This window comes from Coregonus clupeaformis, chromosome 23 (genome assembly GCF_020615455.1).
Source record: "Coregonus clupeaformis isolate EN_2021a chromosome 23, ASM2061545v1, whole genome shotgun sequence".
NCBI lineage: Eukaryota > Metazoa > Chordata > Actinopteri > Salmoniformes > Salmonidae > Coregonus > Coregonus clupeaformis.
In genome coordinates this window covers 21190609-21334787 of record NC_059214.1, presented here as the reverse complement: position 1 = coordinate 21334787, position 144179 = coordinate 21190609, and the positions used below count along the sequence as shown (strand labels likewise).

The following is a 144179-nucleotide window of genomic DNA, read 5'->3' as shown; positions in this document are numbered from 1 at the left end:
CATGATTTTTCCGGTCCGGCCCACTTGGGAATAGATTTTCCTCCATGTGGCCCCTGAGCTAAAATGAGTTTGACACCCCTGCTGTAGATAATATTCATTGTAGGTTTGGAACTCTCTACAGTGTGGTGCTTGTATTCCAATGAGTCTCTGAGGCAGTTCCAACGTAGTCCCAGGGTTGGTTCCTGGAGATCCGTACTACTTTGGTAAAGCCACAGTTTGCTGCTTTCCGATCTTGCCTCGGGTGGTCCTGGATATGGAGCCGCAAGTGCTGGTCCTGGGTATCGAGCCACAAGTGCTGGTCCGGGGTATGGATCCACGGGATCTGGAGCTGGGTGCGGAACCACGGGAGCTGGAGCAGGTACGGAACCACGGGAGCTGGAGCAGGTACGGAACCATGGGAGCTGGAGCTGGAGCTGGATGCGGAACCACGGGAGCTGCTGAGGATTGCCTCGGGTAGGCAGGGAGAAGATGATGTGAGTCTTCAAAGGCTCCACCTCTTTCTCCTAGGTTGGCGTGTTGTGGTTGTGTCAGTGGGATAGACGCAAAGCTGTCACATGATTCATCAGACGGTGCGTGTGAGGGGCTCCTCTGCTCTGACTGAGTCATCTGGGTTCTGGCTGCTCAACCCCTTCATCCTTTTCTTTAAGAAAGGATGTGACAAGCTTGGCTAGCACTAGTTCATTAGCTACCTTCTGTAGATGCCGCTGCTTGTTCAGTTGTGTAGCTTCCAGGTGTGCTTCCTCCTGTCGACGCGGAGCTTCTCTGGCTTCAGCTGCTATGCGTCGACACTCTACGTCGACGTTGTGATCTTGCTCTAGCTGACGTTGCAGGTCATTAAACTCCATGAGCTTCATTCTTTCCTCCAACATAGCTGCTTGGAGGTCGAATAGTTTTGGGAAGCGGCTCACCGATGAGCGGGCACCATATCTGGAGCTGGTAACACTCCTCTCTGATCGGATGTCCACTCAACTACTCCTTCGTCCTAATGAGGGGGTGCCTGAGTTGTGAATAGGCATTGTTCCTGGTGAGGGAGATATTCAACAGCATAATCACCCAGGTGAGCTGGGGGATGTCTTTCTCTCTGTGAACGGGGCTGCACGGATGGGTCAGGTGCGTCTGTATGTGTTGGATCCATATCTATCATATTTACTCAATCCGACTCTAAAGGACCTGGGACTAAAGGGTGATGCCTCTGGAATTCATACACTGATTGAGTAGGTGAAGATATGGAGATTGTACTCCTATTAGATAGACGGTGAGAGAGACAGTTCCTCAGTTTAGGGTTATTTAATGTTGATTGGCCATTAACAATGTTTGTAATTCTGTGCCATGTCACTCAGCTGTGATTATCCAATTAACTGTCCATTTATCCATACAAGATGTGGTCTGGAAATAATAAACATGAATTCAATGGCATCAATACTAAGATAAGGCACATACATTTAGCAATAACAAAACATACAACTCTCATCTGTTGACTGAAATGAAAATACAAATAGCTAGCAACATCAGACTAACCAGCTAACAATGACAGGCGGAAATGTGGCTAACAATGTTAGATAGCTAGCATAAAAACGAGATACATAATGCTGTAATAATGACGAAAATATTCCTCAATTATTGACAACTTCATCAGTAAAACAGGGGGAAATCATATAACTTACTTACAGTTCTGGTATTCACGCACAGTGATGAATAAATTGGTCAGAAAGGAAATAATGTCCAAAAACTGAGATTTGTGTTCACAGCAGTAGGTGGTGTGCTGCACTTGGTAAAGAACTAAACACTTGGCCAGCTTGCTTGTGATAGCTGTGACATCATCACTGAGTTCTTAAAGGGACAGGCTTTCTTACATATATGCTTAGTTTAATACACTGGAAACAAACTTAATGATACCAAAAACAATTTAGTCAAATCAATGTTGATAAATATCATGTGGCTGTCCATGGTACTTATTTCTGTCTGTGTGTGCATGCTTGTGTGTGCGCGCAAGTAAAAAAAAAGTTGACTCACCCTACTTGTAGACTTGTTGAACGCCAATGCCATCCTCCTCTCTTTTATGTTGGCAAATGGTCTATGGCTCTGTCATTCAGTATGCTTTTAGTTTTAGTTTTCATAGGATAACAAGCTAAAATGCTTGCTAGCCTAACTTCCTCGCATGGGCAAAAATGAACCAGCTAAGTTAGCTAGCTAGTTAGTGTGAGCCTCCTAGGCTACATCTAGGCTACATATTGAACTTCAATCGTCTCAGGCCTGTGGCACAATATATGAATGTATGGTTAGATCAGAATCGCCGTCATAATCATTGGAAAGGGCTGATTTTGCAAGCTAGCCACTGCAGGACGTCAACACAAGCAGACCAGAAATAGACACGTTTGTCTGACAATGATGACATTTTGCTTAGGATGTGATTTGATTGGTGTGAAGCCAAATCCAAACTGGCCTCCCTAGGGGTTCGTTTTGCTGCACCAGGACAATCCACAGTTGAGCTCAGCTCAAAGCTGATTGGCTAATTATTTTATAATGTTTTTATCAAGGGAGGCCAAATGCTCGCTGGCATCAATCAATCAAATGCTACAGCGGCAACATGTCATACTCTTTTGTCAGGACAGCATCAGATACATGGGCTACACATACTGAGACTGAGTGGCGCTGTTTCCCACGCTCTGATGATTTCTCCAGTGAGATTCTGCCACTTGCGAATTGACGGGAAATTATGAAAACATAGAGAGACGAAAGAGAAATTAGTTTATCATTTTAATTTTTTTATTGATCAAATATTTGGGGAAGCCTGGCTTCCCTTGGCTTCCCTTGGCATCCATGGCAGCCACTGGTGAAAGGGTAAAGTAGACAAATTGATTGATCGGGTCATTCAGTGGATTGTTGTGTCCCTTTCCTCAATTTATTTTGTAATTCAACATTTTCCCTACACACTGATAAAAGGTGTTGGAATCGACCATTCCAAAAAAAGAACAAAAGAGAGACAGAGAAAGTGATACCTAAGTGAGAATTAATTAAGACGGAGGTCCATTGTGTAGGGGGCCTGTTGGTACAGGTGTAGAGTGAGTAATGTACCTATCCCTGCCCATACCCCCAATATGCACGTGTACTGACTATTGCTGAATGCACCCAGGGCTTCATCCTCATTACCATATCTCCCTATTTCCATACAGCAGTAAGGGCAAAAAGAGTAGGAGTGTTACTGAACCTCATAACATATACTGTACATAGCCATAAGCTTACTTTTATGATCCTATGCACATAGTCTCATATCAATATTAAATGCTGGGATGAATGCATGGGGTGTTCTTCATATCAAAAACCATTGGAATGGGTATCACTGCCTGTCTGCAGTAAGTGGGAAGACATTAGTTCAAGAATCTGTTGGCTAGATGAGATGATACTGACCCCTAGAGGGCATATGTGGGCAACTCTGAACAACCAAAAGAATGAACTAAAATCATTGACAATATAATTTGTTGTCTTATTGCTGTCTTAATGTCCTCATGCATGAGTTCTCAGGTAGGAAGTACATGGTATAGCAATATGAGTTGCTTGCCACAACAACTATGCCAGGTGTTGATGTTTTTAAAGGACAATCATCCAAGATGATTTCATAATAGAGGTGTGGAGTGCCCTCTTCAAAAGAACAGAATGATTTTTGTACTGTACCACCCACCCACAACATCACTGTGGTATATTTCTTATACCATGATCAAGGTAAATGCAGGTGTGGCAACAGATCACAATCTTCCCATGTTTGTGCTTGCCTGGAATGTAAAATGTCACTCATGATCATGTCACACTGCCTGGTGAAAAGTATTTATAATAGTCTAAATAGTCTATCTGGCAGGGGTAGAAGATATGTTCTTGTAAGTTTTAGAGGACAGAATAGGTATCACTTCAAATAGAGGAAGTGGCAAATACTTCAGTTATGTTTTCTGGGAAAACAATACATATTTTTGCATTACTGGGATCATGTCTTGACAAATCTGTCAAACACAGAGATAATCTCTCCCTCTAAGTAAAAATAGCCTACATATAATGTTACATTCGTTAAAACATGACTGAAGAATCCTAAGAATATTCTTAAACGCAGTAAATGTCTTTGGACCATCAGGGTGAACATGCTGCCATCTTGCGGTGGACAAGGAACTGCAAGTGGCGCAAGAAATGTTGACCAAAATGGGGATACTTGCGTTAAAGTCACAGAGTAAAACACCACTTGAGTAAAAGTCTAAAAGTATCTGGCTTTAAATGTACTTAAGTACAGTGGTGGAAAAAGTACTCAATAGTCATATTTGAGTAAAAGTAAAAAGTAAAAGTATAAATCATTTCAAATTCCTTATATTAAGCAAACCAGATGGCACAATGTTCTTGTTTTTCTAATTTATGGACATCCAGGGGCATTGTCATGCTGGAGGGTCATGTCAGGATGAGCCTGCAGACAGCGTTGAGATTGCCTGCAATGACAACAAGCTCAGTCCGATGATGCTGTGACACACCGCCCCAGACCATGATGGACCCTCCACCTCCAAATCAATCCCGCTCCATAGTACAGGCCTCGGTGTAACGCTCATTCCTTCGACGATAAACGCGAATCCAACCATCACCCCTGGTGAAACAAAACCACGACTCGTCAATGAAGAGCACTTTTTGCCAGTCCTGTCTGGTCCAGCGACGGTGGGTTTGTGCCCATAGGTGACGTTGTTGCTGGTGGTGTCCGGTGAGGACCTGCCTTACAACAGGCCTACAAGCCCTCAGTCCAGCCTCTTTCAGATTATTGCAGACAGTCTGAGCACTGATGGAGGGATTGTGCGTTTCTGGTGTAACTCGGGCAGGTGTGATGTTCAGATGTACCAATCCTGTGCAGGTGTTGTTACACGTGGTCAGCTACTGCTAGGACAATCAGCTGTCCATCCTGTCTCCCTGTAGCGTTGTCTTAGGCATCTCACAGTACGGACATTGCAATTTATTGCCCTGGCCACATCTGCAGTCCTCATGCCTCCTTGCAGCATGCCTAAGGCACATTCACGCAGATGAGCAGGGACCCTGGGCATCTTTCCTTTGGTGTTTTTCAGAGTCAGTAGAAAGGCCTCTTTAGTGTCCTAAGTTTTCATAACTGTGACCTTAATTGCCCACCGTCTGTAAGCTGTTAGTGTCTTAACGACCGTTCCACAGGTGCATGTTCATTAATTGTTTATGGTTAATTGAACAAGCATAAGAAACAGTGTTTAAACCCTTTACAATGAAGATCTGTGAAGTTATTTGGATTTTCACTAATTATCTTTGAAAGACAGGGTCCTGAAAAAGGGATGTTTCTTTTTTTGCTGAGTTTATGATGCAGAATGTTATGTTTGGTATGGTTACATAAGACAAATGGTTACTTAAGGTAAAAACAAAAGTAGGATGGGTGGAAGGGTGGACGTGTAACACAAATGTCTAGCAACCCAAAGGTTGCTAGTTCAAATCTCATCAATGACAATTTTAGCTAATTAGCAACTTTTCAACTACTTACTACTTTGCAACTACTTAGCAACTACTAACCCTAACCTTAAACCTTCCCCTAACCCTAACTTGAACCCTTTAACTTAGCTCCTAAACTTAACCTTAACCTTAACCCTAACCCCTAACCCTAACAATGTAAAAAATAAATACATAAAAAATGAGTTAATAAAGCTGCATACAAATATGGTCTCTTTTTTGCTTTCTTGAGTAAGGCAGCTCCAAAATGCAGGTGTTTCAGCCTAGCTCAGTGCTTTCTGTGGTGGTGGGGCAGCAACAGAAAATAAGGAACGTAGGGGTTGGTAATGTTCTCTAGTTGCGCCGTGATTTGCTCAGTGTTCTGTCACTCATGGGAACACTACGTCACCGCAAAATGTATGGGGAGAGCTCGAAAATTCAAGCCCCTTGGGTGCTGCCATAGATATACATTACAAGTGCCCATCCAAGAAGGCTGAAGGTCATTGGCCACAGATAAAATGATGTAAAATCATGTTATATCTACCGTAGCTTTGATTGGACTGATCATGTCAACATCATACTTTCAAAATATATCTAGCAAGCTAGACAAGCAGTCATCATTATGAATCAAGTCGACAAGCTACTGGCAAATCCTTTTCAATCCTTGTCATATGAAGAGAAATTATAGATAAAACGGATCGGTGCTCATCGGCCATTGGACATAAACATTACACAACAAGTTGGAAATCGCAAATTCAACAATGAGTGGTTTGGAAGGAATCAGTGGCTAACTGCAAGCTTTGCAAAGCTGTCACTAGCCTGCTATTCAGTGGAGTGGGTGTGTGGTCCAAGTCTGGTTTTAAGGGTCTCTTTTCCAAGCTTAAAATGATAAATATTCACACACAACACCATGGGCCAGAAAAGGTTGAATACATTGGCCATGCTGTCAGTCCAGCATGACAATCCAGCAGTTAGTATTCACTCGTCTCGCCTGAACCACTCATTTTATCATAAGAGTAAAACTGTCTTGATTTACAAAAAGAAATCATGTGTGGTTTAGATCAGATTGAAGTTCAAAGAAGGTGGAAATATTGAGATTTTGTGGAGAGACAATACCCTTTTCCTAAAAAAGTATTGATCTTCATCCAAGGTCCCACCTGAAGATCACTGATGTCATGATTCAACCTTGTTTTTTCTGAGTTCCCAGTTGTCTTGAAAGCACCATAAATCCAGAGAATGACAGACTTTGATGATAAAGTATCATGACAATATTTGCCCAAAAGAAGGACCGCCACGCCTCCTTCCTGTTCAAGTGAGCACAGAACAACAAGTTTAGGCTGCTGCATAATGCTGTAATATGCCATGGAGATATGTATACTGTAGCTAAGAAAGTAATACTGTCTGTTGTGTAGTAAGCTGTTAGTAGCCCATGTGCCTCACCCTAACAATTTATCCCTTTTTATTTTTTCAATTTTTTTTATTCACCTTTATTTAACCAGGTAGGCCAGTTGAGAACAAGTTCTCATTTACAACTGTGACCTGGCCAAGATAAAGCAAAGCAGTGCGATAAAAACAACAATAACACAGAGTTACACATGGGATAAACAAAACATACAGTCAATAACACAATAGAAAATCTATATACAGTGTGTGCAAATGTAGTAAGTTATGGAGGTAAGGCAATAAATAGGCCATAGTGCCAAAATAATTACAATTTAGTATTAACACTGGAGTGATAGATGTGTAGAAGATGATGTGCAAATAGAGATACTAGGGTGCAAATGAGCAAAATAAATAACAATATGGGGATGAGGTAGTTGGATGGGCTAATTACAGATGGGCTGTGTACAGGTGCAGTGATCGGTAAGCTGCTCTGACAACTGATGCTTAAAGTTAGTGAGGGAGATAAGAGTCTCCAGCTTCAGAGATTTTTGCAGTTCGTTCCAGTCATTAGCAGCAGAGAACTGGAAGGAATGGCGACCAAAGGAGGTGTTGGCTTTGGGAATGACCAGTGAGATATACCTGCTGGAGCGCATACTACGGGTGGGTGTTGCTATGGTGACCAATGAGCTAAGATAAGGCAGGGATTTGCCTAGCAGTGATTTATAGATGACCTGGAGCCAGTGGATTTGGCGACGAATATGTAGTGAGGGCCAGCCAACGAGAGCATACAGGTCACAATGGTGGGTAGTATATGGGGCTTTGGTGACAAAACGGATGGCACTGTGATAGACTACATCCAATTTGCTGAGTAGATTGTTGGAGGCTATTTTGTAAATGACATCGCCGAAGTCAAGGATCGGTAGGATAGTCAGTTTTACGAGGGCATGTTTGGCAGCATGAGTGAAGGGGGCTTTGTTGCGAAATAGGAAGCCGATTCTAGATTTAACTTTGGATTGGAGATGCTTAATGTGAGTCTGGAAGGAGATTTACGGTCTAACCAGACACCTAGGTATTTGTAGTTGTCCACATACTCTAAGTCAGACCCGCCGAGAGTAGAGATTCTAGTCGGGCGGGTGGGTGCAAGCAGCGTTCGATTGAAGAGCATGCATTTAGTTTTACTAGCGTTTAAGAGCAGTTGGAGGCTACGGAAGGAAACACTATGGCATTGAAGCTCGTTTGGAGGTTTGTTAACACAGTGTCCAATGAAGGGCCAGATGTATACAAAATGGTGTCGTCTGCGTAGAGGTGGATCTGAGAGTCACCAGCAGCAAGAGCGACATCATTGATATACACAGAGAATAGAGTCGGCCCGAGAATTGAACCCTGTGGCACCCCCATAGAGACTGCCAGAGGTCCAGACAACAGGCCCTCCGATTTGACACATTGAACTCTATCTGAGAAGTAGTTGGTGAACCAGGCGAGGCAGTCATTTGAGAAACCAAGGCTATTTAGTCTGCCAATAAGAATGCGGTGATTGACAGAGTCGAAAGCCTTGGCCAGGTCGATGAAGACGGCTGCACAGTACTGTCTTTTATCGATCATGGTTATAATATCGTTTAGGACCTTGAGCGTGGCTGAGGTGCACCCAAAACCAGATAGCATAGCGGAGAAGGTACGGTGGGATTCGAAATGGTCGGTGATCTGTTTGTTAACTTGGCTTTCAAATACATTCGAAAGGCAGGGCAGGATGGATATAGGTCTGTAAATGTTTGGTTCTAGAGTGTCACCCCCTTTGAAGAGGGGGATGACCGTGGCAGCTTTCCAATCTCTGGGGATCTCAGGTGATATGAAAGAGAGGTTGAACAGGCTAGTAATAGGGGTTGCTACAATTTCGGCAGCTAATTTTAGAAAGAAAGGGTCCAGATTGTCTAGCCCAGCTGATTTGTAGGGGTCCAGATTTTGCAGCTCTTTCAGAACATCAGCTATCTGAATTTGGGTGAAGGAGAAGTGGGGGTGGGGGGGGGGGGGGGGCATGGGCAAGTTGCAGCAGAGGGTGCAGAGCTGGTGGCCGGGGTAGGGGTAGCCAGGTGGAAAGCATGGCCAGCCGTAGCAAAATGCTTATTGAAATTCTCGATTATCGTAGATTTGTCGATGGTGACAGTATTTCCTAGCCTCAGTGCAGTGGGCAGCTGGGAGGAGGTGCTCTTATTCTCCATGGACTTTACAGTGTCCCAAAACTTTTTGGAGTTAGTGCTACAGGATGCAAATTTCTGTTTGAAAAAGCTAGCCTTTCCTAACTGATTGTGTATATTGGTTCCTGACTTCCTTGAAAAGTTGCATATCACGGGGGCTGTTCGATGCTAATGCAGTACGCCACAGGATGTTTTTGTGCTGGTCAAGGGCAGTCAAGTATGGGGTGAACCAGGGGCTATATCTGTTCTTAGTTCTGCATTTTTTGAATGGGGCATGCTTATTTAAGATGGAGAGGAAAGCACTTTTAAAGAACAACCAGGCATCCTCTACTGATGGAATGAGGTCAATATCCATCCAGGATACCCGGGCCAGGTCAATTAGAAAGGCCTGCTCGCTGAAGTGTTTTAGGGGGTGTTTGACAGTGATGAGGGGTGGTCGTTTGATCGCGGACCCATTACGGACGCAGGCTGTGATTGCTGAGATCCTGGATGAAGACAGTGGAGGTGTATTTAGAGGGTAAATTAGTCAGGATGATATCTATGAAGGTGCCCATGTTTACGGATTTAGGGTTGTACCTGGTAGGTTCCTTGATAATTTGTGTGAGATTGAGGGCATCTAGTTTAGATTGTAGGACGGCCGGGGTGTTAAGCATATCCCAGTTTAGGTCACCAAGCAGTACGAACTCTGAGGATAGATGGGGGGCAATCAAATCATATATGGTGTCCAGGGCACAGCTGGGGGCTGAGGGGGATCTGTAGCAAGCGGCAACAGTGATAGATTTATTTCTGGAAAGGTGGATTTTTAGAGGTAGAAGCTCAAACTGTTTGGGCACAGACCTGGATAGTATGATAGAGCTCTGCAGGCTATCTCTACAGTAGATTTCAACTCCGCCCCCTTTGGCAGTTCTATCTAGACAGAAAATGTTGTAGTTGGGGATGGAAATTTCAGAGTTTTTGGTGGCCTTCCTAAGCCAGGATTCAGACACTGCTAGGACATCAGGGTTGGCGGAGTGTGCTAACGCAGTGAATAACTCAAACTTAGGGAGGAGGCTTCTGATGTTAACATGCAAGAAACCAAGGCTTTTACGGTTACAGAAGTCAGCAAATGATAGCGCCTGGGGAGTAGGAGTGATACTGGGTGCTACAGGGCCTGGGTTAACCTCTACATCACCAGAGGAACAGAGGAGGAGTAGAATAAGGATATGGCTAAAGGCTTTAAGAACTGGTCTTCTAGTGCGTTGGGTACAGAGAATAAAAAGGGCAGATTTCCGGGCATTGTAGAATAGATTCAGGGCATTATGTACAGACAAGGATATGGAAGGATATGAGTACAGTGGAGGTAAACCTAAGCGTTGGGTAACGATGAAAGAGATAGCATCACTGGAGGCACCGATTGAGCCGGTCTCCGCGTGTATGGGGGGGTTGGACAAAGGAGCTATCTGAGGCAGGTTGAGTGGGACTGGGGGCTCTACAATGAAATGGTATAATAAGAACTAACCGAAACAGCAATAGGCAAGGGAGAGAGGCATAAAGCAATCACAGGTGTTATTCGAGAGAGCTAAGACAACAACTGGTAATGGCGACGAAAGTTTGGGCTGAGGCTAAACAGATAAACAGGACAGATAAACAGGATGTGGTACCGTGTAAAGGAACAGTCCAGCAGGCATCAGCTGTGTAGCTGTGTAGCTGAGTGATCATAAGGTCCAGTGAACAGCAATAGGTGAGTCCGGGAGCAGTTCGATGGCTGCTACGGCACAGGCGAGCAGGATGCACGGATATTGATTGCGTGTGCTAGCGGGCCGGGGCTAGCAGATGGATCTTCGTGGTCGTCGTAACGGGAAGCCTGTTGAAACCACATCAGACGATCACGTCGGCAGACCAGTTGTGATGGATCGGCGGGGCTCCGTGTCGACACTAGGAGGTCCCGTCCGGTTGACAGAGAGGTAGAGAGGTAGCCGGGAGATGGGCCTGGCTCGAGGCTAGCTCAAGGCTAACTGGTGCTTGCTTCGGGACAGTGGTGATTAGCCAACAACAACATCCATTTGGTTGCAGCTAGCTAGTTGCGATGATCCGGTGTTAAGGTCCAGTGATTCAGTGATTCCGGCAGAAAATCCGTTATGTTCTGGGTCGATAGCGCGCTGTGCAGACCGTGCAGACTGGCCGATAATTGTCCAGGCTAGAGCTGGCTTGTAGGTAGTGCAGGCCACGGACAATGGTGAAAACCGCTAACGGTGGCTAATAGCAAGTAGCTAGTTAGCTGGCTAGCTGGCAAGTTTCAGCCGGAGGTTCTAGATAAAAAGGTATAAGAAATAATAGAATCCGTTCCACATTGGGTGAGGCGGGTTACAGGAAAGTATATTTAGTTGAAGGATGAAAAGTGAGATTGAGAAATATATACGAAAAAGACAAAAAACTAAAAAACACTGGCTATTTATACGAGCACACTACAGAATACACGACCGCACTGCTAGGCCATCTTGGTTTAATTTAGCCTACTGTTCTGACTTGGTGGTGCACATGTAGCCTATAGCCTGTTTTAGAGAAATGTAATCATCGAATATTGTAAGAGCTTTCATTGTCTGCTTATATGCCCCCTTTATGTATCCTATGGTTCTGACTTGGTGTACACGGAGAATACTGTAAGAACGACCCATGTTCTGAATTCAGTTGATGTACATTTCAAAAGTGCTGATCAAATAGTTATATTGACTACATCCGTCTTAGCTCGCTCATTAATGTCTTAATCGAAATTACGGATTGCCTCTTATCCGCTCACCGTTCCCTTATGCCATAAATTTTACCTCTCAATTGTCAGTAGAAACCACATTTGTTTAAGCAAGTCAGCCATATCAGCTATGTTGTTTAAAAATCAGTAAATGAGGCTGAATGAACTGTTTCGCTGCCAGACAAGGCTCCACTGATAGCCAGGTGTAGCGGTGGTAAGGATTCACTCCATGGTGCTGAAAAGAAAGCTCTGCTGTTGGGACCCTAACAGTTTGTGGGCACCGTTTGTCACCGTTAAAGTGCAATTAATGTATTGTTTAGTGTTGCGTAGTGGCTTTGCATGCTAAAATCGCCACTGGGTGATGGACATCCACAAATTAATACATACCATACTAAATAGATTGTCTCGGATTTATGTACAGAATAACACGAAATGCTCTGAAACCAGGTTGCAGCGCCGGCCAGCTGCTTCTAATGTGGTATCCTCAACATCCTTCATTGACTCCTCTATAGTTTTTCTCCGTGTAGGGCACTCGCATCTCTGTCCTCTGGATTCGAAGTGCGTGCTGTTTTTGTAGGTCGCTCGGCTGGTAGTTCAGTAGGCCTACAATAGCCCACATTATCTCTCAGGCATCCCCCTTCAACGAGAAAAACATCACCATTTATATTCTGCCACCACATGAGGACGCCAGCCTACCATGGCCGTCTTCAGAGGGCTACAGATAGTATATCGATGATGAGAGCCCAGGGGTCCTAAATTAGGACTCCTAATTGTCAATCATAAACTCCACGCCAAAACCAAAAGGTGAAGAGAACATTCTCAGGATCTCGCTAACTCTCATCATCATATTTCCATTGTTGTGCGGTTTAGGCCTACACCTTAATCTGGTGAGTAGTGTGTGTGTGTGTGTGTGTGTGTGTGTGTGTGTGTGTGTGTGTGTGTGTGTGTGTGTGTGTGTGTGTGTGTTTATGTTTCCATTTGGCACAGACAGGTGGCGCACATATGCCATGATTCCCTATATCTATCGTTGAAGTATGATCCTGTGTCAAGTAAAACTATAGTTGTCTTTGACATCTCTTAAAACAAATACAATCTTGAATCATATAAATAGCATATGAATTCACTTATGGTCGAATTCTAACGAAGATGCGCGCATAAAGTTATGTTAGTGGAACCTTTGTGCAAAAGTTACATTTACGCACGGGTATCTGAAGTTCGGAATTGATTTTAAAGGAAAGGTAGAGGCAGAATGTTTTTCAAACAGCACATTTCTCTCAAACAGATAAATAAAAGATAAAGATTATTATTTTTGAATATTTTATTTAATCCTGCCTTTTTATAGCCTAGGCTTTAGAAGTGTATTGTTAAATATTTGTTTTACTTTTCATTCGGTGCAACGCAAACAAGCGGGATAAGTCAATAGTGGACTCTGGAAATCTGTGGAGTTGTCAGACATGCATCCTGTACTCATTGGCTGCCTCAAATATACCAGCTCTGCCTCCCACGTGATACTGGATAAATGCCCGCCCGCTAGCATCCTAGGTAACAGACAATCACAGACCACTGTGATAGGGACACACCTTCGTCGTTTTTTGGTAAAGTTCATGGGGATGCCATTTTAAACTCAAGACGAATTTAATCCACGAGATTTAAGCATTCATTGCAAATTGACTTTTTCAAGTGCATTGCTTCAAGCACATTTACTTGCGCAACTTTACCTATAAGATGTCTGGAGTTTTTGACAGTCTCAGTACAGATATGCATTCGAACCAGATTACCTCGAACAGTTACCACAGCTTGCACAAATCGCAGGAGTCCCCAACTCTACCAGTATCGACTGCGACGGACAGCAGCTTTTACAATAGCCAACAGCCTGGATACTGCGCAGGGTCTCCATATGGCCAACTCGGACCTTACCAGTACCACAGCAGTGGTATGAGCTGCGTTCAATACAATACCAAATCATACGACCTTGGTTTCAACTCTTATGGCACCTACGGCTCCTATGGTTCGAGTTCTTCACCGACTCCAACAGATGCAGGTAAATAACATGTCAATGCTTTCCTATTCACATTCGTATTCTATTATATGTAAGTTATATTAAGACCAAAAATGTGATGTGTTTTTAATTATTGTTCTTACATGTATTTATCAGAGAAAGAAGAAAGTGAACCTGAAATCCGAATGGTTAACGGAAAACCAAAGAAGGTCAGGAAACCTCGAACTATTTATTCAAGCTTCCAACTGGCCGCCCTTCAACGGAGATTCCAAAAGACACAGTACTTGGCTTTACCGGAGCGAGCCGAGCTGGCAGCCTCAATGGGCCTTACACAAACCCAGGTTAGTGCAACTCTTAATGCGTCCCGTTGCTGTCAAATCCCAGTCTGTGAATAATATAATCAGGCTCAGGCTGGCTACTTATTTTATATAGGCTTGACATTTTGCTTTAGACTGCTATTTATCTTTATCCGGCATTTGTTGTGAATAGATAGTTTGGTTAGGATACGTTTTGAAATAAGCTTCAGAACAATAGTTACAATGTGTTCCTTTTCAGGTGAAAATTTGGTTCCAGAACCGTCGCTCCAAGTTCAAGAAGTTGTGGAAAAGTGGAGAAATCCCCCCTGAGCAACATGTGGCCTCCAGCGAGTCTCCCCCCTGTAACTCTCCACCCGCCACTGCCTGGGACTTTCCACAGAATCAAAGAATGAACAATGTAAACTCCAGTTTACCTCAGAGCAGCAGCCCTCCAAATACGACTGCGCCTTCTTTCTTGGCAAACTATTCTTGGTACTCATCAACGAACTCTGCAACGTATCTTCAGGCTGGCCCGCTTGTCCAGCACCAGCACCACCACAACGCTGCCTTGAGCGCTGGGACAATATTTTAATACAACTGACTCTTACTCGGAGAATACTGGTGAAACAGAAAAAAGGTCATTATACATTTTCACAGACCTCACCAAGCGAACGTTACCCGCAACTTCATTTAGCCTATAGCTGCTAGGGTAATTCAGAATGTCACGGTGCTCACAACGGCAAATGGCAGAATACATATTTTTCAGAATTTTTGTATTTATTTATTGTTTATTTTAATGGATTAAATTTATGAACCACTAATAGCCAAAGCAATCACGTAGTAAGATGCTTTTACGAGTGTGTGTTACTTTTGCATCAGTGCGAGTCCAAAGTTGATTGCAGGATGTGAACAACTGTCACATGTGTAGCACAATTTTCAACTGTGTCGTGCCTTTTGAAAATGACCTAATTTTGTTGTACGAGATCCATGTACTAGCCTACATGTACACATATTTCTATAGGGCCTGTTCTTTATGGTTGTTTTCTTATGTAGGTCAGAATTCGGCTTTGTGCATATTTCACAACATTCTTTTGATATGCCACCTTGGCATCATTTTATTTTTTGATATTGGGGACAAATACTGTACCTTCTTATCCTTCATAAGCTACTGATTGTCCCATATTCTAATTCACTTGTATAACATTTTTATTGTGTATTGTCTTTAATTTATTTTATGGTTAGCAGTGTTTTCTTTATATGATCAGACATTATTTAAATAAAATTATGTTTTCTGTGCACATTGTGTTTTTCTCCATTTTAAGAACTTTAAGAAATTGGCATACTAAGTAAGAAGTGGATTTATTTTTGGATTAAAGCTTAGCCTGGTTCTTTACAGCCTATCAATAAACATACTTCTATTGAGCTTTCTTATTTAGCCTACTGAGAGAAGAAACCTATACTTCCATTCAGTACTACGGCGCCAGAAGAGTTCTGGATCCTTCAAAATACATGTTTCTAACCCTTGTAAATCTTTCAACGTAGCTCACAAAATGTGATTAACGCCACAGGTAGGCTATGGGCTCGACAAACTTTTGGAAGGACGCACATTAAAATACCACTATTTGGGTATGCATTTGTCTTCATTAATGGTTGCAAATTGTTTCGTCTTCTTAACTCATGTTTTATAGTCACGTTAAATCTAGCTGGGTATATGATTCGGGGAACCTGATACAGACAAGATGATTAACAGAGCCGAGACAGTGCCCAGGGCCTGAGAGCGCTGGAGTATTCGAAGGCACGCAACACGCCTTGGCATGCGAAAGGGAAGATGAGGGCGTATGACTGAGCTCAACCCCTCAGACTCTTTGGAGTCAGAGTGCCGCTCTCCAGACATTTTATGAACTCAGCCCAACCTAAAAACTAGAACCAAGACCGCCTGAAGCTGAACAACATGGAAACATTTCTCACATCTTGTTCACACACAACACAAGGCCCTTCTCATCAGTTCTCATGAGCGAATCGACCTACATTCGATTTTCCCATCGTTGACAAGGCTACATTATCAATAGTCAACATCATTATTTTTGTATAATTAGCTACATGCTTATGAGATCTTATTGTTATATAAATGTTATCGACTTTATCTCCTAGCCAAATTTGCAAATACATTCCAGATAGTGGGTCTATCCTCTGTTTTGAAATGTACGTATTAAATCTGGATTGTCTTAGATGCTAAATAAATATTTTATTATGTTTATTTGTATTTTATTCACTAAAACATTAGCATATATTCACCGTGTTCTCTTATGTGATGTACAAGACATAGCCTTGAAGGCCTATCTAGCCCAATGGACGAGCGTTTGCTAGGTTTGATAACCATGTCGACCCGTTGCTTTTTATGGTTGAGTGATCATAAGCCACATAAAGTGGAATCGTTTTGCATAATAAGGATGTACCTTGTCAGTGATTGCCACATTACAAGATGGAACATTCTCCCAGGGGCTGTCGTTGCTTTATCTTGATATGAGGAGTCCCTCGGGATAACAGGCCTACCACATGTTGAGTGAGCCCGTGGAGCAAAAAAGCAATATAACACACATTTGGTTGTAGACTACGGTGAATATATGATTGCTTGGATATATATATATATGTCTGCTTATATATGCTTAATAAGTGGCGCTATACATTTAGTACAATTCACACATTTCGCATGCGATGAGCTAGCGCATGCGTAATATGCGTAATCGTACTAATTCGCTTTGACGCTTTTACCATGGAGACATTTTGATGGAACAAGAATCTCCTCAAAAGATATGCACTAATTCACCTGCTTCAGCGAGGTCTTGTGTCCATATGCCCTTAGTTGAATTGTAGCACTTTCCAGTCTTTCCTCTGTCTACAAAACAATAATACACGTCACTTATGGAAACATATTTGTAGCCTTTACGCACGGGATCAATTAAAGTAAATCTGACTGATTTAATAACATTTTTCTCTGACAGTGTATGTCTGTCAAATAAAAAAGTATCGAGCACACAATGGTTAATGAAAATCACTACCACACTCTTAGAAAACAAGGTTCTGGATAGAACTAAAAAGGGTTCTATTGCTTGCTTCATATATGGCACCCCTAACTATTTTATAGTGTTCTTTGATCGGAACCCCAAGGGTTCTTCTTCACTGAACCAAAATTGGTTCTATATAGGGTTCTATATGGAACCAATTTCGGCTATATATAGAACATTAAGGGGTGGCATATATGAAGCAAGCATAGAACCCTTTTTGGTTCTTTCCAGAACTTTTTTTTCTAAGAGTCTTTTGCTCATTGCGCCCTGCATCCATCCCTCTCTCTCTCACAGATTAGCAATGATGTGGCTTTATACTTCCGGAATCCTGTAGGCAATTTGAAAATGACATACCCCTATCCTAATTTATACCCTGATCTGTAATTTCATCCACATTTGCTCTAGTTTGAGAATTCTTGGCTTTCCGATCTGAAAGCCTGCAATTAGTATATAATTCTTCGCAATTTTAGATGTCCTAATATGGTCTGTAATTTTTGCGTAAAATAGTTTCCAGCTATTTTAAGCATCAACATTGTCAAAGTTGTATGTACATAATAAATGGAAATATCAATGCATAGTTTTTAGCATACCATCTTGACTCGACGATAATTATATCTGTGTGGAGCCTACGCTGAATTAGCCTGAATTGCATGGTAACTGCTGCTTTAAATTTTAAAAAATTACTCATCATTTTCCCAAAGATTACCAAGATCTCGAGTGCACAATGTCATCAGCGTAATGAGGAGTAAACATTTATGCTAATAATCTACAATTTTTTCCATTCGCTATAAAAAGGGGAAATAAAGCAGAAATGTTCAGTCATATTCCGTGCTGATATAGCTGTGCTGTTATAGCACTTAACACTACATGGTCAACAGTTTATGGGATTCAAGTGCTCAACCTATGGCCATGCTTCAGGATGCTACTCTAATTTATCTGCCTCTATCTAAATCAGGGAATCTTTGAATCCTGACAAAGAAAGAGTCTGCGTGGTTCCTTTTTAGAGATTTAGGTAAGTATGTACGGAGCGTTATTTTATATATTTTTTCAGTTTATTTTTAAACTTGTACACGTTTTTGTGGGGGTCGGTAGCCTATTTAGTATACACCAGTATTTATTTAACTGATAGTTTAATACAGACATCAACATTTTTAGGCTATAACAATCAAACGGATAACACGGTAGTCGGTTAGTTAATGAATTAGGCCTATTCATTGAAATATTACAAATCTATTTTCAATTTAATTGGACAGCATATTTCTCATGCATTTCATCGCTGGAAATGCCAAAATTATGCACGCATATCAAACTGTAATTTGTTACAAGTAGCCTATTCTAGGCAACTGGAAAACAGAAATTAGACACATTTTAAACAAGGTAATTATGTGGCCATAATGTAACAAGCATTGTCATAAACGTCTCTAGGCCTGTAATGGGATTTTTGATTATTACAAATGTGTAGGCTACGAAAATTGAAAAACCAAGGATTCTCGATTATTATTCCGGAGACTATACTTACCATGTTATGTTACGACTGCTTCTACATCAGGAAATAGGTGCTCTATAGCCTATGGATTGGAAATGGACGGGGCATAGAATAGGCTAAGCCTCCTCTCGTTCTGTAATTTAACCGCAGCCTTCATTAATCTTACATTGTACTTTGCTCATTTTGAACCCTCTTCGCATAGACAATCCCGCGCTATACACCTGCAAGCAATTTACTAGCCCTACATGTCACAGAACAGCAGCGAGATGGCAGCTCACCTATTTAACTTTTTTCATTGCGCAGCAAATTTCTTTCAGTGCACTCTTTTGTTAACGCTGAAAGATTCTCCATGCGAAAAAAATGCTCATAATTACCCCAGAGATGGGAAACTGCATTAGAATAAATAAGGGCGAAATTACTGTAATTATGTTGGGTTTGATGGGCTCGGCTCGTAATCAAGGGGAGAATACAGTGAAATAGCACTGACCCTTTTGGATGTGCAGCTGCGCCTGGTCTTTTGGAGAGAGAGGGAGAGGAGATTTGTGTTGCAGACACCTTACACTTCTTTAGGTTTATTATTTCCAGGCTATATAGCTACTCCTCATAAAAAGTAGGCCTACTAATACCTAGTGAATGGAAAACATAACGATACATTTTTTTAACAGAGTAAACAAGGCACACGTTAGCCTATAATATTGTTGATCGACTAAAAATAAAATGATTATCCGTATTCGGCCCAATAGAGGATTTACCTGTTGACAAATGAAACCAAGACACACTTATTTTTGCTCCTTTTCCTGAACAATAATAATAATAATAATAAAAACATACAGTAAATGGCAACGTTATAATAACAGCAATGTGATCAGGTTGTACACTGAATCAAACAATAAATAAGGCATGCACATGGATGATCTGTGCATGTGTGAACTTTAAGGGTAATTTGTGGCGATGAGTTTGCACCAAGATTGCTGTGGTTTTCTCAAGGGATGGCTGGAGCCTTTTCTGCGCAGGCCAAGCCGGCTAACAAGAGAACATCCCCGCAGGTCACACAAACTGTGTCAAATGTGTTAGCTTAATTACTAGTCTAGCACAGAAATCTATTGGATTTTTTGCATTATTTAAAATAAGCAGAAACATTTTGTTTTGTCATCAACAACTTGAGGGACATAACACGCAGTTTTGTCAGCAGAATATTTTTTTCAGACACCACATATAGGCGACATTTATATTTCTAAATATGTATTTGAACTGGATCTGTAGGCCTAATATTTATGAAATGGACAACTGCGTGTAAACTGCATGGTGCATGCACGGGATGATATTTGCAGTCTATTGTCTACGGTAGGACTGTAGTGTTTTCACTCAATTGGTCCTTTCCTCAGCTCATCGGGTGCTTCAGAATTTTCTGTAAAAGCGCAGTTAAACCATCAACCCCAAACAAGAGGCCCTTTGAACTTTTCACTTTTACTTATCTACATTGAAACCCCACCCCCACCTCCTCGACCAACCAGTCTGTTTGCAGCACCTGCCTCTCGCCCAATTATTCACTTAACACACACCATTGCTCTCTCCTCTATTCATCGATGAAAACGGGGTTTGTTGGAACCACAGAAGCGAGAAAGGAGCTTATAGCGGCTAAATGAAACTGAAAAGAAACAAGCACTATATTGTTGAAGGAATTACAACGTTATAGAAACCGACACATGATTAATTGTGTCAACTCTGAATTGACATGTCTCCAGCATGGCGATATCCAGCACACAGTAAGATATTATGAAAAACTGATTGGTTTATCTATATCCAATAGGCCCCTAGGACCTATAATTTATAGAAACGCTGAAAAAGAATAATATTCATGGCTAAAAGCCTATTCCTAATCACATGTAGGCTATACGGCCAATGCTGCACATTGTAAACTAATGAAAATGAAATGAGTAACCATAGAGGCTTTATTTTATCACATTGTATCTTACCACTGCATTCGTTTTAAATATAAAGTCCAGAATAAATAGCTGTCACATCGCAGGCCTACATGGACTTGTTTTAGGGTTTAACTTTACTTTCTGATCGTTTCCACCGCCCCACTGGCTAGGCCAGCACCATGCCTAGAAACACAATATTTGAACGTATTAGGGCCTACAACACATAGTCTGTAAGGAGTCTGACACGTTATACTGTCCTTTTAAATCATAGTTTTACTGTTTTCAACAATATGTACATAACTTCAATAAAACAAAGCAATAAATTAAAGTGATCAATACAAAACTAAATATTTCTATAGACTGCTAAACACATTCATCTTAATGAACACATAAAAACCCTATTTCACAATGTATCATTAGGCTACAGCACAAACCAAAGCTGAAAAATTCATATTATTTCTTGTCCTTATGTACATCCGCCCGCGCAACACATAACAAACAATAACAAACCATATTTTCATCTTCGGGATCAACTTAGTGCTCTCCTCAAGCAGTCAATCGTCATTTAGACTTTTTCACATAACGTTTGGGGCTCCGTCGTAGAAGAGGAGTTTTGCTTGCATTAGAGCAGCATTTTTAACACGTTGTTGTATTTTCATAAGTCAAACACACCTGCATATTAAATAAACACACAGACTTAGAAAAAAACGAAATAATTTAACTTAAATTAACATACAAAACAGCATGGTAGCAACATGTGGCTTGCGCAATGGCGCAGGAACGAACTAAGGGACGGACTCGAGATTCGATTCCATGCCCATCAAAATGATAAGGCTATTCATTGGATTGGCTTACATTCATTGGTAAAAGTTATATTATAGACCAATGGTGGTTTTGTCTGTTTGAAAGCTATGTTTTAAGGTCATGGTCAAATCACTATGTTGACCTTCGTTGGAGATGCATGGCCTACATCTGATAGGCCTTGGTAACATGTGGCTTCATAGGCCTATTTTTATCATAATTGGGATAAGAAATGAAGCAAATCTTAAAATCAAACATAGGATACATAAATATAGCCTACTCTCACTGACCTGTTACAGCTCAATATATTTACTTTAACACATAGCCTATTAAAATGACACAAAAGATAATAAGAGCAGCTTGAGGACCCATTTTTCATATCAATTTCCGGTGTCTTTCGGGGACATGAAAGGACTTGTTGCCCTTGGGCGCAGACGGTGCCTTTTCAGTCTCTCGGCTCCCAGGGCTGTTGTTTTCTGTCCCCTTGGTCAGTATGAGGAGGCCGATATGTCAGCTGGCAACTTTGGGAGCAAACTCCGGATTACATCTGTGCATGGCTGCAGCGGGCCAGTGCGAGGCCATGCTGGGTGATTGACCCAAAATCTCCTGATATGGGCCATGGTGGTATAGAGGGCGGGGCAGGTCTTTTAGCTCACTGTTATGTTCACATGAGTTGCGGTTGCTGCATAGACTCTTGGTGTGCAGTTGGATACCATGAGGTGTAACTTGGAATGTAAGACCCTGGTGTAACCACGGATGTTTTCACGGTGGTCGGTGAGCTCCAAACCGGTGATACCGGAGAGCCAGTCGAAGGTACGCGACCATTAAACTGGGCTAAAGCGTTGTTGTCAATTGTTCCACCACCTTGCTTCATCAGTTTCTTGAACTTCGATCGCTTATTTTGAAACCAAATCTTTACCTGAAAAGAGAGACAATCAAGGTCATTAAGATTGCCTAGTTGGGAAATTTCAAGAAACTCTTGACCAGCGGACAGTAACGCACCATTTTGATTTGGAATGTCAAAATAATGTTTTGGTAAAAGCCTCGATTTCTTCCCACAAAGGGTCATCTACATTTGTTTTTGTTTTATTCACACCAACAAATAATTGCAAGAAGAGATGCTTGCTGAACATGGTTTTGCCATTATGGGCCAATTAAATTAAAAAGTAATGCTACCCAGAAGTATGTATTCATAAGCCCAGCCTCGAAATATTTGTACACTTTTTCATAGAATATCAGCTTGATGATAATCAATATGAAACATTTGATAAAACCCACATTTATTCAAAACACGAGGACAGTGGTCTATAACACAACCAAAAAGAGAATAAATAGCCAATGTAACCAATTGGCCTACAATTGTTTAACGTGGTCAAAAGTACATTAAAATGCAAGCATTAAATAAAAGTAAAGGTAGCAAACGTTGACTTGCCTGTGTTTGCGTGAGTCCCATTGAAGCTGCGAGCTCGGCTCTCTCTGGCAGTGCCAAATATTGAGTTTGTTGAAATCTTCTGTTTAGAGTCTGTAGCTGCATGCTGGAATAGATAGTCCTTGGTTTGCGAATCTTTTTTCCTTTCCCATTGAACCGTACCTCTCCGCCTTCTACAACTGTGTTCTTCTCTGTTTCTGGTGCTGAGAAGGGGAGAAAATAGCTAAATTACTCAGGAGACAGCTCGCCAACGTCGCTGCACAGCAATGTGCATCACAGTGCAAGTTTTACAGGCTGTAGTTTAGGTATAATTACCCTTAATTGCGTACATTGTTTATAGCATTACGCAATAAATAATTACCGAGCTTAATACCCCAACATCTGGGTTGCTTTACCAATCCAACGTTTGCTTGCTGGACCGAAAACACAAACCAAAAGGTTCCAAGAAGTTTATAGAGCCAAAAAGGATGAAGTTGAAAGCTTACCTGTATCTTCTAACTGTGTCTGTGTTAGTGCCGAGCTGTTTTGGTACGACTGCACTGTGCTGAGATATGGACTTGAGGAATGGCTGCCGACGGAGTTAACGTATGGATAACCTAAAGATCTAGGAAAAGATGAGGCTGGACTGTACGAGCTCTCGTGTTGAGTATGACCAGCAGAATGTAAACAGTGCATGGAATAGTGTCCGTGAGACATTGAGGAAGGCGACATTTGTTGACTCGGTGGCCCAAATTCCATGAAAACGGGTTTTCCTGTGACAGGGCTATTAAGACTTTCTGGTATTGTAGTCATTGTCATCTCTTCTTGCGGATCTCTCCTCTTCCTTTTTTGTTTTCTTCTATGATCTCAGTGAAGGATGGATCCCAATTTAAGCTGTACTGATTTTTTCTCTTTCCATTCATAAGAAAATGTAGTTTGTCTCTGTGAAAAGTCTAGGTATGATGCAGTGGATCTAGACAAACTCGCTCAAAGGTTTGAATCAGGGATTCATGAATATTCATCAAAGACGGTCGCTGATTGGTCCACTCTATCCAAGAAAGATGCCGATTGGCGATCCTGAGGTTGGGTCCTTTGGACCTGATAAACTCAAGAAAAACAACAAAACCTAAGATTCAGTCCTGAGATGTCAATAAAAAAAATAGTGCTTAAATAGCAGGGAAAGGTATTAGCAAAATAGACACTGAAATCCTAAATATCTGCTTTAAAAGAAACAACACACAATTAAATCCAGCCTATTTTAAATAATACTAATACTAATACTACTACTACTAATAATAATAATAACAATAATAATAATAATAATAATTCAATTGTTGCTAATAAAGAAATAGCCTATTTTATTATAAATCACACAAGCAGGCTATGGTTAGATCCTGTTGTGTCGAAAGGCCTGTTGTTCATTTAAATATTAAGAAACAGCCTGTATTATTATTATTATTATTATTATTATTTAAGAACTGTTTCATACAAATTAATCACACTACAACAAAAAATAATAATGTTCAGAGATAGCAGTTGAATACATTGAAGTGTAGCTTTGAGGCGTAATAGGCCTATTTAACAGAAAAGTTATGTTTGATTTCTCATTAGATATTATTTCAATATCTCAAAACAAACTGTAATAGATTGACTCATTATTGACAGAGTCTTTTGGTGTTCACATGCACAGATGTATTACTTACAGGTCTATTTGATCAAATTCCAGTCTCAAGTGCTCTGAGCCACAGCTGAAGCAAGATGAATTAGCATTACACTAATGTTTAATTTTCATACGCATAATTAGCCATATATTTAACACTCGCAATGGCTCATGGTCTCAAATATCTGAGTCCTGGTTGAATTGATAAATTCAAGCAATGACGAACCTATGTTACATGCGTAAATATATTGTTGTGAAAAGAAACACTTTGTTAAACAATATTTGTAAAACCATTGGGCTGTCTCTGCAACATTTCTCCATAGGCTATGGCCTTTTATTGCTCTATTCTCCACATGTGCAATCATTTCAAGACCAGTAACAAATGGCCTCGAAGTAGCCTATATAACAAACTGTTATGTGTGGACTGAGTCAACCATATAGTCTTCAATGTTTTTGGTGCGGGAGAGATTATTATGAACATGATGAACGTGCGTTATCAACCTACAAAACAGGCTAGATTGGCTAGATTGTCAACTGATGTAAAACACTACACCCCTGGCAAATCTCCAAATGTTTAATTTGTGGGTTATCAAACGAAATGATTGAAACATATCATTCATTTGAGGCTGCTGTTGCAGCATGGTAAAGCAATGTAACCGGTTGTGTTGAGAGTGGACAATGGTGTGATTATATTTATTATTTATACCTTAATTTCAAATTAAATATCACCCTTTTCCAAATTCTTGTCCAGTACATTTTCAATAGGAGTGCATTATGCTATAGCTTTGCTATAATACATATTGGGTGTCCTTTGGCTGACATAAATTTATTGCCCAGCTCTCACAATATACTATACTCAGTTGCCATTAATGGGAAGTAAATAGTTTATATAATACCTTATTAAATATGGAGCATGCAGACCCATGCTGTCAGTCATGCAGCCTGCACCTCCTCTGTAGCTATTAGTGCCTATTAGCTGGCCCAGCAGTTGGTAAATCCGTCGGCCTAGAAGATCATATTTTGTCGTGAAATTCAAACAAATACTTTTCTATTAACATTTTCTATTTACTCTGTAACATAATAATATAGGCTAGTTTAATCGTAAAACAACCTAATATTAAACATACTCATTTACAATTAACATATTCCCAGCGAGGTTGGTGGGGGGTGCGGCCAGTTTCCCAACACGACTGTAGCCTATGTAGACATGAACAATGATTTTCAGAGAACGTTTGACTTAACCGAATGATTAGGCCGTTTCCCTTGGTTATTGGCTCAGTTTTCGAAGGACAGTTTGTTCAAAAAACACGCTGATCCATAGGCTATAACAGGCACGTTGAACAGTTGACAGTATGGTTACAGTAAGAATAAATGAGCTCCACATTTCACTCAGCATTGAGATGAAGTGTTAACGACGATTAGTCATCATTTTCACTTACTTAATATCGACAATCATGTGATGAAAAAGAAGAAAATACATCCCCAATATCGGAGATCAGAAAAACTCCATAGCACACCACTCATTGAGGGTGAGGAAGAAGCAGCAAGCATCCAGATCTTCATTTTATTTTTCAATGTGGCCTATGTTGAGTCCTTCTGCTGTGGATGAGCCGAAAGCAAAAACACCTCTAGCCTGTTCCCCAGGCAGCTCAAACTCCCCACCTGAATAACAAATTAAAGGCAGTTAAATTCCGTCACTGTGATTATCAAACTAATTACATAATTGAACTCAAAGCAGAACAAGCAACTTACGAATGTGTTTTGAAAATGCAAGCGCTGACATCATGGTGAGCAATATCTAGTCTGCGATGTACATCTAACAGTGGATCTCTGGATTTGAAGAATTCTATAAAATATTAACGCTTATAAGGATAACTGCGATTCACTCCTTTAAAATTGCCCAATTTAAAGCAATTTATTTCTGGAATTGCATTCGAAAAATACTTAAAGGGTTCCTCTATCAACAGCGAAAATGATAATAGTAGTACAACCAATAATTATCATCATCCAGAACAGAGGACAGATTTTTATGGGCACTTGGTGGGTGCGACTGATAACTGTCATTATTTCCCCCCGATTATAGTATCTGCAAACTGGAATTCTGAAGATGAACATGCGTGTTCTAAGCAATAGGCCTACATTTCAGACCATTAACAGATGGAGCAAAGATTTAATTCTAAGGAAAAAAGCATGACAAAGAGAAATAATCACTTATGCATTTCACTGAAGAAAATGCCAAGTAGGCCTAATCTAAAACATAGTGATATTTAGATATAATAACATGCATAAGTCTTTACTATTAATATTGCCTTTCTCAAATGGCATTGTATCTCCCTTTGTTTACAATAATATTTCATTTGACAAAATCCCCAATAGCCTCAAAAAGGGCAAATATTTATTTGCATTTCATGTGACTAACTCATTCATTATTTTCAACCTATATTTTGATTAAGAATAACAAAGAACAAGAGAGGATTTTAAAAAATGCAATACTATTATAACAATCAAACTAACTGCAATTCCAAATTGAAATATCATAGCTTTTAGGAACATGCCTTTACATTCTTGGCTCCTGCAGATGGAGGTACCTTGTAATGGCCAGTCTTACAGGATTTCTTGATCTTCCGATGGAATCATGGCATTTCTCTTACTGGCCTACACTAAAAACAAAGCTCTATGTGCATGGAAGCATCAGTGAGAGAGAGAGTTTAAGGAGACAGGACTCATTAGCAGTGAGTGGCTCTATGGCTGAGTGTGTTTTAACACCTGCTGCACTTCACCTGAGGGTTAGCAGCCAGTGCTGAGGGTCAAGGGTGGAGGGAGCAGGGCCTGAAGTGTCACAGACTTCATTTCAGCCTTCTGATGGAAAACCCTCACTAACTACCCCTTCCAACCTAAATTTGAACAGTCGGCAAATATTAATGTTGTGGCTCTGGAAGAAATTCGTTTTACTAATGAATCTTCTCAGTACCTATGGGGCTTGCTAAACTAATTGACTTATTTTGCTTCAGACTTTACAAGGTCCATGGTAAATGGGAGTAAATGTCAATGATTAATTACTGTTGATGGTGGCACAGGATACTCTGTTTTATTTCATTTCCTCTGTTGAAGGGAGGGAGACACCCTATCCATGGCAAATCTGACCCATGAGTTGTACAGCTGATATGCTGAATAACTTAACTCTCTAAGATGACCATCCATTGCAGATGCAAATGTTGTTTTCATGAGGTGACAGTTTATTATGAAGAATATCTGAATAATGTTGTCAAATGCAGACAGTATAATGCTTACTTGTTTTTGTTCAGTTTGACTAAATAATGTTCAACAACATTGGCATAACATGCTGGACAGAGTGATACTATATGGATATCTACAGAATACTTACTTATGTTAAATAGGAAGAGGAGACAAATATGTCCCGTTTCAAAACATTCACAAATTGGTTCCATGTTTTCTTAAAGATTGCATGATCAATAACAGTGGTTGAGTGATCGTGATGTATATCCCTTCCAAGTTCATTCTTCTTCTTTCCTGTGTACTGCATTTCCTGCTTCTTGTTCCAATGAATGTGAGTCTCTTGATGTGTAGTACACAGTTCGCTGTGTTCTGGACATAATCTTTCTGTTTATATGAAGATGTAGTTTCTGCAAATATATCCACACTGTACATTGCTAACAGGCCAGGAGTACTAGAGACTGCTCTGAACAACCACTTTGTTAATCACATTTATTATGAGAAAATTGAAAATGTCATAATTTGTTATGCATGTATTTGATATACTTTGTCATCAATGAATATTGCATTCATTATTTGTACTGATGCTGTCTTTATGCAGCATTTAAAAAAGATGAACTGAACAGTAACTTCATGATGCATTTGCCAATAATAGCAAGACATAAATGACTGTATATTTCTCTAAAATCTGCAATAATGCATTGTTTTATCAGAGTTCCAATACTATTGACCAGTGATTAATATCTGTCTGATGTCTAAAACATGCTGTTGATAAAGAAAATGGTAACTTAACAAAATATGATCAATCCAATGTGAACAGATCCTCGGGATGGTATTTCCCCTGGTTCCTTCTCTGCCCTTGGAGGTCCTTGCCTTCTTGTAATTTGCTGCTTCGCTGGGCACCAACTAGAGGAATTAAGTCAACTTTAGAGGTCTGTTTTCCTGTTCAATTTAGCATCAAAAAGTGAATTGCTTTGGATTTACTGAATGTTACATTGTAAACAGATACTGAATTATGATGTAAAGGAAATTAAAATTCAATACAATTGAGAAAGTGCTTGAACTATTATGTTCTTTATAAAAATGCTTATTTGTTAAGAAATGATACCAAACTGAACAAGGTACCAACTATCAATTGTCCTTTATTTCAGTTATTTCAGACAGAAGGCATTATACATTATTTACATCTTCTCAAATATTAAACTGTATAGATTAGTGTATCACAATTGTATTACAATATAAAGAGTGAGGATTCAGTGCAGTGTACCTTCTCTGATCTGCAATGTCAGTGAGTCACATCTGAACTAGAGAGCACATCCAGACAGCCTTGTACCCTTAACAATCAATTCTAGGTTTTTGATTCAGTCCAAGTGGTTAATGAAACTGGGGAAATGAATGATATTCATCATATTATGCATGCTTCATTTATATTTCTTAGGCTGCGTTTAGACAGGCAGCCCAATTCTGATCTTTTTTTCACTAAATGGTCTTTTGACCAATCAGATCAGCTCTGAAAAATATGTGATGTGAAAAGATCTGATGTGATTGGTCAAAAGACCAATTAGTGGAGGAAAAAATCAGAATTGGGCTGCCTGTCTAAACGCAGCCAAATAAACTCAAACTCCTACTCCTCGATAGCCATTGGCTGGACTGGATGAGTTGTTGGCTTTATTGAGCCAGTTCTCCAGAGGGACATAAAGCCAAGCTGGACTTGTTGCTCCAGGGTGAATCAAGAAAGACCCAGCAATCACACTGTGAGTCTGTCTGAGTTTCTGCTCTTACATCTGTCTGAGGCACTTCCTGATTTTTTTATTTATTTTTTATTTCACCTTTATTTAACCAGGTAAGCCAGTTGAGAACAAGTTCTCATTTACAACTGCGACCTGGCCAAGATAAAGCAAAGCAGTGCGATAAAAACAACAACAACATAGAGTTACATATTGAATAAACAAAAACAAAACGTACAGTCAATAACAGAATAGAAAATCTATATACAGTGTGTGCAAATGTAGTAAGTTATGGAGGTAAGGCAATAAATAGGCCATAGTGCAAAATAATTACAATTTAGTATTAACACTGGAGTGATAGATGTGCAGAAGATGATGTGCAAATAGAGATACTGGGGTGCAAATGAGCAAAATAAATAACAATGTAAATAACAACATGGGGATGAGGTAGTTGGGTGGGCTAATTACAGATGGGCTGTAGTGCAGTGATCAGTAAGCTGCTCTGACAACTGATGCTTAAAGTTAGTGAGGGAGATAAGTGTCTCCAGCTTCAGAGATTTTTGCAGTTTGTTCTAGTCATTTGCAGCAGAGAACTGGAAGGAATGGCGGCCAAAGAAGGTGTTGGCTTTGGGGATGACCAGTGAGATATACTTGCTGGAACGCATACTACAGGTGGGTTAGATAAACTCCAATCAATAATAAAATGACACCAAACAAGCACTGCATGGCTCTTAAAATCTCAAAGCGGTAACACTGTCTCTATAAATCTGTATTTGAAATAGTCAGTATCTCAACATCTGCTCAACTGTTGTTTTTTTGCGTGTTTTTTTGTGTGAAAATTATACACAAAATAGCATCTGTCAAAGGTTGAATAAATATGCAGGTTTTTCATCCAGGGTTTTCGAAGATTTGATTTGAAGCTTTCCCAAGCATATAATGTGACTTTTAGACATATTTTCATTGTTATTTCAAGGTTGAGTATTTGCCAGGCTTGGCTGGTGGAATTTTAGCAGAGTACCACATCAGTCTTGGAAGATCAGCCAGACATAATTGTCTCCAGACATTGCAAGTAACTGACACCTGCACACTGAGAAATACTACATAGACAGACTGACTTCCCATTTGCCATCTTTTTCAAAGGGTTTTTCTAAGAGAAGGCTCATATAGGCATCATATTGGAGTTGTCCAAAGCCCTATCCTGCACTAAACCACTGAAGTGCTTGGACATTTTATGTTGGAGCAAAATAAGTTAAACGAATACAGCTAGCTACATACTTTCTTAAAATATTATGATATTCTCTGACATGAAAAAGGATAAATTGGAAGTCCCTCTGCCCCCTCGCCTCTGATGATCAGTCCAACTCCCTCACCTGAGAATCTGAAAAGCCAAGGGTCACAATGTGGCAACCCACAATGGACTCTGGGTAAAACGCTGCACCCCATTACTGCAGCAGCAGGGGTCAGTGGGTGGTGGCAAGCCTCCAACCCGCCTGAAATTGGCCACAAAATGACCAATTACCTAAAAGTATAGCTGAAAAAAGGGGATTTCGAAAAATATGTTGGTTACTTAATTCAGTTAAAATAAAAAAGAAACCAGTCTTACATTGACACTTTTGATGTTTTACAGTTCTAGCTGTTGGCTTGCAGTTGAAAATAACTGGGAATCCAAATCTTCAGACTAATCAGAAACAGGGCTGTCACCAGGGTTTGAGTTTTAGTGAGGTCCTGCATTTCTATAGGCCTACCGTCAAAAACCTTTAAAATGTTATTTGGAGAACAGCAAAAACAAGCAAATATGACACCAGCCATTATCACCTTGGTTGCGGCGTCTCTAGTTGCCTACTTAAGCTGCCGCCGAGCTGGGGTAGTTTGTTTCATGTCTCAGGCCATCGGCCTGTGCCGCGAGAGGGCGGAGCTAGCCGTTTGAGAGAGAGGTGAATGTGCTGCTAAAATGGCAAATCGGGAGGCAAATTCGGACGAAGCAGGCGAACATAACCAACTAACCACTGTTCATGATTCCACTCGTTCTCAGAGGCAGGCACGATTAGAACTCAGTCAGATCAAGAATAGCCCAAGCGTTCTGAGCTTTGGTCAACGTTGGGAGCAATATTTAGATGTTGACTCGTAATTCAATTTCTTTATTGTGTACAATATGTATATTTTTTATAATGTCTTTTTTTTATATACATATATTTTTTTCATTACGGAGGTCCGGACCTCGGTGTCCTCGTATGTAGTTACGGCCATGATCAGGAAATCAATCCATGAGTTGTCAATAAAGAGAGCCATTGGGAGTGAAATGTGATTAACTGTGGGGTTTTCATGATCTTAATAAAATGAATGAAAGCAAAGATTTTTCATTTTAGGAGAGGGGCAAATCATACACAGGATAATGTGACGGGGTAAACTATTTGTTGAATTTTCTGTGACCCATGTGAAAACAATGCTTAATTAAATGGATGCAAATGGATGAATTATTTCCTCACAAATGGGAATCATGCAAATTTCCTAATTAAGTCATTTGCCATGGAGGACTAGGCTGCTGCCTGGAGTTCAGCTGCCTGGGTGCCTTCATCTGTCGCCTCTTTCTAGATTTTGTTAAGAGTTAAGTCGCCAACAAAGACAGGAAGGAGGTCAGCACTCAACCAACACCTGAATGTGCTCCCTTTTTTGTGTTCCCCTTGATCCCCACAGTCCATGCCTGTCATTAGTCTTAATGATGGAAAATTGTCATGTTGATACAAGTCTCTTACTCTCCCTCTCTTCTTTGTATAAGTAGTAGGTGGAAGCTCCATTTGTTACAAAGTTCTTTGTGACTAAAAGCCGTGGACAGTGCATTTGTGCTGGGGAAGAGAAAAGGCTCTAGATGCTCTTTCCATAGCTGGGATAATTATTCCTACTGTGACCTTAATGATTCGCACTGTTCCCCCTGCATTTCATCCATGTGCCAGGCCCTCAGTGGAGCCCCGAGTCAGGGAATATGAAAAACCCATATAATGAAACCATTTTGGCTGATGGAAAAAGGCTACTGAAGCTGCACTTGCTACAAAGACTGCTCAATTATATGAGTAATTGTGATAATTTCCCTTCCATTCATGGCTCTTTCTGAAAGGTAAAAAACAGAGACGCTGAAAGGGAAATTACTTGGACAATATAGAGTGTGAAATGGCTACAACAGAAAAGATGACTGTAAGAAAGTGTAGGACTATAAATAAATATGTTAAGTAGGGCCATATAAATACACCTCAAAAGCTAGCAAACAAAGACATAAATAAACACGCACACTCTCTCCCTCACACACACAGACATACACAAATACATATGTAGACAAATTACCATTGAATAACAACATAAAAAAGTAGATATGCAGCTGCCTGAAAATTAAGCCTCTTTCTCCTTCCTATTGACAAAATTTCAGCTCCTGCAAATGCACCCTAGTAGTTGGCTATCATTTGTTGTTTTGTGACAGGAAAAGGATAATTACCTCTGAGATGCAGGACGACTGACATGACCTTTAGCCTTTGTCACCGATGCAGGAGGCTTGATAGAAGCCTGAGGAATAATTTAGTGCTTTGGCTTTTCTTTATATTGCAGAACACATTTTGTTCAATGGAACACAGGAATAGCAGTGGTGTAGAGTGCATCAAACCCAGGGTGTTCATAAATATGATGTTCCCTTTCCTATCAACTCTGCCTTTTCGAAAATCTCTGAAATGCATTAAAATGCCAATTTTATCACACTAGCAGACAGGAGAGACAGTGAAATATGCATTACTTTTTGTTTCCCAGTGGGGGTCGGATTAAACATTTCCTCCCCACAGAAAAGATAGAAAAGATTCTTGGCAAGCAGGAGCCAGCCTATAATTTCAATCTCTGTGGAGAAAAAAATTCATTGTGCTACTGTAAACGGCCAACATACATCTTGACAACGGTAGACCTTCTGAATTCAGGGATCATCATTTCATACAGTGCACCTTTATTCTTTGGAAAAATGCTTGAAAAGAAGTGCATGATCCACAAAGCAAATTGAAACAATTTAGAGAAAATTATTCAGCGGAATAAATAAATGCATGCTCTCCTCAGAATAATAATATAATATAATATAACATGCCATTTAGAATCACATTGCCCTGTTCAGACTGAACAAGTAAACAATAAATACAATGTTCACATGTATTGCCAGTGTACCCTATATTCTGTAAATGTTAAACTGTTCAAACCAAATGTTATAACACATTGTGTGATTGAGCAATAACTATCCCACTGCTATCAATGGTTGATTAGTGTTTCTTATTATTTTGTCAGACTAGCTGACACCTGGATGTTGTCCATTTTGGGATGTTAGTATACCCCCACAAAACTGCAATTTATTCAGACAAACCTTAAACTGTTTCCACATGTATGGCTGCTGACCCCTCAGGCCCTGCAATCTGGGATAAATCTTTCCAGGCAAGGCGAGGAACATTACAGCCTGGCAGCTCAAATACTTGTATCACACTCAAATGATGAGTCTCTGTCACCAACCATGTCATCAGCTTCATCCCAAACCCCCAATAACTTCTGTCCCATTGAGCAGCCTGTGTGCTGCTTCGCCAGCCAGTCAGAGACCCCCTGGTCCCACCTGATTGTGCCTCTGATGACATGGAGAGGGGTGTCCAGCTCAAAGGCACCAATAGCCTAGTCCCGCCACCAACACTCAGCTCCCAGCATCCCCCAGCAGCCTCCCGCAGCGCTTCTCCTGACAGCCACCAGAAATGACTCCAACTTGTCATGTCGCCATGGTAATAGTCCAGAAACAGAAAATAGCACAAAGGCTGGGCATGCTCAAGCAGGAATGCAGAAATGAAAAGCCTATGAGAACACTGACGTTTACAATGTTCACAATTTGAAGAAATAGAGAGCCTTGAAGCCATACAGTATTTCACCTATGGGCTGCGAAAAGCTTGTATAATATTTTTTTTGCCGTTGTTGACTTTTATGTTTAAATTCAAAGCTGTCATACATTATATAGGGGAGATCGGGTATGGTTGTAACACTCTCAACATCTTCAATCGGGAACAAGCTAGGATAATGTGACTCACTGTGCACACTTTGGCCTATCTGTCCCGAACCCACATGCAAGCAGGGAGGTCTTTGTAAAAAACGGCACATTTTATTAGCAAAAATCTGTTTTTGAGGTGGGAAAGTAATATTTTTGAAGGAATATGTATTTTTGATAGCACTGGCTGCATTGAACTTAGAATTACCAAACTTCAATCTGGTGTATCACCAGTCTTTGGAGATATATTTGATGCTAGTTGTCCATGCTAAAGTTGGAGCATTAAGCTAAAATGTGGAGCAATGTAATGGCTGCTAAGGTTGGGGTGAGTTGTAACACAAAATGTTACAACTATCCCAAGTTAGATGTGGGTGCAGTGCTTTGAAGCGCACAAAGTTGTAGGCCCACAAAGGATGCACTCCTGGAGGACAAGTGTACATGTTTCACAACTGTGAATCTGAGGGGAGGCTTCCTATGGGTGTACACACACACACACAAACTTGCAAAGTCAAGTGTGAAAACACACAAACAATATAACAATGATTGGTTTAATTCAGCTGTTTGCGTAATAAATTTTTTGTTTCATTAGACCTTGTGGTTTGTGAGTTAAGTCATTTATGGGTTAAGAATAGTGCCACATAATGTGTTATAAATGGCAATGTTCTTCTGATATTTGTTCAAATGCTCAATGAAGACATGTATTGCTAAGTTGCAGGTTATGATTTAAGTATTTTCAGAAAATTTTATATTTCAACCCAAGCAGTATTACAACTGACCCGGGAGGTGGGGTAAATTATAACATTTCACTCCTTGTATTTGAGACAAAGACACACCTTGTCTGTTTGATTTAGAAAGATAATACCTGTACCTATTTGTAACAGACAAATGGAAGTTGTTTGTATCACATTTGACTGTAGTAGCATAAACAAACTCTGAAAAATTGACAAAAAGGTGAAAAGTGTTACAACTGTATCCAGTCTCCCCTACTGTAAGTCTCGACTCTCATGACTCTAACACTAATGGGGGTAAATCAAAACAGTATTTGATATTTCCAGGCCACTGCTGACTTGTAACACTACCTGCTACCTCTACCTTGGCTTGCCTGACATTCATTGATGATTGAGATAAATGGTTGACTCAAAGTGAAGGAAACAAAGAAATTGTCCCTGTATGAGAAAATCAGTAGTTGTCATTTTGTGGAGGGATTTTCATATATCAAAACTGGCTTTACACACAAATTCCTGCACACATGTAATTCCTAAATGGGTGTAATGAGCAAGATCAACCAACCACCACTGCATCATCCCATCAGTGACCCTCATGTATGACTCCAGACAGACATGACAGACCTTATGACACAGGTGGTTTGACTTTGACCTACCATGATTGGTCATCATACCCCATCAGGCAATGCAAACCAGACCATCTATACCTTAGCACTGTCACACAGACAGGTAGCCTACTATTAAACCTATTCCTGAGGTTAGGGTGTTTACTAGTCATTCCACGATTTCCTTTGAGCTTGGGCATCTATCCAGAGAAAGCTCACCAGCAGCAAGGGGTTTTAAGGTGTCCCTAATGCACTCTGTGGTCGGCAAGGCTGTCAGGAATTGTAATAAATGTAGGGAACACTGCGAGAGGAAAGTGTTGCTGTCTCAATAGAGTGACACAGACAGGCCAAGGCTGTCAATGGAGCCCCTAATGACAGAGTAAGATAATGACAGACCCCAGTCAGAATCAGCAGGAAGAGGAAGATCAATCTGCAGCGGGAGAGGGGGGGTAGCGGTAGGCTCTTTCTTTTCTATTTTCTCTGTTCTAGCTCATCTCATACATATCTATCTGCTGCAGCTGGCCCCCACAGTGGCGAGGGAGCTCTGCATTAAGCACACAGCGGATCAATAACCATTACGACTCCTCCACAGCCTGACACATAGCAGGGACATGCTTGACATTTCACTCAGGACTGCATTGATCCCAGCACACAATATTCCAGCCTCCAGTTTGTGCCTGAGCCTGGGGTCTGGCTGGAATTGAAAAGCGAGGGGGTGGGGGTGTAAAATGGCAGAGGGAGTAGCTAACCAGCTGCCAGCGTACAAGTAAACAGCACACCCCTCTGTGCATTCCTCGTTTTCAATCTACTGTTTTTCCTGCCACTACTGGCAATTCAAGAACTGGATCAAAGCTTGACCTGTGTAGGCTATGTTATGTATAGGATACATATGCAAACACTGTATATGTATGAATGTGTATGAGAGAGAGAAATAGTTACATTGACATCATTGTCGATAACATCTCCAGTTTGAAGTGGCCGTCTGGAAATCCAGAGGCATAAAAAACAAAAACATTTGGAGCAATTAAAAAAGTGGGAGTTTCCGAGAAACCTTTCACAAGATAAACATACAGAAAAAGCAGACAACATAAAATGAGAAGCAATTTAGGCTAATTTCTTTTAAATCGTCCTTAGAGACCCAAGATGGTATCTCCCAGGTCAGTCTGCTCTTGTAGTGTTATCATGTAAAACAGAGGTGGTAGTGATGCAAAAAGTAAGCTATAAGCTCTCACAGTCTCACATCAGAATTAGACATTCATCCATGTTTCTCAAACGTCACATTTCGAAGTGTTTAAGGTTAAGTTCAGGCATTAACTCTAAATGTTTAAGGTTAGTGTTAAGTTTAGGCATTAACTCCACATTTTTAAGGTTAGACATTAACTCCGAATGGTTAAGGTAATGGTTAAGGTTTGGGATAAGCTTAAAACAAAAATATCAAAAACAACTTTCTATCGCTGGATTCAAATATGCAACATTTTGAACTACCTACTTGAAGGTAACTGTGCTCACTGTTGCCCCTAGTGGCCGGTTTCCACGTAATCTCCCAAAGTCCTCAGACATGGATTGTTGTCGAATACTAACTTGTATCACTGCATTAAATAAGACCTTCACATGAACCATTTAAAGTATTTATTTACATATACAGTGCCTTCAGAAAGTATTCACACTCCTTAACTTTTCCCACATTTGTTGTGTTACAGCCTGAATTTAAAATGGATTAAATTGAGATGTTTTGTCACTGGCCTACAGACAATACCCCATAATGTCAATGTGGAATTATGTTTTTCAAAATGTTTACAAATTGATTAAAAATGAAAAGTCTTGAGTCAATAAGTATTCAACTGCTTTGTTATGGCAAGCCTAAGTAAAAATGTGCTTAACAAGTCACATAATATGTTTCATGGACTCTGTGTGCAATAAAAGTGTTTAACATGATTTTTGAATGACTACCTCATCTCTGTACCCCACACATACAATTATATGTAAGGTCCCTCAGTCGAGCAGTGAATTTCAAACACAATTCAACCATAAAGACCAGGGACGTTTTCCAATGCCTCGCAAAGAAAGGCACCTATTGGTAGACGGGTAAAAAAAAGCAGACATTGAATATCCCTTTGAGCATGGTGTTATTAATTATACTTTGGATGCTGTATCAATACACCCAGTCACTACAAAGATAAAGGCATCCTTCCTAACTCAGTTGCCGTAGAGGAAGGAATCCACTCAGGGATTTCACCATGAGGCCAATGGTGACATTAAAAAAGTAACCAAGTTTAATGGCTGTGATAGGAGAAAACTGAGGATGGATCAACAACATACTCCACAATACTAACCTAATTGACAGAGTGAAAAGAAGGAAGCCTGTAATGAATAAAAATATTCCAAAACATGCATCTTGTTTGCAACAAGGCACTAAAGTAATACTACAGAAAATGTGGCAAAGCAATTCACTTTTTGTCCTCAATACAAAGTGTTATGTTCGGGCCAAATCCAATACAACACATTACTGAGTACCACTATCCATATTTTCAAACATAGTGGTGGCTGCATCATGTTATGGGTATGCTTGTAATCGTTATGGACTGGGGAGTTTTTCAGGATAAAAAAGAAACAGAATGGAGCTAAGCAGAGGCAAAATCATAGAGGAAAACCTGGTTCAGTCTGCTTTCCACCAGACACTGGGAGATTAATTCACCTTTCAGCAGGACAATAACCTAAAACACAAGGCCAAATCTACACTGGAGTTCCTTACCAAGAAGACAGTGAATGTTCCTGAGTGGCCAAGTTACAGTTTTGACTTTAATCTGCTTGAAAAGGTTTGAAAATGGTTGTATATCAATGATCAACAACCAATTTGACAGAGCTTGAAGAATTTTGAAAAGAATAATGGGCAAATATTTTACAATCCAGGTGTGCAAAGCTTTTAGAGACTTACCCAGAAAGACTCAGCTTTAATAGCTGCCAAAAGTGATTCTAACATATATTGACTCAGGGGTGTGAATACTTACGTTAATTTGATATTTTCGTATTTCATCTTCTATACATTTGTTAAAAATTCTAAAAACATATTTTCACTTTGTCATTATGGCATATTGTGTGTAGATGGTTGAGAGAAAAAAGTATATTTAATCCATTTTGAAATCATGCTGTTATACAACAAAATATGGAATAAGTCAAGGGGTATGAATACTTTCTGAAGGCACTGTACTTTATATCAGGAACTTGACATGTTAAAGGAATATGAGATATTATATTTTTTCTAGTCCATCATTGTTCCATGTCTATGTCTTTCATACATACTCATGTTTATTTTTCCATTCAATGGATTCTCATGTGCTATTTTCATTATGGCATACAAATAATTACATGAAACTGCATGTAATTTGTTTATCTTGCATTGGCAGGATGGGACATCAATGAGCTTTTTAATAGCAAAAGACAAGCCTATCCTTTCCAAGACCTATCTGTATATCAATGCAACACAATAGGCGGTGTGTTCCCCTGTTTCTATACGCACATCGCTTTATTTAAACGAAAAAGATCTCATAACTCCACTGCCAGACATCACTGTTCCTGGGGTTGATTCCTAAATTGCGCTGCCATAATGGAGAGAGGGGATTTCCCAGCCAGAGCCGAGGCTAGACCAGGAGCCAGACTGTACAGCTAAAAGGAAGTGAATACCTGTCAGGTATACCGTGACATACCACATTGTTCACTGGGATAAAGATTGATTTTGGGAAGCTTCTGTGGAGCCAGATGGCTATTGTGTCTGATTGCTTTTTGCTAAACAATAAAGTCTGTTTCTTCAGTTGTCATGCCAACCTGCAGATTTAAAAACAGGATAACAAAACAGTTTCCCTTGCATCTCTCTCTCTCTCTCTCTCTCTCTCTTTCTCTCTGCAGTAGATATGACTCCCTGATAAAATCAAGGTTAAATAAGCACAGAATACAGATTGCAGCTAAACTCCAATCGTGAGTAATGAGCAATTACTTGGCCATGCACATGAGACTTAATTCAAGTAGGCCTAATAGGTTTGCAGAACTCATTTGGATGAATGTAGGTGGTCTATGCATGCTGAACGCACTTGTGACATCGAGATGCTAATGGTAGCACGGACAATTATCTGTCCATTTGTAGAGAAGAGTTGCATGTATGATCTCTGCTCTTTCCTTACAAGTCTTTGATGTTGACAAGGTACTCTCTGAGCTAAAATAAATAACTGAAATTGCAGGGATTGTCATTATTGTGAATCATTATATAACATTGCATATCACAATATTACTTTTATGCCAGGCCTGCCTGTTAACCAAGATATGCATCAAATTACAGGGCTAAACCTAATATTGATTTCTTGCTCTGGGCAGCTGATCTGATGTTAACTATCACATGTGTAGGAAACAACAAACACACACACACACATACATGCACACACACATTCACACATACACACACACACACACACACACACACACACACACACACACACACACACACACACACACACACACACACACACACACACACACACACAACTTACAATCATTCGAACCAATGGCAGGACACAGCACGCCAACTAAAGGCGCTGCGGCAGCCCCTGAATCTGATCTTCATCTTTAATTTCTCTGTGGTCGCCCCAGTTGGATACAATGCCTGTCGTCACATAGTCTGGGGTCATTATATTCTGGGAGGGAGCAGGGGAAAAAGAGACTGTGCATGAAAATGAGAGCCGGTCTGCAGTCACAATGCAGCCATTTAGCATAGTGGGGGTGTAGGGATCAACAGCAGCCTGCCCTCCATGTTCCAGGCCGACCCAGGGCAGCTCTAACAGAAGGATTCCAGAGCCCTGGGGACTGACAGGGGACTCAATCCCCCTCAACACTCCCAGCCCCTCATACAGTATAATGTTTGTCTGGCACACAATCACAAGTAAGACTGGGCTTAACTCTGGAGCTTGTTGGCAATCATCCATCTGGCGGTATGGATATCTACCAGTGGAGAGTTGATGTGGATGGACATGGACTTGATGTTTATTATCTGCATGCCATGCTGGTTCAATTGTTGACTGTCACATGAAATCACAACCAGATGTAAATGATAGGCATTTCATCTCAAGAGAATAGTGCTTTATAACAGTAAAAAAAAATATATATATAATAACAGTGATTTGTGGAGTTCAATCTCAATGTATATACAGTGGGGGAAAAAAGTATTTAGTCAGCCACCAATTGTGCAAGTTCTCCCACTTAAAAAGATGAGAGAGGCCTGTAATTTTCATCATAGGTACACGTCAACTATGACAGACAAAATGAGAAAAAGAAATCCAGAAAATCACATTGTAGGATTTGTAATGAATTTATTTGCAAATTATGGTGGAAAATAAGTATTTGGTCAATAACAAAAGTTTCTCAATACTTTGTTATATACCCTTTGTTGGCAATGACACAGGTCAAACGTTTTCTGTAAGTCTTCACAAGGTTTTCACACACTGTTGCTGGTATTTTGGCCCATTCCTCCATGCAGATCTCCTCTAGAGCAGTGATGTTTTGGGGCTGTCGCTGGGCAACACGGAATTATAACTCCCTCCAAAGATTTTCTATGGGGTTGAGATCTGGAGACTGGCTAGGCCACTCCAGGACCTTGAAATGCTTCTTACGAAGCCACTCCTTCGTTGCCCGGGCGATGTGTTTGGGATCATTGTCATGCTGAAAGACCCAGCCACGTTTCATCTTCAATGCCCTTGCTGATGGAAGGAGGTTTTCACTCAAAATCTCACGATACATGGCCCCATTCATTCTTTCCTTTACACGGATCAGTCGTCCTGGTCCCTTTGCAGAAAAAACAGCCCCAAAGCATGATGTTTCCACCCCCATGCTTCACAGTAGGTATGGTGTTCTTTGGATGCAACTCAGCATTCTTTGTCCTCCAAACACGACGAGTTGAGTTTTTACCAAAAAGTTCTATTTTGGTTTCATCTGACCATATGACATTCTCCCAATCCTCTTCTGGATCATCCAAATGAACTCTAGCAAACTTCAGATGGGCCTGGACATGTACTGGCTTAAGCAGGGGGACATATCTTGTACTGCAGGATTTGAGTCCCTGGTGGCGTAGTGTGTTACTGATGGTAGGCTTTGTTACTTTGGTCCCAGCTCTCTGCAGGTCATTCACTAGGTCCCCCCGTGTGGTTCTGGGATTTTTGCTCACCGTTCTTGTGATCATTTTGACCCCACGGGGTGAGATCTTGCGTGGAGCCCCAGATCGAGGGAGATTATCAGTGGTCTTGTATGTCTTCCATTTCCTAATAATTGCTCCCACAGTTGATTTCTTCAAACCAAGCTGCTTACCTATTGCAGTTTCAGTCTTCCCAGCCTGGTGCAGGTCTACAATTTTGTTTCTGGTGTCCTTTGACAGCTCTTTGATCTTGGCCATAGTGGAGTTTGGAGTGTGACTGTTTGAGGTTGTGGACAGGTGTCTTTTATACTGATAACAAGTTCAAACAGGTGCCATTAATACAGGTAACAAGTGGAGGACAGAAGAGCCTCTTAAAGAAGAAGTTACAGGTCTGTGAGAGCCAGAAATCTTGCTTGTTTGTAGGTGACCAAATAATTATTTTCCACCATAATTTGCAAATAAATTCATTAAAAATCCTACAATGTGATTTTCTGGATTTTTTCTTCTCAATTTGTCTGTCATAGTTGACGTGTGCCTATGATGAAAATTAGAGGCCTCTCTCATCTTTTTAAGTGGGAGAACTTGCACAATTGGTGGCTGACTAAATACATTTTTTCCCCACTATACATATTTATTTCATACACCCTTTCCTAAACTGATTTGCTACAAATAATCAATGGTGTAAAGTACTTAAGTAAAAATACTTTAAAGTACTACTTAAGTAGTTTTTTAGGGTATCTGTTCTTTACTTCACTATTTGTGGTCCTCTGTAGCTCAACTGGTAGAGCACAGCACTTGTAACGCCAGGGTAGTGGGTTCGATCCCCGGGACTACCCATACACAAAAATGTATGCACGCATGACTGTAAGTCGCTTTGGATAAAAGCATCTGCTAAATGGCATATTATTATTATTATTGACAACTTGTACTTTTACTCCACTACATTCCTAAAGAAAATAATGTACAGTCGTGGTCAAAAGCTTTGAGAATGACACAAGTATTGGTCTTCACAAAGTTCGCAGCTTCAGTGTTATGAGATATTTTTGTCAGATGTTACCATGGTATACTGAAGGGTAATTACAAGCATTCCATAAGTGTCAAAGGCTTTTATTGACAATTACATTAAGTTTATGCAAAGAGTCAATATTTGCAGTGTTGACCCTTCTTTTTCAAGACCTCTGCAATCCACCCTGGCATGCTGTCAATTAACTTCTGGGCCACATCCTGACTGATGGCAGCCCATTCTTGCATAATCAATGCTTGGAGTTTGTCAGAATTTGTGGGGTTTTGTTTGTCCACCTGCCTCTTGAGGATCGACCACAAGTTCTCAACGGGATTAAGGTCTGGGGAGTTTCCTGGCCATGGACCCAAAATGTCGATGTTTTGTTCCCCGAGCCACTTAGTTATCACTTTTGCCTTATGGCAAGGTGCTCCATTATGCTGGAAAAGGCATTGGTCGTCACCAAACTGTTCTTGGATGGTTGGGAGAAGTTGCTCTCGGAGGATGTGTTGGTACAATTATTTATTCACGGCTGTGTTCTTAGGCAAAATTGTGAGTGAGCCCACTCCCTTGGCTGAGAAGCAACCCCACACATGAATGGTCTCAGGATGCTTTACTGTTGGCATGACACAGGACTGATGGTAGCGCTCACCTTGTCTGCCCCGATCCTACTGCTGAATCAACTTTAGGAGATGGTCCTGGCGGTTGCTGGACTTTCTTGGGCGCCCTGATGCCTTCTTCACAACAATTGAACCTCTCTCCTTGAAGTTCTTGATGATCCGATAAATGGTTGATTTAGGTGCAATCTTACTAGCAGCAATATCCTTGCCTGTGAAGCCCTTTTTGTGCAAAGCAACGATGACAGCACATGTTTCCTTGCAGGTAACCATGGTTAACAGAGGAAGAACAATGATTTCAAGCACCACCCTCCTTTTAAAGCTTCCAGTCTGTTATTCTAACTCAATCAGCATGACAGAGTGATCTCCAGCCTTGTCCTCGTCAACACTCTCACCTGTGTTAACAAGATAATCACTGACATGATGGCAGTTGGTCCTTTTGTGGCAGTGCTGAAATGCAGTGGAAATGTTTTTGGGGGATTAAGTTCATTTTCATGGCAAAGAGGGACTTTGCAATTAATTGCAATTCACTTGATCACTCTTCATGACATTCTGGAGTATATGCAAATTGCCATCATCAAAACTGAGGCAGCAGACTTTGTGAAAATTAGTATATGTGTCATTCTCAAAACTTTTGACCACGACTGTAGTTTTTACTCCATACATCTTCCCTGACACCCAAAAGTACTCATTACATTTTGAATGCTTAGCAAGACAGGAAAATGGTCCAATTCACGCACTTATCAAAAGAACATCCCTGGTATCCCTACTGCCTCTAATCTGGCAGAATTAGACAACATAAATGCTTTGTTTGTAAATTATGTCTGAGTGTTGGCGTGTGCCCCTGGCTATCCATAAAAAAATTATAATACAAGAAATCGTGCCGACTTGTTTGCTTAATAGAAGGAATTTGAAATTATTTATACTTTTACTTTTACTTTTGATACTTAAGTATATTCTAGCAATTACATTTACTTTTGATACTTAAGTATATTTAAAACCAAATACTTTTACTCAAGTAGTATTTTACTGGGTGACTTTCACTTTTACTTGAGTAATTTTCTCTGAAGGTATCTTTACTTTTACTCAAGTATGACAATTGGGTACTTTTTACACCATTGCAACTAATGTCTGTAGTAAAGAAAAAATATATATTTCGATCTAAGTTTATGCACCTACATACAGTGGGGAAAAAAGGATTTAGTCAGCCACCAATTGTGCAAGTTCTCCCACTTAAAAAGATGAGAGAGGCCTGTAATTTTCATCATAGGTACACGTCAACTATGACAGACAAAATGAGAATTTTTTTTCCAGAAAATCACATTGTAGGATTTTTAATGAATTTATTTGCAAATTATGGTGGAAAATAAGTATTTGGTCAATATCAAAAGTTTCTCAATACTTTCTTATATACCCTTTGTTGGCAATGACACAGGTCAAACGTTTTCTGTAAGTCTTCACAAGGTTTTCACACACTGTTGCTGGTATTTTGGCCCATTCCTCCATGCAGATCTCCTCTAGAGCAGTGATGTTTTGGGGCTGTCGCTGGGCAACACGGACTTTCAACTCCCTCCAAAGATTTTCTATGGGGTTGAGATCTGGAGACTCCAGGACCTTGAAATGCTTCTTACGAAGCCACTCCTTCGTTGCCCGGGCGGTGTGTTTTGGATCATTGTCATGCTGAAAGACCCAGCCACGTTTCATCTTCAATGCCCTTGCTGATGGAAGGAGGTTTTCACTCAAAATCTCACGATACATGGCCCCATTCATTTTTCCTTTACACGGATCAGTCGTCCTGGTCCCTTTGCAGAAAAACAGCCCCAAAGGATGATGTTTTCACTCCCATGCTTCACAGTAGGTATGGTGTTCTTTGGATGCAACTCAGCATTCTTTGTCCTCCAAACACGACAAGTTGAGTTTTTACCAAAAAGTTCTATTTTGGTTTCATCTGACCATATGGCTTTTTCCCAATCCTCTTCTGGATGCACTCTAGCAAACTTCAGACGGGCCTGGACATGTACTGGCTTAAGCAGGGGGACACGTCTAGCACTGCAGGATTTGAGTCCCTGGTGGCGTAGTGTGTTACTGATGGTAGGCTTTGTTACTTTGGTCCCAGCTCTCTGCAGGTCATTCACTAGGTCCCCCCGTGTGGTTCTGGGATTTTTGCTCACCGTTCTTGTGATCATTTTGACCCCACGGGGTGAGATCTTGCGTGGAGCCCCAGATCGAGGGAGATTATCAGTGGTCTTGTATGTCTTCCATTTCCTAATAATTGCTCCCACAGTTGATTTCTTCAAACCAAGCTGCTTACCTATTGCAGATTCAGTCTTCCCAGCCTGGTGCAGGTCTACAATTTTGTTTCTGGTGTCCTTTGACAGCTCTTTGGTCTTGGCCATAGTGGAGTTTGGAGTGTGACTGTTTGAGGTTGTGGACAGGTGTCTTTTATACTGATAACAAGTTCAAACAGGTGCCATTAATACAGGTAACGAGTGGAGGACAGAGGAGCCTCTTAAAGAAGAAGTTACTGGTCTGTGAGAGCCAGAAATCTTGCTTGTTTGTAGGTGACCAAATACTTATTTTCCACCATAATTTGCAAATAAATTAATTAAAAATCCTACAATGTGATTTTCTGGATTTTCTTTTCTCAATTTGTCTGTCATAGTTGACGTGTACCTATGATGAAAATGACAGGCCTCTCTCGTCTTTTTAAGTGGGAGAACTTGCACAATTGGTGGCTGACTAAATACATTTTTTCCCCACTGTATTTTGTCATGTTCCCACACTGCAATTACTGTGATGCTCAGGGCCGGCTCCGGCCAACAGGCCGAATAGACGGCCGCCTAGGGCCCCAGAATGTCAAAGGGCCCCCCAAATGTGACATAAATATATATATATATATATTACATTATGGTTTTTTGTGGGGTCAGGTGGTAGGTAGTCGCAAGTTCAAGCGGCCCTCGCGCAACCTGTAGAGAGTTAGAGATGTGGTGTTACGTAGTGGGGGATGGGTGCCGGTTACACAGAAGCAGTGCAGAGCGAGGAGGAGAAGGTGGCTAGGCTAGGGTATGCATCTGTCATGGCATCTAATAAAAAGTCATACACATCGGGTGCAGAGAAGAGGTGAAAAGAGGAGGACAAGAAGGTACAAGGTAGAGGTATGTTACATTTGGTAACTATTTATTTTCACCTGTTGAGTTGAGTGATGAGTGTGTCCTGTCCTCAATCCATGCAACCAGCTAGCTATTAGCGAACAAGTTGTCAATCAATTTCTAGCTAGCTTCTAAATTAAAATAACACACCCAATACCATGTGTAAGCAGATCTAGCCTGCCAAACGTTGAAGAGCACAGTGCAACAATAAAGACAAAGTGTTTATCTTCTGGGGGAAATGTATCCAGTCTATGTGTTTATAGTTGCTGTGGGGTAGAGTGGGGTCTAGATTGCAGGAAAAAGCTGTTTCAGGTGTTTGAGAAATTCAAAAAGCTCTGGCTACAGAACACCTTCAATGCCAGCACGTTCCAAATTGTTTTCCTTGATACAGTTGACAATGTGTAGATGGGGGAGTACCATTACGTTTGTTGATTAGGTTGGCCTTTGAAGACACTGTTGATATTCACCTTTGGGACTGGGTGGGTAGACCACAGTACTACTATACTCTAACGCTCTAGCAACGCTGAAGGAACTGATCCCCAGCCCCTCTGGAGGAAACACCTGCACAGACCAGATGTTGGAGATGTTCTACTAGGTCTGCATTTCTCTGGTTGAGAAAGATGACGACCTTGGTCTAGAAACGCTTTGGACATTGTTTGAATGGACTTTAGGAGACCAGATAAGTATCATCATGACTGTTATTTCACTTACAAAACAACCCATTTATGTGAACCAGCTCTGTATTGAACGGCAGCAGCAGGAGGAGCAGTGGTGTTGGAGAGGGCAGAAGGCCACAGCCTGAGAGGAGCTGTGTAGCGTAGTGTGTAGCGCATGTGAGAAAGTGCTCTCCCTCCATGTGGCCTGTTTAAATTAGCCCAAGCCCCAGAGCAAGTGCGGACAGCAGCTGGAGAGCGAGAGGCAGTGCTGGCAGTGGTAATCAGCAGGGAGGATGTGGGGAGAGAAGCCCTGAGGGGGGGCATGGAGGGGGCCTGTGATCTTACAAGCCCAATCAGGGCCCGACTGGAGCCCGCAGAGGCCTCATACGGCTTAACAGTACACCAGTGCACCACTCAACATCCTGGACACAGAGCAGGTCTCCTCCCTGACCACCGGCTTAACCCTTTCAGAGTGTGGGGGCTCCCCTGGCCTGGGCTCACGCCGCTCATTCGCTCATCACCACACCAATCAGCCTCAGAGGGAGCAGCGGCGGGGAGCTCCACTCCCAGCCTGGGCTGGAGAGGCTTTTATCCTCCACCAAGAGGAGTGCAAATATGGAGCTTAGTGTTCTCAGCAGGGACAGCAAGAGGATCCACATACAACCACATCGAGATGGCTCTTCTGTCATCTCAACAGTATGGCTACGATCAGAAACAGAGAAGGGAATATGGGGATATTGTGAACATTTCCAATAACAAATATACAATATCCATTTTCATTTATATTTAATATGCAAGTGCTAGCATTTGAGTCCCTGGAATTGTGAATTACAGTCATTATACTGTAAAAATGTATAGCAATGATTATACTGTACAGCAATGATTGAAGAAAATAACAAGAGCAGGGTACTTGCTGGGGCGTTCCTAGCCCCTCTGATTTCAGGCCCACTGGCACCTGTAGCCTCAGTAAATCAAGCATCAGGTCAAAGCTTCTCAGAGGTTGCACGTGACCAGTTCATCAGGAGCCTGCTCTCCTCGTGGTGCGTGACAGGAGGACATGATGGAGAGGCCCTTCCGCCCAGGTAGGGTCAGAGCCAGGCCCTGATTACACAGCTGCTGATCTTCCCCAGCACAGAGCCCTGAGACGGATGGACCCTGTGTCCCCCATCCATCCATCCATCCCCAGCCCTGGCCCTGCTGCTGCTGAGAGGACAAGGGCCACAGACTGCCTTCACCAACATCTCCATAAAAGAGGTAGGGGAGGAGGAGAGATCCAGAGCTAGAGGATTGTTCCAAAGGCGAACACCACAGAGATGAATGCTCGTGCCTCCGTTATGCCTCAGTCTCAGACCCAGCTGGCCACAACATTCAGTAATGATTTTATTCTGTCAATCAAAGCAGAGGAAAATCTATACCACTTGGCAGCATTACATAAAGTGCCATTCTAACAAGAGATAGTCTGAGCGCCTCTTTTTCCTCAGTGTACTTGTGTCTGGGGCTTTAGAAGAACTCTGTGGCCCATGGGAGAGGAGCGTGGGAGGGAGAACAATGTGGGAATCCAGTGAAGAAACCGCACATTCCCTTTTTTACAGTCCCTGCTGTGACTCCAAAAAGAGGCTGTATCTTCACAGGCTATTTCATACAGCAACATCATCAATCACGTCAGACAGGCCAGACTGCACCTTCTACCCCAACCCTTCCCTTCACATCCCTTACATGACCCCTAATACTGCTCATATGAAGACGGACCAAATCAAAAAGCGTTCTTGCACAATACAAACAATACAAACAAAATATTGTATTTTGGCCATTGCGTAACAGTCTAAAGGGTAACAAAACTGTATAATTTTTGAATGTATAAATACACTGTTCTATGTGGACTGGTGCATTGAGAAGGCTTATATAAGTTGGAAAAATGTCCCATTATTTTTAGCTCAGTAATGTACACAAGCTCATTTAAATAAGTAGTCCTGTAACCTTGTCAGATAGAAATGATACAAATTCTGAGCTGATGTTTGTAATGCCTCAGAATACTGAGCCCAGAATAAAGAATAAGAAACATCAAATATTGAATTCAGTGGGATTATGGCTAAAATGGCAGTCAGAGGAGGTTGTCATCTGCTACATAGCGATGGATACAGTCTGATTATTGCGCAGATAAGAAGGTGAGAGCCTGTCCTATTATAGGCTGAGTGGTGGTACGGAACACTCTCATGGAGATGATAATGGGACAAGCGCTGTTGACCCCTGTAGCAATGCAATGGGCTCCCAGGGACCCAGGCGCGGTGTCTGTGTGGGCCTGTAATGCTGCAGCCCTCACCCAGCCAGTGGAGCCTCTGCTGTGGTTGGATGTGACAGCCCCCCCAAGGGCCCAGCCACCAGAGGATCAGTCGTGCCCAGCTAGCAGGGGAACAAGCAGGGCTTTGAGGAGACCTCTGCCAGTCAGACAGGGAGCCCCAGGCCTCCAGCCCTCAGGGGTTAACCTCTCAGGCTGCCAAGCAAAATACTGCAAGAGGCTCATAATTACACAGGCAGTCAAAGGGCATGCGCAATTTCCAAAGCTATTTACACAGTTGAGAAGGCCCCCTCGAGAAGCAGGTTAACGTTTTTTGTCATGAATATTGTTCTAGAGGCAGCTCTGCAGCATGGTCACTAGCTAGCACAGCCAAAAAGTCATACAATCTGATTTTAAACCTAACCCTAACCTTAACCCATACCACACCGCTAACCCTAACCTTAAATTAAGGTTACATTTTAGTTTTCATTAATTTTTAGAATATTGCAGTTGGCCTGTCTAAGGGGAAATTACTCAGTTCTGCCTCCAGGACAAGACTCATAACAATAAACGTCAACCTGCCCTGGAGATCTCCTAGGAATAGACCAAATCAAGATAGTAAGATGGTAAGGTGGTCTCCATTAAATATGCCCACTGTAATTTAAGAAGCAGGACATTGACTGTCCTCGAATTAGACGTCATTTGAGATCGCATGACATGTGTACTGTGTGTTTCAAAAACAACCAGTGGCTTTTATGCAAATGAAAAAGTCTGTAGGCCATGATAGTCTCAGCCTGAATAATGTGTACATTCTCGGGCTATAAAATAACAAATCAAGTTCATCGCTAATTACATGCTGTCAAGAGCAGGTGTCATTTGTGCAAATGAGTCTATCATACATCCTCCAAGAACAGAAAAGGGAACACTCATAATTCAACTACCCAGCATAGTGGGGCTGGTTGTGAGGTGTAAGGTGTTGTTGCTAAGCTGGCATTGGTCCTGGCTCTGGCTCTGGCCCTGGCCTGCTTTAGTGTGAGGAGGTTGTACAATGGGACTGAGAGTGTATAAATAGCAGTGTGGAGCTCTACCTCCTGCCTGGTCCGTGCAGAGGCCCCAGGGGAGACAGGAGTGCTGGGGGGCCCTGCAGCCTCTACCCCGCACAGCTGTTCACCAGGTCCAGAGCCTCTCCAGAGCCCACCACTTCCCCCTGCAATGGAGACCGCCAGCCCGGGGGGTGTGGAGCACTAATAATAACAACATCCAACATGCAGAGCCCGGGTCAGGCACTCCATGACCCTCCCCATCACAGCGCTGGAAACTGGACAGGAGCCAGGCCACAGCCCCATGCTGTAGCCCAGGAGAGCTAGGCAGGGAGGGGGAGGGGGAGGGAGGGGAGGGATGGGGTCTGTGGGCGGCTACAGCTCAGAGGTCTCCTTTGACTTCCTGCTCTGTGCTGTTTCCTTCCCCCAACAGGGCTCCAGGTCAATCTCCAACAAATTCACAGACCCCCCCGCGTTTTGCCCTCAGAACAGCCTCAATACGCCGGGGCATGGACTCTACGAGGTGTCGATAGCTTTCCACAAGGAGGCTGGCCCATGTTGACTCCAATGCTTCCCACAGTTGTGTCAAGTTGGCTGGATATCATTTGGGTGGTGGACCATTCATGATACACACGGGAAACTGTTGAGTGTGAAAAACCCAACAGAGTTGCAGTTCTTGACCCAAACTGGTGCGCCTGGCACCTATTACCATACCCCGTTCAAAGGCACTTACATTTTTTGTTTTGCCCATTCACCCTCTGAATGGCACACATACACAATCCATGTCTCAATTGTCTCAAGGCTTAAAAATCCTTCATTAACAAGTGACATCAATAAGGGATCATAGCTTTCACCTGGATTCACCTGGTCAGTCTATGTCATGGAAAGAGCAGATGTTTTATTGTTTTGTACACTTAGTGTAAATATTTATATGTATCGATTGTTTTGAAAATGTAATTCCAGTTTAAATGGCCACTAACCTTCATAGTAAGATAAAATGACTTGGATGTGTGAACACCTGCAGATGAGGTAAGAAAATATATGATTTCACACTGGAGAGATGGAGGCTGTGTAGGACAAGTTCAACTCTGTTGTGGAGTAATGGCCGATTGCTGCTGTACAGTGCCTTCAGAAAGTATTCATGCCCCTTCACTTATTCCACATTTTGTTGTGTTACATCCTGAATTCAAAATTGATTAAATTGATTTAATTGCTCACCCATTTACACACAATACCCATTATGACAACTTGAAAACACTTATTTTTTTAATTTTTTGATTTATTTAAAATAAAATACAGAAATATCTCACACTTTGTATAAGCACATTTGGTAGTGATTATAGCTGTGAGTCTTTCTGGGTAAGTCTCTAAGACCTTTCCACACCTGGAATTGTGCAAAATTCTTCAAGCTCTGTCAAATTGGTTGCTGATCATTGCTAGACAACACTTTTCAGGTATTGCCATAGATTTCCAAGTAGATTTAAGTCAAAACTGTAACTCGGCCACTCAATAACATTCACTGTTTCCTTGGTATGCAACTCCAGTGTAGATTTGGCCATGTGTTTTAGGTTATTATCCTGCTGAAAGGTGAATTAATCTCCCAGTGTCTGGTGGAAAGCAGACTGAACCAGGTTTTCCTCTATGATTTTGCCTGTGCTTAGCTCCATTCCATTTCTTTTTAATCCTGAAAAACTCTCCAGTTCTTAACGATTACAAGCATACCCATAACATGATGCAGCCACCACTATGCTTGAAAATATGGAGAGTGGTACTCAGTAATGTGTTGTATTGGATTTGCCCCAAAGTGAATTACTTTGGCACATTTTTTGCAGTATTACTTTAGTGCCTTGTTGCAAACAGGATACACTTTTTGAATATTATTATTCTGTACAAGCTTCCTCCTTTTGACTCTGTCAGTTAGGTTAGTATTGTGGAGTAACTACAATGTTTTCTCCTATCACAGCCATTAAACTCTAACTGTTTTAAAGTCACCATTGGCGTCATGGTGAAACCCTGAGTGGTTTCCTTCCTCTCCGGCAACTGAGTTAGGAAGGACTCCTGTATCGTTGTAGTGACTGGGTGTATTGATACACCATCCAAAGTGTAATTAATAACTTCACCATGATCAAAGGGATATTCAATGTCTGCTTTTTTTTTTACCCATCTACCAATAGATGCGCTTCTTTGCTAGGCATTGGAAAACCTTCTTGGTCTTTGTGGTTGAATCTGTGTTTGAAATTCACTGCTCGACTGAGGGACCTTCCAGATAATTGTATGTGTGGGGTATAGAGATGAGGTAGTCATTCAAAAATCATGTTAAACTCTATTATTGCACACGGAGTCCATGAAACCTATTTTGTGACTTATTAAGCACATTTTTACGCCTGAACTTATTTACACTTGCTACATTTGCACACACTGTATATATATTTTCTGTTGTATTTTTTGACTTTGTTTTTTTTTACCCCATATGTAACTCTGTGTTGTTGTTTTTATCGCACTGCTTTGCTTTATCTTGGCCAGGTCGCAGTTGTAAATGAGAACTTGTTCTCAACTGGCTTACCTGGTTAAATAAAGGTGAAATAAAAAAATTAATAAAAAGGTTTCCATAACAAAGCGGTTTAATACTTATTGATGCAAGACATTTCAGTTTTAAAATTGTAATTAATTAGTAAAAATGTTGAAAAACTTAATTCCACTTTGAAATTGTGGTGTATTGTGTGTAGGCCAGTGACAAAACATCTAATTCATCCATTTTAAATTCAGGCTGTAACACAACAAAATGTGGAAAATGTAAAAGGAGTGAATACTTTCTGAAGGTACTGTATTCGTGGCACACACAAAGGCACAGCAGTAAGACATTCTGTAACCGCTGCCTCTGGCTTTTAAAGAGCCAATGGATCCTTAATTACAGTGCTCCTCTCCAGAGTCTGGCTGCACCTTCAGCAGGAGGCATCCTGTAGAAAGGACTCTGCTAATGCCTCCAACTAAGATAGAGCCGACCCTCCTGCCAGAACTGGTCTCCATACTCTGGGGCTCTGGACCCACCAGGATACAGACCAAGTCCGCTTACACACACAAAGAGCCTGTCGATGAGCTGCTACTACAACAGTAACCGCTGAAATCCTACATGGTGGTCATCTCTACCGACTCCAAATACAGAGCTCTGAAACCATTAAAGACCCAAGGGGAACCAGATAGCTAAAGTGTAGGAGGGTTGGATTGTGTGACAATTCTCATGTCTACGAACGATGAAATGACAAATAACAAAGCAGTGTTTGTTATATTCAAATGTTTGGAGTCTAAACACTAAAGTTTCACTCAAATCAGGTCTGATAGGTTGGGCAGCAGTGCACTTATGGTTTCTCACACACTCCATAAAAGAGGGAATACTTGGCCCTAATTAGAACTGAGCATCTGGAAAATGTCAGCGTGTCTCCTCACGGCATATGCAACATTCCTATTTACTTACTAAGCTGGGGTTCAGCTCGAAAATACACTGGGAGCTTCAGAATGTTTCAGACAGAGAAAACCGGAGTGACATATAGAATGGAAGTGACATATAGAATGGAATGGCTCTAATCTCACTTTCCCCTAGTTTTATTAACATGGATTGAGATATTTTTACTGGAGAGTTGGAACAACAACCAAACCTGTCTATTGATTCAGGTTGGACTCCCACCACTGTATAGCTTTCCGTTAGCTAGGTCAATGTTTATTGTCAGAGCATGAAAGAAATGGCACCTTCACAACACACCAAACTTTACACTCTATGTTGTTCCTCCAGCCAAACCCAATATCTTAATCACATCTTGTGGTTCAGGCTGCAGCTCCAAACTGAGACAAACAGCATTTAAACTCTGCAAACATTCTTCCCTCTATAGCCTATGGTGTTGCCTATGATCTGAGTATTTACATATCAACCTGGATACTATGTTTTTTCCTTAACAATCTAGCTCCTGAGATATGTCTCGCTTCTGCTATTAAGAAAGTCATTTTTATTGTACCACAGTTGTCAGTATTTATGATCGTTCTGATACTTCCCACTCCTAAAACGGTTTACCATGTCTCACTAAATATACAGGATCAAAATTAATAAGTGGGCTATGCCTTCAGGGAACCATCTATGACCATTATATGGGACACTTCCGTAAATGTTTGTTACCAATTAGTAATGAACATGGAGTCTTGCATGACAACACTCTTTACCATAAACATCTATCAGGTTGAATTTATGCCAGGCTCCATTTAGAAAGCCTCATGATAAAATTGTGCGATAAGACAGGAGTTGAGAGGAGGTGCCCTGTCCTGTGCAGCCCACAGATCTCCAACCTGACAAGATTACAGAGAGGCTTCCTGTCTCCTAGACCTGATACCATCTCAGTCTGACTCCTAGCTCCCCTCCCTTCCTTACGCCTCCATCACAAGCCCAGATAGTGCTGCACCAATTACAGCCTAATGGGACAGTTTTTAATTAGAAAACGACATTGAGCAAGTATGTGCTTCTCCTCAACCTCCACAACATGGCTCATTTAAGAGATGAATGCTACCCAGCCCTGGATGGCAGTACAGTTAGTCCTGATGAATAACCTTGTGTCAAGGAAGCTGTTCCTTCCCAGATCTAAACACAATTTAGAATATTTCAAGCCCACTTCCCGGATGATTTTATCACACCACATGGCAACATGTACCCCCGCATAAAGTAAATGAAAGCCAAATGTCACCACACAGGTTCAAATCATTTATGACACACATGTTCAGTCTAATAGCATCTGGTCATCTGCATTTGTTCAAGTCAATTTAAAAAGTGGAACATTATACAAGAGGAAAAAGCAAAAAATAGACATAATAAATGAACACATCGGTTGAGGATGACAAAACCCTAAAATATTTCACCAAGTCGTACTGCCAGGCCAAGACGAAGTCGTCTTTGGAGTTTGAAACTGGATCTTTATCGAGCTGTGATACAGGAAAGGCTTGTTTATATTTTCAGCACTACCAACATACATCACTTGGACAAAAAATAACAAGCTCTGCACTGGAACTGTTCAATCACTGTCAATCACTATAACTAAATCCATTGAACACCACTGATTTTCTGTATTGCCGTTCAAATATTAATCAATTTTTTTCCTATTCTAATTCCCTTAGTATGGGAATGAAGACTTGGCAGTTCTTTGATAAAAATAATCACAATAACATTGTCAATGCAGATGTAATCACAAAATGGTGGAAGGATGAATATGTTTAGAATACTTTCCACAAACAAATCCTGACAGTACGGATAACAATCCATCAACATGAAAAACAGCATTTGCAGACTTCTTTTGATATTTTTCAGTTATTGCACAGGTTAAAAAATGATTGACACCCTTGATAAAGATGAGCAAAAAATACTGTAAAAAATTAATAATACAAATAGTGAGCTACAGTGGCTTGCGAAAGTAATAATAATAGTTAATAATTTAGCAGATGCTCTTATCCAGAGCGACTTACAGGAGCTATTAGGGTTAAGTGCCTTGCTCAAGGGCACATCAACAGATTTTTCACCTAGTCGGCTCGGGGATTAGAACCAGCGACCTTTCGGTTACTGGCACAACGCTCTTAACCACTAAGCTACCTGCCGCCCCCCTTGTATTCACCCCCCTTGGCATTTTTCCTATTTTGTTGCCTTACAACCTGGAATTAAAATGGATTTTTGGGGGGTTTGTATCATTTCATTTACACAACATGCCTACCACTTTGAAGATGCAAAATATTTTTTCTTGTGAAACAAACAAGAAATAAGACAAAAAAACAGAAAACTTGAGCGTGCATAACTATTCACCCCCCCAAAGTCAATACTTTGTAGAGCCACTTTTTGCAGCAATTACAGCTGCAAGTCTCTTGGGGTATGTCTCTATAAGCTTGGCACATCTAGCCACTGGGACTTTTGCCCATTCTTCAAGGCAAAACTGCTCCAGCTCCTTCAAGTTGGATGGGTTCCGCTGGTGTACAGCAATCTTTAAGTCATACCACAGATTCTCAATTGGATTGAGGTCTGGGCTTTGACTAGGCCATTCCAAGACATTTAAATGTTTCCCCTTAAACCACTTGAGTGTTGCTTTAGCAGTATGTTTAGGGTCATTGTCCTGCTGGAAGGTGAACCTCCGTCCCAGTCTCAAATCTCTGGAAGACTGAAACAGGTTTCCCTCAAGATTTTCCCTGTATTTAGCGCCATCCATCATTCCTTCAATTCTGACCAGTTTCCCAGTCCCTGTCGATGAAAAACATCCCCACAGCATGATGCTGCCACCACCATGCTTCACTGTGGGGATGGTGTTCTCGGGGTGATAAGAAGTGTTGGGTTTGCGCCAGACATAGCGTTTTCCTTGATGGCCAGAAAGCTCAATTTTAGTCTCATCTGATCAGAGTACCTTCTTCCATATGTTTGGGGAGTCTCCCACATGGCTTTTGGCGAACAGCAAACGTGTTTGCTTATTTCTTTCTTTAAGCCATTTCTTTTTTTCTGGCCACTCTTCTGTAAAGCCCAGCTCTGTGGAGTGTATGGCTTAAAGTGGTCCTATGGACAGATACTCCAATCTCCGCTGTGGAGCTTTGCAGCTCCTTCAGGGTTATCTTTGGTGTCTTTGTTGCCTCTCTGATTAATGCCCTCCTTGCCTGGTCCGTGAGTTTTGTTGGGCGGCCCTCTCTTGGCAGGTTTGTTGTGGTGCCATATTCTTTCAATTTTTTAATAATGGATTTAATGGTGCTCCGTGGGATGTTCAAAGTTTCTGATATTTTATTATAACCCAACCCTGATCTGTACTTCTCCACAACTTTGTCCCTGACCTGTTTGGAGAGCTCCTTGGTCTTCATGGTGCCGCTTGCTTGGTGGTGCCCCTTGCTTAGTGGTGTTGCAGACTCTGGTGCCTTTCAGAACAGGTGTATATATACTGAGATCATGTGACACTTAGATTGCACACAGGTGGACTTTATTTAACTAATTATGTGACTTCTGAAGGTAATTGGTTGCACCAGATCTTATTTAGGGGCTTCATAGCAAACGGGGTGAATACATATGCATGCACCACCTTTCCGTTGTTTATTTTTTAGAATTTTTTGAAACAAGTTATTTTTTTCATTTCACTTCACCAATTTGGACTATTTTGTGTATGTCCATTACATGAAATCCAAATAAAAATCAATTTCAATTACAGGTTGTAATAGGAAAAACGCCAAGGGGGATGAATACTTTTGCAAAGTACTGTGCATTGTATGCCAAAAAAGGGGGAAATTATATTATTTTATACTAATACAATTGCTCAGAGAAAGAGATACCTCACCTTTTTAGAAAATGTTTTACGAGATTGGAGAACACATTGTGAGGGATCTTAGACCATTCCTCCATACAGAATCTTTCCTGATCCTTGATATCCTTCGTCTGTGCTTATGGACTGCAACCTTCAATTCCACCCACGGGTTTCAACAGCAACATTAACTTTACCCAGTACCTGGACATTTTAGCCAAAAACATGGTTGCCTCTGCCAGGAGGCAGAAACTTGGCAGCAAGTGGATCTTTAAAGCAAGACAACAACCCCCAAATCAAAATCCACAAAGAAAGTGTTAATTGACCACAAAATCAACATTTTGCAATGGCCATCTCAGTCTCCGGACTTGAACCCCATTGAAAACCTGTGGCTTGAATTGAAGAGGGCAGTCCATAAGCGCAGACCGAAGGATATCAAGGATCTGGAGATATTGTGTATGGAGAAATGGTCTAAGATCTCTCCCAATATGTTCTCCAATCTCATAATTTTTTTTCGAAAAAGGCTCAGTGCCGTTATCCTCACAATTTGAGGTATTGAAAGGTATTGAAAACATGGGTGCCAATAATTCTGACCCCTATCTTTGAGTTATTTTTTGTATTACTTGTAAAAATAAATAAAAAAAAGTAATATATTAGTATAATAGAATTTAAAAAATGTTTTACATTGAGCGTACAATATAGCTCATTATTTTATAATTTCTTTTATACAGTATTTTTTGCTGATCTTTATCAAAGGTGCCAATCATTTGGGACCTGGCTACATGTGTCTGCCACCTGTTTCAGTCATTCAATTCTGTTCAAATAACTTTATTTACAGTATGACTGTTTCTATTTCTGCTGACACAAACTACATGTCATTTACTGAAACAAAGACTAGTAAATAAGTGCACTGCCTGAACCATCTTGACATGTTTATGGATAATGTGAAGCAAATGGTCTCCACTTTCATCACATCCTTTACTTTAGAAAATTACCATATCAGCAGCATGATCTCAATCGGTCGAAGAGCCGCAATCATTATTTTCTGACACACAATTAAAAGATGTCAAACCTAGTTTCATTTACAGTGTTTTGGTTCTGCTTGTCAGCGCATCAAACATTATCTTAAAGAGACCTCATTTAGCAGAGAAAGCCACTGGCCAGGTTCAATGACGGCGAGGGGGCCCGTTAGCCCAGGGGTATGTGGATAACCGAGGAGCACAATAGGACTGGGAACACGATAAGGAGGACAAGGGAGGGGGGGAGGCACCAACATGCCTCCTTTTCACTCTCCTGGGAATCCAGAGGCTAAGACATCGCTTAGACGTCGGGGTTCCTCAACACAGGTATCATGTTCATCAGGTCCTTCAGTACAGCCGGGCCGGGGTCCAAACTCCCTGTCTGTCTCAGTGGAGGGATAGGGAGGCGCCATCGGGTAAGAGTAGCAGACAACCTGCATGCCAACAGGTGAAACCAGAGACTTAAAGTCTAGCTTCATACTGCACAATAGTCATCAATAATAAGCCCAATTTCTGGTTGAAATTGTATTTTTCTTGAGACCCAAGGCCCATGCACAGTGCACACACTTAGTCCGATTTTGGTAATAACACAACATCAATGATAAGCATATACTGTATTTCAATGAAATCCCAGAGAAAAAAATGCATCCACTATAATGCATTCACTACATAAATACACTATACACTGAGTGTACAAAACATTAGCAACACCTTCCTAATATTGAGTTGTACCCACTTTTGCCCTCAGAACAGCCTTAATTCGTCGGGGCATGGACTCTACAAGGTGTCGAAAACATTCCACAGGGATGCTAGCCCATGTTGACTCAAATGCTTCCACAGTTGTGTCAAGTTGGTTGAATGTCCTTTGGGTGGTGGACCATTTTTGACACACACGGGAAACTGTTGAGCGTGAAAAACCCAGCAGCGTTGCAGTTCTTGACACAGACAAACCGGTGTGCCTGGCATCTACTACGATACCCCATTCAAAGGCACTTACATCTTTTGTCTTGCCCATTCACCCTTTGAATGGCACACATAACACAATCCATGTCTCAGTTGTCTCAAGGCTTAAAAATCCTTCTTAAACCTGTTTCATTTAACATTTAAGTCATTTAGCAGACGCTCTTATCCAGAGCGACTTACAGTTAGTGAGAGCATACATTTTCATACTGATTCATCTACACTGATTTACCAAGTGACATCAATAAGGGATCATAGCTTTCACCTGGATTCACCTGGTCAGTCTATGTCATGGAAAAGCAGGTATTCTTAATGTTTTGTACACTCAGTGTATATACATGTAACTGCCTAAATAAAGGAAACACCAACGTTAAGTGTCTTAATAGGGTGTTGGCCCACCTCGAGCCGCCAGAACAGCTTCAATGCGCCTTGGCATAGATTCTTCAAGTGTCTGGAACTCTATTGGATGGATGTGACACCATTCTTCCACAAGAAATTCCATAATTTGGTGTTTTGTTGAAGGTGGTGGAAAACGCTGTCTCAGGTGCCGCTCCAGGCTGGGTCCTCTGTAGTAGCTTAGAATGGGCTGGGAGAACCATGTATGTCCTATTTACATTTCAATTCACTGCACCTGAATGGTTGATTGACTGCAGAGGGAGAATAACCTGCAATAGAGATGTCCAACAATATTACACTTTACAGAGGAGTCTGAATGTGTATTTTGCTAAACATGGTTATTTTCTATCACAACTACCCCAAGAGGTCCATTTGAACACAGTGCATGGGAGAACATCCAATACAATAGATCCTGGTCAGAACATAGCTCCACTTTGTCTCTTGTCTCTACCACACCCAAATACAAAAAATGCTTACTGTTCAATAGAAAGTCTGTTCTTCTGTCATCTCTTTCAAGAATGTAGTTACCTGTTTTGAGACAGTTATTTGAGTGCAATTAAGCAACACTTATATCCTACCATGTTGTCAAGCAAGCCTTTTGAAATATCTTTGTATGCTCCGTGCTGACTAGATGTGGGTTGCCGTCATCAGCATTGCATCAATCTTAGTCACATTCTCTCCTAAACTCCCAAGTACTATAGCCTACTACGTAGGGCTGGCACAACTACCGTATCGTGTAACCGACGATTATGGACAAAGAAAATAAAATAACTTTCATAACCGTTTTCATTATTATAATGTATTTTTTTTGTGGAACAAACAGCTAACTGAAGACTGCCAGGAATTTGTGCGGTTGAGTCCTTTTCCGCTGTAAAATGGACTCTTTAGAACAGGGATTGGCATGTGATAGGATTTTTTTGGGGGGAAGGGTGGTAGCCAGTTAGGGTCTCAATTTACTGTAGAATAGTAGAATACACAAGGTGCAATTTCTAAATTCGGCTGTGCATCAGCAGTTTTTCTCTTGTTATTTCAGTCACTGACAGTCACTCAATTAGTCCATGTCAGCTAAAATGTTTTAGAATGGTAAGTTAGTCTACCCAGCTTTCTAAACTTCTAGAAATCATGGTAGAATTACAGACTGGGGAGCCCCCATTGATTTTGTTAGTCACTCTCACTTAAATATCATATTAAAAACTGCTAACATTTCTCTCCACCATATGGCAATATGTGTAGAATTGCAGAAAATTAGCTGTAAAACTGCAAAAAACCAAGAATTTAATTAAATGAGTTATACAATTGCAAAATCCTCTCTCCGCCCATTGGTAAAAGGGGACGGATTGCAGCAAACTTGCTTTAAAACTGCAACATTTTCTTTATGCTCCATGGCAAAGAAATTACAATTGCAAGAAATTAATTCCAAAATGTAAAAATATTTCTGTCCACTGTCAAGAGAGAGGGGCGCTAAAATGTCTTGCTCAGTATGGATGTGGGTAGACCCATGAGCCACTGCAGCCCCTCATGAGTTCAGACTTTTTGTGGCCCCCAACCCGACAAAGTTATCCATTCCTGCTTTACAACGTGATTAAACTTTGTTGCTCCTCGCTGAAACAAGCAAGGTGTTGTAGAAAATAAGTATTTGGTTGCCTAGGCAACACCCCCGTTCCTGCAGCAGCAGCAGGTTATGCAGTCAAGCGGAGGAGATAAAAAAAATTTGTATTTTAAACAGGGGTGAAAGTAGATTTAATTTCTTCTCTGTGTTGTGTTGTGCTCACTTGAACAGGAAGGTGGCGTGGCGGTCCTTCGTCTGCAAATTTTGTCATCAAACTTTGTCATCAAAGTCTGGCATTCTCTGGATTGATGGTGCTTTCAAGACAACTGGGAACTCTGAAAAAAACAAGGTTGAATCATGACGTTAGTGATCTTCAGGTGGGAGCTCTAGAAAGAGGCCAGAGTTCCCGACTTAGAATTCTGAGTTGGATGATCATTCAAAACGTATTTTCCCAGTCGGAGCTCGTTTTTTTCCGACTTCCCAATTGTCTTGAACTCACTGAAGTCTGAGATTTCCCAGTTCTGAGTTTCCAGTTGTTTTGAACGACGGGAGAAGTCATGCTGGGTTGACAGCATTGTTGAATGTTTATCCTTTTAAGCTTTGAAAAGAGACCCTTAAACCCAGACTTGGACAACACACCCTATCCACCGAATAGCAGGGGAAGCAAAATAGTGATTGCGCTGCAATACTTGCAGTTAACCATTGATTCCTTCCAAACCACTCCTTGTTGAATTTGCGATTTCCAACTTGTTGTGTAATGTTTATGTCCAATGGCCGATGAGCACCGATACGTTTTATCTATAATTTCTCTTCATATGACAAGGATTGAAAAAGATTTCCCAGTAGATTTTCAACGTGATGATGACTGCTTGTCTAGCTTGCTAGCTAAGATTTTGAAAGTATGATGTTGACATGATCAGTCCAATCAAAGCTACGGTAGATATAACGTGATTTGACATCATTTTATCTGTGGCCAATGACCTTCAGCCTTCTTGGATGGGCACTTCTAATGTAACTCTATGGCAGCACCCAAGGGGGCTTGAATTTTCGAGCTCTCCCTATACATTTTGCGGTGACGTAGTGTCCCCATGAGTGACAGAACACTGAGCCAATCACGGCGCAACTAGAGAACATTACCAACCCCTACGCTCCGTATTCTCCGCTGGCTGCCCCGCCACCACAGAAAGCACTAAGCTAGGCTGAAACACCTGCATTTTGGAGCTGCCTTACTCAAGAAAGCATAAAAGAGACCATGTTTGTATGCGGCTTTATTAACTCAAAGATTTGTTTATTTTTTACATTGTTTGCAAACTGATATGTGACATATTAATGCCAAAATAACAGGCAAAACAGGCAACAACAATAAGGTGGGGCCACTAAACAGGTGGGGGTCACCACTGCCCACGATGCATAGGCCTATAAAAGTAGTGGAGTGGAGATACATGCCACGGACTTATCAATGAATAACACTGATGGCACAGAGCAGAAGGCTTAGCTTAAAATGTTGATAAACTATTATTTCTTCACATTTTAAGCGCAGCAATCGGCACAGTGGTAGGCCTACACGCAAATGTTCCAAAATGCAATTTCGCAGGAAAACACCATTCTAAAATGCGCACCATAAAGATGGAAATATCAGTTACAAATGTAGAAAAAGGTGAGATCTTAAAATGCAACGACTATCATGGGTTGCTAATATTACTAGGATAATGACTTTGCCTGCTAGACAATGAAATAAAGTTGAAAACCAATAGAACAGCAGAGCGCATTTGAGGAAGTCTTTATAAAATAATTGCCTCCGTGTTTCTATGCTGGGATTTTTGGCTATAGGCTAATTTGAAGCAAGGTAAGACATGCCTCATAATATGAAGTAAAATGTACATGTTTTAAACAATTAGGTCTAAGGAACAGGAACAATATAGTGATGCTAATGAAAGGCCTAATGTCTTCTGGTAGTTGGAAAGGCTTTCCCAAGAACCTCCTTAATTAAATATTAACTACAAAGTAGCTTATGCCTACCTGGCAGAATGATATCATGATTATTTGCATCAATCCAGTGGCCATTTGTTTTTCAAACTCCATCTCGTGTGTGCTACAGAGACACTGCTAACCAAACAACACTGCTAGGTGCCTGCACAGTTGAATTAAAGTGTAACTACAATCAAAACCCAAAATGTCTTAGATTAATGGTGACCGCGGTCATTTAGCTGACCAATAACTGTCATCCAAAATTCCATAACCGTCACCGCCCTATACAGGTGCACTGGGGGGACTGAGGGCTCCCCCTGATTAGCATGGCAGAGCTCTAGGGGAGTAATTGGGCTGCTTCTATAAACATCACTGTGTGGTCTGGAGGGGGGCACGGGGTCCCAGTCCCACAGCCCCTCACTGACAACATCACTGAGGCCTGTACACTGTCCAACAGCACTGAGCCCTATCCCGCCCAGCCCCAACACTAAGTCAGAACTCAGATGACAGCAACCACTATTCCCAATACAATGAAGCCCAAAAGCTAATCTCTCACCCATCAGTTCAGCGTTTACTGTAGCTATACACTGATTATACAAAACATTACAAACACTTGCTCTTTCCATGAGACTGACCAGGTGAAAGCTACGATCCCTTATTGTCACTTGTTAAATCCACTTCAATCAGTATAGATGAAGGGGAGGAGACAAGTTAAAGGATGATTTTTAAGCCTTGAGACATGGACTGTGTATGTGTGCCATTCAAAGGGTGAATGGGCAAGAAAAAAGATTTAAGGGCCTTTGAACGGGGTATGGAAGTAGGTGCCAGGCGCATCAGTTTGTGTCAAGAACTGCAACGCTGCTGGGTTTTTCACACACTATAGTTTCCCGTGTGTATCAAGAATGGTCCACCACCCAAAGGACATCCAGCCAACTTGACAACTATGGGAAGCATTGGAGTCAACATGGGCCAGTATTCCTGTGGAACACTTGACACCTTGTAGAGTCCATGCTAGGAAGGTGTTCTTAATACTTTGTACACTGTGTATATTCACATCATTACAGGAAAATACATGCTCTGGTCCCCAATAGTGAAATGACACCCCTGGTGGCCATGAGTGGACTCAATCTAAATCAGAGCTGGTCAAGTATTCAGAGGTTTTACTTGTTAGAACTGAAGCGGAGGAAAAAATGAAAATTAACCTGGAGACCTTGATTTAGCGACAATGTGCGAAAGCATGCATAGATGGCTATTCATCACAGTGCTTTGGACAAGTGGGCAATGCAGAGGTTTTAAATTGAAAACCATAATGCTCATTAGACCAACACTCAGCATAAAGGGCAATCAGAAGTTGCATTTGCCACAAGAGGGTCCCTGAACAAAATTACATCTGTAAATTGATTAGACTGATATTGCATAAATGCATATTCAGTCCAGTTGAAATCCACACTGTGCTTCAAAGTACAATTTATCTGGTAAATCGGCACACAGTTAACAGTAGGAAGGCATTAAGTTTAATACTGTAGTTTAACAAATGTTTATTGTAACAGTACAACAGTAGCTACCGGGACAATGATCACAGAGCAATAATTATTGCACGTAATACATTGCCCCAATAACAATAGAACATGTGAATCTGAAATTACACTTTAGAATAGCATCAATAAAGAGCACAACCCAGTTTGATCAATGTACAAAAAACATTTATTTCAGTATGAAGTGCTTCAAAACCAACATGTCTTCAGGAAAAAGCTAGACAGATATTGAAAAAAAAAAATCCCTTATTCTCTATATGAAAAGAAGGCATGTTCTGCCCAGCCAGACCGTACGGATGGTGTTCCTATCACCTGTGAATGATTGCCAATCACTAAATCTCACACAGCGTGATTACACACATGGGACACAGAGTGGGACTTCCCCAGGCAGCCAGCCAGCTGCACCGCGCAGCTCCAGCTCTACTGTACATCTAGGACCACCAGTGGGAAGGAGGAGGAAGGGTAGGAGAGGGGGCCAGGGTGGGGGCTGTGTTACAGTGAGTAGGCAGGGCCGTCATTAGGCCCCCTGGATCAGGCCTGTGCTAGCCTCTCGATGACTCTCCTGTACTCAGCCAGCACTTCCTGGTAGCTCTTCTCCAGCTCCTCCTGTTGCAGCGCCGTGTCCATCTGACTGATGTGGGATGCCAGCTCCTCTGGCCGCAGACACTTCATCATCTTGGTCATCTCCCGCTGGTTCTTCTAAGTACGCAATAAACACATCCACTAGTTAATGCACTGCGTTTGTGTGAAATCCATTAGCTAGTTTCCCCCCCAAGACTTTGAATGCTGTATGGTATTATGCAAATGCATCTGTTAAGAGGGATGTATTTTAGAAGTTTGATGGCAGTTAGCAGCAGCGAATCTTACATAATGCACATTTAACTGACAAGAGCAAGTTAATATTGGGTATTGTTCCTCCTGTGGGTCCTCATTTTTCAGACCTGACCACATCTCAGTGTATTAAACCCAAATAGTCAGAGGGGAGGAGGGAAAGGAGGCAAAGGATTCTGTAATTGAGCCAGCATGAGTGCTGAAAGCTTCTGGACATGGACCAAGATTCCTCACTCATGTATTTTGGGGACATTGCAAAAAAGCTTGTTGTGTACACACACACACACTCTCTCTCTCTCTCTCTCTCTCTCTCTCTGGGGAATGGGGGTAAGAGAAGCCAGAAGTGAGCAGAAACATGTAATCCTCCGCACATCCAATGAGATGGGCTCTGCCATTCAGCTAGCTACAAACCAAACCTCCCCAGGAAAAAGAAACAGCCTGCTGCATCTGGTCACCAGATCTCACAGACAGTCTACCAAGGAATTTCTACTTCCTTTTTCACCACAAACTTTCTTCCTCCTCAGATATTGGCCTTTTTCCTAAGATGTGTGGTTACACTGCTGACAGCAATCCTCTAAATGGTTGCTTTGCTGGGTTTCAATAAGACACTCAACATGTCATGGAACATGCATAATATGTAAATCAATGTTATCCTGTAAATACAAAATGAGTTACAGTTTGTTTAATCAGATTTCAAAAGCACAGTAACAGTGCCGATATGAAACGTGTGCCATTTGGCAAGCAGCTTCTCTAACTAACTGCTTGAATGTGTGCTGTTAGCAACCTACTCCCACCTAAATTACTCAACCCTCTTCAATGACATGCAAATCCTGAATAATGAAACTGAATCCTGGGATAACACTACCATGGACGCCTGCCGTGCTCCAGACATTTTCCTGCAACTGGGGAATAATCGCTCTCCTGATTCTGGATAAAGTCATGCAACATAAGTAACAAGGCGGCTACGCCTAGACAGGCAGCCCAATTCTGATCTTTTCCCACTAATTAGTCTTTTGACCAATCACAGAACTTTTCACATCAGTTCTTTTACAAAGCTGATCTGATTGGTTAAAAGACCAATTAGGTAAAAACATATCAGAAGTGGGCTGCCTGTCTAAACACAGCCGAAGCAGCTCTAAGCAAATAAAGTGCACGTCATCTTCTTGGCCTTTTTCTCTGCCCTTTCCAAACCATGTATGTAAAGTCATAAGTTGCCAAACACTAAGCACTTGGAGAAGCGCTGTATAATCAATTATCAAATGAACTTGATTGATCCTGGTTAAATAGTGCGACTAACAGCCATTAACCACTGATGAAGTCCATAGGGAAATACACAGCCATGAGCATTACACTGTACAGACAACCTGCTAATTCCATTGGAATAGAAACTAGAGCACAAGGCGGACACTGCAGGAGGATGGGGGAATGCATTTCACTGGAGAAGCTGCGGTCCACTCTTATAAACATACCTTGGTAGGGGCAAATAGCCTCTTTTTGACTTCCAGACGGTAATCTCTTGCTTTTGTCTCATCGCTCATGTCCGTCACCCTCAGACGCAGGATTTCGTACACTCGTCTTGCGTGTTTCTGTAGGGGCAAAAACAGGACAGGGCCATTAGTGCCTTTAAGAAACTGTACAGTCGGTCTCCATAATCATCTAGAAAAGATTGAGCCATTCCTTAGTTAGCTTTAGGTTTGGTTGAGCTATTCAGGACCTCCTGGTACAATACTAAAGTGCCTGGAGCTTCATGCAAGAGCCGAGGCAGAGTAAGAAACAAGCATTTTGTCTCTCCACACCATGGGTACCAAGCTGTGATAATCATCTACATGCAAGGGGGACAAAGGAAACTAATGATATAGTTGGGACTAAGTGCAGTAAGAGAAATCAAGCAGGGACCACTTTTGAAGTGAGTGCCCACCGCTTTAGATGAAATAGTACATTTTCCCCTCTAGGACTAGAGAGCCATGGGTTAATGAGTGAATTTGTCCATTAATGGTTTTGTGAAAGCAAAAAAAGCCTTCATATCCTCAGAAAGTGCAGTAATCAAACGTATCCTCCTCTGGGCTCTATAGATGAAGTTGCTGTTGACCTTGTTAATCTTAAATTTCTCCCTGGCCTCTGTGGCCATGTCGTCACTGAAGCCCAAGGGAAGCTTGTCTGTGGAGAATGATGGCAGTGTTTGGCAAAGCTTGACCAGAACGTAGTCTCTCAGCTTCACATAGTTCTCTGAGGGGTCTTCAGCTGAAAAGAATATCAGAAAACAAGACGATAATTAAACACAAGCTTGGGATTCCATTTAACATACACACTTCTATACAGTGCATTCTGAAAGTATTCAGACCCCTTTACTTTTTCCACACTTTGTTACATTACAGCCTTATTCTAAAATGGATTAAATTACACATTTTCCTCAATCTACACGCAATACCCCATAATGAGAAAGCGAAAAACAGGTTTAGAAATGTTGCCCAATTTATTGAAAATAATATCAGAAATACCTTATTTACATAAATATATTCAGACCCATTGCTATGCGACTTGAAATTGAGCTCAGGTGCATCCTGTTTCCATTGACCATCCTTGAGTTGTTGCTACAACTTGATTGGAGTCCACCTGTGGTAAATTCAACTGGTTGGACATATTTGGAAAGGCACACACACCTGTCTATATAAGGTCCCACAGTTGACAGTGCATGTCAGAGCAAAAACCAAGCCATGAGGTCGAAGGAATTGTCCGTAGAGCTCCAAGACATGATTGTGTCGAGGCACAGATCTAGGAAAGGGTACCAAAACATTTCTGCAGCATTGAAGGTCCCCAAGAACACAGTGGCCTCCATCTTTCTTAAATGGAAGAAGTTTGGAACCACCAAGACTCTTCCTAGAGCTGGCCGCCCGGTCAATTTGAGTAATTGGGGGAGAAGGGCCTTGGTCAAGGAGGTGACCAAGAACCCGATAGTCACTCTGTCAGAGCTCCAGAGTTCCTCTGTGGAGATGGGAGAATCTTCCAGAAGGACAACCACCTCTTCAGCACTCCACCAAATCAGGCCTTTATGGTAGAGTGGCCAGACGGAAGCCACTCCTCAGTAGAAGGCACATGACAGCCCACTTGGAGTTTGCCAAAAGGCAGCTAAAGGACTCTCAGACCATGAGAAACAAGATTCTCTGGTCTGATGAAACCAAGACTGAACTCTTGGCCTGAATGCCAAGCGTCAAGTCTGGAGGAAACCTGGCACCATCGCTACGGTGAAGCATGGTGGTGGCAGCATCATGCTGTGGGAATGTTTTTCAGCGGCAGGGACTGGGAGACTAGTCAGGATCGAGGGAAAGATGAACGGAACAAAGTACAGAGAGATCCTTGATGAAAACCTGCTCCAGAGTGCTCAGGACCTGGGGCAAAGGTTCACCTTCCAACAGGACAATGACCCTAAGCACACAGCCAAGACAACGTAGGAGTGAAGACTCAAGGGTGTAATCGCTGCCAAAGGAGCTTCAAAGTACTGAGTAAAGGGTCTGAATACTTATGTAAATGTGATATTTCAGTTATTTTATTATAAAATTTCAAATTCTAAAAACCTGTTTTTGCTTCGTCATTATGGGGTATTGTGTGTAGATTGATGAGAAAATAACAATGTAATATATTTTAGAATAAGGCTGTAATTGGGCCTCCTGAGTGGCGCATCGGTCTAAGGCACTGCATCGCAGACCTGGGTTAATTCCCGGGCTGTGCCACAACCGGCCGTGGCCGGGAGTCCCATAGGATGGCGCACAATTGGTCCGGGTTAGGAGAGGGTTTGGCCGGGGGCCTTTACTTGGCTCATCGCGCTCTAGCGACTCCTTGTGGCGGGCCGGGTGTCTGCAGGCAGACCACGGTCACCAGTTGAACAGTGTTTCCTCCGACACATTGGTGCGGCTGGCTTCAGATTTAAGCTGGTGGGTGATAAGGAGTGCGGTTAGGTGGGTCATGACTCCACCTTCACCTCTCCCGAGCCCGTTGGGGAGTTGCAGCGATGAGACAAGATCGAAATTGGGGAGAAAAAAGGGGGGTAAAATACAATAAAATAAATTAAAAAGTAAACATTACAAAAATATGTATAAAGAAAAGAAAAAGGCTGTAATGTAACAAAATGTGGGGTCTGACCGAATGCACTGTACACACACCACACTTTACATGTTGCATTTATATTTCTGTTCAGTGTATATCACATAAAATTACATCAAATTTATGTTAGCTATACTCAATATATACGTTTTTCAAACTGTTCACATTACCACCCCCCAACACATCCAAGGCTACAGTTTTTAATAAGGGCTTATATTCAAGTCCCACTGACAGTCAAATAATAACGCCATTGTCAGACAACGATTGTGGCTGCATGTGACAAGCCCAGTTCTGCTAAACCTGTTCAAATGTACATATATCCAGCTTCCACTGAGGATTTTGAAAGAATTCAGTCCAGAGCAAGAGAGGATTTAAAGCCACATGGAATAAGACCTCCTTCTAGCAGGAGTTGTCCCTCCATATCCCCATTCAAAGACCAGATTTAAAGTAGTGGGGAAAATAGACAAGAAAAATCAGGGTGCTCCTCTGGACAGGGGAGCTGAGATGCTTCTGTTACTAATTTCATTTCCCCATGCAAAGCAATTACACTGAACAAAAATATAAAAACTCAACATAATAATCCATCCACCTGACAGATGTGGCATATCAACATGCTGATTAAACAGCATGATCATTACACAGGTGCACCTTGTGCTGGGGACAATAAAAGGCCACTAAAATGTGCAGTTTGTCACACAACAATGCCACAGATGTCTCAAGTTTTGAGGGAGCATGCAATTGGCATGCTGACTGTAGGAATGTCCACCAGAGCGGTTGCCAGATAATTTAATGTTCATTTCTCTACCATAAGCCACTTCCAAATGTCATTTTAGAGAATACGGCAGTACGTTCAACCAGCCTCACAACCGCAGACCACGTGTAAGGCGTCATGTGGGCGAGCGGTTTGCTGATGTCAACGTTATGAACAGAGTGCCACATGGTGGTGGTGGGGTTATGGTATGGGCAGGCAGGCATAAGCTACGGACAACGAACACAATTGCATTTTAACGATCGCATTTTCAATGGGGGGGGGGGCATTCCCAGTCATGTGAAATCCATAGGTTAGGGCCTAATGAATTTATTTCAATTGAGTGATTTCCTCATGAACTGTAACTCAGTAATATCTTTGAAATTGTTTATATTTTTGTTCAGTATATTGGTGTGTAACTGCTTTGTATTTAATTATGTAAATACTTGTAATTGTATGTGTGAAACTCTAGCACAGTCATAGCCTCCTCCCCAAACATCATAAGATAATGTAAGTAACACAAAATTAGTTTAACACACACCTGTAATGTCCTGTACTTTGTGCAGATTGCAGTAGAACATGTGTACTGCCTCCAGCAGCTGGGCTCCATGACCCTCTCCTTGGAACGGCGGAAGGATCAGCATTTGGCTGTTCAGAAGGACACCAGGCCAACATACCCAAAGACATGAAAGAACAGCCTCACTGACCTCTTTGCCAGACCTCTCAAACCTATCCCTCTTTCACATCACATACATAGGGAAACCTTGTAAACACGATTGATCATGTTTCAATGTTAAGACTGAATGAAAAAAAGAACACTTGACAGAATGGAATAATGTACTAATTGATCGAAAATTGAGGGAGCAATTTTTCACTTCATTATAAGAAACGTAACAAATTGTTATCGTGTCCATCAATACATCAAACAAAATCCTTATTTATAGCCAAAAGCTCCCCCCCCCCCCAAGACACTGATCATTTGGTTGGATACATAAGCCAGTAATTTGGGATTTTTGTAGTACAAAGGAGACAGAAATGTATAATTTTCCTCTGCTTTTTGGTACAAAAGAATGGGAAGACACGTGCTCCCCTCGCAATTACCTTACACGTGGTCGGGTTTTGTCTGGATACACATAGTAATTATAAACTGTCATGTAGCCAACAGTTGCGAAGAGAGTCTCCCCATCCTTATTGTACTTCTCAAATCTGCAGATAAAACACAAAGAGAAGCAGGTCAATTACAGGCACACTCTCAGGCCGCGTCCATTTTCTCCTCTCCATTCTCCGGGTGCCCCTTTTCAGTGTCAGCATGCTGGAGCAGCCAGGCCGTCCCGATCCGTACACCTGCTACAACCGGAATATATTATGCACTTAATTGGAGGACTGCAACTTAGAGGAGGAGAAGGGGCTAGAGGGGGGATTGAGGCTCTCCACATCACTTCAGTCCATTTGCCCATTGTCACTCTTAATAGGTGGTAGGCTAAAGAAAACACTGGCAGAGGCTCTTTTAACTGTTTGAGATGTCATTCAGTGTTTCAAAAGACAACAGCGTTCAATTCAGCTCTTGCCCTAAACATTTTTTTTTTTTTTTTTACAAAGGGGTTTGAACACAAAGGCGACTCTTGCCAGATCAACAATTCTCGAATAGCCAGGGAAAATATAATCAAACTGGCCGGATAATTGGTGGTGAGCGCCTCAAAGGAGCCCATTGTTTCTCAATGAGACAATGAAGGGTTCGGGGAGAGCGACGTTGGCTAAGGAGGTCAGACACTCACACGAGAAAGAAGTCCCAACGATCGTCGTCCACGTCGATGAAGCTGGCTGTCTCAATGAACCACATGAGGAAGGTCTGCAGGCGCCCGTGGTAGTCTCGGAATCCCGGGCACGACACGTCCACCTAGGGAACACAACACATGGAGAAGGTCTGAGGACAATCAAAGTCATGATAAATAAGCAGAGCACTCTCTCTTATACTGAAATAATCTGCAAATCATACAGTAGGCATGGAAAGCACTAATATTTGTAGGCCTATATTACAATCTAATGTTTTTGTATACTGTAGGAGCAAGGACAAGCATGTGAACCTTGTAAATCTGGTAGGTAAAGTCTTCTCCCTCCTCCACATTGTGGACGTGGTATGTGTGAAGCAGGGTGCCGAAGGGTTTGAAGTTGGTCTCCTTCTCCAACAATGAGATGAAGTCGTCCGTGTTGCAGCTGAACCCAGCGGGGATGATCTCCCGGATCTTCCCTTCAACATCATCAGGCTGTAGGTAGGAAAGAAGAGGGTTTACTAGAACATGAAACAAACTGACAGCATCTTGTATATGGAAAAGTAGCCTTGTATTTATATGCATTGTTCCATTTCTGTTACGTTTGATTACCAGCAAGATAAGACTGCAAATGCCCTCCCTAGTAAAAACGTATCACCTTCCAACATACATTTGAAATAACCCTATTTCTTAAAAATGTAGCCTAGGTCTTTAACAGTCGTTTCAAATGTTTTACCAACTATACTATAGACAATACAGTAATATGGAAAACTGTGGAAATTTTTCTATTTTCCATATGTAATCACTAAGACCAAAAAAAAAAAAAAAGATCCTATTGTTCTGTAATTAGGCTATGCTCCAGCCCTGATTGACAGAGAACACGAGGAATTAGTGGAAGAATACATATTTTTGTGCCACAAAAAGGAGAACCATTAGGCAATTAAGACTGTCAGCTGAGTGGAGACAAGCACCCACCCCCAACCCCTTGGTGATAGAGCACTTAATTGAATAAATTTACTACTTATGTTAAACCATGAATATTTTATGAAGTCCCCACAATAACGTATTTCTGCTTCTCACTGGGCAATAAAATGTAATGAATTGATCTAAACTTAACAAACCCTGGGCATCCATAATAGAGGCCTTTCCTCTAATCCTGGCAAGTGAACTCAATCAAATGAATTTGCCCCCACGTTTCAAAGAGCGAGGCGGACAAAGGCCCCCCCCAGACTTTTTACTCACTAGAATGTGTGGTTGGTTCAGCTGTGATGTTTGCATTGTATCCATTTCCACAAGGATTGACATGAGAACACTTTGTATTAACTTGCTAAGCAGCCCTTTCACACCATTTACATGCGTGATGGGAATTAGTTCTGTACAGAGACCCTTGTTGCTCGCCATTGAAAACAGGGAAATGAAGAAGGCCTGAACAAAATGCACTACAAAAGGCTAATAGAACACACTGCTAATTCCTCTCCTTTCAGACATCAGCTAATATCCAACTGGAAGTAATGCACCTGCAGCTGAATGCCACTTCACCATTGTAATTGTTCAACTGCATTTGAGGAATAAGGAGCTGAAATAAAAGGCCATGGACAAACAAGTCATATTGTCCAAGGCACTCTCCTATATACTAGACATTAAAATTGCACAATCCTAGTTCGGTATAGATTTGACGTAAAAATGCATCTTTAGAACATTTTGTTTAATCTGAATGCCTTTTATCTTCGGGATATAATTGATCATGTGTACACATCTTATTTAGAGTAGTCTAAATGTTTTGGAGGTAAAAAAGGCTGATAAAGAACACTAAAATCAGATCACATTATCTTTCACAATCTTTATACGTGTCGCTAAACAGCAAATACATTAAATTAGATCACTCTCAGGGCCCAGAAGGGCACTATCTATTTAGCCCAAGTGTGCTATTTTGCTAACTGTCTAACTTTAAAATAAAGTTCTGTTATCACTTTCTGCTTAATTAGAGAGGAGCTTGAGCAAAGTTGTAGATCTAACATTCTCTTTAGTTGGAAATGTTTTTATTTTTTTATTCAAAAGATTGCCAGTGGCTATGGTTTCAGCCTCAATCAAAATCCTAACCAGACATTTGTAGGTGTTATCTATACATTTTACATCTAGGCTAATATAGACACCAACTGATTCCTTCCCCCCCCCCAGATTTTCACTAGTGATGCCCGGTATGAAACAATGACTGAGAACAAAAATGATGTTCGACTGTGTGGAGTCCATCATTATAGCATTTGGCTGGTTTAGGGTTAAGGTGATCTCTGACAAGTCTTCCATTTGAGTAGCAGCTGCATGTTGAACTCTGTCCCACAGCTCCTGTCCTCGTCCTCTCCAACTCTCACCAGCTGCACTACACCCAGCCACAGTGAGCACACACTCACAGACAAACACTTCAGATGCAGCCTGAACTCTGCTGCTCCCTAACTCTCTACCTCACACCAGCTGCACTAAACCCTTAACGAGGTAGACACTCGTGGGTCAACACTGGCCTGGCCGTCATCATCAGAAATGATTTTGCCTTGCTTTTACATCCGAGTACTGTTTGTTATTTGGAACAGTATAGACAGTTTTGGAAATACTGAACTAAGAAAACTATTATCCATAAGAAAAACATTTTGCACTGATAACTGCTCCGTCTCTAAAAATAGGATATTGCCGCTGCCTTTGCTAAAAAAATTAAAAAATGTTACTACTGTCAACGCACTTCACACTCAATTAAGCAATTTATTCCCATTCTGACAATTTTAGTGGAACACTTAACATTCAGTCTATCGTACTAACGTTACACCCAGAAATGTAGAACTGCTGTAATTATATTCTGGTAACACGTTAACAACATTGTCTTCTTGATATTGTGTAATAATGAAAATCATTGAACTCCATACAATGACAAATTACAATGTAACAACATGTTAATACAATGTTACTGGAGCAATTACATCAATGCTATGTGTAAAGCCAGTGAAGGGTTACTGGCCATTACTTCATTTGGATCGCTTTCATTTGAAAGCACCATACAGAATAGCTGATGACCGGGAAAACTTTGGCAGAAGTTCAGAACTGTAGTTTGTTCATTCTAGGGACCGTTCTTCAGTGATCTCCCTCCTGATAAAACACACGTTTGGGAAACATACCCCAGCAGGACATATTCCATTTCCTGCAGATTATCACAGAGCCACTCAAATCAATGGCTAAACCAACACCCCCAGATCCTTCCCTTTAGGGAGGGAGGGATAGGATTAGAGTACCAATGGCCCATGTGGCCTATGATAGACTGGGAGTTGTCTGACAAAACATGAGGTCTCTTACATAGCTGCTGCATAATACCACCACTCAGAGGTTCTGATCACTCCAGAAGGCCCACAGAAACATGCACAAAGCAACCCACAAAAAAGGCTCACCTCCAACTAAAGCAGGCTGGGAAACTGGACAAGTTCCAGAAGAAAAGCCACTAGAAGGATACTGAGGGTGGTTAGTCACCTGACAGGGAAAACTGTAGTCCATCATCACCAAGTTTTCCCTGGTCAAGTCATGTGGTCGAGAAAACCTCAGTCACAACGTGGGGAGATGGGGCCCATCTCTGAATGGCTATAGTTTGGCAGGACATCTATTTTTTTAGGTAACAGAGTCAGTGTTACTGTGCTTCGCATAAGTGACAAAAGGCATAATTTCAAACAACTCTTACCTCCACACAGTCAAACTTTTCTGTGACTCTGGCTGAATATTTCACTTTGAAGAGGGTGCTCAGGTTCCCAGCACTGTAGTACAGCTGAATCTGAAGGCCTTTGTATCCAAAAGCCACCTCACTGAAGGGGGAAAATACATTTAAAGTGAATAAATAAATGAGTTAGCATTCACAGAATCCTGTTATCAACTGTTTACGGTCATGCAACCAGCACACAGATGTAGACTTCACATGGAGATACTGTAATGTGTAATGAGATTCACAAAGACCTTATTGGCAGAATCAGGTTTGATACTCACTCATCACCATAAAGCTGGTGGCTGTACTCTGGATGGAATGTTGTGCTTTCATCATCCACATCCTCTGCGAAACGGACTGAGAGAAATAGTTGTTGTTAATTCTTTGAGTTAGAGGGTGTTGTCAATAGACAGTCAACATATAAAATATTGCATTATGAATATGAAACACTCAAAGCGCCATCTACCAAACTACACATTTCAGTGTAAGTAGCTACTTTATCTCAACAAAAGTAAGAGATTACACAAAGCTAAATAAGTTGATGAATGAAACAAACCTAGTTTTAAGCTGATTGCTTCGTTGGTGTCACACTTATATTCTGCCAATTTCTTCTCCATTGGGTTCATCCCTGTGGGTCAAAACAAACATAATTTCTAGCTACTACAGTGGCATCATTCTCCATTCTGATTTGAAGACCAGGTGGTTAGTTTGCTAGCTAGCAGTAAAGCAAGACAATAGTTAGCAGGCCTATTCTTGTTTACAAAGATAGATAGCTAGCTAGCTTGCTTGCTTGTCGGCCACTGGCGCAGCATAGTTAGCTAGCTAATCCACATGCATTGAACACTGAACTACTGAAGCAACACTAAACACACCATGGTGAAGCATAGCACAACACATAGTCGATAGCTAGTTTCATTTGCACACCATAGTTACAAGCTATTGCTAACATGCAGTCAAAGATACTGGCTCATTCTTCCATCTGTGATGCAGTTCTACATTGAGGATCTGGCTAGCTTGTTCATAGCCACACCATCAACACGGACTCAGCAAGCTGGCTAGCTAGGGCCAGAGCCTCTGGCTATGGCTAACAGTTAGCTACCTAGCTAGCTAGCTTGTTTGCCAACTGGATTGCCTGTGACAGCAACATTCCACGCCCTCGAAAACTCAAAGAGGTAAGCACAGCTATCATACAAGTTGTAATACAAACCATAAGACGGGTTTTGTCCATTTAAATCATTTATATACCGTTATTTACGTAGCTATTACTTACCCGCCATTTCTGTACACTGCTGCATCTCTGTTTTCGTCAAAGGCCCGCGGAAAATACGCGCCGAGAACTTCCTGTTTGCGCACGTGTTTCCGCCGCATCTGCTGTATGCGGAAGAAATCCCTTTCTTTTATCATAGCGCTCTCCCATCGATTTTTTTACCACCCTTCCAGCGTATGCTACAGTTTAACCACAAACGATTGCGCATCACCAATCAATGGAAAAAAATAAAACACTTCTCCGTACAAGTGTATCCCGTTATTATTTTACTGACGAGAGGATTTATTGCTGTGCCTGTGCTGGTGTGCTATTATATTCTATGATATTCTATTCTATTCTGTTATTATTATTATTTTATTTTATTGTGGTCCTCTGTAGCTCAGCTGGTAGAGCACGGCGCTTGTAACGCCAAGGTAGTGGGTTCGATCCCCGGGACTACCCATACACAAAAAAAAAAAATGTATGTACGCATGACTGTAAGTCGCTTTGGATAAAAGCGTCTGCTAAATGGCTTATTATTATTTTACATAGGCTACAGGTAGCCTAAAAATGTGAATCCTTTTAAAATATAAAACTTCATTTCCCCCCACAATTTAACACTAACTATTAACTATTCTTATTTATTTGATTTCCAAAAGACCAACCTCCTCGCACACACTAAAAGTTTAAATAACATTTCAAAATTCCTCGGGTGATTGACCTTTTATAGTACTCCCATAAAGAGAAAAAAACATAAAGTGTACTGTCACGAAATAGCCTTAGAACTCCAAGTGGGAAGCACACTCTTTTATGGTAGGCCCGTGTAGCTCAGTTGGTAGAGCATGGCGTTTGCAACGCCAGGGTTGTGGGTTCAATTCCCAGTATGAAAATGTATGCACTCACTAATTGTAAATCAGAGCGTCTGCTAAATGACTACAATGTAAATGTGGTAAACGAAATTGACCCTTTAAATGTCCCATTATGACAGTCCACCGCAGACTTAAATGAAGCATTTGAACCTTGAAAATTGTCTTTCAAAAAGTGGATTAGAGTACAGTGATAGCTCAATAAAATAAATGGCCTCAATGGGGGAGAGTGCATGGCTGAACTGTGGTAATGCTGTGCTATCATCCCTGCCATGGCAATTCTGTCCTCCAGAAGCACCAATGACTGACCCACACGGTCATGTTTAAGCCACTATAATTTTACCCCTACCTACTACTCTGACAGCACTAGATTATCCCTTTCCTGCAACAACATCTTTTACTGTCTTGCTATGTGTTAGGGTGTCAGTATGGAGGCAATACATGCAGCTTGATCTCTAACCTTTATGAAATATTTCTGGTAGAACCAGAATTGCCTTTTCTGAACTCTTGTCTAGAATTTGTGCAATGTGTAATGTGTAACTTGTTTGTGTCCGTTGATGAAAGACTGAAAGACTGAAAAACTGCTTCTATCTCCAGGCCATCCGATTGTTGAACAACCATCACACCATCTCCTATAGTAAGAGACAAAGATAGACTCGCAAAACACACACACACACACACACACACACACACACACACACACACACACACACACACACACACACACACACACACACACACACACACACACACACACATACACACAATCAGACTCCTATACTCACATATACACTCACACACACGCATACACCCATACTCACAAACTCACGCACACAGCCACTGCTGCTGTCCCATCTACAGAGACATTAAACAATGGACACTTCCCGTTTCTTTTATACTGTTTTTCACACTATGTATTCATATACTGTATTCTTCACATAGCTCATTCTAATATATATACTACTGTACATTGCATTTTGTTACACTGTTTATATACTGGATTCTTTACATAGCTCACTGTAATATATCTACTGCTGTAAATATCCTTCTTACTATATATTTTTGGTGTATATACACAACAATTGCATTTGGATTACTGACACAGTGCTATTTGGGTTGTTAATTGGATTCGTTCTGACATTCTTGATTTCTTGTTTCTAGTTTTTTGATATTTATTACTTGTGTACTTGTTTGACATTTTACTGCACTGTTAGGAACTAGTAATACAAGCATTTCACTGCACCGACTATAACATCTGCTAAACTGTGTACGCAACCAATAAACTTTGATGTGATTTGTTGTAGCCTATTTACATTTGTGGTTTGACTGTGTTTCTCTTTTAACCTTTATACATTTTGTATCACTGTGGTAACAGAACATTATCATACAAAGCTTCTGCACAAAGCAGATAATAAAGTATGTTCTAATGCAAGAAAAAAAAGCATTGGATGGTTTTATGAGAAATCAATTATTGAAACCAAAGAGAAAACAAGCCAGACAGTTGCCTTCTCAATTTATTTATTCATGACATTTAATATTCCAAGTGCACAAAATCTTTAAAATGTTTTTTAATTCATCCCCTATAATAGTCCCTGGATACTGGATGGACATGAATAGTAATGCAACATTTGACCCTTGTGCACCTCACTGGAGCTCACATTTCATTAAGATGATAGAAAAGGTGTAATAATTTTGGACAGCATAATTTGTAAAGAGGTTTTCACACAGTGATCACTTTACACTTTGTGCACAGCTAGTGTAGCCTAGTCATCTGATGATTTGTTTAAGTTGAGCATGCATGCTATAAAATACTGTATCTGCAGGTTCAGATAGCCCACACAGTAGTGCATCATGTCCTTATATGACCGCAGGAATCATGCCAGACTCTGCTGACAGCTGGCATACTCCCATTGCACAGTATCTCGTCAACAGGGGACACACCGGGATACAGTTGCCTAAAATACATTGTTATTTAGGTCTTCTTCAATATTGTCATGCTGTTATCTCCGAATCAAAGCCTCCAGTAGCCAAGCGCCTGCGCTGCTAGTCAACGTGACGTCACACCCAGCATGGCGGTCAAGGTGACTGTCAATATTTCTTATCAGAAATTGATATTACCTGTATTTAAGTTGTTTATTTCTATTGGATAAGGACTTAAGCGTATTGATGCGGAAGCATATATTATTTACTTTTTTTAAGCGAACAGAATGGTCCTCTTTCAGCATCTTTTCGTGGTCACGTCGGCCTTGGAGAGAGAATTTAGTAATGTTTACCTTGTTACAGTGTGTCGTTTATTGATCTAATGGAAGTTATTCCGCTACTTTAATTGTATAGCAAGTTTATTGCTGTGAAGGTCGAGTAGACGGTTCAATAATGATCATGGCAAAGGCGACTGTTGCTGCTGGCAGGGCTGAAATTCAACTGTAGACTACGAGTCCTGTGTTTTTGCTTTTTCAAACATCGAAACTTCAGAGACAAGCAACCGATTATTCAATGCAGTAATGATTTTATTATATTGTAGACAATGCGGTGTCGTTGCGTCCTATGTCATTGTCATACTCTCATTGCATTACCAGATTCCTCAGGGTTTGGCTTTGATGACTCCAACTGTATGTTTTAGGTAGAAACAACCGCAAGAGGCGATTCCAATGAACTAAGGACTATATTTCTGAAGGTAAGACTGTCAGTCACAAGGGGATCTTTAACCCAATATTGCTATGGCACTAAAAACATCATTCTTTATATTCTTTGAGTCTGAATGCAGCAGTTCAACTCTTATTATTATCTATCCTGTTGCCTAGTCACTTTACCCTGACTTCATGTACATATCTACCTCAAATACCTCGTACCTCTGCACATTGATCTGGTACTGGTACTCCCTGTATATAGTTCCATTCTTGTGTATTTGATTTTATTCCTCTTTTGTTACCTTTTTTATTTGAATTATTATATACATATTTTTTAAACTCTGCATCTTTGGGAAGCAAGCATTTCACGGTAAAGTCTACACCAGTTGTATTCGGCGCATGTAAAAGTTGATTTAATTTTAATTTGAAAAGAGCATGTAACTTTACATTGGTTGTCTTCAATGATATAAGGTTATAACCTTGATTGTATGGCAAAGCTACAGTTAAACAAAGTTAAATATGATATTATTGGCAGCAGGCCTACTATGAGACCATAATTTAAGTCTCTCTCTCTCACACACACACACACACACACACACACACACACACACACACACACACACACACACAAGTCACACAGAGAGAGAGAGAGAGACTGAGCGTGCTGCGTCTACTGTCCAATACTACAAGGAAAGGTCACACAATGCTTGGACTAATTCTGGCTCCCGTTCACTGAGGAATTTCTCCTTCCCTGACTTCTTTTAGGCTGTGACATTTGCTTGGATTTTCAGATGTCTGGAAGATTCAGATGTTTTTGCTAATAATTTGGACTATGCATTCTTGTGCTTTACAAAGTCCCACATAGTACCAAGCAGAAGGGTGTAAGGCCATTGATTGGAGGAAAATATGCCTCCAGCAACAGACAGCGTTAGGGAGGGACTTATTATTTGACCTAGTACTATTTTAGGATCTTCTTCTTTCTTCATACAACACTGCACTGATTTATCTTGAAAGCATACCAATTTATATTAGGCATAGCTGTTCTAATACACACGTGCAATAATTAGTCATAAACATATCACTGTGAAATAGATAGTTAATTAATGGATGAAAGGGCCATTTTGTCCAAATTGCCTGATCTTATCAAGAAGCACTTGAGGCTTACTGTGAAGTTGAGTTGATGCCAATATATGTAGTGAAGAAATGGGTTAATAAATTGGTTGGAATTAATACGTTCACTTAAAATATTAACTAAAGAGTGTGCAGTGAGATGTGGTCTGAAATGCATTCTTTGTGAAGGTCTCTCTCTCGGTCTATCTCTCACTCTCTCCTTGGCTGTACACCCAGAGCCTGGCCTTTATGCTGCTAGTTCATGCAGTGATCCAGCTTGTAACCCAACCCTGACTCTGAAACGGACCTTTTGTTTTTTAAGCCTAGATGAGAGGTCAGTTTTAGCAACACAAGGGCATGGGTTGCACGTTTTGCAGCATAGCAGAAAAAACAATGCTGTTCCATTTTTCTTTCTAAGCAGTGCACATGGATTCATTTAGAAATGTGTGGCAGTCCCTTGCATTGCCACAGCTAAAGCCCTAATGTCACATATCATTATACACTGCTCTAGTACTTATCTATTACATTGTACTTAAACATCCCATATTGTATATTAAATATAGTATACTGCACTGCACTTATCTGCATACATGATTTTGACATGATAGTGGTTTGTGAAGCTTTGTTGCCTTGATGGCTTCCTACACTACACTACAGCTTGTGCTGGGTTATTGTGGGTTAAACCACAAAACTCCCAGATTTTTCTGTAGAAGGTATTATAAAGCTTGAAAGTGTATTGAATTGTTTTGAAAGCAAGTCTCTGAAGTTCTCTATCTGTTTAGTCACTGCAACAACTGAAAGAAATTACTAGAATACGATGAATTGCAAAAACGAGATGGTTTTGAACTATGTCTGAAAAGCACATGATGGGATTAATATAAATCACACGGAGACAAAATCAATTGCGTTGACAGACACTGCATCAGGTTGTCTGAACAAATCATTTATTTTCATAAGTAAAAAAAACAAGTGTTGTCAGATAGCTGTTGGGGGAACAGTGATTCAATACAAAGACAGGCTGTTTTGGGAAAGGGACTCCCCAAAGAGTTTTGCATGAGTATGTTTCTATATTGAGTTTCTGAGCATTTATATTTAACACTAACCTGGGTCTTTTGTCTCCCCTTCAGCATGCCAGTGTGGTTGAGGATGGGGATCGTTACATGTCCCCCAGGGACTTTGTGCAGAACTTCCTGGGTCTGCACAACCAGCCCGACCACAACCGTAAGACTGTGCAGCTGATCGCTGGAGTAGCCGACACCAGCAAGGATGGGTAAGTCTGCTCCCACTACAGGTGAGGTGGATGATCTTTGCTAATAGTAACCTTGCTATAGAAGGAGTTAAACAAGAGGTCCTTCAAGACATCATACAGCGAAAATGGAATTTAGATTTTTGTAAGAAAAAAAGGATCATAACACACTAACACGTTTTGATGACAGTTCCACTATCTACACAATTCCAATGTAACCCATGTTGATACACACAATGTGGTTCAAAATGTTACATGTATTGGCGTAGATAAGGAGTAGTAAAGAGAAATCCGTAGCAAGAAGAAGTTAGGTTAATGATTGATCACAAGGTTGTTCACATTGCCTGAATAGCCATCTTTATCAGTTGTTTAACACCCATGCTTGTTTGATTGAATATCCACCTGATAAGATAAGCGGCCATATTATTTCCATAATATTATTTGGGCTTTGTAGGGACATGTCCTTTTTTCAGATAGTACTCTTTCTTTCTTGTCCAAACAGACTGATCTCTTTCCAGGAGTTTCTGGCCTTTGAAGCGATTCTGTGTGTTCCGGATGCCCTTTTCATAGTTGCCTTTCAGTTGTTTGACAAGACTGGCACAGGGGACATCTCATTTGGTATGTACATGGAGATGCCCAGTGACCTGGTGTGTGGGGATGTTCGTCCTTTTGGATCCCAGTCCTGTCTGTTTCATATCATAATCATATCATAGCTAATGGGCACAGCATCAGTAGAGCTTTTACCTAGGGGCAATGACCAGACACTTTCCCATTGTGCAAGATCCATTTCTATGCAAGAAGTGGATATCATAAGATAACTATATCTTATTTATAACTAAGTACCTTGTGGAAAAATTGGTTCTCTATAGCTGTTTTCAGTGTAGAAAATGAATGTAGGTCTCTCATTTTACTCCCAGTGCTCAATGTGTGTTCAGTTTGTCCACTAGTGTGTTTCTCTATACTGGGCTTCTGGAGACTGCAGAGTAGTATAGCGTCCGTCAGTCAGCTGCTTCTATTCTAGAGGTCTCTTCTAAGAGAAGAATTGTCTCAGCTCTGTGCGAGCTGTGGGTAATACCACATCATAACAAGTCCCATGTGACGGGGAGAGATGAATCCAGCGTGACACAAAAACAGGGACAAAAGAGTTGTTGCAATGCTCTTTGTGCAGCATGGCCCCCATGAAAGCAGTGCTCAGACACAGAGTGACCTAGATCTGCTTAGAACTCACACAATATGAAAGCACTGGGATTGTCAGCAAGGCCATATTTCTTTTCTGTGCATATCAGGTTCCCAGAAATGAGATAAGGACATACAGTGGGGTCCGAAATTATTGGCACCCTTAATAAAGAAAAGCAAAAATTATTGCATAAAATAAATAATTCAAATACTGAGATTTATTGTATGCTCAAGAAAATTGGGAAATTACATTATTTTATACTAATACAATTGCTCAGAGAAATAAAAAAAAGTTTTTGCCGCAAGTGGATCTTCCAGCAAGGCAATAACCCCAAGCACACATCAAAATCCACAAAGAAATGGTTAATTGACCACAAAATCAACATTTTGCAATGGCCATCTCAGTCTCCGGACTTGAACCCCATTGAAAATCTGTGGTTGGAATTAAAGAGGGCAGTCCATAAGTGCAGACGAAGGATATCAATGATCTGGAAGGATTCTGTATGGAGGAATCGATCCCTCCCAATGTGTTCTCCAACTCATAAAATATTTTAGAAAAGGTATTGAAAGTTATTGAAAACAGGGGTGTCAATACATTTGACCCATACCTTTTTGAGAAAAAAAAGATTACTTGTTAAACAAAATCTATTTCTCTGAACAATTGTATTAGTATAAAATTATATAATTTCAAATTTTTTGTTGCCATACTATAAACTGTATCTCACTTTTAATTTATATGATACAGTCATTTTTGCATATCTTTATCAAGGGTGTCAATAATTTCAAACCCCACTGTATATTGTATGGTTGTTTTGTTTTTTCTATCTCTTGATGTTACTCATCAATCTCTCATTTGGCAGCTAATGTGCAGGACATCTTCAGCCAGACCACAGTGCACCACCACATCCCTTTTAACTGGGACTGTGAGTTCATCAGGCTACACTTTGGCAATGACAGAAAGAAGAACCTCAGCTACCTGGAGTTCACCCAGTTTCTGCAGGTACAGTATACAGTAGACATTACTAGACACCTTATGAACCATACAAATACAGTGCATTTGGAAAGTATTCAGACCCCTTCCCTTTTTCCACATTTTGTTATGTTACAGCCTTATTTAAAAATGGATCAAATTATTTTTTCCCCTCATCAATCTACACACAATACCCCATAATGACAAAGTGAAAACAGGTTTTTAGAAATCTTTGCACATGTATTTAAAATTAAAAACAGAAATACCTTATTTACGTAAGTATTTGCTATGAGACTCGAAATTGAGCTCAGGTGCATCCTGGTTCCATTGATCATCCTTGAGATGTTTCTACAACCTGATTGGAGTCCACCTGTGGTAAATTCAATTGATTGGACATGATTTGGAAAGGCACACACCTGTCTGGATAAGGTCCCACAGTTGACAGTGCATGTCAGAGCAAAAACCAAGCCATGAGGTCGAAGGAATTGTCCGTAGAGCTCCGAGACAAGATTGTGTCGAGGCACAGATCTGGGGAAGGGTACCAAAACATTTCTGCAGCATTGAAGGTCCCCAAGAACACAGTGTCCTCCATCATTCTTAAATGGAAGAAGTTTGGAACCACCAAGACTCTTCCTAGAGGCTGGCCGCCCGGCCAAACTGAGCAATTGGGGGAGAAGGGCCTTGGTCAGGAGGTGACCAAGAACCCATTGGTCACTCTGACAGAGCTCCAGAGTTCCTCTGTGGAGATGGGAGAACCTTCCAGAAGGACAACCATCGCTGCAGCACTCCACCAATCAGGCCTTTATGGTAGATTGGCCATTCGGAAGCCACTCCTCAGTAAAAGACACATGACAGCCCGCTTGGAGTTTGCCATAAGGCAACAAAAGAACTGTCAGACCATGAGAAACAAGATTCTCTGGTCTGATGAAACAAAGATTGAACTCTTTGGCCTGAATGCCAAGTGTCACGTCTGGAGGAAACCTGGCACCATAAAGCATGGTGGTGGCAGCATCATGCTGTGGGGATGTTTTTCAGTGGCAGGGACTGGGAGACTAGTCAGGATCGAGGGAAGGAAGAACGGAGCAAAGTACAGAGAGATCCTTGATGAAAACCTGCTCCAGAGCGCTCAGGACCTCAGACTGGGGCGAAGGTTCACCTTCCAACAGGACAACGACCCTAAGCACACAGCCAAGACAATGCAGGAGTGGCTTCGGGACAAGTCTCTGAATGTCCTTGAGAAACTCCCCAATTACATGTGTGCCAAGCTTGTAGCATCATACCCAAGAAGACTCAAGGCTGTAATCGCTGCCAAAGGTGCTTCAACAAAGTACTGAGTAAAGGGTCTGAATACTTATGTAAATGTGATATGTCCGGGGTTGTTTTGTAATACATTTGCAAAAATTTCTAAAAACCTGTTTTTTCTTTGACGTTATGGGTATTGTGTGTAGATTGATGAGGGGAAAAAACGATTTAATCCATTTTAGAATAAGACTGTAATGTAACAAAATGTGGAAACAGTCAAAGGGTCTGAATACTTTCCAAATGCACTGTACATGTTTTTTAAATAACTTTCATGCAGGAAGTTATTTTTCTATCATGGTTTAGATCAGGGCTGTTCAATGTCGGTCCTGGAGGGCCGAAACACTTCTGGTTTTAATCCTCTCCTTCTAATAAGGGACTAATTCAGACCTGGGACACTAGGTGAGTGCAATTAACTACCAGGTAGAAACAAAAAACAGAAATGTTTCGAGCCCTCCAGGACTGGAATTGAACATCTCTGGTTTAGATAGACAAGGGCAGATTTTAATAGCATAACAAATACACAATTATATAATGTATTAAAGCTGTAACACATATATGTAATCACCGAAACAGGGAGGGCCATGTATGTATGAATTTTATATGAGCCATAAACCATTAGTATGGCTGTGGACGTAGCTTGTTTGGAATGATGGGGTTTGTGGGTTCATATGCAGCTGGGTGGTCTGGGACTTGGCTGGGGTTCCGCTACTCTACTGTGTGTAAACCCTCATAGCAGTTTGCGGTGGATCATGGTTGACTAAGGGTTCCCACCAGCCCGTCAAGAATTCTTGTGTGTGACCCTTTTCATTCAAACCAACATTTGCTTTAGCTGTTATTTCGCTGCTGATGTTTTGCAACATTGTTTCCAGCTAATAGATTCTTGAATGTGATTCAGCTAAATCTAACATAGTCATAAACAAAACTGCTGAAAGTTTAGTGATTTTTTTGTGTGCAGAATATGTCCTGCCACCTTGTGGAGGTTATATTATTCTCAGAATTGTCTAACTGGAATAAAAAAACATCACTATTTGTAGCGTACGTCTCATGTGCTGCAATAGCCATCAATAGTGCAGCAGCCTAGTACATTACCTGGATTTGGGTATCAAAGTATTCCCCAACTCTTACAAGATGTGGAATAAAAGTATACAGTATAAAATGTTACCATTGTCATGATGGACTGTACTCTGCTATGGCCCGATGAGTTATGTAGATGAGAGGGATCCGCTGGTTGTATGTGATCAGCTTTGACATCAGTGCTGACCCTGGGTCAGTGGCCCCCGTGATTCCCCTCTGATTGCATGGCTGTCCTATTGAATCATCCCCGTGCTCCTCCGGACACACCTGCCTGCTCTCCTGCACAGATCTGCGATCAGACTTCAGAGGGACATGGTTTTCATCAGACTCCTGAAAGACAGCTGTGATTACAAGAGCCAGGGTCTAACACTGTCTCATCTGACATCATCCAACATCATGTTTTCTTCCCCAATGTTCCATTTCATCCCAGGTAATTTGACGCGTCTATGTCACAGGAGCCTGCTCTTTCGATCTTTTGTTAAAACTTTGACCCTTTCCTTTCATTGTAGGAGCTGCAGTTGGAGCATGCCCGCCAGGCCTTTGCCCAGAAGGATAAGAATAAGAGTGGTACCATCTCTGCCATGGACTTCAGCGACATCATGGCCACCATCCGCCACCACATGCTCACCCCCTTTGTGGAGGAGAACCTGGTCTCAGTGAGTTAGAGACAGCTATGGTCTCCCAATTTCAACATGAGATTATTGTATGAGGAGACCTCACAGTATCTGTTCCTCTCTCCTCTAGGTCGCTGGAGGCAGCACCTCCCACATGGTGAGCTTCTCCTACTTCAATGCCTTCAACGCCCTCCTTAACAACATGGAGCTGATCCGCAAGATCTACAGCACACTAGCTGGCACATACAAGGATACCCTCGTCACCAAAGGTAGCCTAGTCCTGCTCAAGTGAGGGATTATGATTTCATACATGAACTGAGGCTGTTCAGTACCATCATGGGAGTTTCACCTCTCTTGACAGAATGGTGTCAGGAAACACAAGAACATTTTACCATAGCTCTAAGTAAATAAGGTAAATGTACACTGTAATATTCTGTTTTATTAGTTTAGTCTGTTCCCTTAGATCTGTGGAATTAATAGTTGACCTGTTCTGATGGTGATAGTTACCTGTGTTATAGGAATTTACCCTTTACCCTTTCACCTTTAGACTGTACTGCTGATGTGGTTGGTTATCCTTGCAGCAGGCCTACCCACCCACTGTATCTCTAAATCCCTAGTCTTAATAAGTGACCCCCTGCCTGGTTTTCTTACATAACATGCCTTCCTTTGCTCCGTATTCTACCACAGATGAGTTTGTTAGTGCTGCCAACAAGTTTGGTCAGATCAATCCAATGGAAATTGACATCCTGTACCAGCTCTCTGGACTTTACGCTCATTCTGGGTAAGGTTCAAACTCTCTCCAGTCTCAGTGACACATCACCGCTGCTTTGTGCTTTTTACTCATACAACATGGCATTTGCACTGCCAAATATTGAATTACTGTCCTCCCCATTAATTCAATATATCTAACACATTTATTGAAAATAGCTTTTTCTGATTAATCTATGAATGGAATATAAAAGTTACAGCTATATTTATTGGATGTAAATTCTAAGTTATTGCCCATTCAGTTTAGCAGTAGTGGCTCTACTGGTTGATGTACGAAATAAATCTAAGCATGGATACAGACTTTATGATGCCAGTGGGGAATATATGTGTCTCACTGGCGTTAAGAGAGCTTCATTTACTGCTTGAGTTTTGGGCATATATCCAGCTTTGTTTGTCTGTTGTGTATACAAACTCATATTAAAGCAGCAATAACCTCAAGTTATATGGCCATAAAATGTCTGTGGAAAATCATGCATCAACTCCGTGTGAGGGATGCTGTGTTTGGTTTTCCTGGCGTAACATTGTGATTCTCCCCTGCTGTTCTGAAGAAAGCTCAACTTGGCAGACATTGAGAGGATAGCACCGTTGGAGGAAGGCGCACTCCCATATCACCTGGCTGAGATCCAAAGACAGGTACCTTGCCTGAATGACTGTCCACATGGAGCTTACCTGCTGCCTGTTATCTGCTGCATCCCTTGTTTCCCCCACTATGCTTTCTCATTAGAGACCACCGAAAGGGAGTGTTTAATGATGGAATTAGCAGAGTGCCAATGTTTTCTCTTTCTTTGTGAATGTGCATTACACCACCTAGGATAAAAGTCCCCCCCCCCCAATTATAGGTACAAAAGAGGAATGGATTGTTGCAATGTTCCCTTTTTCTAAAAGCCTGTCCCATTTTATTCAGTGTAGACATATACATCAGACGCAATCATACATCTGAGAATCTAATAGGATGCTTTTATCAGGGTGGCTTTTCAGGAGTCTGCTAGTGTGTGAAGCCTCTGGCTGAGTCTGTTTAGAGTAGGAGGCTAGGAGGATGATGAGTGTGCTGGAGAGGGGTGGCTCTGGGAGGGAGGAGGAGGAAATAGTTCCTATCTTTCCAGACGACACAGCTCTGGAAATCAGACTGTTGTCAGGCCTTGGTCCACTCATGGTCCGGGACTTCTGCTCTGAGGTCTGGAATGTGATTTTGGGAAAAGGGAAAGACGCGAACATGTTGGCGTTCTCAGGTCCGCCCTTTGTGGAAGTAAGGTAATTGCTTAAACTCTTTGATCAAGGCCTCGATCTCATTAGCATGCTGCCTTCAGTGAAAGCAGCTGGGTAGGATGAAGGGCCTGGTCTGGGAGATGTTGCTCACTGCCCCAAGGAGGGCAGACACACTCCAACTGTTACTCAGCCAGTGTAATCATTCATGTGGATGCTTATCTCTACATGGGAAAGGCTTGTGGGACTAATCTGTTACACGGCACCACAGAGAAAACAAAGGGGCTCCACTTTCAAGATCAAGAACAAAAGCAGAGATGAAACAGATAATGCAAAATCCTAGTTATAAAAAAAAATAGGAAAACCCTTAGCTTCCAGCCTCTACCTTCGTAATCAATGGATAGCCCTGGAGAGTTCTCCTACACAGTCATTTACTGTATCCGTAGCCAGAGTGTCTATGTCGGTGACATACAATACTGGCTTATGAATAAGACTTTTACCACGACGAGATGTCTACATTCCATAGCTATCCTCCTCTGTTGAGTGGTCCATAACGTTTTTCTTTCCACAATGTATCTGGTTCACTACAGTTTAATAGAAGTTGATTATTTCCTGGTGTTCTGATCCCCCGTCTTTCTCCACATCAGTTTATTTTCTCCCTCCACAGCAAACTCATGGGGATCCACATCGGTCCGTCTTGCTCCAGGCTGCAGAGTCTGCTTACAGGTTTGGTCTGGGCGCACTCGCTGGAGGTGAGTGACATGTCTGTGGCAGAGCCCCGGGCCCACTGAGGGGTAACCCAAGCCGGTCAGACTGGCGCACTGAGGCCCTGGAGCCAGGGCTGCCCATTGTGCTGCAGGGAGACGTGCTCTGATCTGAGGCTCCCGCATTGTGCTGCTGTGCCACTGGTGGCTCCAGGCTGTCTTTGGAGCCGGAGCTTTGGAATGACACAAATCTTCCGGAACTGCACTGGAATCTCTGTCTAATTACACTGGGAGGAACTAATATAACAGCCATTGAGATGTGTGTGTTTGTGCGTGCGTGCAACCAACATGCAACATTCTAAGAGCCTACTGTCTCAGTGGGTCTTTGATCTAGAAGCTCAGGAGGGTGATCAGTTCTGAATGATCAATGGACAGTTGAGGGTCAGAAGTCTTGTGAAGCATTGTGAAGACGGTGCCTCTCCATGGCGATAATGAGACCTTTCCCACCCTCTCTTGCTGACGAAGGGTGAGAGAGCTCTCTGCATGCTTGAGAGCCCGAGTCATTACAGGGCCTTTGATGTCAGAGACAAGACATGACAAGCCGCTGTGGCTAAGAGCTGCATTTAGGGCAACCTGCTGCATGGCTGCATCCTCAGACAGTAGACACCCTCTACACTATGGCTCTCCTACAGACTCCTAAATAGTCACTACTCTGTCTGGGCCTAATGACTGTTTTTACCTCCTTTATATGCCCACATCTCTCTATTTATCACTGAAGCAAAACACTAAAACACCAATCTTTAGATATACCCCACCTAAAAACTGTCTACTAAATAGTTAAAATAATGATAAAGATATTTGCTGTGTCTGAATATATGAAGATCATAGGATATTATCACCAAGAAGAGTATGTTGATGGTGTGAATACAGTTTGTTGATGGTGTTAATGCAGTATGTTGATGGTGTGAATACAGTTTGTTGATGGTGTGTTGATTGACATTTGTGATTTGCAGCCACCGGTGCGACGGCTGTGTACCCCATTGACCTGGTGAAGACCCGTATGCAGAACCAGCGCTCCACCAGCTCCTTCGTAGGAGAACTAATGTACAAGAATAGCTTTGACTGTGCCAAGAAAGTGCTCCGATACGAGGGATTCTTTGGATTCTATAGAGGTATAAACTAAAGCCTGGTGAATGGGTTTCTATTATGTAATGCTAGATACGGTCATCTGGTCTGGCACAAATGGTGGCAAAACAAGTTACGTTGTTGTGACAGTATCATCATCAGCATGTTTTGCATAATAACAGAAACATTTACCAAGTCTATGGAAGGTCACATTGTCATTACCTAGCTAGCTGAAAAAGTCCCAGAGGTAAAAGAACTCATGTAGTACTGTCAGATCCATGTTTTCCAGTGTAGTGATAACGGTGCTGACGGCTTGTGATGTATAACACTCCCACAGTGAGGGCTCTCAGATGAAGGAAGTCAAGACTGCCATCTACTGCTGCCTCTGCCACTGCAGCTCTTTGTTTATCCTCTCTGCTTGGCTTTCCCCCTCCCTCTTTATCTTTCCACACTGATCAGAGGGGTGATTGACTGAGAGACAGACACGCTTGGCTGTTTTCTGGCTGCATACCACAAGCAGTCACTCAGCAGCTCCTTCAGAAGTTTATCTGGCTTGCTGAAGGACGGACGGTGAAATAGTACGGTGGTTATCAGCGCTATAGCACTGCCCCCTCTCTCACCAGGGCCACACAGCTCTCTCTGTTCTACACCACACAGGGATCAGTCCACAACAATACTGAGCCCATACAACTGCCAGTGTCATATTTGAGCTTTTTGTCCATTTCAATGGGAGCCATTGTCGTTTGGTTCATCAGATGTAGCAGCCGTATCTGTCAATATTTATGGGTTTATTTTACCCAGACAAGAATCATGCAGATTTCATTGTGGTAACTGTCAATGGATATATTCATTTCCAGTCGGAGTGTCTTCCTCTGTCAGGTAATCTAAATGGTCTCCATGAATACTGTTTTTCAGGTCTCATACCACAGCTTATCGGTGTTGCCCCAGAGAAAGCTATCAAACTGACGGCAAGTCATTACAAACCCTTAGAGTGCCTTCACTTTCATTGCACAAGAAGGAAAAGTTGTACCATTTGTATGTTAAATATGAATACTGTCTCACAGAAAATACAATACGTGACTAGATGCACTCATTGTCATTCTCTTTGAGCATTTCTTTTTTTAAAGATGTACGTTGTGGTTGCCTGATTCTCTTTTCTTACAGATGAATGACTTTGTAAGAGACAAATTCACCACAGAGGATAACACAATTCCCCTGTTTGCAGAAGTCCTGGCTGGGGCAACTGTAAGTATTGGTGTGAGGATGTCTTCGTATAGACAGTCTGTCTATACAGAGTGAGGGCTGAAAAGACTTGTGTGCTTCATGCAAAGCAAAGGGAAAGCGTTGGCAGCTGCTACATTGACTCGCTTAAATCTAATTGATCTTGATGTGGGGGAACTGAAACAAGATTTTTGTTGAAACTAAAACATTATTTAAGATTTTCTCTTTCAGTTTGTGAACATTTGCATCTCATGGGTGTAAATTGTGAATTCCAGATATTGAGCTAAAGGGGGCCATTTTTGTGGTTTTCCAACTCTTTCAACTTTAAGGTTTAGCTTAATTATTTCTGACTGATCTGGAACCACAATTATAAACTTTTCATTTTCAATTTGAATTACGGACATTGAATTATTGTATATGAATTTAAGCTCTAATTCAAGTTTTCCGCCAGTGTATTGACATCCTAAATAAGTGGCGGGCTGGATAGAAAGGTGCTCTTTGGTCTCTGAACCCTCTAATTGGGCACAATTTGAGAAATTATGTCTGTGAATGGAATATCTTTTACCTCAGTGTGGTAATTTGGCACCCTGTAACGTTTGGTGAGTGCATTGGTGGATTAAAGCGTGTAATTCCATCACCCTACCTCTCTGCTAAATTAGTCTAAGTGAAACGAAACAGACAGGGCGGGGAAGAGAGCCTGCAGGTTGCCTACGGAGGGCAGGGTCTGCAGGGTTGTGACCCCTGTCAGCCTGTAATTGGAGGAAGAAGGCCTGGAGGGCCCTGGATGGAGCTGGCTTTACCTCACTGTGATTGAGTTTGACAGGACTGCACATACCTGAGGCCTGATCTGCCATGGGCACCACAGTTCCATACACCATACAAGTACAACAACAAGCATAGTCCCAGTCAGTATTAGATAGAATGCCCACCTGTAGGGAAAACAACCTGTTTTAGGTTACCCCATTGGCTCACAGCAAAAAGCTGACCCTTTTCAAATGCAATTTTCTTGTTGTCTGCTTGTTTGAGTCAATTACAAAACTACATTTAAGAAAAGTACAACATTGCCTGCTCCAGAGGATTCTCACTACTTAGAAAAACGTTATATTGTAGGGATTCCCTCATGCTCCTTTTCATGACGGTGCTAGCATCCACATGAGTGACTGAGTGCTAGCTAGCTACCGACCAGAACATGAAGCTAGCCAAGACCAACAACACAAACAAATGGACTATACAGCTACAAGTAGTGAGTAGAGAAACAAATGGACTATACTAAACAAGTTAAATGTCTTACCTGTGAATAAATGTTTTCCACACACATACTGTAGCTACGTGTAGCCTACTTGGACACCAGGTCCCCACATTTCCCACTCTCCCATGCTGAATAGCCTGAAGCCACAGGGCTCTTCTCGCAGGCTCTATTTCCCTACGTGGGAGCATTGCGATCCGTAGGTCGGGATGTTTGATCTGGTTACATGTACATTGAACAACACAGCAGCTTTTCGGCATGTTTTGCTTTTTCTGTACAAGTAAAAATCTACAACGAAGTTGGCACTTTTACGATGGGGGTGAATGGGAAATAATGTTTGTTTTCCCCAATGTGTGGGTGTTGTTGAGGGAAATTCCTTATTATTCCGTTAATATCGACTCGGGAGTATAGCATGCCCCCTAGAACTTTCAATTATGGTAACCTTCTAGTTCTGGTGAAGGACTCCACCCAGCAATATTATTAATCTTATCTAATATACTACGTATATTTATTTATGCTAGATTCTTCCCATAGTATTAATTTCTTGCACATCAGATGAACATGGTCTTCATGTAAAGTGGTTTCACATTGTAGAAGGCAAATGTTTTGCTAGTCTGTGGAGGTGGACTGTAAGGTTATCCCTCCTGACTGAGTGAATAAGTGGAAAAGATAAAGAAGATAGATGGGATGAATGCATACATCTTCAGAGTAGCGGATATTCCCCTTCCACTTTGAAAATGACTAAACGTGCCTGAGCTTTTTTTAGGACAGCGCTCGGATGTTTACAGATAGGACCCCTGCCCTCTGTGTCACCAGCAGGCATCCAGAGGCCTGATTCAATTTGGGGAGGGTGATAAATGTGCCTGAGTCAGAGAGGCTGCACCCTGGGGCGTCCCTGCCAGGGTCCTGAGCAGAGCAGGGTGATTCAATGCACTCCCCTGGGAGTGGGGTGAATTGGGGAAGTGTGCGGGGCGAGGTTGGGCTGGGCCACTCACCCCTCCACAGGAGGTGCCTGGGGGAGAGGGAAGGGGCAGAGGGCTGGTGCTGGGGTCAGGGCCTTCTAGCCATAAGCAAGGCTTCTCCTCACACCACGCCTGTTCCTCCCTGACCCCACTGTTTCCTCCCTCAATGCCTGCTTGTTTCTCCTGCTCCCATCAAGGCCACTTTCTGACAGCTTGACATCAGCACTTGAAAAGAGTGTCTTTTGTGTTTGAGTTTACCAAGCTAATTTGAAAATGCTTATTGGGGTGAAATGCTTAGACGCCATAAGTCATTATCATCCTCACCACAGGCTGACCACTGAGATGTTGTAAAACCTATTAACCCCACTTAATCATAGGACACAAGTAAAAAACAAAAATGTACGATTGTCTTGATTTACTTACTGTAAGTGATAACTTTCATTTGACCATTTAAGTTTTTCATTATAACACAGAACTGATGGTTGCTGATAATGGGCATCTGTACGCCTATGTAGATATTCCATAAAAAATCTGCCGTTTCCAGCCACAATAGCCATTTACAACATTAACAATGTCTGCACTGTATTTCCGATCAATTTGATATTATTTTAATGGACAAAAAAATTGCTTTTCTTTCGAAAACAAGGACATTTCTAAGTGACCCCACACTTTTGAACGGTAGTGTATATATTTTTTGTGAGACAACGTACGGCAGAAAGAGAGCAAGACAAAAATAGTGCCTAAAATTGGTTTGGCAGATTGAGACCTACACTGCTGTGACTGGTGCGCTGTGACATGTACCATTTGTTTCTTCTTACCCTTAACCTGGGTTGTGTTCTGCAGGCTGGAGGATCCCAGGTGATCTTCACCAACCCTCTGGAGATAGTCAAGATCCGTCTCCAGGTGGCTGGAGAGATCACCACGGCCCGCAGGGTCGGTGCCCTGACCGTGGTCAGGGACCTGGGCCTCTTTGGACTCTACAAGGTGGGTAAACCCCTCTACATCATCAGCTTCACTAACACATCACACATCACCTCTTAAAACCTATGTTATGGCCTAACTTAATAACCTGTGCGTGATGTCACCCCCAAGCGTAGCTTATGTTGCTGTGATGTTGAACAATAAATACTGTATGACTGTGTAACAATGCTGATATTACATAAGACACTTTTGCAATATGAGAGTTCTGATGGGCAGGCACAGTCTGTGGTAGGACGACTAGCTAGAATCCCTACTGACTGTTATAATCATATTATTTCTTTCCAAAACAGTGTTTAACATGCAGAGAGACCACGGCTGCCAACAACCAACAGTAAATTATGCTTAGCTACTGCTCCTTTCCAAGTTCTTGTCGGTTTACTTACATCTCGAGTAATGTGTTCATGGTTCATATTTTAATGAGTAGCAGACAATGTGTAGCTTGTTAAAAGAGACTGACTTCCTCCCTGCGGATGGGCCCAGTAGACCATGGGTCCATGTTAATGCCGTCTCTGTGTGTGTCTGAGAAACTGTGTGCTGTGCTGGGAGGGAGAGCTCTCTGGGGGCCCCGGGGGAACCATGGGGGGAGCAGCGCTGCCTGAGGGCCTTCTGGCTCCTGCTGTGACCGACCGCACCGCCAGGTTCCTCTGTGGGTTGGCTGAGGCTCACAGCCTGCCAACAATAATCCACTGGAGCTCCCAGGCCAGATGATCCCAAAGCCACAGCGGCCGCCTCAACCACTGCCTTACCCTCTCCACCATCAGGGTCAATCATATTGGAAAATATTCAGTGCATTAGAATATTCAGCACAGAAGAATATTCAGTACAGTAGTCCAAATCTGGACTAAAGAGACCAGATGTCTACACTACTTAACTAATTTGTTGTTGATGATTCCAAATAAACCTGTGCAATATTCTATACTGTATTTCTAGTATAGAATATTTTTCTAAAAGCACTCTAAGCATCATCCTGAGAAAATATTTTACAGAAATTCAGGCAGGTCTAAATGCATTTTACATTTCATGTACCGTGAAAATGCGATATTCTTGCGGGTGTAGTTATTACATAAAATAAATCATTTTGTGTTTGTGTGTCCTAGGGAGCGAAAGCCTGCTTTCTGCGTGACATCCCGTTCTCTGCCATCTACTTCCCTGTGTACGCCCACACCAAGGCTGAGTTTGCAGACGAACAGGGCAGAATTGGACCTCTGCAGCTGCTCACTGCTGGTGCCATAGCAGGTAGCTAGCGCTATCAACCACAGCTGCAAACCTCACCATCTCAACTTATAGACATAGCATCAACACTAGAGACCTGAATAAATGCTTCAATCAATTGAATATTTTATCATATATATTCTATATAATTGTAATACTTTCTATAACATGTACAGTAAATGACTGTACATTCTGTTCCTTTTCTATTTTAAACCTGGCATTGTACTGCATTGCTTGTCATCAGTGGTGATACTATTCCTGCATAGTGAGAGTGCCTCATTATGTGGGTTGTGCAACACCTCCTAAGGTATACCTGCTGCCTCCCTGGTGACCCCTGCTGATGTCATCAAGACCAGGCTCCAGGTGGCGGCCCGCGCAGGCCAGACCACATACAACGGAGTCATAGACTGCTTCAGGAAGATCATTGCTGAGGAGGGCTTCAGGGCCCTGTGGAAGGGAGCAGGAGGTAAGCACCCACACATGCATGCGCTCCACAAATGAGCAGTTTCATGACTGGGAAATGAGGCACTCCTTGGCTCCCATAATTGCTCTCTTGAAGACATCAGAGAAAATGTGAAACCCCACATTGTAATTTCAACGTCTCTCCCACCAGCCCGTGTCTGCAGGTCCTCGCCACAGTTTGGTGTAACCTTGGTGACTTATGAACTCTTGCAGAGATGGTTCTACGTTGACTTTGGAGGACAGTGAGTATTTCTGTCTGGTTCACCCAGTGGCGATGTTAGCATGTAAATCTTGCTGGGGCAAAAAAACTAAACAATGGGGGATGCATGGCACTATAACAGTGACAAACGGTGCCCACAAACTGTTAGGGCCTACATAAAGCTGTCCCAACAGCAGAGCTTTCTTTTCAGCACCATGGAGTGAATCCTTACCACCGCTACACCTGGCTATCAGCAGAGCCTTGTCTGGCAGCGAAACAGTTCATTCAGCCTAATTTATTGCCTTTAAAAAATATATAGCTGCTATGGCTGACTTGCTTAAATAAATGTGGTTTCTACTGACAATTGAGATGTACAAACTATGGCATAAGGGAACGGTGAGCGGATAAGAGGCAATACGTAATTTCGATTAAGACATTAATGAGCGAGCTAGGACGGATGTAGTCAATATAACTATTTGATCAGCACTTTTGAAATGTACAGTGACAGAATTCAGAACATGGGCCGTTCTTACAGTATTCTCCCTGTACACCAAGTCAGAACCGTAGGATAAATAAAGGGGGCATATAAGCAATATTTGATCATGACATTTCTCTAAAACAGGTTATAGGCTACATGTGCACCACCAAGTCAGAACAGTAGGCTACGTTATGAGGGGGAAAGGGACCAAATTATTAGGGTGAGGCATATGGGCTACTAACAGCTTACTACACAACATACACTTATTATTACTTTCTTAGCTACAGTAAACATACAGTGGGGAAAAAAAGTATTTAGTCAGCCACCAATTGTGCAAGTTCTCCCACTTAAAAAGATGAGAGAGGCCTGTAATTTTCATCATAGGTACACGTCAACTATGACAGACAAAATGAGAAAAAAAAAATTGCACTGTATTTGCAAATTATGGTGGAAAATAAGTATTTGGTCAATAACAAAAGTTTCTCAATACTTTGTTATATACCCTTTGTTGGCAATGACACAGGTCAAACGTTTTCTGTAAGTCTTCACAAGGTTTTCACACACTGTTGCTGGTATTTTGGCCCATTCCTCCATGCAGATCTCCTCTAGAGCAGTGATGTTTTGGGGCTGTCGCTGGGCAACACGGACTTTCAACTCCCTCCAAATATTTTCTATGGGGTTGAGATCTGGAGACTGGCTAGGCCACTCCAGGACCTTGAAATGTTTCTTACGAAGCCACTCCTTCGTTGCCCGGGCAGTGTGTTTGGGATCATTGTCATGCTGAAAGACCCAGCCACGTTTCATCTTCAATGCCCTTGCTGATGGAAGGAGGTTTTCACTCAAAATCTCACGATACATGGCCCCATTCATTCTTTCCTTTACACGGATCAGTCGTCCTGGTCCCTTTGCAGAAAAACAGCCCCAAAGCATGATGTTTCCACCCCCATGCTTCACAGTAGGTATGGTGTTCTTTGGATGCAACTCAGCATTCTTTGTCCTCCAAACACGACGAGTTGAGTTTTTACCAAAAAAGTTCTATTTTGGTTTCATCTGACCATATGACATTCTCCCAATCCTCTTCTGGATCATCCAAATGCACTCTAGCAAACTTCAGACGGGCCTGGACATGTACTGGCTTAAGCAGGGGGACACGTCTGGCACTGCAGGATTTGAGTCCCTGGCGGCGTAGTGTGTTACTGATGGTAGGCTTTGTTACTTTGGTCCCAGCTCTCTGCAGGTCATTCACTAGGTCCCTCCGTGTGGTTCTGGGATTTTTGCTCACCGTTCTTGTGATCATTTTGACCCCACGGGGTGAGATCTTAAGTGGAGCCCCAGATCGAGGGAGATTATCAGTGGTCTTGTATGTCTTCCATTTCCTAATAATTGCTCCCACAGTTGATTTCTTCAAACCAAGCTGCTTACCTATTGCAGATTCAGTCTTCCCAGCCTGGTGCAGGTCTACAATTTTGTTTCTGGTGTCCTTTGACAGCTCTTTGGTCTTGGCCATAGTGGAGTTTGGAGTGTGACTGTTTGAGGTTGTGGACAGGTGTCTTTTATACTGATAACAAGTTCAAACAGGTGCCATTAATACAGGTAACGAGTGGAGGACAGAGGAGCCTCTTAAAGAAGAAGTTACAGGTCTGTGAGAGCCAGAAATCTTGCTTGTTTGTAGGTGACCAAATACTTATTTTCCACCATAATTTGCAAATAAATTCATAAAAAATCCTACAATGTGATTTTCTGGAGAAAAAAAATCTCAATTTGTCTGTCATAGTTGACGTGTACCTATGATGAAAATTACAGGCCTCTCTCATCTTTTTAAGTGGGAGAACTTGCACAATTGGTGGCTGACTAAATACTTTTTTCCCCCACTGTATCTCCCTGGCATATTACATCATTTATGCAGTAGCATACAATACATTTTTGGACCATTGTGCTGTGCTCACTTGAACAGGAAGGTGGCGTGGCGGACCTTCTTGTGGGCAAATTTTGTTGTGAGACTGTCATCAAAGTCTGTCATTCTCTGGATTTATGGTGCTTTCAAGACAACTGGGAACTCTGAAAAAAACAAGGTTGAATCATGACGTCAATGATCTTCAGGTCAGAGCTCTAGAAAGAGGCCAGAGTTCCCGACTGGGAATTCCGAGTTGGATGACCGTTCAAAACTTATTTTCCTAGTCTGAGCGTTTTTCCTAGTTCCCAGTTGTCTTGAACTCACTGAAGTCTGAGATTTCCCAGTCCCGAGTTTCCAGTTGTTTTGAACGCGGCAGAAGTCATGCTGCATTGACAGCATGGCCAATGTATTCAACCTTTTCTGGCCCATGGTGTTGCGTGTGAATGTTTATCCTTTTAAGCTTCGAAAAGAGACCCTTAAACCCAGACTTGGACAACACACCCTATCCACCAAATAGCAGGGGAAGCAAAATAGTGATTGCTCTGCAATGTTTGCAGTTAACCACTGATTCCTTCCGAACCACTCATTGTTGAATTTGCGATTTCCAACATGTTGTGTTATGTTTATGTCCAATGGCCGATGAGCACTGATACGTTTTATCTATAATTTCTCTTCATATGACAAGGATTGAACAGGATTTTCCAGTAGATTTTCGACCTGATGATGACTGCTTGTCTAGCTTGCTAGCTAAGATTTTGAAAGTATGATGTTGACATGATCAGTACAATCAAAGCTACAGTAGATATAACGTGATTTGACGTCCTTTGTCTGTGGCCAATGATTTTGAGCCTTCTTGGATGGGCACTTCTAATGTAAATCTATGGCAGCACCCAAGGGGGCTTGAACTTTCTAGCTCTCCCTGTAGATTCTGCAGTGACTTAGTGTCCCCATGAGTGACAGAACACTTAGCCAATCACAGCGAAACTAGAGAACATTACCAACCCCTACGCTCTGTATTTTCCGCTGGCTGCCCCGCCACCACAGAAAGCACTGAGCTAGGCTGAAACATCTGCATTTTGGAGCTGCCTTACTCAAGAAAGCAAAAAAGAGACCATGTTTGTATTGCAGCTTTATTGACTCAATACATTTTTTTTTTTACATTGTTTGCAAACTGATATGTGACGGGTATTAATGCCAAAATAACATGCAAAACATGCCCTGCCCTGAATGAAGTGTTGCCACTGGGTTCACCTTTAGTGAACTAAAGTATTTTGTCTGTATGTTAATTATCCTTCCCAAATCTTTTGTCCCCAGTCGCCCCACTGGCTCTGAGCCAACTCCTAAGTCGAGGATCTCCGACCTTCCCCCTGTAAGTGCCGACCACTTAGGAGGCTACCGTCTGGCTGCTGCCACGTTCGCTGGCGTGGAGAACAAGTTTGGTCTACACCTGCCCAAGTTCAAGTCTTCTGGAGCGGGGTCTGTTAGCCAAGCCCCTGCCCCGCCCAAAGAGGAGCCTACGACCTCGTAGGCTGTCTGTCTCCCCCTCAACACTTAACTGCTAAATGGCTGCATGCTCCATGAGTCGGGTGTCCTACAATATCTCCGTCCCTTCATCCCTCTGAAATGGTTTGGTAAAAAAAAAATCAGCTCCTTCATTCATAAGCATTTGAAATACTTACTTTGAATGCTGCATGAATAGTGCTTCCTTGTTTAGTCTTTGTATTACATTTACGTCATTTAGCAGTCGCTCTTATCCAGAGCGACTTACAGGAGCAATTAGGGTTAAGTGCCTTGCTCAAGGGCACATCGACAGATTTTTCACTTAGTCGGCTCGGGGATTAGAACCAGCGACCTTTCGGTTACTGGCAGAACGCTCTTAACCATTAAACTACCCGCCTATAGCTTGCACAATGTTACTGTACATATTGTATTTCTCTGAGAGGCATTTTTCATTGAAAAGGAGGGGTGTAACTACTGCATTTCTCAAAACGAGACTGGTGAGGAGGATGTCATCTCGTCAATCACATTTCAGAGACTTGAAAGGATGTACAGATGTTTTCTAAAGTATTTATTTTGAAATCATGACCAGGGTCTTGGGAAATCATTTAAATGTATTTATTGTATTTTGATGAAATAAATCAAAATGGTTTAATTTTAAATTGTGAAAAAAGTACATTCTGAGATTCATGACACGATATATGGGAGACATTCTCTGTAATATCTAGGTCACACAAAGGACCGCTTTTGCTTAGACACGACAAAGTATGGATACGGAATTCATAGTGCACATAAAGCAATTTTTCCAATACAGCATAATATCCTCAGGTAGTCCTCCCTCAATCACAAATTTCTAAAGATTCTGGTTCTGATATCATAAGTGTCAAATTTAGTTTAAGAGCAACATTCATGTACAAAGACATTGACAAGTTGAAGAAGAAACGCTACATTTTTCCATATATTACAAAACAAGTGGATATTTGGTGCATCTAGGTTAAAGGAACATAGAAAAACACTGGCTAAAAGTATGATGAGACCACTACATTCCTGTGTGTAGTAATGATGTGATGGATCTACTACAGTTGAAGTGGACACGGGCATCGAAGCACAGATGGTGAACAGCAAACATCTGTCATGATGACAGCAAACATGCTCAGGGTGGTGTAACCACAAACAAGTTGAGTGGCCTGTGAAACTGAACCTGAAGCTAATCCCACAACACTACCATATGGATTCAGACACATGAGCTCTCCATGGAGTTGACATGGTACCTTTAAGGCGTTCTGGTTTTTGAGTACTTGAAAAGAGTTCAACTGATTTGTATTGCAGAGTAAGAAGATGGCTTTGTTTATTGTAGTGTCTGAGGTTGATAGCCCTGTTAGTTATCCCATCAGAGACTGGTGTGCTTAAACCAGCTGAAGGAGAAGGCAGAAGTATCCAAGTTAAGTAGCTATGTGTATTAAATCTGACTATAATGTTTCCAAAGAAGATGTCCACACGCCTGAACACTGTCGCAATCGCGTCTTTTCCTCCAATCAAAACATTATGATGCCTTTCCCTGGTCCCTAGACTGGCGTTTCCATGGCGATCAGGCAGAGAGGCGCTGAGCGGCCAGCTCCTCAGCGTCGTCCCGGTTCTCGTTGATCTCCGCCAGGGTTCGGACGAAACGGGTCCACTCATCGTTGCGTGGAACGGCGATTTGCTGGGGGGAGAGGAAGACAAAGCATTGATATGGGTGAAAATACTAACTCATATTGTTGAAACTGGGACACTTTCAGGGGGCAGGGGATCACAGGCAATCTTCTAATTGTCACAGAGACTTGACCTGTCAGTGGCAGAGATCAGGGTGGGGGAGAGCTGCTCTCTGTATCTGCAGCTCACTACTCAGTGACATGACTGACACAGACACTCAGACAGACCCTCAGGAGCCGTCTCCATCCAGATAGCTGGCCTCTGACAAGACAATGGCTTAATTGTTGTCCCGAGACATGAAGCATAAAGTATTACCAGAGCCCCTTCACCTCCACTTGAGGTATAGGAGGAAAATAGGGAATAACCCCATTGAACCTCTCAAAGGAACATTTGAGATTTAGCCTAGATCTCAATTCTTGCTCAAATGTCTGAATGTAAAACCCCCTTCCAAAACATATATGAAGAATTCCATGCATTTTATTGGCACAGTAAAGGCTCTTAACCCACTCACCTCTCCAACATCATAGACCAGAATCTGGCCATCAGAGTCTCCCACGGCTATCTCTTTGCCGGAGTGGGCCCATCGCACACGGTTCAGGGCTGGGTTCCCCTCCACTGTGGTACTGGCTGTGGGAACCTGCAAAAGAAACACCTCATCTGTCAACACCTCATCTGTCAACACCTACAACACCAATACTGATGACTGACTGGATTTCTGTTACACTATGGGCCGGTTTCCCAGACACAGATTAAGCCTGGAGAATCTGCTTTTAGTCCAGGACTAGGCTGAATCTGTGTCGGGGAAACCGCCCCTATAGATGCTGCATTGGTGCAAAACTTGTGGTAAAGGGGGCATGTGCTGGGTACCTCAGTGTCGTTGTTGAGGTTCCACAGGTCAAGATGGCCCACTCCATCCACACACGCAAACAGAGCCGGGTGAGTGGGAGACCACATGACATCATAGACATAATCCGAGTTGTCCTCGAACGAGTACAGTGGCTTGTTGTTCTGAAAGAGAGAAACAGGCGGCGCTTGAAAACATTGACCCACTCGGAACTGACCATGCCAAATGCAAATATCTGGATCAATGCAACAACAACAAAAACAGATGCAGCTTTGTGGGGTTAATTGAGTCCAAATTCAACCACAGATATAGGTTGCTTCCTAAATGGCACCCTATTCCCTATATAGTGCACTACTTATAGGGCTCTAGTCAAAGGTAGTGCACTATGTAGGGAATACGATGCCATTTGGGACGCACAATAGTAACAGCAGGCTTTCTAATTGAGAGACGATACAGTACCTTAGTGCTCCACAGCTTGACGGTCCAGTCGAAGGAGGAGGTGACAAACAGGTGGGAGAAGTCGATGGGCCCTGTCGCTGTGTGACAGTCTATCCCTGTGATAGGCCCGTGGTGGCCCTCAAACATCTCACTGATCCCTGCTTTACTGTGGCCCAAACATACAACACACAGCAGATAAGAACGCAATAATTAGCAAACACCATGTTACATACATTTCTTATGGAACCCCTTGATGAATACATTAACCAAAAAGAGTCTAAGCCCTGTCCAAGCCGGGGGTGGGGAGGGGGGAGGGGAGGGCCCATACAAACGCATTGAATAACAGATTCATTACATTTACATTTTAGTCATTTAGCAGACGCTCTACTTGGAACAGATAGCCCCCCCCAAAAAAACCTAAAGGAAGTTTGTTCTGAAGTGTCTGTCCTATATCTGAGAGATATAAGAAAGATCAGGAAACATTGTATTTTTTTTATATGAATGTAACCCCTTATATTTGGCACTAAACAGTCTAAGCCCTGTCTAAGCCGGGGGAGTTCTACCAAGTTATATGGATATTTGATATTTGATTTGGAATTTTAGGACCCCTTGAAGTATCAACAAAAATGTTGACCTTAGTGATATTAGCCCATACAAACACCAAGAATAACAGATTCACTACATGGAACAGCTGGCATTTTGCATTGGGGCAGGTAGAGTTCTCCTGGCATCCGCCAAACCCAGATTTGTCCGTCGGACTGCCAGATGGTGAAGCGGGAGTCATCATTCCAGAGAACGCATTTCCACTGCTCCAGAGTCCAATGGCGGCGAGCTTTACACCACTCCAGCCGACTCTTGGCATTGCTTGTGTGCGGCTGCTCGGCCTTGGAAACCCATTTTATGAAGCTCCCGACGAACAGTTTTTGTGCTGATGTTGCTTCCAGGTGCAGTTTGGAACTCGGTAGTGAGTGTTGCAACCTTAGGGGTTTAACATATATACTTAGTGTACAAAACATTATGAACACCTGCTCTTTGCATGACAGACTGACCCTTATTGATGTAATGTGTTATATCCAATTCAACCAGCGTAGTTGAAGCGGTTCAAGGTTAAAGACGGGTTTTTAAGCCTTGAGACATGGATTGTGTATGTGTGCCATTCAGAGGGTGAATGGGCAAGACAAAATATTTAAGTGCCTTTGAACAGGGTATGGTAGTACGTGCCAGGCACCCCGCTTTGTGCCAAGAACTGCAACGCTGCTGGGTTTTTCACACTCAACAGTTTCCCGCGTCTATCAAGAATGGTCCACCACCCAAAGAACATTCAGCCAACTTGACACAACTGTGGGAAGCATTGGAGTCAATATGGGCTAGCATCCCTGTGGAACGAACACCTTGTAGAGTCCATGCCCCAAAGAATTGAGGCTGTTCTGAGGGCAAAAGGGGGGGTGCAACTCAATATTAGGAAGGTGTTCTTAATGTTTTGGACACTCAGTGTATAATGAGATATCATTACCAACAAAATATAATATGGGTTGTGGAGGAGTATTTCTGTTTGTAATAAAGCCCTTTTGTGGCAAAAAACTCATTCTGATTGGCTGGGCCTGGCTCCCAAGTGGGTGGGCCTATGCCCAGTCATGTGAAATCCATAGATTAAGGCCTAATTTATTTATTTTAATTGACTGATTTCCTTATATGAACTGTAAAGAAATTGTTGCATGTTGCGTTTATATTTTTGTTCAGTATACTTCTGAATTTTATAGTACACAAGGTTTGGTTAAGACCTCCCTTTTTGTCTCAATTTACTTTGGGAATAACATTTAGAGAATTCCCTTTTTAACATGCCATGACTGTAGATTCCCAGCGCAGTGGTGAAAGAGAGGCAGCTTTCAGCTCCAGAGCCACATGTTGCAGAGCTGTTACTAGGCTGTGGCCCTGATAATTACGCAGAGAGGTAAATACCCAGCATGAGTGATGCTTATGCGTTATTAACTGGGATGAGAGTATCATACCATTGTAAATTAGGTGGAAAATCAGTCCCTCAATTACAGAGGTGAACCTGCAACGCAGAACCTAGCAACTATCCCCTCTCGGCGGTCTCTGGGCATAATGCAGGACATTAACATGAACACCGTAGCCGTAGAGACATGGCTCTCCGTCGCAGGCAGCACTCCAAGGCAAGCAATGTTGCTCTGTCGCCTCACAAGCGGACACACTGACTGTTTGCTCAAACGAGAGCATTGTGTAACAAACTTCAGATTCTAAGTCTCTTTGAGACACCGAGTTTTAAACAAACTCCCTTACTCTGAGGGAGAACACCTCCAAAAGAAGAGGGAAAAAATGATTTGTTTCCCCTCCATGTGTGCCCTGTTTATGTTGGGCGACCTTTACAAACATAACTGACAGAAGCTAAAGCAAAACAGGATGACTGGGGTAGGAGTGAAAACCTCAAACAGCAGGAGATCAAGTGTTCGATTCATATTGCTTGGGGAAGTGAGGGGGATATATTTATGTTTTAAACCGGGGCCTAACAAGCCTCCTCAGTTTCCTGGAGGTGTCTGCCCAGCCAGAGAGGACGGGGATGGGGACAGGGGGGACTGGGTGGGTGGGGGATTGGTTGTTGGTGTACCTTCCATGACGACACGCCATGTAGACGGATCCATCTTCGCTCCCCACCGCAAAGTTGTTGACATCTCCGAGGGGGAAAGACATGGAGGTGACAGCTACGGCCTTGGACTGCTTGAACACCAGCTCCAGGCTGTCCTGTAGAGTAGTGGGAACAGAACAACCAGCTCTCTCTCTGCCCGGCCTGCATGTTAACACACACACACACACTACCCTAACCACAGCCTATACATTTCACTTGACAGGTTATTAATGCATAATCTAAATTCAGCTAGCACTTTATAAATGATTAACATTTGACGTTCGGTGGGTTTGGCAGCGTCGTCGGAATGACATCGCTAGCAGAGTTCATTTCCTTGCCTTTGAAAAATGAATTGAGCGCAAAATTAACGTTAGTGCGTAAAAACAAACGGCGCGGCTGAAACAAAATGGGTCTAGTGAGGTCCCGGTGTTTGACATGCCCTATGACTGGGCCGACGTGTAGTGTGCGGAGAACAGGCTGAGCGGTCCCGTGTCAGTGTGGTGAGGTGACTGATGGGCGGTACCTACCTGCGGCTGAGACAGCATGTCCAGGCTCCAGGAACACATCTTGCCGTCGGTAGAGATGCTGATGAGGTTGTGGGCGTTCTGGGTGCCCACCACGTTCACACAGTACACTGGGTGCTGCACAGAGAGAACGGGGAACAAGGCCCCACAATGAGGCTGTTTACAACACACCAATGTAACCATGTTCCTGCACTCTGCTCTACTTGCCATTGTATGTGTCAAATGTAACGGTTGAGATCAAAATATATTTTGGTGATGGTTGATTGGCATTCCATCCCATTGTTGCTATACCGTGTGTGCTGCTGCTGACAGGGGGGTCCTCTGTACGGGGGTCCTCTTGTTGCTCCGGTTGTCCCACAGAACGATCTGCCCTGAGTAGGTGCCCCCCACCACCAGGTTAGGGTGGAACTTGGCAAAGGCGGCCGACATCACAGCAGACTGGCAGAGAGAGAGAGGGAGGGTAAAAAAAAGAGAGAGCGCCATGTTAGCGTCTGCTGAGATGAAGTAGTACACTGTGGAACGGCGACAGCTCTCTGGTAATGTACGTCTATGTCACCTCCAATCAAAAACTGCTGTGTGCGGTCCCCATTTCAGACCTGCTAAAAATAATATACAGACTTGAACCATTCAGGCTCCTGCAGCTGTATGCCAGCTTGCTGTATAGCAGGCTGCTTCTTTTCATTTCAACTTTAACAATCCCCTGTTTTCCATGACTCACACTTCCCCACTCACGGCAGAGCCTTCTGCTGGAGGCTGCTCACGACAGGACATATCATGTATGGAATACGTCTACATTATTCATGCTAGTTTCTTATGTGTAAAATCTCCTTCCGTGTTCTCTGGCTTCCTGGTCCAAGCCCTACCTTCACCATAGCCTGAAACAAATCCCCTGTAAATCCTAAACATGTAGTCATATTTAATCATTAATTCATCCAAGTACATTTTTAACAAAAGGTGACACTTGGTGAGGAAAAATTGCATTTCCCGCCCACTTGGAGGCATGAAGAAAAATGACTTCACACTTCTGCTCAGTTTTATTTTGTCGGAGCAATGTGCCTGAGACTACATCCGCTCTGGCGGCAGCAACATGTGGTTCTACTCAACCTGCCTTGGTGTGCGAACCTCAGGGCATGCAGTATATTAAGGCAAGCCAGCGGAGGAGCTGCCCTCTCGCTCACTCTCTGCTGAACACAGGGCTCTTGTTTAGATACACATGATAACCACTCCAGCCCTGCACAGCACACCACACTTAATACGACTGCTGCAGCCTCTTGGACCCCAGTCAGCTATTGCAACACTGCTCTTCTCCGGCGCCTCACTAACATGTGTTTGTGGATAGATGTGGTGGAGGTGAATGCCAGCCCAGTGAAATCACAATGTGGATGGGGAGGGGGGATCAAGGGAGGGAGGGAGAGAGAGAGAGAGAGAGAGGTGGGAGGGATGGTTGGCGGTGTGCCACACTCGTCAGGGAGAGAGCCACCCATGAGGCAGAGGGGAGAGGATGGGGGGGGGCAAAGAAAGAGAGGGGCCCTGCATGGCTTTAGTACCTGGCAGTGGAAGACGTACTCTGGCGTGTTCTTCTTGTACTTCATGTTCCAGACCAGGGCCACCCCGTCCGGCTCGTGGGGGGCTTCCTCATTGTTGTTGTATGAGGCAACCAGCAGCTCAGGATACTGGTGACAGACAAATCAGCCCAAATGAATGTCAAGAGGAAGTAGTCATGGCCTCCAGGCTTGGCTCCACGTGAACAAGCCTCCCCTGCCCTCCGCGGTGCCGGTGAATGCCTAGCAGAATGCGTAACCGCCCCTCCTTCAACAAGATTTATGGCCGGGAAACTTTTCCCCAACAGCGCAGTCTGGTAAATAACGTTTGGATGCTACAGCTTTGCATAATGTTAAAGGACTAGGGACTAGACTTCTGAGACAGCCGAGTGAACCACAGTAGTAAAGTTGGCCACTCCAGGTCGTTGGAGACCTTTGAAACCCAACCCTCCAGTGCACATTTAAAACACAAGGAGAAATGGCTGAGGAAAGAATGGCTTTAAAATCCTGCTCTCAGCCACTTACCAGATGTAAACAAACCATTAACCTCTGCTGCTTCTCATATTGGAACAACTGAAGTTTACAGTTGGTGAATACACAATTTAACACAAGGGAATGGATTTTGCTCTGAGCGAGCAACGTAGTGGTGAACAATGAGTTGGTGTTCAATCACTGACAGAAGCCATTGTAGAACTATGAATCACATGAAGAGCGACGTAAGGGCAAACAAATCATTACGGGCTTGTACTAAGTGACAATTTGTGCATGACACAGTCCCAGCTCCCGGAGGAACATGGTTAAATGTCTAATATGTAAAATAAGTCCCATGTATATCATACAGAATTAGGGCAGCGGTGCGGGAGTTAAAGACTCAACAATGCATTAACATACTTAATTCTTACAATAACAAACGCAATATGTGATGGAATTCGAACACACAAAGACAGATTAACATGATTCACAAAGACGCAGGGGCCAGTGAAACCATAAAGAACTATTGCTTGCATTTTCACTCAGTGACTGAGTCAGTGAAAAAGTAGCATCATGAGCCAACGCTGACGGACGGTACTGTGTTTTACCGGTATAGGGTGAAGTTCCCCATAGACGCTGATCTTGGGTCAGTTCTTTCAATGATTAAGGTTAGGATTGGAAAGGGGAAGCTGATCCTAGATCTGCACCTAGGAGAAACTTCACCCCGGAGCATGTTTTACCTGAGGGGACCAGTCCAGACAGGTGACCACACGGTGCTTGGACCAGCGCTCGTCCATAAACTGCCTGTTCAGAAACAGCTTGGCCCCCGCCTGGATCTCACTAGAAAACAGCATAGTCACAGTCAAGTCATAACAATAACACACTCCTTCCTATTACTAAACAGCGACATGATTTTGCCTTTTCTATTCAAAGATATCAAAGAAATGTGCCTCTTGTCTCTATTGGAAAGCTTTCCTTACCCTTCCTTCTCCTCCATCTCGCGACCACTGTAGTCGAAGAAGACGTCCACATGTTCGGACAGAGCCCGCTCCACAATGCGGGTACTGTGGTCAAAGAAGGTTATAAACTCCTCAGAGTGGAGGATCTGCAGCTTCTCTTCCTCGGTCAGCTCTTGTGGAGGTGCTACAGACAGACAGTAAAAGTTATGGACAAAGGATACGGAATCATCTAACAGGTTTGGGTGGTCTCATTCGAATTTAAGTCGAAACAAAGGGACATCATACAAAATGTGGAAGTCAAAATCCCACAAAAATGGTTAGTAGGATTATTCAATGAAGATGACATCAAAGAAGTCCAATTGTTTTTCTTTTAGCACCACAACTCCTACCTTCCTCCTCCTCTTTCTGGACAGGTTTCTCTGTTTGGGTCTCAAGCACTAGTTGTGGTGGAGCAACTTCCTCCTCCTCCTCTTCTTCCTCTGTTGGGTAAAAGGTGCATGATTTCAGTTGAACACTATATAACAAACCTGGCAATGCTTTAAATATCATGGTTTAGACAAAATTAGTGATGCCAAATTTGATAGTGACAAATGAGAAATGTTATAAATCCTGGATTATTTCATATACAATGGTTTAAAGTGACAATTGATCCTGCAATTCTGTGTCAATGTTTGGTTCATTCCTAATGACTACTACTACTAGTCTATCTCTGCAACGTTGTTTTTCTCCTCAATAAACACACTGAATGGTAAGCAGGCTAGCAATGGTATGGGAATGGAATCCTTCTGTGTCTATCTCCCATTTGTTTGGTTTGCCAACACAATGTCACCTCTCTGAAAAGACCTGCGCCTCTAAAGTTGTCATTTGTGTGGACGGGGGGTGACGCAGCAGGGGTCTGGTCCTAAGGTCCCCCCCCCCTTCCCCTGTTAATGAGACCCAGCTATTCAACAGGGGGCTTGCACTTCTCAGTGTAGCCATCTCCTCCATGTCCCAGTAACAAGTTCCCCCCTTCCAACCAGGCCAGGGGCCATGGTCCGGGGGCAGCGGGCGGGGAGCAGCTGCCCAGGCCCACTCCCATTGGTCCGACCAGCTGACAGGACGGTGCTAACCAGATGGCGCTGCTTGGATTGTCTTGTTCTACTCAAAGGTGGCATGAGGATGGCACAGAGGTTTTCCGCCTGGCCGCCCCTAGACAAGTCTTTCTCTGAACGGCAAGCCTGTGCAATTACCGTCCCGCCAGGGGGTCCACAGACTGCTATTCAACCTCAGAGAACGTACAACAAAATCCAGCTTGTAGGACGGACCAGCTGGCAAACCACATGCTGGCTCAAACACACTAGACAACTCTGCTATCTCAAACCAACACCTCACCGTCCCCTCTCCATACACGCCTCTTCAATGTATAAATAGATAGCCTAAACAAACACATTCATGCGGTTGAGAAAATGTACAGTTTGTTACTTCCATACCCTTTAGAGCTCTACATATGCATAGTTCATCTATAATGGCAGCAGCGTTGCACAGAACCGTTTCCTTTCCACTGAGATCTATGATAATGTCATCAGTCACTTTGCCCATATGAAGTGATTCTCTTTCCTCCCTTCCTATTAGGTGGGAGGGCATTGGGTGCTCTGATGAGTTTACAGAACTGGGTTGATGATGAGCCATTTCAATGGATGGCCGTACCCTGAGACCAAATGGAGAAGGTTAAAATCTTTCCTTTCAAGGGCCTCAATCAAGCTTAAAGGAAAACAGTAATCACTGTCTTTCAGCTGGGCCCGGCCGCGCTTGTCAGCCGTTTCCACGGCGAGGCAGGCAGAGCAATCAACCTGCCAGGCATTAGGAGCGGAAAGACAATCTGAAAATAAAGGGTATAATGCACCTGCCAGCCAAAATAGCCATTTGGAGAAAATCTAGTGATCCTGGTGACCCCGCTGGGGTAACGGGGGGTAGGTGGGTGGGGGTGGAGGACAGAATCAGGGGTGGGGGGAAACATTTAACAGAATTCAACACGGATCAACCATGTCCTGCACACTGACACCTCCCCTCAAAGCAGGCCCAATTATGGCTTTTGTACCACTTAAGAAATAAAAGCTTTTTGGGGGGAGTGGTGCCGAGGGAGGGAGGTGTAATCACAGGTCTTTGTCAATAGACACTATATTAATGCAAACGCCACGTGGGCCCACTGTGTTGTTCAAGTACAAAACTAATGACCTTTACTCCCCACTGCAGGTGTGTTCCTCTCGTCCACAGCCAAAGGATGGACAACACAAATCTGACTTCCACATGTCAGTTTACTAAAGGCTGTTCCACAAACCTCAGCTTCCTTCTGCTGGTCTTTCTAGATGAGATGCGGAGACAGCACACGGTCTGTCAGTAGAGAGAGAGCCCACTTAGTGCTAAACACAGAACACGCCTTGGCGTCATTCAATTCACTGCTAGTTTTCAATCTGTAAATGAAAATGCCCTTCCCTTTCAAGTCTAAAGTAAACAGCATTACTCATAACAACTGTTCACAAATCACATATGAGAAGATTCCTTTTAATTCTGTTATCCTATTTATTGCATTTGCCAGCTAAAATGAATGGCAAGATAATTTGACATCTCAATGCCCCAAATGTATTTTGCTACTATCAGAAGCAGGTCAAGTGCCAAAATATGTTTACGTGCATAGCATAGGCCTGCATCACATTTTCTTTAAGTGTCAGATACGGATTTACTAAAGGGACAACACAACACAGGAGATTTCAGCAGTCACCCTACTGCTATTCTGATGAGCAGGTTAATCAGGGTTCAGTCAGCTGTGAAATGAGAGGCTTTTGTTGAGTTTACACACTTGGAGCACTGGTTACCTCTGTCTCTCTATCCCTCTATATAGGCTCTCTTTCTCTCTCAACAAACAGACGATTGAGACACAAAAAATACCTTTCTGTGAAGATGTGATCAGCAACAACAACAAAAAAATCGACCCTATAAATCTTTCTTTCTGGTAATTTTTTCACATTCAGATCTTTGAATAAACTCTACTAGAATTGATATGAGCATGCTGAAACTGTAGTTAAAAATGGTAGCCTCAACAATACAGTCAGTTAAGGGGTACTAATCATCAAGTGCCAAGCGTATGAAAGGTGACAATGTTCTAAGAGTGCCACTTCAAACAAGAGGCTGTTGAGTTCCTTCAGTGATTAAAAGTTATGGCCTTCCCTTGAATTCCAAGTGATTAAAACAATTGAAATTAATCATATTTCAAATGTACTCAAATGCTCTCTCTTGTATTGCCTGAAGCATTTTTAAAACAGGAGTTCCAGGCAGACCACTCAATGAATTACCCTATATATTTGTTCCATAATTATAACCTCTTGCTAAGCAGCACTTATTGACGTTGCATAAAGTCTACTGCTGTAGCCTGAACGCCTTGCATGACCTGGAATGGGAATTACAATCATCCCAAAAAAACAATGAGTATGACTTTTATAAATATTGTTGGGCCTAAGATTTATGGGGAAAGTTTTCAATCTAATAGATTTTTCCCACCAGGTCACTACATTTGTGTCTACACAGGACTCCTAGTAGCCTATATTAGAGGCAGTCTAGAGCAGTGGCTTTCAAACCTCTGCCCTGGGACCCCTAGACATTGCACAATTTAGTTGTAGCCCTGAACTATTTCACCTGATTCACCTATTCAAGTGCTTGATGATTAGTTGACAAGTTAAATCAGGTGTGATAGCTGTGGACTAGTTCAAATACATGGAACGGCTGGGGGTCCCCGAGGAGAGGCTTGAAAACCTGTGGTCTAGAGGATGGGAGACCCTACACCACTAATCAGCTTTTTGTGCCTTTTTTGGAGAGGGGTGGGTCATCTATGGGGACCATTTGGGATCTCTCTCTCTCCCCCCCTCTCTCTGTGTAGCATGGCACGGCATCACCTCCCTCCAATGCCAACGCCCGCTGACCTTGTGTACCGTGCTGTCGCCTCCTCTTGACAACATGATGAATAGCTCAATCAGTGCACGCGCCCGACTCCACCTCCTACATCGAATATGCACAGAAGGGTGCGAACAGGCGAGGAGACGCCGCCTCACCAAGTGCCAGGAGTGATGGCGCGAAAACTCACAATGTCACTGAGTGTGTTTTGTTATGTGCCTATTGGGTGAAGGGAAAAGATAGGGAAGTGAGAGTGTTGATGAAATGATTACAGAGTGGCAGAGAGAGTGGAGGGGGTCTAGTGTTGAACAGCCGGCAGAAACCCTCCTTGTTTAACACAGTGGTACAATGCCTTAGAGAGAGAGTTCTACTCTTCGTTGGGTCTGGTTGTGTTTTTTTTTTCCACAGAGTCACACAACTTGTTCAGAGCCAGACTGCAGGCAATTCACAATCCTCAATGACAAATCACCACAAGTCATCTGGTTAGTTTCCACGGGAGATTGATATGATACGGAACTAAGTTGATTCTATGCAGTTTGAAGTGTGAAGGTGGAACTTAGAGTAGTTGCTTCTCAAGCACAAAGACAACTAGCCCGTGCAGGGAATAAACCTTTTGTTCATCAACCCAAACATCTACGAACACAAGTCCTCAAGCAGAAATCAGGAAACTCTTTAAAATCACTCACTGTGTAAATAAATCAAAAACAGCAAGGTTACATTGCCCTCTTTATAGGAGTAGGGTAGTCTCTGACATGTCCTGCTGATAAAGCAGTGTAAACAACCGAGATGGGTTTCAGCCCGAGAGACACAGTTTGAACTGCATCTTAGCACAGAAAAACCAGGGGCGTAATCACAATATTGCACATGTGGACTTTACGGGCAAATATGGTTTTTTTAAGATACACAGACAACCACATGAGCTGGTGTGCAACAATACCATACATATTGACATGCTTCAGATACATTAACCAAGCATGCACAAGGCGCTTCATATCTAGCCAATCTACTGCCTTTCTTCCTTATTCGCCCTGGCCCTCTCAACCTCCACATTCATTGTAGCAGTGCCCTATTGGTTTGAGGATGGGGGTTTTGAGAGGAGTGGGCCTATGTGTGTGAATTTAATCTTTCCTTTGGTTTCTTATGTTTCCCGGGGCCCCTGCAATTTCCCCCGGCTTTCATCTCTGTGCTCGGTAAGGCCAGATCATTTACACTCCGTGTTCACTTCCTGCTCCCACTCGTACGATCACACAGGCCAGCCAGCCGGCCACATCACACACACACTGCTTTAGTTGTGCAGAAAATATCAACTCCTAGAAGTGCCTAGAGTAGTTGAGTCAGGCATCTCACCTTCCTTCAGCTGGGTCATAACAGGTGTCTGGGTCTCCTTGGTGTACGACACTGTCTCTTTTGGAGGGAAGTCAACATGGGTGATCTTGGCCATGCCCAGCTTCAGAGGTCCACGCCTAAAAACAGAGCACATCTTCAGACACATGGAAGGGCCAAGGAGAGCTGAAATAATAACATGAACCTGGCCAGCCCAGACAAAGCACACAACAGTACTTTCACATTGCCATCTTTTCATTAGCACCTCAAAGCTGAAGTTGCCTTTAAGACAGTTGGGGGATTTTGTCTTCTGATAATCACTGATTAATGGAGAAGGAAAAGAAGGATAACAACGTGTATGTAGGTCAAAGAAAGATGCCACCAAGACACACACTTTCTTTCTGATATAAAATGATGGCTTTGAGAGGGTAAAGAAGAGCAACAACACTAGAGGTTGAAAAGAAGGTAGCGTCCAATACCGCAGCTCAGAGTCAGAGTGAAGCTGAAGCGTGGACGGGTCAGAGTCCCAGTGGAGAGTCCTGGTTAGTGTCACAGCAACAAGGCAGCATTAGTGAGAGAAAGCAGGCATAAACCAAGAGAGGATACAAGTTAGAACATATACACTCAACATGCCCACACTGAAAAACACAGGTAACAAAGCAAACTTGTGTTCAATTCACTACATTCATTTCAGAAACACTGCGTGAATTTTACGTAAGAGGGTGGGAAAACGAGGTTACCACAACAACCCTCTAGTAGGCACTTCTATAGAAAAAAACTCAAATAGAAAAAACAAGGACAGTATCTGTTTAAAATGCGTGGACACAGGTCCTGAGTGTGTGATGACACTGGGTGTAATGAGGCAGCCTGAGGGGCTGTTGAGGCCTGAACTGTGTCACACGAACGGCTTGAACTCCCATGTGAAGGAGCGCCCTGCGGGGGAAAACATGACCTCCATGTGTGTAGGAAATGGCCATGCTGCTGAGGGAAACGAGTCAACACGTAGGGCCTTGGGGTGGAGGAAGAGCTCCCTGGGCCTGATGGGACTCTGGGTGATCTAGACTTTCAGCAGAGGGACGGGGCTCTAATTAGGGGTTAAGAAGTCCCCCAGCCCTGCTGTTTTATTGTCCATTTAGGACCATCATAATGCAACAGCACACAAACAAAATAAACATGCACACTCTTAGCATAAGCTAGTCATCGTTCTCTTTAATGGTACTGTATATACCATGATGCAACACCATGCTTCAGATGGGATATTGTTAATGTACACTCTTAAAAGCATCAGCTTACCCTGTGTTGTGCTACATCAATCTAGAACAATGTGGAATCTCTTGCTCTGCAAAAACTAGTTGACTTTTACAAGTGCGCCATGCAAGGTTTTAAAATGTATGCAAAACCATGGCAAAGTGTTGTTGTTGGGCATTTGTGTGTTACTTTGAGAAGAAAATAACCCCCGTACTGTGTTTTCAAAACTGTACATGTTTATGGGCATAGTTTACAAGGCAAAAGGTTACATAAGCACGTGTCAATTTAGTAAAACTAATTCAACGATAGTTTCAATTTAATTGTAAGAACATTGGCAATATCTTACTAAAAACCTAGATACGCGATTACTGTTCCAGCTGTGACATGGATTTATAGGGAAGAGACCTGCTCAAACCTGTGATACACAAATCCTTCAAAATGACACAGACATTAGGAGAGACAGTCCCTCATTCATTCCTGCGATTAAAAGCCCTTGCATGCATCACAACCTAAATTACAGCAACGCTGCACTGTGCTTAGAGGATGAAGGCTCTTTGCAGAGAGAAATTAAAGCATTTTGTCATTAAAACATTAAACGGGGGGGTTTGTACCTGGGTCCCACGGCGCCATCGCCTGAGTCTTGGCTCCCTGCCTCGCTTGGTGTGCCCACGGATTTGCAGGTTGGAGACATGGGAGGAGGGACTAGATAGTGAAACAGACAGGTATCCTCTGTTACTACGCGCAGAAGCTGGCCTGGTCACAATGGCGCAAAAGTATGTAGTGTTGGGGTACCAGCAGTGGTAAAAATATATATATGTTAATGTCGCATGCAAAAACGCAAATAAGGAGTGGGTGTGAGCAGCACAAGAGAGAAAAGACAAAGACAAATTGTTATATTTCATGCCATTCACTGTGAAAATGCAAGTGAAAATTCAACAGTAAGACAAATATCAATAGTATTACAAACAACTAATCACACATCAGCATACCAAAAGTAAATGGATGAGACATGTTAGAGAAATTGAGGCAAAATTGAGGGTGTGTTGTCAAATTAAAAAATACAAAACAAGTATTTAATCATGTCACTGTCATATTTTTAAGCTATTCACATTTCGAGTCTAAGGAACCTTGGCAAGCCTTAGATTTATTTAATTAAATTTTCGGATTAATTCATAACATCAGTTCCCTACTTTTCTATCACAAAGCTTCTGGTTTACACACTGACAGGCCTAGCCAGCCATAAGGCAACATTAATTAATCTACTATGGACCACTTCTGCCCCCTTCTGTTAGCGTGGTGACAATGTTCTCTCACATAAATCTTGGTTTAGAAAAATGCATGTCAAGAGTCACTACACTAGAGGCCCAATACACTTTCTTGTAAAAAGCTAATGTACAGAGATTTGTAAAACCTCTAATACTGGTGGTACATGGTGTCTTACCAACAGGAACATCAGCTGATGTGATGCCCATGCTCTGCAGAAGGGCATCTGTCTCACGTCTCTTTTTCTCCAAGTCTGAGTCATCCATTGGGGTGGCATCTTTCTTCAGGTCAGCCTGGGAGAGAAGCAGGGCAGATACACAGTTAGTACCTGGCTGTAAACATGATGAATAGAGGGTTTGATGGAGCATTCGAGTCTGATAGTCTATCTTAGGCTAGTTTAATAAAACAATTAGTCTAGCTGTAGAATCTGTACATTTTTCATGGAATCAAAGCTATTGTTCCTCTTTCCACTCTGATGTCAAATACGCATACTCAGAGACTTTGAGCAGAATGTGCACTGCCATTTTGGTAGGTCTAGTTCAGGGGGTAATTAAAGTCCCTATAAGCATGTACTAACCTCTTTTTTTTTGCGCTCATCTTCCTTCCTTTTTTTCTCCTCCCTGATCTGAGCCAGGCGTTGCTTCTTCCTTTCAAGCTCCGCTTTTAGCTCGCTTTTGTCTGACATGATGCCAACACTGTAGGACACAAACACGTTTCAGAACAACAAGATAGGTGACCTACAGCATTTTACAGCAGTCTGTAAATCTGAAAACCCCATCATTTGTACAAGGTGTTATTTTTTGTCTCTCACAAATAGCCACGAGTTATGCTACACATTGGAATATAGTCTATAGTATGGTCAGAAGCAATTTAGCCTAGTGTACTTGAAAATAAATCACATTTCATGAGCTGCTCTGAAAGTGTAATAAGATCACTCCTTAGTTTCAACGTTTCCGATCAACGAGAAAAGCACCTGCTCCTTTGCACCTGTGATCTGCCAGGTCAAACCATTTAACTAGGGGGACCACTGCTAGATTTTTATCATGAATTAAGTTTCAGCAGGGCCCAGATGATAAGTTTCAAAAGCACACTCTACTGTCCAGACAGAGAAAGGTTGGATGCTCTTCCATTAGCAGGGTCCTGACCATCTGGGCTGTAAAATCCTCTTCTGGTCCAAAGCCCCATTCAAGGCTCTTTTGTCTACTCAACTCAAACCAACTTCACAGTGCACTCTTAGATAGATTAAGTTGATAATTTCAAGAGAGGCTTTATCATTTTGCATACAGCATTAATAAACCCTCATAACCTCCACAGCACCTGACCCTTTCCACACAGGGACCACTTCAAGACATTTGTCCTAATTGCACAATTTAAGACAATGAATGGAGGTCTGAGCTATCATATTGAAATAGATTTGTAAGCCTTCCTTTTCAGATGGTCTGCGCTGTGTGAAAACCATTGTACATTAAATTTGATCAACCTTGAGATAACAATGTGGTTGATGCAACTGTTTTTATTTAACTCATACATTTGAATTCTGCTGACAAAAACAGACAACATATGGTTTTTCAATAGGTGTTAATTGCAGACTTCTGCAAAAGGAAACGTTTTAAACTGCAGGCTAATACAAGGACTCTAGTTAGCTAACTCTTATAAAAGTATCTTACTGGTAAAAAATTATAATACTTTTAAAAACAGAAGTAAAGAGGTAATCTAGAGCTCCAACATAAACGATGCTGGCAAGAGTAGAGGCGAGAAGTAGTCTAGCCACCACAGACACTGTGGTCAAGCCATGACGAGTACTGAGCAGCATCTTCTTGCTTTGCTGTTACATAGCTAGCTAAAACGGGTTATAGAGACCAGCTAGCGAATGTTATCTTAAAATTCAACACATGCTTTTAAAAAACTGAGCTTTTTTGCTCGACTTGCAGGCCTGTTTATTTTCTAACACAATTTAACGCGTTAGCAAGTTAGCTGCGGCCCCACCCAGCCAATGAGCCAGTGAGGGAGTTCTATTAACCTGAGCCGCTGTGCACCGGGCTATGGCCCGTGAGAAGTAAACGGACAAATGCTGTGAGGGAGAAGCGCCATTCTCAAATCGAACAGTATTCTGCGCTGCTCGGGTCATGTTATCAACAAGGCAGCATGGTGCATCGTTCATATACAACATCTATTTTTCATAAAATATATGTTCGAATTGTCAAACTAGTTCTCATTGGGAAGGCAGATATATAACAGTCTACAACTGTTGTCGTAGTCCCGTTTAGCTCAGTTGGTAGAGCATGGCGCTTGCAACGCCAGGGTTGTGGGTTCGATTCCCACGGGGGACCAGTATGAAAATGTATGCACTAACTGTAAGTCGCTGTGGATAAGAGCGTCTGCTAAATGACTAAAATGTAAATGTTGTTTACGAAGCATGTGACTAATACAATTGGACTTTAAAGCAATTTTATCAAAAGTAACCACTTTTGCATGTGAGAACATAGAATCCAACTCATTACTCCACGTGCTTAACCTAACTACGTCACCTTTGTTTGTTTTTAGCAGACTTGGCCGTCGGACAGAGCAGGGGCACCTGGCTAACAAAAGCCCGGGAGGAAGCCCGGTTCCAAAACGAAAACAATCACTTTTCACCCGAACCAAACTCCTACAACCGGGGCAACCCGGGACTTAATCGAATCGCCTGACTGTGAGTAGTGACAGACAACATTTTTAAACTAGCGAGCTAAATCGCGAAGCTAGTTTAGCGAACGTTGTCTAGAATAATTGATGATGACTGACTTGGCATCCTGAGCTCTTCAAGTTGAAAGCATTGATTAGGTAGCTGACTCTTTCGCAAACAATTTCTAACTACCAATCTTTAACATAAGGTGTTATTTAAGTAGGTTTTATTTAAGCTTACGCTACCTCGTAACGTTAAGATTTTTAACTAGCTAGCTATATCACAATGAAGTGAGTTCGCTCGGCCTGCTACTGCTAGCCAGCCAACTCAAAGACAACGGAGGACTGGCATGGCGACTAAATCGCAACACACGTTTCTATTTAGCAACAATATGTAAAACAAAACAACAAAAAGTACGTTTCAATTGTAGTTTGGTAACAAACCTGATTTATCCTCGGCTTTCCAATCGCTTGAATCCAGGATCCTTTCCTAAACTTGGCACCAACACAACCGATGCGGAATAACGAATGCCGAAGAGGGACATTCAGATTGACATCCGCTGCCGATTTGCTTGCAATGAGTTTACTGCGCCAGTAGGGAGCACTGTCTGCTCAAAGTAGTAAGATCCCAGTGGCTACCAATAAAGATAAGTGTTGGTGGAGAGATAACATTTACATTTACATTTAAGTCATTTAGCAGACGCTCTTATCCAGAGCGACTTACAGTTAATGAGTGCATACCTTTTTCATACTGGAGAGAGATGCATGTCCTAGTCCTGATAATTTATCTGCATGCAATACTATGATTTGGATCCAAGAAGATGTGAAATTCTATTGACCCTACAGAAAATATATTTGAAAAAACATAGACCTAGTAATCATAATTCAGCAAAAATGTATAGGCTGCTATTGACATGTCTACAAAAAAATGCAGGTAATGCTATAACTTACTCAATCATTTGTAAAATATGCTTTAATTTTATGCATAAATCATGAATTCCTCACTGTATGAAATCCAGGTACATAGTGCATTGAACAAAGTAATGATGAACTTTGGGTTTACCTATATTGCCTTTAGGTAGGCCTATATGTAATATTACATTATATATTTTGGATTATAATAGATTCACCTCTCACATCAATGATGATCCCTTCCCTAAAGATGTGTTGGTTCTGTAATTCCTCCCTTAAATGAAAATAAAAACACTGAAGAATACAGTATGTAATCGTTATAAAAGCTATAAAAATGTAAGGAATATGTATTTGATTATTATTTGTCTAATCTTCAATAGGCTAGTTTAATCCTTTATTTATTACATTCAATGATATCAAATTGAACTGTGTAATTTATTTGTAAAAATTACAAAATATAAAAAACTGTTTAAAGGTCAACATTCTGGAATGGTTGGGAACAATTCCTCAAGGTGCTATTTGGGACAAAGGTTAATACAAAGGTTTACATTTGCTTTGGGACTGCCAGAACAGTAGATCCATGCAACGTTTTAAAGCATCAACAGACAGACAGAACCAGCAGTTGGTTTTCATGTTACTCAGTTGACCTGTCCTGAGTCCTCCAATTTACCACTCCTTCTCCTGGCATCTCCATTGCCTTCGGGGTCAATCGGGTCAGTTTGTTGTGACAGGGCAGTGCCCATTTTGGTGCCAGCTGACCCGCCCCCATAAGTTGGCAGGGAGCGCAGGACCTGCTCACTTGGGCGTTTCCAAGAGGGCCGAGTAGCGATCCAGAGAATGATTGCTCCAAAAACTACTATCAGTACTCCCAGCACATTTACAAAGTTGGCCTCTGGGGGAGAGTCCTTGTACTTGGGATCTTTCCTGAGAGAAAAAGAAGAGTTACCTATAGCTGTAATATAATTTTACGAAATGGGGTCTCTAAGTAACCAAGTTTAGTATATTTCCTGTATTTCCTGCCTTGTAATACTTACAGGCCAAAAATGAGTTTCTCTGTGATGCCCATAAGTGCTGTGGCTATGACACTGGCAAAGATGAACAGTCCACTGTAGATGTGCAGGGGCATAAATGCTGCTCTCAGGTATATCGGGGTGATGGGTATCAAGTATATACACACTCCCAGAACAAGCTGCTCAGTAAAAGAGGAAAGAACATCAGGAAACTGTCAAGCATTGTAAGCATGTGGTATCCCTGTCCTACTGTGGCATCCATGCATAGAACTTTAGTTATGTAGTAGGAAAAATGATGAAGAATAATGCTTTATGACAAAGCTTTATAACAATGTAATAGATATTATGAAGCAATCATTAGGGACATTTCTATAGCATCATATAGTAGGCTACATGCAGTGCTTTACTTGGGAAGGAGCTCACTACTGCTTGAGCTCCTGTTCCTCTTCGAAAATATTAGTGCAAAAGTATTGTGGAGCTCCTGCACTTAAATATAAACAATACCGGCACCCAAAATGAGTACCAGAACCTATTTCAGTCCAAGTCAAGCACTGGCTACATTATATATTTTAGGTGTGCTTACCTGTAGTGAATATAGTATCACAGCTGCTAGCCCCACCCAGCTGTGCAGGCTATACATGTTGGGGATGTTTTGTTCATTGTGGAAGTCAAATACTGCTACCAGAGATATGACAGCGAAAATGAAGGCCAGTATGTTTAAGCCAGCATGAATAAACTTCATCATTAACTTGCTGCACTTCCAGGTCCATGGCAACCTATACACGACAATGGCTGAAACAGAAACAATCACTTATTCAACTTATTAATCATGAAAATGCAAGTAATTGAATGGGAATAATACACCCTCAAATAATACATCCTCAGGGATGAGCAATTCCTGCTATAAATACCAGATGTTGCAACATCCTGTTTTGACAGAATCACTATGAGGTATACTTCTAAACATAAAATAAAGCCATAATCTCATTATGTAGTTTAATTTTGTTTGTCAAGTGTGTGGGTAATTGTAATATAATCATTTTTTAACTAATGTTAGTGCATACCAATTAAAGTTGCTGTGTCATTCAAGTTAATTAGGCTACACTGAAGGAGGTAATGCAAATTAGTCTGGAATGTACTTTTGTAAACGATCAAAGGGTCCTATTGTTTTTGGCTACTCAGTCAGTAACTTTACTCAGAATTGCATCAGGGTAACAAATTACCATAGAGCACTTAACATTTGTCTACAAAAAAACTATTGAAAATGAAACCAATAACAGGCTATTTCTACGAAACATTGACACGTTTCATAATGTATCTTTCGTTCAATAACAGTACCCCTGACGTTACAGCGTTGCATGGCAGATTAATTCACGAACTTCACTGCTTGTTGAAATAATTTAACTTTATGTATTGACAGACCTCCATCGCTTCAGCTTTTACTGAATGATGTATGTACAGAAGAGAGAAAAACACAAACTTCTCACCAATTCCCTGCATAAAAATGAACCCAGTAACGATTAAAACAGGGTGCCAATTGAATTCGGCCAGTCCTCCATCCCATGCTAAACCTTCCCTGAAGTAGAATACCCATCTCAAAACAAAAATTATCGACACAAAACCAACCGACACAGCTGCGGACAGAGCGAACAGGAACTGCTTGAAATTCTCCATCGCCATCTCTAACGAACGCACTCCAACACTGGACTTAAGGAATTTCAAGAGGTTACTCGGGGGGGATGGGTCATGACTCTTCTCCATAACAGAAGGTCTGAATGTTTTCAACTACCAACGTTTTGTAACCTCAGGTTGTTACAAAAGCGCCAGACACAACAGTTATTATGGAAGCCCATTCCCGCCACAATTATTTATATATTTTTATGTCGATATTAACTAGACATTTCAAGGTACGCAAGTCAAATTTTCGAGATATTTATTCGAAATATGGGGATATGCAAGTAAATATTTCTAGATACTAACTCGATATTTTGAGATAGACCATATTCATAGGTTATATTTCTTCATTTGTAGCATTGTGTGGTGATTTCAGAGGTGGCACCACAGGTCCCAAAGTGGTGGTGTGGGGGGGTTAGGGTGGTTAAGGAGGTCGTCGGGTAAGGTCGTCGGGTAAGCTTGGCGTCGGGTAAGCTTGGCTTTACACATAGCTTGGGCTTTGTCGAGTAAGGCTTAAACTATGTATTTAGATTGTAGTTAGGTATTGTAGGTAGTTATTGTGGGTTGTTGTATGTAATTATTGTAGGTTAGTATTGTATTCGGCTGTGCCCAGCGTAGCCCAGCGTAGCACGAAGCTAGCTAGCTAACCCACCACCGGGACTAGCTGGCGAGTAGCTATTAGCAACGGTATAGTTATTTCACGCCTGAGAGTGCCTGTAATTACGCCAGCTGGCTGCCTACAATAATTACATACAATAATTGCCTACCATTCAGCTGTTTCCTAACCTCATTGTCTGAACCGTTAACGTTAGGTAGCAAGTGGCTACTGTGCTTGAAATATTAGCTAGCTTGTTGCTACCTGGATAGCTACTAGTAAACAATAGCTGGAACGACCGTGCGAACAGACGCGAACTGGCTGAGTCAATTCAGTGGCTAGCTTTGCACTTGGCTAGCTAACAGTAGCTGCTAGGGGTAAGTCATAACCTACATTTGTGTTTTGTTTTTTTACATATTGATAGCCCGAGTCGCTCAAGGAATTTGGGACATGGGTGACTAGTTAACGTTAGTTTGGCTCTCTCTGTGTGTTCGTGCCGTGAAAGGAGGGGTTCTTCTTTGTCTGAAAGCAATGGCTAGCTAGTTTGCTAACTATTCTAGCTAACTAACTGGCTGAATAAGTTGACGACGGACTCGCTCAAGCTGTCGGGACTAACCCACAACGTTAGACACGGACACGAACGATCTGCTTGCACGTTGATACACTGGTGGTTTGTTGTGGCAGAGTATTGGCGCTAAACCGTGTTGCTGGAGTCCGGCATGCTAGCTGGCTGTGGCGTCATATGACTTGATGCCCGGACGGTTTTCACGGAATAATACTGCACCTAGTTAGCTAGCTGAATAAACTGAGTTAGTCTATTCCTAGAAACATTGAACCGCTGTAGTTTACAACAATTATAGTTTCTGAGGTGGAAGTTGGGAGAGTTATATTTGGGAGTTGTGCTGAGGGAGGCCCCGCTCTCTCCTTTCCCAGATGTTTAGTTCATTTCATTCCGATCTCCTCTGCATTATTGTAGCCATTTGCTGCAGCCTGTCAACTATGCCTCTGCCTATCCCTGTTCTCTCCTCTCCGCACAGGCTACACAAACGCCTCACACCGCGTGGCTGCTGCCTCTCTAACCTGGTGGTCCCTGCACGCACCATTCACCTGGAGTTCCAGGTCTCAGGCAGCCTCTGGAACTGCCGTTCTGCTGCCAACAAGGCAGACTTCATCCCAGCTTATGCTACCCTCCAGTCCCTCGACTTCTTGGCGCTGACGGAAACATGGATTACCACTGAAAACACTGCTACTCCTACTGCTCTCTCCTCGTCTGACCATGTGTTCTCGCATACCCCGAGAGCATCTGGTCAGCGGGGTGGTGGCACAGGAATCCTCATCTCTCCCAAGTGGACATTCTCAATCTTTCCCCTAACCCATCTGTCTATCTCCTCATTTGAATTCCATGCTGTCACAGTCACTAGCCCATTTAAGCTTAATATCCTTGTCATCTATCGCCCTCCAGGTTCCCTTGGAGAGTTCATCAATGAGCTTGACGCCTTGATAAGTTCCCTTCCTGAGGATGGCTCACCCCTCACAGTTCTGGGGGATTTCAACCTCCCTACGTCTACATTTGACTAATTTCTCTCTGCCTCCTTCTTTCCACTCCTCTCCTCTTTTGACCTCACCCTCTCACCGTCCCCCCTACTCACAAGGCAGGCAATACGCTTGACCTCATCTTTACTAGATGCTGTTCTTCTACTAATCTCACTGCAACTCCCCTCCATGTCTCCGACCACTACTTTGTATCCTTTTCTCTCTCGCTCTCCTCCAACACTACTCACTCTGCCCCTACACAGATGGTAATGCGCCGTCGCAACCTTCGCTCTCTCTCTCCCGCTACTCTCTCCTCTTCCATCCTATCATCTCTTCCCTCTGCTCAATCCTTCTCCCTCCAATCTCCTGATTCTGCCTCCTCAACCCTCCTCTCCTCCCTTTCTGCATCCTTTGACTCTCTATGTCCCCTATCCTCCCGGCCGGCTCAGTCCTCCCCTCCAGCTCCGTGGCTTGATGACTCATTGCGAGCTCACAGAACAGAGCTCCGGGCAGCTGAGCGGAAATGGAAGAAAACTAGACTCCCTGCGGACCTGGCATCTTTTCACTCCATCCTCTCTACATTTTCTTCATCTGTTTCTGCTGCTAAGGCCACTTTCTACCACGCTGAATTCCAAGCATCTGCCTCTAACCCTAGGAAGCTCTTTGCCACATTCTCCTCCCTGCGGAATCCTGCCTTTGATACTGTGAACCATCAGATCCTCCTCTCCACCCTCTCCGAGCTGGGCATCTCCGGCGCGGCTCACTCTTGGATTGCGTCCTACCTGACCGGTCGCTCCTACCAAGTGGCGTGGCGAGAAGCTGTCTCCGCACCACGTGCTCTCACCACTGGTGTCCCCCAGGGCTCAGTTCTAGGCCCTCTCCTATTCTCGCTATACACCAAGTCACTTGGCTCTGTCATATCCTCACATGGCCTCTCCTATCATTGCTACGCTGACGACACACAACTAATCTTCTCCTTTCCCCCTTCTGATAACCAGGTGGTGAATCGCATCTCTGCATGTCTGGCAGACATATCAGTATGGATGACGGATCACCACCTCAAGCTGAACCTTGGCTAGACAGAGCTGCTCTTCCTCCCGGGGAAGGACTTTCTGTTCCATGATCTCGCCATCACGGTTGACAACTCCGTTGTGTCCTCCTCCCAGAGTGCGAAGAGCCTTGGCGTGACCCTGGACAACACCCTGTCTGTCGTTCTCCACTAACATCAAGGCGGTGACCCGATCCTGTAGGTTCATGCTCTACAACATTCGGAGAGTACGACCCTGCCTTACACAGGAAGCGGCACAGGTCCTAATCCAGGCACTTGTCATCTCCCGTCTGGATTACTGCAACTCGCTGTTGGCTGGGCTCCCTGCCTGTGCCATTAAACCCCTACAACTCATCCAGAATGCCGCAGCCCACTGGCTATATGGTGAATGCACCAATTTGTAAGTCGCTCTGGATAAGAGCGTCTGCTAAATGACGTAAATGTAAAATGTAAATGTGGGGAATTGTTTTCCAGGGGCCCAGAGTTTTTCCTGATCTGGTAGGTTTACTTAACCAGGTAAAACTCTGGACCCTAGTTGTAGGCCAGGGTATGACAGAGTTCAAAAGGTACTTGCACTCAAACCATGAAAAGGAATAACCCAGGGAGGCCAAGATGCAAAAATAATATACTTAATTTAATCCATGCTCGAAATAATACAAAGGGTGGCAGTGCAAAGTGTTTAAAATAAAACAAAAAATAGCAATAAAGGAATAGTAATAAACCAGCTGTAAAACGGTTTTATATGGGCTATTACAGTACCAGATTTTTTCTAATCAGGTCATATGTTATTAAAAAACTCCTGGAAAAACTCCTGGCCCTTGGGAGGGCTTATTTACACAAAAAGTATGATTAGACAATATAACAAACAGGGCTGAGCTTGATTTATGCAGGGTTGCATTGTGTAGGCCTTTGCATCTGTAATTAAAGAGTTACTCACACAGTATGTCATCACTATTGTGTTGATTAATTCCAGTCAATCATTTTGGATAGAAAAGGTCTAGGTAGCCTAGCCACCCGAAGTCACACAAATAAATGGGCCTATTTTAGACTATAAATACATAGCTTAGGCTATGCTATACATGACGTTACCGCTTCGTTTCCCTTGGCCAGAGGGGATCAGAGTGCATAGGCTTCTCTAGGCTACCTGCAGCTGTGTTTATAAGTAGACTACAGCTGATCAGACTAAAGCACAGATTAATTGTGCACGAGTTGACAAATCATGAGGCAAATCAGTCTAAAGAACAGTACTTTGTCCCTCTTTTCAACGCTTTGCGTCAATATTTTTTATGAAGCTGAATCAAAAGTGCTGGGGCAAATGCCAGCTCGCCACACATTTGCCAGCGGCCCTGCTGTGCTGATCTCTGCAAATTAAGAAACATATCCTCAATTTTGATTATCTAAAATGTTTGACTTACATGCATCTTGACATTTTTGGGTGGCGGGAATGGGCTTCCATGCAGTTATAAAACAGATCAGAAAACCTAAATTCACAGCTCTTCTTAGATGATCAAACATGTACAACTATGTTTTTCATTTAATTTAGAAATTGAGTGACTTAATTCATACAGTGGCTTGCGAAAGTATTCACCCCCCTTGGCATTTTTCCTATTTTGTTGCCTTACAACCTGGAATTAAAATTGATTTTTTTGGGGGTTTGTATCATTTGATTTACACAACATGCCTACCACTTTGAAGATGCAAAATCTTTTTTATTGTGAAAGAAACAAGAAATAAGACAAAAAAACAGAAAACTTAAGCATGCATAACTATTCACCCCCCCAAAGTCAATACTTTGTAGAGCCACCTTTTGCAGCAATTACAGCTGCAAGTCTCTTGGGGTATGTCTCTATAAGCTTTGGCACATCTAGCCACTGGGATTTTTGCCCATTCTTCAAGGCAAAACTGCTCCAGCTCCTTCAAGTTGGATGGGTTCCGCTGGTGTACAGCAATCTTTAAGTCATACCACAGATTCTCAATTGGATTGAGATCTGGGCTTTGACTAGGCCATTCCAAGACATTAAAATGTTTCCCCTTAAACCACCCAAGTGTTGCTCTAGCAGTATGCTTAGGGTCATTGTCCTGCTGGAAGGTGAACCTCCGTCCCAGTCCCAAACTCCGGAAGACGGAAACAGGTTTCCCTCAAGAATGTCCCTGTATTTAGCGCCATCCATCATTCCTTCAATTCTGACCAGTTTCCCAGTCCCTGCCGATGAAAAACATCCCCACAGCATGACGCTGCCACCACCATGCTTCACTGTTGGTGTTCTTGGGGTGATGAGAGGTGTTGGGTTTGTGCCAGACATAGCGTTTTCCTTGATGGCCAAAAAGCTCAATTTCAGTCTCATCTGACCAGAGTACCTTCTTCCATATGTTTGGGGAGTCTCCCACATGCCTTTTGGCAATCATGGTGCCGCTTGCTTGTTGGTGCCCCTTGCTTAGTGGTGTTGCAGACTCTGGGGCCTTTCAGAACAGGTGTATACAGTGCTATGAAAAAGTATTTGCCCCTTTTCTAATTTTCTCTACTTTTGCATAATTGTGATACTGAATGTTATCAGATCTTCAACCAAAACCTAATATTAGATAAAGGGAACATAAGTGAACAAATAACACAACAATTACATATTTATTTAATTTATTCCATAAACAAAGTTATGCAACACCCAATTCCCCTGTGTGAAAAAGTAATTGCCCCCTTACACTCAATAACTGGTTGTGCCACCTTTAGCTGCAATGACTCCAACCAAATGCTTCCTGTAGTTGTTGATCAGTCTCTCACGTCGCTGTGGAGGAATTTTGGCCCACTCTTCCATGCAGAACTGCTTTAACTCAGTGATGTGTGGGTTTTCAAGCATTAACTGCTCGTTTCAAGTTCTGCCACAACATCTCAATTGGGATTAGGTCTGGACTTTGACTAGGCCATTTCAAAACTTCCAATTTGTTGCTTTTTAGCAATTTTCATGTAGACTTGATTGTGTGTTTTGGATCATTGTCTTGCTGCATGACCCAGCTGCGCTTCAGCTTCAGCTCACAGACGGATGGTCTGACATTCTCCTGTAGAATTCTCTGATACAGAGCAGAATTCATGGTTCCTTCTATTAAGGCAAGTCGTCCAGGTCCTGAGGCAGCAAAGCATCCCCAAACCATCACACCACCACCACCATGCTTGACCTTTGGTATGATGTTCTTACTGTGGAATGCAGTGTTTGGTTTTCGCCAGGCATAAATGGGACCCATCTCCTCCAAAAAGTTGACTCAAGTTTGCCAAAAAGCACCTGGATGATCATCAAGACTCTTGGAAGAACGTTCTATGAACAGATGATTCAAAAGTATAACTTTTTGGACGACATGGTTCCACTTATGTTCCCTTTATCTAATATTAGGTTTTGGTTGAAGATCTGATAACATTCAGTATCACAAATATGCAAAAGTAGAGACAATTAGAAAGGGGGCAAATACTTTTTCATAGCACTGTATATACTGAGATCATGTGACACTTAGGTGGACTTTATTTAACTAATTATGTGACTTCGGACGGTAATTGGTCGCACCAGATCTTATTTAGGGGCTTCATAGCAAAGGGGGTGAATACATATGCACGCATCACTTTTCTGTTATTTATTTTCTAGAATTTTTTGAAACAAGTTATTTCTTTCATTTCACTTCACCAATTTGGACTATTTTGTGTATGTCCATTACATGAAATTTAAATAAAAATCCATTTAAATTACAGGTTGTAATGCAACAAAATAGGGAAAACACCAAGGGGGATGAATACTTTTGCAAGGCACTGTATGTCCTAAAAACAAAATGCAGAAGTAGCCCAGTTAGCCAACAATTGTTTTGGAAGAACTATTTCAGACACTTTATTAGACTACCAACAACATCTTGAAAAGAACAACAGCATGACAACATGTAGTCCTTATTGGGAAAGAAAGTGTAAAAAATTACTTTTACAAAAACAGCTTCAACGGGGCTATTTACTTGAGGAATCTTTTTGAATAACATCATTAGCAGTTGGAAGGAATGTCTCAACTTCACTCATCTGCTTGTCCACGACTGATTTTGTAGACATGGCAGCAAAAGTTATTATTCTTCGTCTGTTCAATATGAACAATTGTATCTCTGTCAAAGAACAGCTCGTGGCTGTAAGTCTGAAACAAGAAAAGAGAATACATTAATAAATCATTTGAAAAGGAACGTTTTCCCACATTTTCTTCCTTTACACTAGCCTTGTTCGACCATTGTGATCTCGCAAGCTGACATTCTGTTGAAACAAAATGAGAGTGCAATGGTCAGGATGGCGGATCCGGCTACATTTACACAATATTATAAAGCACTAACCACATCCCATGACTCCACAAGTGGAACCCTCTTCAGTAACGCTCCAGTGTTGTTGTCATGGAGTCTGACGTGGGCTTTCCCCTCATCCTCTCTGTGGGTCACCTCCACAACAGCCAGAAGATCAAGCTCATCCTCATACTCCACCATCCGGAATGTCTTTGAAGTAGCAAGAGGCATCAACAAAAACACTCACCAGCAATAACCAATATGCCTATATGGAATGCCACTGAAATGTCATTCAAAGTAATTTAGTCAGGAGTCAGGTCAGGACAATAGTGCAACTTCTCATCAGTATACATAAGCTACACATTAACTGCAGTGAGGCAACTTTTGCAATGGGACTTCTATATAAAATGGATTGGGCTGAAATTATACAGTCTAAACCTAATCCTTTAGAATGTACCTCTTGGTCTGGGTCATCATCCAGCTGATGAAATCTTCTCTTCACTGTGCGGCCTGAGGAGGTGACACTGATCTGGGAGGCAGCCTCCAGTGGATAGAAGAAGAGAGGTTTTATGAATCCATCACAGGAAGAGAAGCACTTTTCACCCTTCTATCATTATGATGGAGAAAATATATCTAATTTAAAATGTATTATGACCAATGGATAAAAAGGTGCCAAAACACTATGTTAACTCACATTGTCTCGTTGCGCTGTGATGGAAAACTCCTTCACTATATCGAACACAGTGTCACTCTCCAGTTCACTCAGAATTTTCAGCACACTGGTGGAAAGTATTCAATATTCAGTAAAGGCATAAGAGAAACGTCATTGTGTGAAATCTGATTGATGAATAGCACTGACCTCAATACCATAAAGTAGCAGTGTAAAGCATGGTCTTATGGACAAGGGTTTTAAACTCACTTTATGGTGCTAGGTCCAACATGGATGATTCTTCCTGAGTCATCAGGATGGAAGTAGATCCAGTCAGACTCCAGAGAACAGCACTTCATGTCTTGTATTCCATGCTTTGCCTATTTAGAAATGTGTACAGCGGGAATATTACAGTTATTTGCACTGGGTATGACAACTACAGAACACTTTGGACTTTTACTGTAATTTACTGTAATTCTCTTGATCAGAGTTTGCCAAATGAGTGTGTGGATAATGATTTAGCAGAAGCTTTCATTCAAAGCAACTTAGTACCCAAAGTATTTGTCAGCCACGCATAAATTGACTCGACAACATTGGTGCTGCCAGCACCATGCTCCAACCAGCTGAGCCATCAAAACATCCTTTTATTGGGGATCATTTGTCTTTCTGAGTAATACATTTGTTGTGTCAGTTAAAGACAATGCCTGTCAAAGACATCTGCAGCTCTCTGAAACTGACATGCTCAAAAGGCACACTAGCAGCAGGATACTTAATATGCTTAAATAGTCTCACAATTCAGGAGACTTATTTGCGACCCATTCAATGTGTAGTGCATAAAGATAGATATGTACGAGTATATTACCAGGGTGTTATCCTTGAGAGAACAGATGCGGTACGACCCCTGGTGTTTCTTATGGGGTAGGGTGAAGATATAGTGCCATGGATGGCCTCCGATCTGAACTCCATTATCAAAGCATGACACCTCAAACAGCACTGGGGGGCACTCTGTGGGGGAACATTTTGAAAAAAAATCACTAAGGGTCCCCTGAAGCACTTCTGCAGATGGATAGACAAATGAATGGTTGGAAAATCTGAGGGACAGAAAGATGGATAGACAGATAATCACCTACCGTTGATGTGGATATTCACTGGAATGCCAAATGGAGCTTCTCCCACAGTTTTACCGCCTTCTGAATGACACTGCTCCCCAATAACCAATTCCTTGGTTATGTACTGGCAAAGAAAGAACAATCGATAAATGTTTTGAGAAATAATGGAACATAGAGTGTGTAGACAATCTGAACATTTTAAGAAGCATCCATTAAAACCACTGAAATGTTATAGTTAATCATAAATTCACACCTTATTCAGAATGTCTTCAAAGCTATAGAGCTTCACAGTCTTGGTACTGTGAGAAACTGCAAGGACCCCTTGGGACAGAACTACATCAATGACAGTGCTTCCAAATATCTGAAATGACAGAGACATACAGTGCATTCGGAAAGTATTCAGACCCCTTCCCTTTTTCCACATTTTGTTATTTTACAGCCTTATTCTAAAATGGATTCAATTGTTTTACACACAATACCCCATAATGGCAAAGCCAAAACAGGTTTTGGGACATTTGGGGAATTGTAAAAAATATATATATCACATTTACACAAGTATTCAGACCCTTTACTCAGTACTTTGTTGAAGCACTTTTGGCAGCGATTACAGCCTTGAGTCTTCTTGGGAGAGTCGCTGCACAGCTATTTTCAGGTCTCTCCAGAGATGTTCGATCGGGTTCAAGTCCGGGCTCTGGCTGGGCCACTCAAGGACATTCAGAGACTTGTCCTGAAGCCACTCGGGCGTTGTCTTGGCTGTGTGCTTAGGGTCGTTGTCCTGTTGGAAGGTGAACCTTCAGCCCAGTCTGAGGTCCTGAGCGCTCTGGAGCAGGTTTTCATCAAGGATCTCTCTGTACTTTGCTCCGTTCATCTTTCCCTCTATCCTGACTAGTCTCCCAGTCCCTGCCGCTGAAAAACATCCCCACAGCATGATGCTGCCACCACCATGCTTCACCGTAGGGATGGTGCCAGGTTCCCTCCAGACGTGACGCTTGGCATTCAGGCCAAAAAGTTAAATCTTGGTTTCATCAGACCAGAGAATCGTATTTCTCATGGTCAGAGTCCTTTAGGTGCCTTTTGGCAAACTCCAAGCGGGCTGTCATGTGCCTTTTACTGAGGAGTGGCTTCCGTCTGGCCACTCTCCCATAAAGGCTTGATGGGTGGAGTGCTGCAGAAATGGTTGTCCTTCTGTAAGGTTCTCCCATCCACAGAGGAGCTCTGTCAGAGTGACCATCGGGTTCTTGGTCACCTCCCTGATTAAGGCCTTTCTCCGACGATTGCTCAGTTTGGCCGGGTGGACAGCTCCTGGAAGAGTCTTGGTGGTTCCAAACTTCTTCCATTTAAGAATGATGGAGGCCACTGTGTTCTTGGGGACCTTCAATGCTGCAGAAATGTTTTGGTACCCTTCCCCAGATTTGTGCCTCGACACAATCCTGTCCCGGAGCTCTATGGACAATTCCTTCGACTTCATGGCTTGGTTTTTGCTCTGACATGCACTGTCAACTGTGGGACCTTATATAGACAGGTGTGTGCCTTTCCAAATCATGTCCAATCAATTGACTTTACCACAGGTGGACTCCAATCAAGTTGTAGAAACATCAAGGATGATCAATGGAAACAGTATGCACTTGAGCTCAATTTCAAGTCTCATAGCAAAGGGTCTGAATACTTATGTAAATAAAATGTTTTTAATTTTTAATAAATTTGCTAAAAAATCTAAAAAATTGTTTTTGCTTTGTCATTATGGGGTATTGTGTGTAGATTGATGAGGATTTTTATTTATTTAATCCACTTTAGAATAAGGCTGTAACGTAACAAAATGTGGGAAAAGGGAAGGGGTCTGAATACACTGTACAACAGATAAATATATCATTACAAAAATACATGACTTAAAGAAACCTTAAGAAACAAAATGTTGCATACACTTTTGTTGATCTCAAGAACGCCCACAAGTTGCAGGGGGAAAATGCGGAACACGGCGAGGTACAGCAAGGTGTTTTGGTTGAAACCTGCCTGTGAGAGTTAGGATAGGAAATAAGTGAATACTTATCAGATTTCACCAGTCACAAAAGAGAAAAACTACATGGAATGGTTCTACTATACAAAGGCTAATTCTAAGATGAATGGGCATATCAGACTAGTGGAAACCACACCTGTCTTGCTGAAGATGTCACTTTATTCTGAATGGACTTGACATAAAATGTCTCCTGCGATACATCCCAGCCAAGGTATCTGATATCGAAAAAATTTGTCATGTTAAGTAAAATAAGTGGTTACCTGCAACAAGATGAACCACAATAATAATAAAAAGAGATCTGTTGGGTTCATGATTTGTGGAAGAAATGTTTATTGTACATCACATACAACTGCCATTTACCTGAACTTGTAATGTGGGGACAAGTAAACTTTCTCCAATTGTTGTCCTGTCACAGCTGAGAACCGATACAGCCAATTATTGCCGGTCAAGGCCAAGAGGCTAGGTTTTTGATCTGACGGTGTTGGCAACCCTTTGTCCTATGGGGGTAAACATAATGATGGTTAATTAGGATAACACTAGTACAGCACTCTGTTTATATCATTTATACACATTTACAATGACATTTAATGAACTTTATTCATCCCCAAGGGGGCATTTATTGCTGTCAGAAATAGTTATAACGGACAATACAACATGCACTTTATAAATACAAAAAGCAAAGTACAGTACATTCTCTAGTCTATAGTCCAATAGTCCACAGCGATGCTGTAGATGGAACTGGAAGTGATATATATGGACTTCTTAGGAATTCTATGCTGTTGAGACCTGTTACATTTCTATACAGCAACCGTGAACTGGTTAAGATGGAAAATATTAGTTCACTTACAAGAGGGCACTGGCATAGCAATGCATCTTCAATCTTCTCCGTTTTGGACCGCTTGGGTAATTCATACAGAAGTTGTGGCTCAGATGGAAGGCTGAAAATGATATTTTTTATTTAAAAAAGAAGTACAGTAGTTCCTAAAGGTACTCATGTCATGAACCATAACAATGCCACATAATGTAGTTTGAAAATAAAATATACACATTACCTACTGAAGCAGCACTGATAATTTTCAAAATAAATCCTCCCACTCTCATAAAATATAGTGGATTTCGAGGACTTGGTCCAAACTTTGGTGAAGTCTTTGCTGTCCTAGAGTAAATGAATAAAAGCCATTACTCAGATTTATTTTTGTGGAATTAATATATTCAATTACTTAATACATTGCACTTCACATACCTGGAGGACAATACCCCTGAGAATCTTCAAGTTGAGTTTTGACAAAGTGCCAGCATCAAAAATGCCTCTAGATCTGAAGTCAAGGTAGGCTGCAACATTTTCCCCTCTCAGCTGAGGCATCACTAGGGGGCGCTCAATGCACAGAGGATTGTCCACTCCACACAATAACACCAGTGTGTCCAAAACAAAGCAAACGCAATTCAACTGTTATCCACGTCGGTATTCGATACTCCAACCATTTCAATGATTCATTTACAAACAAATACTACGTATACACAAACCTCGTCCATTAGATAACGATAATTAAATGGGCATAACTAACTATCACGACTGCTAAAATGACGTGTCCTTAGCGTCAGATGCACAGTACACAGCGATCACAATATAGAGCCAGATATTTCACCGGATGTATAAATGTGAAGCATCCGGTTGGCGTTTCCGCTCACTACCAAATATGGTGATGAGAGGAAGCCCAGTGGCCGGCAGTGGGAGACTATAGAGCAAGATGGATTTTGGCCGGCATTCTTCAAATTTTCAACATTTGATCTCCATATAGTTTTCGGTTTCCAAAACTATCATCTGTAACAAACAGAGTGGACTGCGATTTGTAGACGTTACCCTTTGCCAATGTTTAAAAAATTTGCATCGTTTAGAAGGAGTGCAAGGGCGAATTTAATTATTTCACATGCGCACATAGTAGGCGTTCCCTCCGCCTTCCCCTTCCTCCTCCTCCTCTTCTTCTTCTTCTTCTTCTTCTTATTTTTCTTTTTCTTCTTCTTCTTTGGTATAATGGCGTTCGCAACAATTATATGTGCATTCCGCCACATACTGTACAGGTGGATAATAAAGATCCGAAAAGGAAAAAAAGCGGGGTAATTCTATTTTATTTTTTAATACAAACAAAATAATATTCCATACAAACTATCAATAACGAATTGTAATTAAACTAAATCAGCCTGCTTTTCTGTTTTAATCAGGTCCCTACACAGGCTCAGAAGGATCCTGCCGTTAAGCCCAAAAACATCTCGGCTGCAGATATAATGATGTCCAGCTTCTTGGACTTCTTGGACACTTGTGCAGTACAATTAATAACTGTGGCTATAAATGCTACAAAATCCACCTTCTTCACAATAAGTGTATCCAGACCACTTAATTGACTTATAACATATCTTCTTCAGAACTCTTTTCACCGCCTCCACATAGGAGATTTGCTGTACAGCCCTGATCCTTGACTCATCAACCTCTTTCACCCTAACAGGGCACTCAGGGAATTCAGAAATATGAACCCCACCACAGTTGCAACATTTTACATTCACAGTCTCTTCAATAACATATTCATTCCGTCTGCAAACACTTGACACATGGCCAAACGTTTTACATTTCTTGCATTGCATCGGGTTTTGTACAAATGCTGGTAAATACTCATCAAACAGCAATAATACAGATAAACTTTGCTCCTTTTCTCCATTCTCCATACGGGTCAAGCGACTTGAATTAACTACTCCTGATTATCAATGTCAAATACAGAAACTCAAGGGGTTTATATAGAAACACAAAACTGCTTAGTCATGGTTGGTTCCACCCCTCCCTGGCAGATCAGGGCATCATAAGCTATCTTGTTTTCTTCTTGTGGCCAGGTGTATTGGGTGTGTAAGGTTATAGCACACAAACAAGTGATAACGGCAGTTCCGTTTAGTCCTTTCTCTACCAAGCTAACCTCCGTACTCTTCTAACTCCCCACAGCTGTGTCCCTGGAAGATAGTAAAAGAACAAGATGGGCTGAAGAACTGTGATCACTTCTCAGAGGCTCTTTGTCTTATGCTGTGTGACCAGGTTACTCAGAAGCAAAGAGAAATTGAAGCAATACGTCTATCTGTTCCTCAAGTTTATCTCTATCCCATGTCCTTGACTACACGCCTAGACCAGCTGCGGGGAGTGAACGTGGAATAGATGAACCATCCTTTCTCAGTTGCACAGCATTGGTACTGAAGAAATGTATCTACTATTGTTAAGCATATGAATTTTTAACTATTAATCTTAAACAAATCAGGTAAATACGTGATTTTTCTCTCACACGGTCCGCTTCATGCAACGATAATTTCGCGAGCCACAATGCGCGCTCCTTTTCCTCTTTAGATATACACACGATATCAACACTATACCACTCCTGGTTACTGTTTCTGTATGATATGTTAGATTAAAGAATAAAGACAGACACAAATGTCAAGTTCAATAGCCACGTTCAAGTATTATCCCAACATACAGGGTCCGGGGAACAGCCCAGCTAGTTGATTACCTATCTACTAGACTCCGTAACATCATCCTTTTCAATAGAAAGTGCTAACGTAACAGCACAACATTATGTTCTTAACAGTCAAGTCATAACAAATGAAAATGCATTACATTTTATTTTTACCTCAGTTGTCGTCTTCCTCTTTTTTAAAATTATTTTTTATATATATAACAGAGGACAGGTTAACACAGTCCCTTTTTTACAGAGTAAGCCTGTCTGGTGGCTTACACAGCCGACCCACCCGTGAGTAAGTGTGGGCTCTGACAGGGGTAGGACTAGGGCCAGGAGCCTTAGAGCTTGGTGGGGTAGAAGCCTCACCCTCGGTAAGCTCATGTCTAAATTCTGTGCCCCTTGCCCTTAGGCCTGGACTGTGATCCAGCTCATATACAGTGAGGGAAATAAGTATTTGATCCCCTGCTGATTTTGTACGTTTGCCCACTGACAAAGAAATAATCAGTCTATAATTTTAATGGTAGGTTTATTTGAACAGTGAGAGACAGAATAACAACAAAAATATCCAGAAAAACACATGTCAAAAATGTTATAAATTGATTTGCATTTGAATGAGGGAAATAAGTATTTGACCCCCTCTCAATCAGAAAGATTTCTGGCTCCCAGGTGTCTTTTATGCAGGTAACGAGCTGAGATTAGGAGCACACTCTTAAAGGGAGTGCTCCTAATCTCAGTTTGTTACCTGTATAAAAACACCTGTCCACAGAAGCAATCAATCAATCAGATTCCAAACTCTCCACCATGGCCAAGACCAAAGAGCTCTCCAAGGATGTCAGGGACAAGATTGTAGACCTACACAAGGCTGGAATGGGCTACAAGACCATCGCCAAGCAGCTTGATGAGAAGGTGACAACAGCTGGTGCGATTATTCGCAAATGGAAGAAACACAAAAGACCTGTCAATCTCCCTCGGCCTGGGGCTCCATGCAAGATCTCACCTCGTGGAGTTGCAATGATCATGAGAACGGTGAGGAATCAGCCCAGAACTACACAGGAGGATCTTGTCAATGATCTCAAGGCAGCTGGGACACTAGTCACCAAGAAAACAATTGGTAACACACTACGCCGTGAAGGACTGAAATCCTGCAGCGCCCGCAAGGTCCCCCTGCTCAAGAAAGCACATATACAGGCCCATCTGAAGTTTGCCAATGAACATCTGAATGATTCAGAGGAGAACTGGGTGAGAACCTCCGTCCCTCAGCCAGAGCATTGAAAATGGGTCGTGGATGGGTATTCCAGCATGACATTGACCCAAAACACATGGCCAAGGCAACAAAGGAGTGGCTCAAGAAGACGCACATTAAGGTCCTGGAGTGGCCTAGCCAGTCTCCAGACCTTAATCCCATAGAAAATCTGTGGAGGGAGCTGAAGGTTTGAGTTGCCAAACGTCAGCCTCGAAACCTTAATGACTTGAAGAAGTTCTGCAAAGAGGAGTGGGACAAAATCCCTCCTGAGATGTGTGCAAACCTGGTGGCCAACTACAAGAAACGTCTGACCTCTGTGATTGCTAACAAGGGTTTTGCCACCAAGTACTAAGTCATGTTTTGTAGAGGGGTCAAATACTTATTTCCCTCATTAAAATGCAAATCAATTTATAACATTTTTGACATGCATTTTTCTGGATTTTTCTGTTGTTATTCTGTCTCTCACTGTTCAAATAAACCTACCATTAAAATTATAGACTGATCATGTCTTTGTCAGTCGGCAAACGTACAAAATCAGCAGGGGATCAAATACTTTTTTTCCTCACTGTAGGTGAGTGCATGGCGTGTTCTCGTTTGCTGTCTGCTCTGCTACGCGCAGATCCACCCGATTGTCACAATAGAGGGAGCCACCGACATCCACCAGGTAAGAATGTGGTGCAACTCTCTGTAGGCACGTGCCCAGCCTCCAAAGTCCTGTGTGGTCTCCCGGCAGCTGTTTCACCCACCTCCAGCTCTGGTAAGTCTTGAGCAGTCCAGTCGTAGAAGCACTTAGCGAGCTGCTTTCTGTGGCGCAGTTTGTCCGTGACACCAACCATGACGCAGGGCTCAAGTAGCTTGTTGGCTACGGGGATGGTATTCCTCAGATGTCTGGACAGAAGGCGTTGCGCTAGTTTGCTATCCATGTTGTCGGTGGGTGTGTTCCGCCACTCTAAGATGTCTTTCCAGGGGTCGTTGCTGTCACGCAAGGCCTTGCGTAACAGTTTCTTTGCAATCTTGACAGCTGACTCTGCCTTGCCATTTGCCTTTGGGTGCCTTGGAGAGGAGGTCACGTGGTCAAACACCCATTCTGAGGCGAAACGCTTCAACTGTGCAGTGAATTGTGGGCCATTGTCATTGTCGTGTTACGTTACAGCCTTATTCTAAAATTGAGTAAATTAAATGTTTGTTAAATGTCATACCCAAGAAGACTCAAGGCTGTAATCGCTGCCAAAGGTGCTTCAACAAAGTACTGAGTAAAGGGTCTGAATACTTATGCAAATGTAATATTTCAGTTTTGTAAAACCTGTTTTTGCTTTGTCATTGTGGGGTATTGTGTGTAGATTAATGAGGGGAAAAAAATCATTTAATGATTTTTGAATAAGGCTATAACGTAACAAAATGTGGGAAAAGTCAAGGGGTCTGAATACTTTCCGAATGCACTGTACATCTCTGGTCCCGGCTCGTAGACAACCTTCAGGCTGTAGTTTTGCTTAGTCAGGACCATGCTTTGAAGCCTCTTGGGTGCGTTGAGGAGAGGTTTACTGAATATGGCAACGAGTGGTTTGGTCAGTTTCAGCGGTGACCAGCTCTCGACCATATAAGTAGTGATGGAAGCGCTGGCAGGAGAAGATGCTCTGGATTGTAACAGGCTTCGTAACGTCATAGTAGCGCAACACTGGCATGGATGAAGCCAGAGAATTCATCTCCTGCACCGCAGCCTCGTCTTTGGGTAGCCAGTGAAATGGTGTGTGTTTGTCCAGCAGCCGGCGCAGAGGATCACAGACTGCTGATAGGTGTGGCATGAACTTTGCAAGATAGTTTGCAAAGCCGATGAGACGCTGCACTCCTTTAGCATCAGACGGGTTTGGCATGTTGAGGATCGCTCTTACTTTGTCTGTGTCCGGCTTCAGGCTTTTGGCTGAGAGAATGTGCCCATGGAAGTGGACGACTTTTACCTTGAACTGCAGCTTCTTCAGGCCAAGGCGCAGCTTAACTGATCGGCAGCGCTCCATCAGTGCCAGGAGCTTCACATCATGGTCGCATTCTGCTTCTACGTATGTGTCACCACAGTCTACAATCATGACATCATCAGCGATGGGTTCAATGCCCTTCAGCCCAGCCAGTAACTCGTGCTGTTGCGTTGGTGTACCTCAGGTGCCACAGAGACACCAAACAGGCGCTTGAGCCAGCATTTCCGACCCCATGGGGTCCAGAAGGTAGTCATGAAGCTGCAGGAATGCATCTCGGGCGTCCACCAAGGTGAAAATCCTGGCCTTGGGAAGCTTGTAGAGGACATCCTCCAGTGTCGGCATTATGTGGTGGGAGCGTTTCAGTGCTTGGTTCAGATGCTTTGGGTTGATGCAGACTCT

The 144179-nt window shown here is 42.2% G+C and overlaps 7 protein-coding genes across 12 annotated transcripts; 2 read left to right on the top strand and 5 right to left on the bottom strand.

Moving 5' to 3' along the window:
• Positions 1-13256: 13256 nt before the first annotated feature.
• Positions 13257-16222, top strand: dlx2a (distal-less homeobox 2a). Its single transcript, XM_041843521.2, has 3 exons — positions 13257-13804; positions 13919-14103; positions 14318-16222. Exons 1-3 carry the CDS (start codon positions 13489-13491, stop codon positions 14648-14650), a joined length of 834 nt encoding a protein of 277 aa, XP_041699455.1. The 5' UTR covers positions 13257-13488; the 3' UTR covers positions 14651-16222.
• A 4567-nt stretch (positions 16223-20789) lies between these two features.
• Positions 20790-26248, bottom strand: LOC121536787 (homeobox protein Dlx1a). The gene is made up of 5 exons (XM_041844336.1): positions 26156-26248; positions 25843-26065; positions 23250-23849; positions 22768-22967; positions 20790-22254 (listed from the first exon to the last, which is right to left on the bottom strand). Exons 3-5 carry the CDS (start codon positions 23560-23562, stop codon positions 22000-22002), a joined length of 768 nt encoding a protein of 255 aa, XP_041700270.1. The 5' UTR covers positions 23563-23849; positions 25843-26065; positions 26156-26248; the 3' UTR covers positions 20790-21999.
• A 39260-nt stretch (positions 26249-65508) lies between these two features.
• LOC121536789 (histone acetyltransferase type B catalytic subunit-like) lies at positions 65509-77889 on the bottom strand. The gene is made up of 11 exons (XM_041844337.2): positions 77804-77889; positions 77090-77161; positions 76815-76890; positions 76516-76636; positions 73119-73298; positions 72810-72931; positions 72136-72240; positions 71576-71682; positions 68278-68429; positions 67658-67774; positions 65509-66056 (listed from the first exon to the last, which is right to left on the bottom strand). The coding sequence occupies exons 1-11, from the start codon at positions 77826-77828 to the stop codon at positions 65889-65891; spliced, it is 1245 nt and encodes a 414-aa protein (XP_041700271.1). The 5' UTR covers positions 77829-77889; the 3' UTR covers positions 65509-65888.
• Positions 77890-80620: 2731 nt separating this feature from the next.
• LOC121536790 (calcium-binding mitochondrial carrier protein Aralar1) lies at positions 80621-103015 on the top strand. Of its 3 annotated transcripts, none has more exons than XM_041844338.2 (18): positions 80621-80726; positions 81266-81319; positions 83510-83652; positions 84131-84246; positions 85665-85804; positions 88660-88806; positions 88895-89033; positions 89452-89545; positions 90081-90165; positions 91403-91487; positions 92453-92611; positions 93480-93532; positions 93729-93809; positions 96837-96977; positions 98072-98210; positions 98494-98652; positions 98800-98890; positions 102534-103015. In XM_041844338.2, the coding sequence occupies exons 1-18, from the start codon at positions 80715-80717 to the stop codon at positions 102745-102747; spliced, it is 2052 nt and encodes a 683-aa protein (XP_041700272.1). In that variant the 5' UTR covers positions 80621-80714; the 3' UTR covers positions 102748-103015. The 3 variants fall into 3 exon arrangements, with proteins under 3 accessions (XP_041700272.1, XP_041700273.1, XP_041700275.1); XM_041844339.2 differs by lacking the exon at positions 80621-80726 and adding an exon at positions 80817-81143; XM_041844341.2 differs by lacking the exons at positions 80621-80726; positions 81266-81319; positions 84131-84246 and having other exon boundaries at positions 83572-83652.
• Positions 103016-103319: 304 nt separating this feature from the next.
• LOC121536791 (dynein, cytoplasmic 1, intermediate chain 2a) lies at positions 103320-122775 on the bottom strand. 4 transcript variants are annotated; one of them, XM_045206575.1, is made up of 17 exons: positions 122693-122775; positions 120165-120282; positions 119766-119880; positions 118936-119077; positions 117556-117615; positions 117101-117216; positions 112219-112308; positions 111851-112013; positions 111611-111710; positions 110406-110531; positions 109150-109296; positions 108862-108975; positions 108317-108450; positions 105712-105856; positions 105276-105416; positions 104920-105045; positions 103320-104418 (listed from the first exon to the last, which is right to left on the bottom strand). In XM_045206575.1, exons 2-17 carry the CDS (start codon positions 120270-120272, stop codon positions 104305-104307), a joined length of 1941 nt encoding a protein of 646 aa, XP_045062510.1. In that variant the 5' UTR covers positions 120273-120282; positions 122693-122775; the 3' UTR covers positions 103320-104304. The 4 variants fall into 4 exon arrangements, with proteins under 4 accessions (XP_045062510.1, XP_041700276.1, XP_045062511.1 ...); XM_041844342.2 differs by having other exon boundaries at positions 118936-119026; XM_045206576.1 differs by lacking the exon at positions 117556-117615.
• A 428-nt stretch (positions 122776-123203) lies between these two features.
• LOC121536257 (plasma membrane ascorbate-dependent reductase CYBRD1) lies at positions 123204-125942 on the bottom strand. Its single transcript, XM_041843522.2, has 4 exons — positions 125658-125942; positions 124754-124962; positions 124195-124349; positions 123204-124084 (listed from the first exon to the last, which is right to left on the bottom strand). Exons 1-4 carry the CDS (start codon positions 125929-125931, stop codon positions 123799-123801), a joined length of 924 nt encoding a protein of 307 aa, XP_041699456.1. The 5' UTR covers positions 125932-125942; the 3' UTR covers positions 123204-123798.
• Positions 125943-132753: 6811 nt separating this feature from the next.
• On the bottom strand, positions 132754-138733 carry dcaf17 (ddb1 and cul4 associated factor 17). Its single transcript, XM_041843523.2, has 14 exons — positions 138323-138733; positions 138132-138235; positions 137927-138017; positions 137440-137576; positions 137216-137294; positions 136986-137075; positions 135319-135426; positions 135087-135189; positions 134819-134961; positions 134227-134336; positions 134002-134086; positions 133765-133848; positions 133362-133517; positions 132754-133171 (listed from the first exon to the last, which is right to left on the bottom strand). The coding sequence occupies exons 1-14, from the start codon at positions 138440-138442 to the stop codon at positions 133055-133057; spliced, it is 1527 nt and encodes a 508-aa protein (XP_041699457.1). The 5' UTR covers positions 138443-138733; the 3' UTR covers positions 132754-133054.
• Positions 138734-144179: the final 5446 nt, after the last annotated feature.

Excerpts from the sequence above, each read along its gene's own strand:
- dlx2a (XM_041843521.2), top strand. The coding sequence starts at position 13,489 with ATGTCTGGAGTTTTTGACAGTCTCAGTACAGATATGCATTCGAACCAG. Across the intron at positions 13,805-13,918 it reads ACCGACTCCAACAGATGCAG|AGAAAGAAGAAAGTGAACCT; the intron begins GTAAATAACATG and ends TGTATTTATCAG. Across the intron at positions 14,104-14,317 it reads TGGGCCTTACACAAACCCAG|GTGAAAATTTGGTTCCAGAA; the intron begins GTTAGTGCAACT and ends GTTCCTTTTCAG.
- LOC121536791 (XM_045206575.1), bottom strand. The coding sequence starts at position 120,272 with ATGTCAGACAAAAGCGAGCTAAAAGCGGAGCTTGAAAGGAAGAAGCAA. Across the intron at positions 110,532-111,610 it reads GTCTGGACTGGTCCCCTCAG|TATCCTGAGCTGCTGGTTGC; the intron begins GTAAAACATGCT and ends GTCTGTCACCAG. Across the intron at positions 105,417-105,711 it reads TCAAGCTGTGGAGCACTAAG|AACAACAAGCCACTGTACTC; the intron begins GTACTGTATCGT and ends TCTCTCTTTCAG.
- LOC121536787 (XM_041844336.1), bottom strand. The coding sequence starts at position 23,562 with ATGACAATGACTACAATACCAGAAAGTCTTAATAGCCCTGTCACAGGA. Across the intron at positions 22,968-23,249 it reads GACACAGTTAGAAGATACAG|CACCAGAAACAGAGAAGAAC; the intron begins GTAAGCTTTCAA and ends TCCCCTTCTCAG. Across the intron at positions 22,255-22,767 it reads TGGGACTCACGCAAACACAG|GTAAAGATTTGGTTTCAAAA; the intron begins GCAAGTCAACGT and ends CTCTCTTTTCAG.
- LOC121536789 (XM_041844337.2), bottom strand. The coding sequence starts at position 77,828 with ATGCAGCAGTGTACAGAAATGGCGG. Across the intron at positions 77,162-77,803 it reads GCAGTGTACAGAAATGGCGG|GGATGAACCCAATGGAGAAG; the intron begins GTAAGTAATAGC and ends TTTGACCCACAG. Across the intron at positions 76,891-77,089 it reads AGCAATCAGCTTAAAACTAG|TCCGTTTCGCAGAGGATGTG; the intron begins GTTTGTTTCATT and ends TATTTCTCTCAG.
- dcaf17 (XM_041843523.2), bottom strand. The coding sequence starts at position 138,442 with ATGCCTCAGCTGAGAGGGGAAAATGTTGCAGCCTACCTTGACTTCAGA. Across the intron at positions 134,962-135,086 it reads AGTGAATATCCACATCAACG|AGTGCCCCCCAGTGCTGTTT; the intron begins GTAGGTGATTAT and ends GTTCCCCCACAG. Across the intron at positions 133,518-133,764 it reads ATGATGACCCAGACCAAGAG|ACATTCCGGATGGTGGAGTA; the intron begins GTACATTCTAAA and ends GCTACTTCAAAG.
- LOC121536790 (XM_041844338.2), top strand. Across the intron at positions 83,653-84,130 it reads GCCGACACCAGCAAGGATGG|ACTGATCTCTTTCCAGGAGT; the intron begins GTAAGTCTGCTC and ends TTGTCCAAACAG. Across the intron at positions 93,533-93,728 it reads AGAAAGCTATCAAACTGACG|ATGAATGACTTTGTAAGAGA; the intron begins GCAAGTCATTAC and ends CTTTTCTTACAG.
- LOC121536257 (XM_041843522.2), bottom strand. The coding sequence starts at position 125,931 with ATGGAGAAGAGTCATGACCCATCCCCCCCGAGTAACCTCTTGAAATTC. Across the intron at positions 124,963-125,657 it reads CATTTTTATGCAGGGAATTG|CCATTGTCGTGTATAGGTTG; the intron begins GTGAGAAGTTTG and ends TTTCTGTTTCAG. Across the intron at positions 124,350-124,753 it reads TGATACTATATTCACTACAG|CTTGTTCTGGGAGTGTGTAT; the intron begins GTAAGCACACCT and ends TTTACTGAGCAG.